General features: G+C 34.9%; 9 protein-coding genes, 1 long non-coding RNA gene and 1 pseudogene across 14 annotated transcripts; 6 read left to right on the top strand and 5 right to left on the bottom strand.

Annotated features, from left to right (window-relative positions):
* Positions 1 to 5,364: 5,364 nt before the first annotated feature.
* LOC121260752 (GPN-loop GTPase QQT1) lies at positions 5,365 to 16,906 on the bottom strand. The gene is made up of 11 exons (XM_041162756.1): positions 16,506 to 16,906; positions 15,998 to 16,042; positions 15,826 to 15,905; positions 15,297 to 15,371; positions 14,949 to 15,052; positions 8,300 to 8,456; positions 8,106 to 8,193; positions 6,924 to 6,996; positions 6,710 to 6,840; positions 5,794 to 5,873; positions 5,365 to 5,683 (listed from the first exon to the last, which is right to left on the bottom strand). Exons 1-10 carry the CDS (start codon positions 16,595 to 16,597, stop codon positions 5,813 to 5,815), a joined length of 906 nt encoding a protein of 301 aa, XP_041018690.1. The 5' UTR covers positions 16,598 to 16,906; the 3' UTR covers positions 5,365 to 5,683; positions 5,794 to 5,812.
* Positions 16,907 to 23,531: 6,625 nt separating this feature from the next.
* LOC121259723 (LIM domain-containing protein WLIM1) lies at positions 23,532 to 25,726 on the top strand. Its single transcript, XM_041161444.1, has 5 exons — positions 23,532 to 23,902; positions 24,631 to 24,727; positions 24,823 to 24,866; positions 24,965 to 25,054; positions 25,195 to 25,726. The coding sequence occupies exons 1-5, from the start codon at positions 23,768 to 23,770 to the stop codon at positions 25,420 to 25,422; spliced, it is 594 nt and encodes a 197-aa protein (XP_041017378.1). The 5' UTR covers positions 23,532 to 23,767; the 3' UTR covers positions 25,423 to 25,726.
* A 313-nt stretch (positions 25,727 to 26,039) lies between these two features.
* LOC121259722 (F-box protein At3g12350) lies at positions 26,040 to 28,809 on the bottom strand. Its single transcript, XM_041161443.1, has 2 exons — positions 27,600 to 28,809; positions 26,040 to 26,646 (listed from the first exon to the last, which is right to left on the bottom strand). Exons 1-2 carry the CDS (start codon positions 28,524 to 28,526, stop codon positions 26,173 to 26,175), a joined length of 1,401 nt encoding a protein of 466 aa, XP_041017377.1. The 5' UTR covers positions 28,527 to 28,809; the 3' UTR covers positions 26,040 to 26,172.
* An 880-nt stretch (positions 28,810 to 29,689) lies between these two features.
* LOC121259097 lies at positions 29,690 to 30,753 on the bottom strand. Its single transcript, XR_005939510.1, has 3 exons — positions 30,717 to 30,753; positions 30,048 to 30,220; positions 29,690 to 29,844 (listed from the first exon to the last, which is right to left on the bottom strand). It is a non-coding gene; the product is annotated as an uncharacterized LOC121259097 (long non-coding RNA).
* Positions 30,754 to 35,880: 5,127 nt separating this feature from the next.
* LOC121260728 (exocyst complex component EXO70I-like) lies at positions 35,881 to 38,756 on the bottom strand. The gene is made up of 2 exons (XM_041162722.1): positions 37,650 to 38,756; positions 35,881 to 37,392 (listed from the first exon to the last, which is right to left on the bottom strand). The coding sequence occupies exons 1-2, from the start codon at positions 38,424 to 38,426 to the stop codon at positions 36,067 to 36,069; spliced, it is 2,103 nt and encodes a 700-aa protein (XP_041018656.1). The 5' UTR covers positions 38,427 to 38,756; the 3' UTR covers positions 35,881 to 36,066.
* Positions 38,757 to 39,534: 778 nt separating this feature from the next.
* Positions 39,535 to 42,975, top strand: LOC121260840 (NADH dehydrogenase [ubiquinone] iron-sulfur protein 4, mitochondrial-like). Of its 2 annotated transcripts, none has more exons than XR_005939797.1 (5): positions 39,535 to 39,851; positions 40,573 to 40,661; positions 41,323 to 41,452; positions 42,268 to 42,349; positions 42,704 to 42,765. XR_005939797.1 is itself a non-coding variant. In XM_041162885.1 (5 exons), exons 1-5 carry the CDS (start codon positions 39,693 to 39,695, stop codon positions 42,761 to 42,763), a joined length of 468 nt encoding a protein of 155 aa, XP_041018819.1. In that variant the 5' UTR covers positions 39,541 to 39,692; the 3' UTR covers positions 42,764 to 42,975. The 2 variants fall into 2 exon arrangements, 1 of the variants encoding a protein (XP_041018819.1); XM_041162885.1 differs by having other exon boundaries at positions 39,541 to 39,851; positions 42,320 to 42,349; positions 42,704 to 42,975.
* Positions 42,976 to 46,735: 3,760 nt separating this feature from the next.
* Positions 46,736 to 48,775, top strand: LOC121259843 (myb-like protein X). Of its 2 annotated transcripts, XM_041161632.1 has the most exons (3): positions 46,736 to 46,808; positions 46,989 to 47,797; positions 48,035 to 48,775. In XM_041161632.1, the coding sequence occupies exons 2-3, from the start codon at positions 47,062 to 47,064 to the stop codon at positions 48,649 to 48,651; spliced, it is 1,353 nt and encodes a 450-aa protein (XP_041017566.1). In that variant the 5' UTR covers positions 46,736 to 46,808; positions 46,989 to 47,061; the 3' UTR covers positions 48,652 to 48,775. The 2 variants fall into 2 exon arrangements, with proteins under 2 accessions (XP_041017566.1, XP_041017565.1); XM_041161631.1 differs by having other exon boundaries at positions 46,794 to 46,808; positions 46,989 to 48,775.
* Positions 48,776 to 51,997: 3,222 nt separating this feature from the next.
* Positions 51,998 to 55,207, top strand: LOC121259108 (annotated as a pseudogene).
* A 6,818-nt stretch (positions 55,208 to 62,025) lies between these two features.
* On the top strand, positions 62,026 to 63,404 carry LOC121259041 (protein SOB FIVE-LIKE 5-like). Its single transcript, XM_041160522.1, has 4 exons — positions 62,026 to 62,736; positions 62,840 to 62,923; positions 63,002 to 63,074; positions 63,181 to 63,404. Exons 1-4 carry the CDS (start codon positions 62,362 to 62,364, stop codon positions 63,204 to 63,206), a joined length of 558 nt encoding a protein of 185 aa, XP_041016456.1. The 5' UTR covers positions 62,026 to 62,361; the 3' UTR covers positions 63,207 to 63,404.
* A 2,067-nt stretch (positions 63,405 to 65,471) lies between these two features.
* LOC121260352 (WD repeat-containing protein PCN-like) lies at positions 65,472 to 74,443 on the bottom strand. The gene is made up of 12 exons (XM_041162189.1): positions 74,293 to 74,443; positions 73,994 to 74,199; positions 73,765 to 73,908; positions 71,992 to 72,295; positions 71,812 to 71,875; positions 71,558 to 71,671; positions 71,266 to 71,428; positions 69,972 to 70,125; positions 69,233 to 69,816; positions 68,153 to 68,334; positions 67,494 to 67,754; positions 65,472 to 66,055 (listed from the first exon to the last, which is right to left on the bottom strand). The coding sequence occupies exons 2-12, from the start codon at positions 74,153 to 74,155 to the stop codon at positions 65,740 to 65,742; spliced, it is 2,448 nt and encodes an 815-aa protein (XP_041018123.1). The 5' UTR covers positions 74,156 to 74,199; positions 74,293 to 74,443; the 3' UTR covers positions 65,472 to 65,739.
* A 5,977-nt stretch (positions 74,444 to 80,420) lies between these two features.
* Positions 80,421 to 124,079, top strand: LOC121259730 (calcium-transporting ATPase 3, endoplasmic reticulum-type). 3 transcript variants are annotated; one of them, XM_041161452.1, is made up of 35 exons: positions 80,422 to 80,830; positions 81,169 to 81,219; positions 81,399 to 81,432; positions 81,850 to 81,867; positions 82,953 to 83,089; positions 83,510 to 83,584; positions 85,075 to 85,120; positions 85,616 to 85,675; positions 85,760 to 85,840; positions 87,093 to 87,178; positions 98,880 to 98,912; positions 99,067 to 99,168; positions 99,809 to 99,862; positions 100,434 to 100,535; positions 101,169 to 101,227; positions 102,052 to 102,196; positions 103,432 to 103,539; positions 103,858 to 104,010; positions 104,168 to 104,272; positions 111,636 to 111,832; positions 114,041 to 114,152; positions 114,940 to 115,038; positions 115,147 to 115,292; positions 115,374 to 115,431; positions 116,268 to 116,360; positions 116,945 to 116,995; positions 117,200 to 117,331; positions 117,822 to 117,923; positions 118,307 to 118,361; positions 118,938 to 119,023; positions 119,825 to 119,973; positions 121,421 to 121,526; positions 121,639 to 121,692; positions 122,702 to 122,750; positions 123,646 to 124,079. In XM_041161452.1, exons 1-35 carry the CDS (start codon positions 80,798 to 80,800, stop codon positions 123,711 to 123,713), a joined length of 3,039 nt encoding a protein of 1,012 aa, XP_041017386.1. In that variant the 5' UTR covers positions 80,422 to 80,797; the 3' UTR covers positions 123,714 to 124,079. The 3 variants fall into 3 exon arrangements, 2 of the variants coding, with proteins under 2 accessions (XP_041017386.1, XP_041017387.1); XM_041161453.1 differs by lacking the exon at positions 98,880 to 98,912 and having other exon boundaries at positions 80,423 to 80,830; XR_005939627.1 differs by lacking the exons at positions 121,639 to 121,692; positions 122,702 to 122,750; positions 123,646 to 124,079 and having other exon boundaries at positions 80,421 to 80,830; positions 119,872 to 119,973; positions 121,421 to 121,452.
* Positions 124,080 to 128,406: the final 4,327 nt, after the last annotated feature.

The following is a 128,406-nucleotide window of genomic DNA, read 5'->3' as shown; positions in this document are numbered from 1 at the left end:
TATATTGTTGATTACGATATTTAAAATTGTTCATGAATGGTGTGGATTTTATGATTATTTGAAAAAAAAATGCTTAAGATCATAAATAAATAATAATAATAATAATAATAGCTAGCTAGAGATCTGATCATTTTTTTTTTTTTTTTGGGTTGTTGGCACGAATCTATGACATCAATCCTCTCGCAAATTTTCTTGGGACAAAAAAGTCACGCCATGTCCTAATTATGTGGTAAATGATTAATGAAATTATGATGGAATTTAATGCCGGCCGGGGCTGGATAAATAATTAATTACATTCCAACTACAGCTTTGAATTTGCTTCGGTTAAACCAAAGTAATTTCCATTTAAGAGAGAGAGAGAGAGATTGGGTGTGAGGTATTTTCAAATATTAGAGGAATAGTAGTGAAAAAATAAATAAATAATAATTGTAGAATATTAAATAGAAGTGAAAAGTATGTGAAAAATAATAATAAAATAATAAGTAATAATAGAGACAAATAGGAATTTCAATAATTTTTTCAAAACAATTTCCACATTTCTACAAAAGAAAATAAGGGTCTGAAAATGGAATAAAAACATCAGTAATTTCCGAGTACCAATTAATTCATTTACATATAAAATAGAATGATTTTGTTGTTGAATTTTTAAAATCGCATCAGATTTATCACAAAGTGTTGTTGGGTAAGTAAGGAATGGGACTTAAAACTACAACTGGAGCCCCGTTTCATTTATGTAAAGAAACAGCTTAGCCTGGCTAATTAATTTATAGGCCTAGGCGCCTAGCTAGCTAGCTAGGAAGCCTCTAGATGATTTGGATGACGGCTATTTGTCTAAAAAGATTACCAAACTACACTCTAAGAAGCTTTAAAAAGATCTGCCAAGAAAAAAAAAGCACTAATATTATTCATTAATGGCCAATCTATTCTATATATAGAGGTAGTCATCCTGCTCTAAACGGTGATCCTTGCTAAGGCTGTGTTTGGTTGCAAGTTTAGTTTAATTCAATTTAATTTTAAATATAAATGTAATATTTAATTCTTAAATTATTAAATTCATCTCAACTTAAAATTTTATTACATTTGAGACTCACAATTTTTTTAATTTTTTATAAAAAATACTAAACTCATCTTGACATCTAAATATATTTTAAATTCAATTTAAATGAGTCCTATATAACTTTTTTTATTACTTAACTTACTCTTATTCATAAAAAAAACTTAACTCAACCCAATATACAAACAGAGCCTAAGGTGAGATGACAAGACTATCTATCCACATTGTCAAAAGTTTATCCACATAAAAAGGCTCTTTTAATTTTAGATGTTTCGAAGGAGAAAAAAAATAAAAAATAATAATAATAAAAGTAATATTTACGGTTATTGAATACATAAATATCATCTATTTTTTTAAAAAAATAATTAATAATTATGTAATATTTTCACAATTTGTATTAGTATTTACTCTTCCTGTACTTATACTGAAGCACTCACGAATGTGAGGGAATTACTTAACGAGTTTTGCTAGGGATCCACAACTATTTCAAAGCACGCTACACACATTTTTATTTTTTATTTTTTTTAAATGTCAGATGCTTCTCTCTGATCATCTCTCTCATCTATGTCTCTCTCTCCTCAAGCTCTCTCTCTCATTAAGCTTTCTCTCTCTTCGACCTCCCTCACTCCTCAAGCTCTCTCTCATCAAGCTTTCTCTCTCTTCTATCTCTCTCTCTCTCCTCAAGATCTCTCTCAGACCTCTCCATCTCTCCTCAACCTCTCTCTCTCATAAACTCTCTCTCCTCAAGCTCTCTCTCTCATCAAATCCCTGTCTCTCTCCGACCTCTCTCTCCTCAAGTGTTCTCTCTTATCAAGCTCTGCCTCTCAACGTCTCTTACTTCTCTCTCTTCAAATGTTTTCTCTCACAAGTCATATCAAACTGTGGATTGCAACGAGAGAAAAAAAATCAAATGGTAAAATCAGTTGACACGTAAGGTATGTTTTGGCTGATGCCAAACAATAAGCTGATGCGAATACTTTCTCATTACTTGACACCAACCAATCCATCCACTCGCGTCACTCTCACTTCTGCCTAACGCCATCATAGATATTTTTTTCAGAATAATTCCATATGTAAATTCAGTACATAGCAAACATTTTTAAAAAATAAAATTGAAACCCTAATCTGCTTTTTGTATGGACGGGAAAAAAATAGTTAGTTTAGGCTCATTTCGTTAAATAAAATCAAACTATTTCATCTCATTTTATTTTAATTTATTTTATATAATAATTATAATTTTTTTAAATTTTTACACAAAATATAATAAAAAATTTAACTTTTTCAAATTCTTAAACAAAAATTATATTATTATAATATTTTATTCAACTTTCAACAAAATATTTCATCTCATTTCATCTAAACTGTGTAACCAAACAAGATCTCAATTTATCGCGATGTGTTATTACTTTAAAATAATTTTATAATTATTTATTTTTAGTAACAATACATTCTAATAAGGTTAATAATTATTTATACTCATAAATGATTTTTTAATAGTTTTCTAATTTATTTTTTAGAGAATTTCTTAATATTGTTTCCTAAATAATTTTAATGTCAATATAATTTCTTAGAGAATTTAAGGATTTTTAAGAATTTAAGAATTTATTTTTCCTGGAAAAAAAATAAAAATAAAAACAAAACAATTCCCGCCAGAGAACAAAATCAACGCTCCCATGGGAAAGGAATTTTGGTCCCTTTTTATTTCAGGTCTAAACGCTTTTGAGGACTACAATTCCAAATGTAAATGCGAGATTTTCAAATAATTAACGATTGTTCTTTAATTACAACGTGGGAAAATTTTAAGTCCCCACCCGACCCAGAATGGAAAAATAAAATAAAGCCTCGTTACATGTGTGTCAACTTGTTTTAGGATGCTTTTCTTCTCATTTCAATATTCAAATACTATAAATATAAATATTTTTAACTTTTAATTTTTTATTATTTAATTTAATCATTACTTAATCATTATAATTTTTTCAAATTTTTCGTACAAAATATAAAAATAATTCAACTTTTTTAATTTTCAAAACAAAAATTATATTATAATAATATTTTAATTTTATAATATTTTTATTCAACTTTTTCTCTTTCATTTTTCAAATAAGCTCTATAGCCATTGCCGAAGGCTCCCACTAGTACATTTCACCTATATTTTTTTTTTTTTTGCTTTTTTCACGTGCATTTTTTAACACTTTTAAATGTTTAAAAAATTCACAATATCATTAAAAAACACTTTCTTAATCATTAAGTTAAAAAATAAATAAAAAAATCCCAACAGGAAAACTAGCATTTTCCTTTCCCAAAATCTCATAAAACATCTCAACTCAAATATTTTACTACTATTCACTAGTCATTTCATTTCATCTCACTATTCAAACTATGTGAGTTGAGATGATATGAAAGTTGAATAAAATATTGTTAGAATATTACTTTTAATATTATTTTTTTTTTAAAATTTGAAAAAGTTGAATTAATTATTGTATTTTGTGTGAGAATTTGAAAAGTTTATCATGATTAAATGAGTTGAAAGGTTTTTTGTATCCAGACCTCTGTGTTTATTAATTAAGATCTTACTCAAAATAAATTATGGTCTATCTTTGAACAATGGACAATTATTAATATTCTCGTCTTCGTGGCAAAATGTGAATAACAAATATTTACAAAAGAGGAATGGTTGGTTTGGATAGTGAGATAAGATGAAATAATTTTAGATGAAAATTGAAAGTTGAATAAAATATTGTTAGAATATTATTTTTTAATATTATTATAATTTTAATTTTTGAGAAAATTGAATTTGAGATTTGAAAATATTAAATTATTTATTATATTTTATGTAAAAAATTAAAAAAATTATAATAATCAGATAAAATGAAATATTCTCTAAATCTAAACGACCTGGAGTATTTAGTTGGGAAGGAAAATAATAAGAAAATAGAGGACGCGTTTCCATTGAGAGGAAAAAACTTGTCAACGGCCTGACGAAGAAGTAGAGGCTTCAGGCTTGCTTTGCAGCTCTCAGCTGCTAAACGTGAACAATTCAATTCCAGTGTATTTCCGTCTCCGACGTAACCGCGTGCGTGCGTGCTTTGCATCTGCTAAACGTGATACCCATTACCATATAGGTTTCAAACCTTGAATATGGCTGAGTTTTATAAGCCACCAAATTTGGATCACGTTGTATGAAAGGTTGGAAGGGCATTAAACAAATAAAGTAAACTAATAACTAGCTGCCACACGTCACGATTTTATCTACATCGAGTTATCAACCATAATTTTCACAAGTTGCCCATACAATCAAACTTCCAACATCTTTTATGATTAGAGAAACCCAATATCAATGTAGAAGATTTCAATTGTTTTCACAACTCTTCTCGATTCATTTCATCTCATTTTATTTAATTAATAAAATTTTTTTTAAATTTTCACACAAAATAAAATAAATAATTCAACTTTTTTAAATCTCAAAATAAAAATAATATTAAAAAAATATATTCTAACAATATTCTATTCAACTTTTAACTTTAATCTCAATATGTTTACCAAGCATACTTCTGAAGGTTTTTTTTTTTTTTTTTTTTAAATGTAGTACTTGGAAGAAAAATTTATCAAAATACTTAATTTTACATGTATCAGTTATTGATATGTTGAAAAGATCACACAAAGGTAAAAAACATACAAACTTAAATAGTTTCATATGATTAGATCTATTTTATAATAAAAATAACTTTACAATTTAATGTACCACATAAAATCACAACAATTTGTAAGTTTACTTTTATACTTTTATAGATCTATTTGTGACTAAAGCATTTCTCTGTTGAAAATTATATAATTAAAAATTTTAATTAAAAAAAACTGACAATAAATATTGTACCTAAAATTATAAGTACATGTAACTCTTTTTTTTTTGGGGGAGAGTTTCTGCACAACAAACTAATTTCAAATTATCAAAATTTCTCATAATTTCAGTTTTAAACATCACACAAACACAACAATTTTCAATTTCAAATTTTTCTTTAATCATTACCTAATCATTATTCAAACAAAAAAGCCAAAACAACTTTTATAAACTTCAAAACAAAAATAATTTTAAAAAATTACATTCATACAATTTTTTAACTTTATAGTATTTTTATTAACTCTTTAACCCAGTTCTCAAACCATTTAACTTCTATTCATAAAATATTTTGTGAGATACTCCAAACATGCCCTTAAATCCCCGTATTCATGAATTATTAAATCGTAATATCCCCCGTATTCATGAATTACTGAGTAACCGAATACAATAATCGACCCCGGGGAAACAATAGGAAAAACTACAATGATTAGCACGATCCATTTAAAGATCTTACACACCAATATAAATACTGCAAAAGCACGCATGATTTTAAAGCCTAATCAAAAGCTTTAAAATCTCCGACGTTTTTTCCAAAAGTTAAGCATCTGCACGCATCGAACAGGCTGTATGACTTCAATTTGTCCTATTTTTTACAAAGGAAAGGCCACATAAGAGTTGGTCGGCTGATGAGAGAGGGAGGAAGAAACAAGAAGCTGGCCTCTGCCACTTTGATCCTTCTCCGGATCTTCCACCCATACCATAAAAACAGTTGCTAGTAAGCTTTGCAACACCTGCGGTAAAACAGTTAAGCCTCTGAAACAGAACAATGACAGTTTCGAAGGTACATAAACATGCTAACGTGCATCCTCAAAAGCACAAACACGTGGAAGTGGAAGCTAACCAGAAACAGAGCTTTTCCTTCAATCATTCTGATCGAAATTCTCATCATCTTTCATGTACTTTTCTTGCACTGCAGCGACTGTGAGCTTCTGTGTCAAGCAAAACTCATGGTATTCCATTCCAAAGAAATAAAGATGATGGACATTCCATAAAACAATGATATTCAATACATCAAACTTAAAGAAATTCCTTCCAAGTCTCTCACAATATAACTTGCACAAGGGACCACTTCATGCTTATGAATCAACCTAAGAGGATCAACAAGATGGTATTTTGTTAAATTGGTTGTCAAAAGAATTCGAAGCAGTACAATCACCAGATTAGTGAAGTTTCACAATTATATACTGCTCAATTCCAGAATTATAGATAACATAAAGTTAATGATGACAAATCCAAACTAAAGTCATCCAGGTCTGATCTACGCAAGGGTATAGGCTGTCACACATGCATAATTGAAACATTCCCACACTACATTTTCAGTTCCAATATAGCATCCTAATCTGAAAAGGATGGGATCGACCACATGTTTCCTAAGTCATTAATATAAGAAAAACCTCATGCAATGTATAACTCATAACCAACCATTTTTTAATCCAAATGATCGCACCTATTTGGAAGACATTTGCAGATTAATCTTCCTTTTCTGATCATGCAGTTCAAAATTTTCCTGAAAAGTTGTTTTCATTGCCACTTTTGAAGAAATTATCCATCCCCTTATCTGTTAAACCGTGCTGGAAAAGCAGCAAAACAATTTAATGTTAAATAATTCAGATTGAAAGATGCAGCAGAAAGGTAGTTGGAAAATATGCCGTAATGCTAGCTGATGAGATTTTGGTCAGTTAGATTCCATACAAAAACAACCATATATATGAATATGAAGAAATATGATATTAAGAATCATAAGAGAACAAGGATATCTGTAATAATCCCAATCAAGAGGACCAACTGCAATCTTGCTGAATTCAACTGCACTCGCTTCTATGCCAGCAAAAATGTATCCGTTGGTCTTGTCTATAAGCTTCACTAGATTCCCTACACTCTCTTTATCCTGAAAAACAGCATCTAACTAAGAACACACATTCTAAACAATTCATGCAAACTCGAGAAGGAATGAGAGAGAGACTAGCATGCCTGGATATCTAAGGTTGTAAAATTGACAAGACTGTAGTCTTCTATTACATCACATAGTTCCTTGGTGAGTTTTCTGCATATGAATCACAAACATCTGAATTATAAAAATGCTTTGTTCTGAACACAAATTTAGAAAAATAAATCATCTTAATTCTTAAAATACAATCTACTGATTGTACTTGATTATCATTTCATTCTTATTTGCTCCAAAATGATGACACCAGAAAAGTCAGATACTATAAATTAATATCATGTCTTGAATGCCTTAAAAGTTCTTCCAATAGGATATATAATTGAGTTGTCTCAGACTTTGCAGCGAAATAAGAATCATCTTGCAGTTTAACCTATATGCAGTTAAACGTTGACACTGGCCCGGTTTGGATACAAGAAGCATTTCATCTCATCTCAACTCATATCATCTCATCATTACAACTTTTCCAAATTTCCACACAAAATATAAAACTTTTTCAAATCCCAAAACAATAATAATATTAAAAAATAATATTCTAACAATATTTTATTCAACTTTTAACTTTCATCTCAGCTCATCCCATCTCATCTCATCTCAACTCACTATCCAAACGACACCTAACTGTATAAGAGATACTATACAAACTACTGAAATTTGAAATCACCAAAAGAATCGAAAGAGTAGATTTTTTGAATTTTATGTCAAGACCTTGAATTATACCATTTCAATTGAAGGAAACCAAAATAAGTGTAGAATCTGTCTAATTCACACATTCCTTAGCATGTAACTTCTTAAGCATGCAATATCTTGTGTCCATCTATATAGCAATTCATTTAAAAGTGCCACAGGCAGGCAGACTTACAAGGGATCAACAGATCTGGAGGTGCCCCATAAAAGATTCACATTAAAAGTTCTCAGTAGCTTTATATCATAAAATATAAGAAGAACGTGAAAGAGTAGATCTTAATAGATAAAAATATTATGAGACCCATATATGCAGGATTAACAAGGATGACTACTATATTCACCATCAACGACATTGAATGGAGAGGAGATCCAAGCAGTAACAATTAGCATAATTGCAACATTCTGATGAAGAAAACAAGTTGGTAAATAAGATAATACCCAGGTAATTATTATGGTGTCCACAATCTAAAATGCAAAGACTGGTTTATACAAAAATTCAAAATGAACTTTACTACAAAGCACACCTGTACTTGGCAGACTGAGGATCCTGATCAAGATGGTGCTGTAAATAAGATAAATCTTGCACATCTGTATAGAAATCGAGGTTGAAAGCTGCAACACATGAAAAAGTAACGATTAGCAATGATAATTAGCACTGCAGTGATAATATGATATATTCAAAACTTCATGCATAAAGGAAGAAAAGCTATAACCACACCTAGCCTTCCGTAGTTCTCAATTAAGTCAATCTTGGATAAGACATTAACATGTGGCAGTTCTAGATGTAACATGGTCGACAAAGAGAGAAGCAATGCACTGACATACTTCCCAGGGTCACTGCAAAGATGGGCATCAACTAAATGCACTGCAGTTAACTGCATAAAAGGAAGAAAGCAATGAGATTTTTACTATTAAACAAGATCTGAAAAAATGGAATGCTGAGGAGTTTGGGAATGTTGAAAAGAAAAGAAAGTTTCCGCTTCAACAGCTGCAATGTTTGGAGGAAAGGGAGATGTCGGGCGATGCAACAGGTGAGGATTTGGATAGGAAAAAGGGGTGGTTGCTGAACTGGAAAATATCACATTAATGGAGGAGAATTCATAGAGGCAAAAATCTAGGGTTCGATGGTTGAAAGAAGGTGATAAGTGTACAAAAAATTTTCATCAAATGGCGAACTCTCATAGGAGGAACAATGCTATAGAAGTTATTCAAGATGGTGAAAACATACTTTCCGATCAAGAGGCCATCAAGGAACATGCTGTCAATTTTTATGAAAAGTTGTTCAAAGAAGATTATTCGTGGAGATCAAAGCTAGATGGTTTGTCTTTTGATGCAATTGATCAAGAAAGTGCAGCATGGATGGAGAGAATTTTTGAAGAAGAAGAAGCGCTTGATTTTGTCAAAGGAATGGCTAAATACAAAGCCCGGGTCCAGACGGGTTTTCTATGGCTTTTTTCCAAGCATGTTGGGACATTGTGAAGGAAGAAATTATGAATGTATTTCTAGAATTTCATGCTTTTATGAAATTCGAGAAAAGTATCAATGCTACTTTTATAGCTTTGATTCCCAAAAAGGTGGGGGCAGCAACTATGTGGGATTTCAGGCCAATTAGTTTGGTTAACGGGGTTTACAAGATAATTTCCAAGGTGCTGGCCAATCGGATGAGTGCAGTAATGGGGAAGAATTATATTGAAGTCACAAAATGCTTTTGTGAGAGGAAGACAAATATTAGATTCAGTTTTAACAGTGAATGAATGTTTGGATCACATAATTAAAATGGGCGAATCTGGAGTTTTGGTTAAATTTGATATGGAAAAGGCACTTGATCATGTTTGCTGGGAGTTTATATTGTATTTACTTGGTCAATATGGTTTCGGTGAGAGGTGGTGTATGTGAATAAAGCATTGTATTTCTACGCCAAGATTCTCCATTTTGGTGAATCGTAACCCGGTTGGTTTCTTTAATAGTTCGTTTGAGACAAGGAGATCCAATATCTCCTTTCCTCTTTATTCTTGTCATGGATACATTGAGTAGAATGATTGAAGCGGCAGTGGGAAGTAGCTTTTTGTCGGGTTTTGAAGTGGGCTGTAATTCTCGGAGTAGTGTGATTGTTTCTCATCTACTTTTCGCCGACGACACATTAATTTTCAATGAAGCCAATCAAGAACAACTTCAGTTCTTAAGAGCTCTTTTGCTACGTTTTGAAGCTGTGTCAGGATTGAGAATTAACTTAGGCCCTATTTGGATAATGAAAGTGTTTCATCTCATCTCATCATTACAATTTTTCCAAATTCTTACACAAAATATAATGAACAACTTAACTTTTTCAAATCCCAAAATAATAATAATATTCTAACAATATTTTATTCAACTTTCATCTCCACTCATTTCATCTCAATTCACTATCCAAACAGCACCTTAACCAAGTCTAAAATAGTTCCGGTGGGCTTAGTGTCAAATATTTCAGATTTGGCTAATATTTTGGGGTGTAAATATTGTCGCTGCCTATGACGTATCTTGGTCTTCCCCTGGGTGCCTCGCATAAATCTGTTTTGATTTGGGAAGGAGTGATTGAGAAAATTGAGGGGAGGTTAACCAGTTGGAAAAAATTATATTTGTCTAAGAGCACTGGAATTGGCTTAGCCAAATGCCAGTGAAAGTCATATTTTAGAGAATGTCCATTAAATTGAGCCTACATTAGATTACCTAAACACAATTCATCTAAGATGTTAGCTACAGTAAATTCATCCCACATTCCATATATGAAGTGAATTGTAGCACCTTCATACTAATATTTTATTACTTCCCGTCGCACGGTCCTTTCCCTTTTCCTTCCTGCTAGTCTATCTCATGCCTCTTTTCCTTTTCCTTCCTGCGACCATCTCCTTCTTCACACGACTCCTCCTTCTCTCCTGCACATTCCTTTCTCTGCACATCACATTCTTTGCACAACCATCTCCTTCTTTTCCTTTTCCTGCACATATCCTTCTTTGTACAACCATCTCCTTTCCAACAGCTACTCAAAGCTTCTCTCTAAATCATATACCAACAACACGGTAAGATTAAAAACCCTAGCCTTGATTTTTCTCATTTATTTTGCTCAGTTTGTTTGGAATCGACTAATGGAACAGGAGGGAGGAAGGTTCTAACCCTATTTCCAACTGGGGATGATTGAGTTTTGGTAATTGTTAATGTCGTCTCCAACGTCGAAGTTATCGTTTAATTCCATTTTTGGGTATTTGTGACATTGGTGTCTGGTGGTATTTATTACATTTTTGTTTAGCTTAGACTCTTTGTTGTAATTATTGTGTTAGTTAGAATCCAAAATTTCTGGGTCAAATAATTTGGGTTAATTAAGCTTCTGTTGCCAGCTGGATGTCTTTCACCACCCTTTGTGAGGTTAACCTTGGGGATCAGTTCAGTCATGGCGTCCCTCAGTTCTGTGGACTGCTAAGTGTATAAATTACATTATTTTAGCAGTTTTATATGTCTTCTTTGAGCTTCTGGTGACAGAGATTGATCATGATGTCACTCTGGGCAGCAATTATGTTTCTAACCTCCTCTATGACAGCAACTATTATGGTGTCATGCTAAGGATTTATTCAGGATGTCTTAGATATATCCCATGATATAAAGTCTGGGAATCGGCTGGTTTTCTACCTCTCATGGTCTCCTCACTGGTGAAGGGTTCTTATTTCCAAGGTGTGCAGAGCTGAAGCATTCAATTGACGAACCATTGAGATTGAGGTGAGGATAAATAATGCTGGAAAGTGCTGCAATGTTTCTCTAGAAATCCCAAAATTGGGTTTTAGGTACTGAGTTTCTAAGCAATATGCAGGAATCTCGTGCATGTAAGACCTCATGTTAATTAGCCTAATTTCATGTAAATTTGTACTTTTCGTACATTGTGTGACTCTATAGAAGACTTAAAACCCCTGATGCAAGGAGGCCTCTTAAAAAAGTCTGATTGTTATTACATTGTTGAATATTAAATAACTTAGGTGTCGTTTGGATTCGAAGATGAGTTGAGATGGGTTGTGAATAGTAGTGAGATAGGTTGTGAATAGTAGTGAGATTTGTGAGTTAAAGTTGATGAATAGTAGTGAGATGAGTTGAAATGACTTGCGAATACAAACCACCCCTTAGTTCTCTGAATTTTTTTTTTGTTTTGGTTACTTAATTTTTCTGCATCGCTTTCAAAATTTTAATTCTGAAATAATTTTTTTTTGTACGTAATCGATAATATTATTAATAGAGATAGGCAAAGCCGAAGTACACAAGATGTTATACAAGAGATAATTAATTCTGACATAATTTGTTTTAGATTTCCCAGATAGATTAGAAGTTTCCTACATATGAAACATCCATTCTGTTTCAAATGAGTCTGCATTTTGCTTCCCTAGTCCAAGTTTCTCAACTCAACATATATTAAAAGATATTACCGGAGAAAGGTTTTCTTTGAGTTACCCGAATGAATTTACATTTATTTGGAGTGTGATAAAGTCCAAATTGTTTGCACTTTGTATATGTGATGGGTATTAATTTGTTCTGCATCTAATTATAACATGCTTGAGTTTTTCATCTTTATACTCTAGCAGGAATTTGGCCTGGAGTTGCATTATGGTCTATTGTTTTCCAAGTAAATGTAAGGAAATTACAGAACACCTACAACCATTTATGGCAGGTTGCAGTTGAAATGATTGTTGTGATGTTTGAAGTCTCACAATTCTTTTCCTATTACTTCTGCAAAGCATATACTTGATCATATTTTCTGCTTCAACCTCCCTGGATTGTGCAGTGTACAGTTTCTAAATGTTGGAGTCTGTAATTCATTTTGGGCTGTTATATGTTGGTGAGATTCCTGTTTGTAAATGTTGGAGTGTGCAGTGTACTGTTTCTAAATAATTTACAGGGTACATCATTGAGTGTGCAGTGTTATATGATGCGTATGTTGGAGTGTGCAGTGTACTGTTTCTAAATAATTTACAGGGTAAAGTTCACTGAACATGATAACAAATAAGAATCATAACTAAATGTTATGTTCATCATCATTATTTCTGTGTTAAAACACATACTTTGCACAGGCCATGAAATACCAATTTAACGGATGATCTTAAATTCTTATAGTTGAAGGCCGACATGGCGATGAATAATAAATTTTCACATCAGATAATTCAAGCTAAATATTTAATGAACTTGTGGATTGAGGGAAAATAAAACCAAAGGAACAAGAAAAAGGACCTTGGCCGCCCATTTACAATTAGGAACTGCATCAAATTATGGCAGGCAGTGTAGATATGAGATTTTTATTTTATAGGTTGGATTGTGAAAATGAAAATGAATATGATTGTTGGAGGTTATTGGAGATTATGAAAATAAAATAAAAAAAGTATTTAAAAAATAAAAATTAATTAAAGAAATATAAATAATAAAAAATAATAAAATTTTATTATTATAGAGAGTGTGATGGCTAATCCTATGTAGACTTCAAGTTTTGAGTGATTAGCTAAGAGTAAAAAAGTTACATATTAGTCAAATTTTGAAGATTGGGATGACTAATCCAATGCCAATGCTCTAAAGGGGGTAGAAGCACTTTAATCAAGAGTACGTTGTCCAATCTCCCAACATATTTCCTCTCTCTTTCCTTTACCAGTTGGGGTTTCTATGAAAATTGAAAAGATCTATAGGAATTTCTTGTGGGGAGGTAAAGGGGAGTAAAATAAATATTATTTGATGAGTTGGGATAAGGTATGTTAACTGATTTCAAATGGTGGTTTAGGTGTGCGTAACTTGAGGCTTTTTAATAAAGCTCTTTGTGGGAAATGGTTATGGAGATATCATTTAGAAAGAGATGCATAATGGAAAAATGTGATAGATGTTAAATATGAGGGTATGTGGGGTAGTTGGTGTTCAAATGAAGTAAAAGGAGCTTATGGGATGTGTGGAAGTCAATTCGAATGGGTTGGGGGGAGTTTGTTAAACATATCAAATTTAAGGTGGGGGTTGGATCAAGAATTCACTTTTGGCATGATAATTTGTGTGGAGAGTTAACTCTCAAGAATGAATTTCCTTCACTTTTTCAGATTGCAAGGCAGCAGATGCAACAGTGGCAGATTCATTCTCTTTTTTGAATAATAGCATTCAATGGAATGTTGACTTCGAGAGAAATGTAAATGATTGGGAAGTTAATGTAATTTCATATTTTCTCAGCAGATTATATGAGTTGAAGATTGTCCAAGGAAGTGTAGATAGATTGTTGTGGATTCATGAAAGAAATTTCAGATTCTCAGTTCACTCCTATTATAATGTTTTAACCTGCCAAGGTGTATGCCGAGTAAGGTAGCTTTCTTCTGTTGGCCAGTGTCTCATGATAAAATTTTGACAACAGAAAATCTAAGAAAACGTGGTCTTTGTATTGTTGATTGGTGTTCTATGTGCAAGAAAGATGACAAATCACTTGATCTTTTGTTTCTCTATTGTGAGGTGGCTAAAAGTTTGTGGAATGTCATTTTTGGAAGGATGGGTATTTCTTGGGTGATGCCAAAGCATGTGGTGAATTTACTAGCTTGTTGGAGGTATCCTGGGCGGAGTCTACCTATTGCAGCCATTTGGAAAATGATTCCTTTGTGCTTGATGTGGTGTCTATGGCTAGAAAGGAATGAGAGATGTTTTGAAGACAGAATGATTGATGGAAGAAATTAGGGAATTTTTCTTTAAAAGTCTATGTCTATGGGCTAAGGCTAATGTAATGAATGGTGATGATGTGTTAGTTCTATCTTTTTAGGGCATGTTTGGGGTGTGGGATGAGACATAAAATTCTCATCTAATCTCATTTTATCTCATCCCATCTTATTCCCAAACATAATTTAAATACAAAATTTTCAAACTAATCATTACAACTTTTTCAAATTAATCATTACAATTTTTTCAAATTTTTAAGCAAAAAATAAAAAACAATTCCAACTTTTTCAAATCTCAAACAAAAATAATATTACAAAACTATATTCTTACAATATTTTAACTTTATAATATTTTTTATTCAACTTTTTCTCTCTCCTTTCCTAAAACGCAAAAAATACTCAACTCAAACTATCTCACTACTATTCACAAACTATTTTACTACTATTTAAAAAATTTTCATCTCATCTCATTCCCCAAACGAGCTTACTTCGCAGTATGCAGGTATTTCCTCTTGTATATTTCCTGTGTATTTGAGCTATGCCTTTTCATGGTAATAAAATTCTTATTAATTATAAAAAAAAAAATTACTATTACATCATCAACATAAGAAGTTGAAGCCAATTCAGCTGTTCGGGATCCTGCAGAGGCATAAAAATATTATATCAAAATAAAAGAGGTAAGCGTACCCTCAGGTTCAACTTCTTTATAAGTTTCATGATAACTGCCTTAGCATTGGAGTGAAGGAAAAATAGTTCCACCTGCCCGGGGAAATCAAAGAGAAGATAGTGATCTGCAAAGCTACTACATTGTTAGCTTATATTGCAATTATTATTATTATTTTTTATAAGTAATATTGCAATTATTTAAAAGAATGAAAACATGATGTTCATGGTGAAAAGGAAAAACGGACAGGAAGAGATGCCAATTTCTAGAACCTACAGATTTTGGAAGAATCCAAAAAAGAAAAAGGAAAGTGCAAAATGATCATTTATAGTGCCAACAAGTTTTGAGTAATTTAAGGCATAATCAACAACCTTTCAGGAGAGGTTCCAATTTTGACTGCAACCAATCAATATTTTTCTCCAGATAATCCATACAATATACAAGGCCTGAATGAACAAAACAAAATAAACATCAGAAACTACATGACTAGCAAGACAATAATTTACAAGCAGGTTGAGCTGAAAGAGGAAAGCAAGAACTCACAATAGACTCTGACATTTCTGTCTACAACATAACACGTTCCATCTACCAAGAACACATACCTAGGTACCAACCACATGCCCAGTCAAAACTCACAAACTCAACTAGAGACTGCAGACCATCGGATATATTAAAAAATATTCTTGTTTTTCCCTATTTGTGTTGATATTGGAGAATATATATGGACGAGTTTCTCAGCTAGAAGCTAACGGAGAAAGGACCTAGAAAATGGTGGCTCCAAGTGCCAAATGCACTAGCCAACTATTCTTGCTGTGCAGTCGATTAGAATTTCCTAAAATTGATGTCTTATTAGACAGGAGAACAGTATCAATGAGAAAATTAATGACGGCACAGGCTCACCTCCATTTGGACCAAGAGAATGCTCCATCATTACATCACTTAATTTTACCAGATCCTCAACGTTCACAGCACATTCATAACTATAATTGTGTTAAGGGAAACTTTATATTGACATTGTTCAAGCAGAAGAAACACTGTAAACCAAAAGAAAAAACATATTGAAGAAGGATACGGTAATGCGTCATTAGCAGGATCCAAATTGATAACAGCAACCTTCCTGCAGACCATGAATAATAAAAATAAAGAAAGAAAATCCCGTTAATGATAAAGATAAATTCGACATAAGATCATTATTTCTCGTCATTGGCCCTAATCCATGGATAACATATCAGTAACTCCTCCCACTCGAAACAACAAAATGAATAAAAATAAATAAATAAACATCATTATTTCCGTCACAGAAACACATAACTTCGGCACAAACTAATCGAATATGAAAAAATTAAGAATAAAACAATCACTTATTTTTATGCCACAATGTCGATCGTCGTCCCAATTAACAACTCTCAGAATCACCTACTACACAGTATGTTAGCATTACTTGAAGGAAAAGCCTCCGTATGCAACACCATCCGGAGCACCAGATTTCTCAGCATATGTACATAATCTTTTTTTTCTAGTTAAAAAAGAAATTAAAAAAAAATAAAATAAAAAAAGCAGAAAGAGGAAAAAATGGTGACCTTCCGATGAGTTTGAGAAACTGAGACATGCCATTGCAGTAAGTGGTCTTCCCTGAACCCGGCGGACCTATCACCACCTGCCCGAAAACCATCTCAATTTTTTTTTTTTTTGGCAAGAAATTAAACCTCCTTTCTTTCTTGAAAAACTTATCCTCTCGGATTATCTTGAAGTACTTAGCGAAGACGTTAGAGATTGAAGGGACCAGATACTTGAGAAGAAAATGATCGGAGTAGCTTCAATTGCTGTATGAGAGAGATCTACACTTGGAAACGGGTTGGTGTTGTTAGGGAATTTAGGGTTTAGGGTTTAATCGATTATAGAAGATAAATGAGTCGAACAAGATAAAAATGAAGCAACGGTTTGGCGGTGAAGATTATGACGAGATCCGTGCGACATATTATACAAAATATATTTATAAATAACCATAATTTTATGATATATGTTAAATTTATTTTATAATAAAAATAATTTTCTAATATAACGCAACACAACAAATCGAATAAAGAATGCTAAATAATTCATGAATTTGTCCCTTCGATCTTACGGTTCATGCATTTTAATTTTTTTAAATTTTTTTTTTAACTTAATAATTAAAAAAATACTATTAATAAAGAGTTTTAATACAAGCAATTTGGTGCAACCAAGACGCGGCATGCGCACGAATTTGACATCAACGCTTTTTTTTTTTTTTTTTTTTTTAATAAAAAACAACGAAGAAGAAGAACAAATACTCCATTGTAAATGCCCTTTCTACCTCTCCAAAAAGAATAAATTTTTCGTTCATCTTATCAAGGAATAAAGTCTTCGTTCTTCCAGAAGATCATCTACGTTCTTTTTCTTCGTTCCTCTACTCTTTCCAACATAACTTGGCACACGAGATCTCCAATCTGTTGGATTTAACGTGTCACGATCATTCAAACACAATCTGGGTGTTGCTCTCTCATTCATCCGCCTCTGTCGGCCCATTTTTTTGTTTCTATTTAATATCCTGAGAATTATATATAAAAAATTAAAACAATTTCACATCTCCTGAATAATTATTCTAGACCCAATTAAAACCCTTAGCATTGACACAAAGCAGAAAGCTCAATACATTTAGCTAGTAGGTTGTTCATTTTCTCCGAGAACAACAGGTGAAATATCATATGCAAGTGAGATACCAGATACATCCAAATAACAATAACAACAAAAATACCGTGGAAAGAGATGGAGTTATGTAGAACGATATGGGAGAGAAGATGGAAGAGAGAAGGAGAATAATGGAATGGGGGAACACGACAAGAAATGGAAGGTTAGGGATCGAGAAGATGGGGAGGATTTCGCAAGCAGAAACTGAAAGGAACGTGGAGTAGATAAAAGGCAAATTTCAAAATGCACCATTTCACAAAAATAACGAACAAACTGTTTTGTAAAAAAATTTATTCCCTGCATGCACGACTGCACTCTCCCACAACTCTCTCACTTAAATGAAATGATAGTGCTACAGTTACCGTTGAGTTTTCCCGTTAGTGTCTCCCGCTGTACTTGGCATGCCACATTGTTTAAAATCGTTTTGTTAAAAAAAAAATAATAATAATAATAAAGAAAAGAAAGCTTCATCTCCCGCCCAACCCACCCCTGCTCCTCATTTCGCGTTCAGAAGTGAAAATCTCAAACCCGACATTCATCCTCCAAGTTAGATTGAAGACCTTGACGGTGTTTTAAAACTAAGAAAGCTAGTCACTTTCTTTCCGCCGCCGTCTTCCTGCTCTCCTCCGTCCGACCTCCAATCCGTGAGCTACATTTCCTAATTTTTTTCGTCGTTTGGGATTTGTGATTGACTGAGAGGGCATTCAGCCATGACCTTCACCTTTAGTGCTCTTAGTTAATTAGTGTTAGTGTTATGTGATATTGGGACAAGGTCTCATTTTTTTTTTTTTGAATGAAAATCCTATGATGCATGTGATAACAGAGCACGGTGCAGTTGGTTTATTCATGCTTAAAATCTATAAACTGGAACTTTAATTGTTTTTTGTTCCTGTAAAACTAGAAATTTGTAGATCCAAAAATATCCGAAAATAGATTTATCCATTAACTAAAATGAGCTATGAAGGAAAGCATTCACACCCAGGTGGTGAGATTATTTCAATATACCGATTATCACATTACTTTACATATAAAGTGCTGAGCTGAGTCGACACTTGATGATTTTTCAACTTTTAATCTGTTCATTTGCAGATTGGGGAATGAAAAACTTGACTGTTATCTCTTGGATTTGGTTACACATCCCAAGGGGTTGTTGCTTTCATAGTTCACACTGGATGAATATTCTCTCTAGGAACTAAAAGAGAAATTTCTTGTGGGGATGCAATTGAGAAAAAAAATAAATAAAAAAGGAAATGGGCGTCGGATGGCTGGAGGCTTGAAGACGAAATGGGTTTCTTAGAAAGTTGAAAACGAAATGGTGTGAGCTCGGGATGGGTTTCTGCGTTTCTCTGGATGGGTTTCTTGGAAGGTTGAAGACGAAATGGTGGGTGCTGGATGGGTTTCTCAGCAGGTTGAAGATGAAATGGTAGGTGCAGGATGGGCTCGATCTCAAAGAAGGAAGGTTGGAGATGAAATACAGAGCACGGGATGGGTTCGATCTCAAAGAAGGAAGGTTGAAGATGCAGGATGGGTTCGATCTAGGAAGGTTGAAGATGAAATGCGAGATTGGTCTCAGACGAAATGAGCACTGCGGATTTCGAGAAGACAAAGATGACGAAGACGAAGCGTGTTTAGTTTTTAATTTTAAAACACATACAACGTGGCATTCCATGTCAAGCGGGAAGAGAGAACGGGAAAGGGGAGCGGGGTTCATAGCATTTTCCTAAATGAAAAGCCCTGTTTCATTTATGACCTAGAACACCATGTTATGATTCGTCTGCAATGCGTACTCAAAATCGCTTGAGTATAGAAATTTTGTTAATAAAGTTGTATATATTTTTTTCTTTAATAATTAAAGACGTTAAAAAAATATTTTAAAAAATCACAAATAAATAAATAAATAAGTTTTAACTAGTGATATAGGTTGTTAGCAGCATCCTTTATGAATTTATTTTGAGGAGTGCTATGCTTCATCTTAATTTTTAACACTTTGGCCACATTGGCTAGCGTGTACATTGTAGTGTGGCCAAAGTGTTGGCTTAAGCGAAAAAAAAAAAAAAAAAACTAATGGGGCATCTAGTCAACCTTTTCTATCTTTTTTAAGAGTAAAAAAAGCCCCAAGTAGCAGCACAAGTTTTCCTATCTGCTTGATCCTGAAGTTGTGTTCTCCAGTGTTGCATTGCATCCTCATCACTTGTAAGTCAAGATTCAACCCACGAATGAACAAGCCATTAAGGAGACAAACCACGCTTTAGTAGGCATATAAATTCCAAACCCAGATCTACGGAAATAATTCGAGAAAAAGACTCAACTACGTAACTACAAAGTGAAGAAGTCGCTGTCGTAACCACGTAAAATTTCAAACCTAGATCTACGCAACTACGTACAGTGAAGAAGTCACCATTGTTGCCGCGATTGGAGGTCGTCGCCATCGATTGACCTAGGATGGGTTGTCATCAAATGATGGGTTGCAGCGTTTGGGAAGATATTGGTTTGTAGCTTTAAGGTAAAGAGAGTTTATGGGCTTCTTCGCATAAGGTGGTGTATGAAAGAAAATGGATGGTCTGAGTGAAGTTTTAGATAATGATGAGTTCAACCACAAAACCGAAGGGAGAGGACTGTATCTTTTAGGTGGCTTCGTATAAGTGCTACGCTTCAGCCGTCGAGTGAGGGAACTCATTATCTGTGATTTTTTAAAAAGTCCATTCATAGGTTGAAGAAGGGTGATTTTTTAGAAGGCCCATTTCGATAATTTCATCCTGTCAGGGTGGAGGGGGTGGAGGTTTGGCCAGAGTGTTAAAAAAAAAGATTGAAGAATATAATTATTTATTTATTTTTATATAATCTATTTATGATCAAAGTGTTTTCTTTTTCAAAATGTCAATAATCGTTTATTATATATTTATTTATATGTATGCGGAAAAATATTTGAAATAAAAAATTGAAGGAGTTTTCTTTTTGTTTTATTTTTTTTTTTAAGAGAAATTTTGAACTCCAAACTTTTATTTTAGAGACTGTGAAAAAAATTGAAAGAGTTAAATATGGCATATGTAAGCTATATTATTTGAAATCAAAATACAACAGTTTTTTCTAGGATAAGTTGTAGAGTCTATTATAAAAAATAAAATAATTGAATCTTTAAATAAATTTAGATTTGTTCGTTTCTTTTAAAAAAATATGCGCAAAACTTGCACATAAAAAATAAGCATTAACATTTTAAAAAGAAAAATCTACATCACATATCACCATAAGGAATCGACCAATTAGTGGGTCTGAAAGTTGTACGTTAAAATGTCCAATCATTTTCAAAGGATGACCCATAAGTTATAACCATGAGAGCTAATTTATTTTGTTATTCAAGGATGAGTTTTTAGCTAATGCATGTATTTGTTTCTTCTATAGAAAATTTACGTGTATTTCTTTGATTTCTTCCTTGACATTTGATTTGTAAAATAATTGCTCCAAAGAGAAGATGCTTATTATTTATTTTGTGTGTTGGCAGCAACTTGAGTTAGTTAGATTTAGGGAGATATGCAGCATCAGACTACTAGTTTGTGTTTGAAAATTAGTTTACAAAATGTGTTTATTGAGTAATTAAGTTGAGAAAAAAATTAATTGGGAAATAATAATTTAAGTATCAAATTAAATTATTAATATATATATAGTTAGTGTAATTATAAAATATGAAGAAAAACAAATATTATTATTAAAAAATAATATTATATTATTATTTTGATGAATCTAATAATTAATTCAATGTGGGGTTATGGATAGAGAGGTTTTGGATTTATAAACAATATGTACTTTTCATCAAATTTTAAAGAATGATTTGATGAAGCCAATGCCAATGCTTTAAGCTTTTTTGAGGGTTAATTTGTTTTCACAATATATCTCATTTAATTCTATCTAATTATTATAATTATTTTAAATTTTTATATAAAATAAAATAAATAATTCAATTTTTTAAATTTTAAAATAATAATAATATTAAAAAAATACATTATAATAATATTTTATTTAATTTTTAATTTTTATCTCACCTCATCTGAAAAAACAAAAGAAGCTAAAAAACAAAAAGATTTCCCAGAAATATAATAATATCAATGTAAATGTTTTAGTTTTAACCGGATTATTACGAGATTTTACTAATATGACAACAAATATATTAATCTCTCATCTAACTGTCAACAAATTATAAAGAATATTGATTTAACCTAATGGCTAATACCTCATCCATACTCTTTATAAATAGAGTGATACTATTTTACCGTCCGAGTAACACTATTTAGTGTTACCGATAGTTATAAAAGTAAATTTTTTTTTTACATTTTTAATATATTTAAATATTTTTAAAAAATAAAAAAAAATATATCAATATATTTAAAATTACTTTTATCATCATTCGGTTAAAAAAAAAATTTACCGAACAATCAAACCGAACGATACATTTAAAGCGGCATAATAGTATTTTTTTTATAAATAATTATAAAGAACCAATTAAATGTGTTTATCTTCATCCAACAAGATTCACAACCTGCGTGGGGCATGATCGATCATCCATCCACGCGGAGCAAAATAATAGAGATTGTCAGCTATTCATTTCAGCCTTCCCATCATTATTGAGTGTGGTGGAAAATCAAAAAAAGGAGAGAGAGTTCCTCCATCATTTCAGCCTCGTGTGCCCTTCCTGTCATCGTCCTGGGTTGAATGCTGCTTTTTTCCTTCTGAGAAGATATTACGTGACATGTGAATGGCAAATCCAGTACAGAAAATTAGACATTCGAGGTGGAACACAACAGCTACCTTGCATCGGATCGTGTTTTATTCGATGTTCCACTTATTGTTGGTGAATGCTTTGACATTAAATGGCACGTACGTACGTGGTTCATTGATGTAAAAGATGCTATTTAGGCATTGTTTAAGCTAGCGATCAGACTCTCTCCTTGCTTATAAATGAAGAGAATATGGGTGAGATATTCTTTCTTTCACAAAAGAAAGTAGAGGCCAGCTGGGAGTTGAGTGATGAATCGCTGGCAGTTGGATGCCCATGGGACCTCAACTTTTGTCAAAGAAAATAAAAATAAATAAATAAATAAAGGATATGGTTAATGAGATACAGAATAGTTGAAGCTCATCTTTTTCAATGATTTTCTATAGAACGTGTTCCTCATCATTTGTTGTCTATCATTTTTTTTAATAATCTTATTGTCGATTAACATGTCATAAGATTTGAGTTTCATATTTTTTTAAGAAAATGAAATGGATAGTATTTATTTAATTTTAAAATGTGTGATATTTTGATCAATATATTACATATTGTAATAAATAGTCTCTAATCATAATGAATAGTATTTATTTAATTTAAAAATATGTGATATTTTGATCAATATATCACATATTGTAATAAATAATCTTCAATCATCAAATGCCGCATCATGGGATGATGAGAATTAAGATGACGAGTAGAATTACTCTTTTGAGATATTTGTGACGATACTCTCCTCTCATAGAGAAATGATTTGTATATGCAAGCCCTTATAAAAAAGTGGACTTTACCTTAAAAAAATTTTAAAAAAAAATTATTTTTTATTAGTGGAATCTACTTTTTTTTACAAAAAATTTATATGAAACTTATCTATTTGAGATTTATATCTAGCATATTTTGCACTTACTAACGACAAACTCCCTCCCATTTTCAAATTTCACCCTAGATCCAAGACTTGATTGTTAGAAAATGAGGTCTTAAAGATACTGGACAGGATTAAAGATTTTTCGATAAATCCAACAAGATAATCGAACTATTTGTTTTCTTTATTATTTGCAACATTTAGAGGACAGGAAAAGGAGAAAAATATCTGCGAGGTAAGGGTAGTTAGGTGCTTTAAATTTGGACAAAAATGATTGCCAAAGTGCCACTAACTTTAATCGTCTAAAAAAGCCTGCTTTTTATGGTCTCCGCAATGCCCTGCAACTCACGTTTCTCTATCCTCTCCTCTTCTTATCCACCCCCACCCGTTGTTGTCCGTTATTAACTTATTCCCTCTTGACCAGAAACTCCAAAACTCTCTAAGAGAGCAAGAAATTAAAGAGAGCCCAATTCCGGCTGCACTTTGGCTAGTACAGGGAGTTGGAAAGCATGGCATTTGCAGGAACAACCCAGAAGTGCATGGCCTGTGACAAGACCGTCTATCTGGTTGATAAGTTAACTGCTGACAACCGAATCTACCACAAAGCCTGCTTCCGATGCCATCACTGCAAAGGAACTCTCAAGGTACACGTATATTTCATATTTGGGACCTTCATGTCTCTTAACAAAAGACGAGTTTTTATGCATATTATTGCTTTATTCAACGTCCATGTCACTGATCTATTGCTTGCTCAATACATATTTGTTGTTGATTGAGTAATTCCGACAGGACATGAGCTCAGGAAGCTAGCATGAAAGCCGTTTACAAATTTATATTTAAATACTTTGGTCCTTATGATGCTTTAACTGAAACTCTGCATCTCGATCTGGTCTTCTCTAAGTTATTTTTCCTTCATTTTCCGCGAAGAGCTTATGAAACTTGGATAGATCCGAATTGACTTGTTTCTATGGAAATCAAGCTGAAGAACAAGTTATTGCTTGTGAATGAGTTAATTAACTCATTATTCCTGCTTCCACAATTTCAAGTCTCTAAACAAAATTATTTCCTTCCAGCTATTGCCATTTCCATTTACCTCAAAGATTTGCAAGGATCCAAGAGTTGTGCTGATGACAACTTGATCTTCCAACTTCTATGATAGATCCGATGGCTCTAGTGGCTCTAGCAGACCATATTAGATTTATTTGTGGCTCATGAAACGAACCACATCCCAGGCTCCCACCATGAACTTGCTTTTGTTGGTCTGGAACGTCTCTATATTAAACCAATTACCCGAATCATAGCAAATGTATTTTATTGCATGCCTTGCACATTAGAACTTTGACAAGCTATTGATTTATGGATTCACTTGCAGCTCGGCAATTACAATTCCTTTGAAGGAGTACTATACTGCAGGCCACACTTTGACCAGCTCTTCAAAAGAACTGGCAGTCTTGAAAAAAGCTTTGAAGGTAACAAATAAATTTCAGCTACTCCTGCTTCCAGTATGTCTCGACTTTTCTCAGTTGCTCAAGCTGACTTCTTCCATTTCAACTCATGGTTCCAGGGACACCAAAAATTGTAAAACCAGAGAGACCTGCCGATGGTGAGGTAATTTCCCTGAATCTAGGTTCTACTTCTCGCCTATACATCATCATAAAGAGGTTCTAATGTCTACTGCTAATGTTGCTAACGAACTGCTTTGACAGAAACCTACCGCAAATAAGGTTTCGAGTATGTTTGGTGGAACCAGAGATAAATGCGTTGGCTGTAAAAATACTGTCTATCCAACTGAGAAGGTAAAAATTTCCAGGCTTTATAACATATTGCATTTATGCTTCGAAATTTCTCAAGCTGTAGGAAGGTCACACCAAAACATGACTCATGAACATCCTGCATAATTTTGGAGATGTCACAAATAATTTGATTTCTTTTTAAGGTTACGGTAAATGGCACTCCTTATCACAAGAGCTGTTTCAAATGCTCCCATGGAGGATGTGTAATCAGCCCATCTAACTACATTGCGCATGAGGGCCGGCTCTACTGCAAATATCACCATACCCAACTCATCAAGGAAAAAGGCAATCTAAGCCAGCTTGAGGGTGATCATGAGAAGGATGCAGCGAATGAGAAACTCAATGCCAGAGAAGTTGCTGCTGAGACATGATTTGCTTTACGTGTTATTCTGTGCTTTCCTTCCATATTTTTTACCTGCCCTCCTTGCTACTGCCATCCCCATTGGTGCACTAATTTTAGGTTTTATGCTTAGAGTACAGATGGGATTCTTTATGTTTGTTGTGGAGTGCGTGTCTCTTCAATTGTTGTTTCCCGGGTTTGTTGCAAGATGCTGGATGCCAAGACCTATTCGATTCTCAGTACGTATTAGAGTGACAAGTATTGGTGTTCTGTTATGAACTCGTGTTGTGATGGATTCTGAATACTTGTTGATGATCCCGAGCTTTTTTACTCTCTGCTTTCTGGATTTTCTTCTTACTTTGTTATTTCTCTTCTTGGTCATTTTCAGTGATGCATGTAAATTCTGTTTCGAAACACCCGTTATTTCTCCGATACAGAGTGCTCTTATAAATTTCCAAGATCAGAGTGCAACAAGGTTTAGTTAATGGTGTGTTAAAACTTGAGAAGGATCAGAAATCAATACACCCAGGTGCCAAGATTGATACTAGCCCCTCACGTTCTATTGCATTATTACTTCCATCGACTTTCCAGCGGTCTCAAACCAGCAGTCTCACAACCCTTAAAACTTGCACTACAAACACATGGAAAGAGAGGAATCAAGATAAATTATGCATTATCAAAGGAATTGATCCTAATCTTTCCAGAACAAATATGGTAGACAGTGCACAAATGGCATCAGCCACAAAACCGATCTGTACAAGAATGATCCCAAACTAGAAAGCTAATCAATACAGAGCTCCCTTGTATCAAGAATACAACCATTTTGGGCAATGCATTTCATGTCTATAATAAAATTATCCCGGAGAAAGCCAAACCCAAATGTACCATTATTGTAATGCCAAATCCTTCCCTCCACATGCCGAGGATTTGTAGTACTTCCCACCAAGTCTGGTATAACTAAATCATAACTTGAGTTGATATAAAGAATGTGAGACACCATCTCATTTTCTGCTGGAGCGAATTCCTCATCAATGTAATTTGTTGCTGCAGATGGTCGAACATGTATGCGAGTATCATACAAATCTACTTCCACTGGGGAAAATGGAGACTCAATAAATGTAGCATTTGATGTCCAAAATACAGGAGAATAACTTGAGAATCGTTCATACGAGTCTCCTACCCTTCGGCAAGCGATGCCCCCAATGTCATCATATACCACAAGATAGAAATCCAAGGTCATGTCATCACAAATTCCCTGCATGGGATTGCAGTGAGATGTCAAATAGGTCCTGGTGAAGATCTTACACGCATTGACCATTTTCCAAATACGATACCAAATAAGGAAAATGTGAGCAACATTGAAATAGGAAAAAGGGGGCGCCAGGTTTGGGGGGGGGGGGGGGGGGGGGGGGGGGGGGATTTGGGAATCAATTTCCTGAACCACAACAGTCCATACACCTGATTTCTTCAACTAAATGTGTTTCTTAGCTAGACCTGGTCTACTTTTCATTAGCTTATTATCAGACATTGGCACTTTTGTGTAGTTTATAACATTTGTAGGTGACAAACAAAATCAACATATAAGCTGATCCACAATGGTTGTCTTTAAAATCTGGCCCATCAAATGAACCACAAAATGGAATAACAAAGGGATTACTTAGTCAATGATCAGTATAATGGCTTCTGAAAATAGAGGCACTGTTCCTTCATCCAGAAGTAAGAGACACGCGGATAGGAACAGCTTGGTGACAGAATCAAGATACACATTCCCTCATGCTTTCATATTTCAAAATGCCAGCTAGTGCTCAGTTTCATTTGATCATCACTCTCATGCGGTTTGATGGGTGGTTTCCAGGCACCCCACATATTCCTTCATGTTACTCTTTTCTAAAAATAGAGCCTAAAGAAAACCTCTTGAGTCAATAGTATAACTATTATATTTGCAGTTGTCCAATCCATTTATATATAAGAAGATTGAAACATGTACGTGCAGGTACTGGACCCAAAAGTATTCAAAGAACATCTATTTCAACACTCATTCTGCACTCTAGTTTAAACTGCACTACCACAAGACTTACCAATTTGATCAACAAAACTGTTCCATCAGGCAAATGGCATCAAATGCTCTAAAGGATGCTAAACTTCGAGCTTATTGTATGATATCTTAAAGTTAAAAGCATTAAAAGAATAGGAAGCGTCGAACAATACCTTCCACAGGCCCTGCAAAGGCCGTGACGGCGTGGGCGAGCAATTAACAATCTTGACGAAATGCTCAGGGTCCCATTTCCTCCTCCTCCCCTGCCTTTCCTTGTTGTCCCTCTTCCTCTGCCTCCTCTTATCCCCACTACCGGGACTAGTCCGGTTCGCGAAATACTGATAAATCTCCGACATCAACCGGTCTGGTAAGCTCCCGGGGGACCCACTCTCCGCTCCAATCACATCCTCAATATCCTCGTCCCCGACCAGGTTCGTCGAGCTCGAACTTCTCCTAAACCCGTTTTTTCTATGCTCCTGAGAGTTCGAATGCGCAAAGCTCAGATCTTCGTCTACAACAAAATGGGTCTTCCCCATGAAACTAACGTTGACCGGGACCAAATCGTTAGCTAAGAAATCCAATTCGTTCACGAAATTGTCCGATAAGTCAGCCCGACCATCGGGATCGATAAAATTCAGTATCTGGCCCTCAGGCGAGAGGCTCATCCACAAAAACGGCGACTTTATGACTTGATAGGTGCCGTTTTTCGAAGGGGAAACCCTCGAACCAGTGAGGAACGACGGGCCCCACTCGAAGAAAATCAACGGCGGCGACGAGATGACAATGGTGCCTGGACCGCTCCGGCGCCAGAAACCGATGAGGTTCTCCCATTCGTCAAGGGTCTTGTAGAGAAGCCTGTAGGCGATCTTCCCGTTGCCCCATCTCTTGATTTGGGTCTCGGAGCCCCACCTCCGGTCGCACATGGTAAACCAGAGCTTGGCGTCGTTTCGACAGAGTAAGACGAACCGCTTCGAGGTGCAGGCGAAGGTAGCGATCTCGGAGGGAGTCAGGAACGAGAGAATGCAGAGCTGGACATCCTCGGGGATATCGTTGAACGAAATTGAACTACCACCGGTTTCGTCGATAGTAGGATTCGCCATTTCTTTGTGGGACTAGGAAAGATTTGTCAGGAAAGTTGAGTTTTTTTCCCGAGAAATATAGAAAATTACTGTGCAGGGGCAAGATAGAGAGAGGTTATATAGGCAGCTCCGCAGCGGTGTGGGGGTAAGGAAGAGTGCTGTGGAAACAAGATTCTTGGAGAGGTGGGAATTATTCCTCGAATCTGACTGTCGTGGGAAGGTAGAAATGGACACCGGAGCCGTAGAAGCATCAGTCAAACGTGCTGCCTTGGGATTGTTTGCTGGTAGGCAAAAATACCGTGGTAACGGTGTACTAGCTTTTTTCACAAATTAGAATTTTGTCGTTTAAGAGCATCGATTAGTAAAGCTAAATGACCTTTTTTTTTTTATTATTATAAATGTGAGATAAATTTAATTTTTAATTATTATATTCACATGAATCTTAGAATAATTATTATTATTTATAATAATAAAATAATATAAGATAAATTTAACTTTACTTATTCACATCAAATCTCTACATTGAATTATTCATTTATTCATCGTATGATAATGAATAATTTATAATTAAAAACTCTTTAATTTTTTTATATTTTACCATTCAGCCTATATAAGGGGTGCTACTTCCCCCCGCTCCGCTGGAGCTCCCCCCAGTGTTTTTGGGATTAGTTTTTTTTTTCTTTTGTATTTTGTTAACACATTTAAATATATTTTAAAAAATAAAAAAATTCACAATATTATTAAAAAATACTTACTTAATCATTAAGTAAAAAATAAAAAATAAATAAATAAACTCACAACGGTAGAAACAAATGGTAAGAGTAGTATTTTGATATTTTCCATTATATATTAATTAGTAATCATATTCTAATTAAATTATGGATTAAAAATTTATATTTTTTCAATTGCCATTTAATGCTAATAACATAAACGTCTAATGTTAATAGATCATGCAATTTAGTTGGTGGATTTTGTTTCCTCCATAGTGCAGAATCAAAAGAACTACTACGAGGAATTATGTTCCCTTTTAAAATCCTCCACAAAAACAGAGTTATTTTTTGGGTTTCAGATAAGAAAACCAGTAGCAAAAGTAAACATAAGATCATTACTTTCAGGGTCTCTGCCCAGCTCACTGTGCTGTTGTATTCCTTTGTTTAGGTGCTGTAAACTGCCTTCCCTTGTGCCATCTTTTCTGGGCTTCTTACAAATTTACTGAAAAAACACAAACAAGTTGCCAAGCAAGTCCTGGAATTTGCATTGGTCCATGAAGAGGCAGCAATTGAGCAACTTTAGAACACCAATCCAAGAGTATATCTGGTTAGCAAGAGCACTCTGAAATCTCCAACCCCAACATGCATATAAACAATGTAAAACGAACTAATCGAAAGACTAAGTTGCAGTTTCAAAACAGTTTCAAAGCCATTCAAATATATTCACAAAGGAAAGTCAGAAGATCTATTAAAAGGAAGACAAATTGATCAAGGTAAATTAAAAAAGTAGATTATGAAAAAAAAAAGGAAAGAAGATTTACTCCCCCCACACCTGCTTTTACAAAATCTGTGTATTTATATTGAGGTTCTCCTTTGGCACCTTCTTCTGTTACAGGTGTATACATAAAAACCAAACTTGAATCAATGTCATCTAGACAAGCGATACTCATCAACCTCTGCTCCAGTAATTACCACGGGCTGCTGTTCCATTTTCTCCTTAACCAACTGAAAAATGTGTATTATTTTGTCACGACAATTTATATATACACGCATCATACAATCATAAATGAAAATCAGTAAATTTTTTCCACAAGAGCCCAACAGCTTCCTCCCGACACACAAAGACCCTTCAGTGTTTTATCCAATTGGAGGTAACCTTTTTCATAAGTAAACCGCATTTTATCAAATGAACCAGTACATTGCTAAATATACTCCTTCCCCGTTCTAAAGGATAATAAACAGATGGCAATCCCCTTAAACAATGAGCTTTAGAATAATAATAATAATAATAATACGCACAAATTAGTGAATAATAATTGCAATTTCTCATTTGAATAGTCAGGTCTTCAAGCTTGCCAATTTTATATTGAACTTGAAGACATCATCTTTGGAACAAAACAAAGGCACCCGCTGAAAAGGGCAACATCAATCAACACAACTGAACAAAATTCAACCATTCTACACAGAAGCTAAGATTAAAAAGAAGAAGAAGGTCCAATACCTGCAATTGCTGCTCTCAGACTGAATCCTGCGAAGAAAATAGAAAATGAAACCCGACGGGAGAAAGAGGGAGTTGGGGAAGAAACAGAAACAAGCAGATCGGCTAGAGAAAGATGGGGTTTTGGTTGTTGCCGACGAGAGTTGGAGTGCAGTGTTGCGGTGGTGCAGGGGTGCGGTGGCTTTGTTTCCGAAGAGGTTGGAGTGGTGGTGCGGTGGTGAGACCTTCAGCACTTCTCTCTGGACGAAGAACGACGAAATAGCAGTGAAGGGTTTCTGGTTTTTTGCGTGGGAACGAAGGGGAGCAGTTGATGTTGAGTAGAGAGAGAAAGAGTGCAGCTACTATGCCGGACTACTCTTACCGCTAACATACTGTTTAGAGATTTTTTTTTATTATTATTTTTAATATATTTAAATATTTTTAAAAAATAAAAAAAAACATTAATATACTTAAAATCATTTCTTTAATTATTAATTAAAAGAAAAAAAAATTTTGACAAGTGGTCAAATGGAGCGGTCAAAGTGACGAGGTATATTAGTTTTATTCAAAGAAAAATAATTGATAAAATATATGTTTTATGTAGCTACTGTAGACAGCAAATTTGAAAATGCTTTTGGTGTTTTTATAGATATTTTTAGTTAATCTATGATGATATTTTAGAGTCTAATAGTTAAATGTGGAATATTTGGGATAGTAAAAGAAGAGAATGTTTATAAATAATAATGAAAAATTAATAATAAAATATTGAATGGTAGTAAAAAATAGGTGAAAAGTAATAATAATGTAAAAAATAGTAATGAGAATGTTTGAGAGTAATTGAGGTATTCTTATTAGCCAAACTAGACCGCATTTGACTAATCCATTGAGAATGCTCTAAAATGGTAGAGAAGATTAACTCCATTTCGATTGAAAAGTGATCTTAACTCATCTCATCTCATCTCATCATTACAACTTTTTAAAATTTTCACACAAAATATAATAAACAATTCAATTTTTTCAATTCATAAAATAATATTATTATTAAAATAATATTATAACAAAATTTTATTCAATTTATCTAAAACTATTGATGTCGTGTTTCGCAGTCCGAACAATTCCACAAAGCCCAAGCTTCTTGGTGCCTGCAACTAAGAAGAAAGAGAGGCTCCCGTGGCTTTTGAGGTCACTTTGATGCCTAAGTCAGTGGATAGTTCTCTGGTGAAGAAGAAGGAAATATAGAACAAGATTGAATTGTTATGCAGATTGAGTCGAGAGTCTCCCATAAGAGGGTTCTCCCTTATTTATACTTGATTCGGACTCTTTTGTTGAGGGAGATCGTGGCGTGTCAGACGTCAGGCCTGCCACCACTCATTTTCTGTTGCTTCAGTGGGTGTCAGTCCGCGGCCTAGCGAGAGATCGTGTCATGCCAGTCGTCATACATATGTCTGACCGCTACTTCCCTGCCATGCCAGTAAATGTCAGATCACAGGCGAGCCGTCCTTAGCTCGTAGGACGTGTCGTTGCACGCTGGATGCTCTGACAATGACCTGGGTCGGCTCATGCCTTAGGTCCTTGACTCTAGAATCGGGTGCATGCCATTATAGTGCTCGTTTGGCCTGGTGATTGGGCTGGTTAATTCGTTGACCCCCGAAGCGTTCCCCCGGATCCTCCTAAACCTTGAGTCGACAGGCCAATCCTTATTGGGTCTGCGCTCACTTCTCAATCTTCTCTCCCCGGGCTCCCAACTTCCTCCATTAGACGGATAATTTCGTATCTTGGATCTTTCTGCAAGGCGTTGCGCGCTCGGTCTTTGATTATGTGGCCCAGAGTCTTTAGCTCCCATCTTCCGACCTGGGTTTCGTGGTTGGGCTTTCCTAGGCTCGGGTCCGTCTGAGATGAGCCTCCCCTAACAAAAATTATCATATATCATCTCATCTCAATTCACTATCCAAACGACACCTTTTTATGATTTTATTTTAGATGAAAAATTTCTTTATAAAATGGAAATTGCACGATTTTATAATAAAAATGGCATCTATTTAAAACAGAGTTATGGATAGATGACACGGTTTTAAAAAGTAAAATCATACTTAATCCTATGAGTTTATTCTTTTAAAATTATTGTTTGGATATTTTTTTAATGATTAAAAATTTGATTATTAGTGAAGTGATGTATTTTTTATTTTTAAAAAATATTTGAAAGAAAAAGAAAAAAAATGCAATCGATAAGTTTGAGAAAGTAAACTCATGGAATTGAGTAGGGGCACATTTTTAAAAACTTTTGAACTATATGTTTTTAAAATAATGATATTTTTATGATTTTATTTTAAGATGATAAACACTTTTAGGATTTTTTTTAAATGTTTTTATTTAAAATAAAATTATTATCTTTACCATTACACTTAGTTTATTGCTAAAAAACTTAGTAAATGTTAAAACTCAACCCATAACTTTAGGCAATTTAACTCGAAATGAAACAATTACTAAACTTGCCATAAATGAAACAATATCTTCTGTCAGTGTTTGTGTCGTTTGCGAACATTTTGGGGTAAGTTTTCCGGTTTTTGGTAGCCTTCAAAATTGACTCAAAACATCCATGGTATGTCTAACTCCAAATCATTCTTTTGATTTTTTGTTATCTCTAGCACTAAAATTACTTTTAAAACACTTGTCTTACTTTCTATCTCATAATGAAAAATATTAGGTTTCTTGAAAGAGTTATTCTATTTTTAAATTTGAAAGAGTTATTCTTAAAAGATAATATTTGATTTGTAAGATGACAATTTTAAAATTTATTTTTTAAATAATTATTACATATAAGTCTACACACTGAATTGATAATAAAAAATTTATTCTTATTATTATTTTTGGTTGGAAAATGCTTTCTTACTCTTGTCATGAACAGCTTACTTTTGTATTTTAAAGGCATAGTTTATTTTGTGACTTTTCAAAAACGATAGAAGAGTAGAACTCATGACCAACACAAGAGCCAACTTGTAGGATTAATTTAAAGCCAAAGGAGTTTATTACTTTTTTTTTTTTTAATAGGATATGCCACATGTCGAAGAATGACCCTCCCAGATTATTGAAAAATAAAACTCTTATTTATGGTGAAAGAATACCAAGATTACATGTTATTCCAACAAATCACAAATTACTATAACTACTAATCAACTCTCAAATAAGGTAGCCCACTTTTATCCAACCTGATCCAACCTCTAAACTGCAACGGCAACTATTGCACATTATTCCAACCATTACTTGAACGTGCAACTCTCAAAGATTAATCTCGTTTTCTTTTAGAACCATTCTATACATCAGTCTACCGCCGCAGTACACCCACATGATATATATTTTTTTTTTAACCGCAGTACACGATATGCTGCGGTTATAGGCTGATATTTATATTTTTACTTTCTTTTATATTCTCGAGACGCGGTAGATACAAATTAATTATCGCATGGTTTTTCGTTAAATTTTTTACTGTTCATAGCTTTTATCGCCACAATACCATTAATAAAAATAAATTATGTTTGCAATCTCAATGTGCGTAAATCTCGACCATTTATTCTAAAAATAGTAAATTTTTTTTTTTTTTAAACGAGTGAAACTTACATCCCTTAAAATTGTATCTAACATTCCTCGCAAATAAAAATAAGTTTTGATTACTATATTCTAATCATATTATTGTTATTTATGACTTAACATTCACGTTTACATTGATGAAACTTTCACGTGGTCTTTGTATTGAATATACAGATGGAGTTGTATTATTAAGAGAGGAAATACTAGACGTGTCATGTTAAAATTTAAAAAAATTATTTATTCATACTGATAAATTTTGTCTGTTCATGATATATCAATATGTTTTCATGACATCTAATTCCAATTTATTAGGACCACAAATCAAATGACTTATCTCGAGAAGTAAGAACATATACAAGTAAATTTAACGGGTGGTGTACTGATACTGGGGCGAGCTTTATAATCTGAACAGTCTGAAATTTTGAATTTTGCATCCATATTCTTGTAAGAGAACTGCAACATTGGAGGGCTGTAATCGAGTCGAATCAAGTCAGTCTTTGACTCGCTGAGCTCGATTTGACTCAAAATACTTAAACCTGAGTTTGAGATTTTTTTTTTTTTATTCTTTATTCGAGCTTGACTCGATAAGCTAAACTTTCGACATGAGCTTAAGCTCATCCCATAAATGAGTTCGAATCGAACCGAACTCGAGCTCAAATTATTTATTTTTTGAATAATAATTAATAAATTAAATAAATAAAAATAAAAGATTTAATATTAAATTTATATAATTAATAAGTAGAACCTCAATTAAATTATAAAATTTTAAAAAATTTACAAATAAATTAATACCTAACTAGTTGATATTTATCTAAAATAATAATATATTGTATGTCTACATATATTATTAACACATACACTTAATATAATAGCATTTATCTATTTTATATATGGTTCTCACATACTAGTATATGATTAAATTTTATCGACTAATTATTATATAGATTATAAAATATATCTATGAAGTATATTCACTATTTAAACATTTGATTACATAGTATATATTTAATTATAAAAGTGGTATGCTTATATTATTAGTTAATACATATATATGTATATATACATAAGTGTATGTATATATTTATCAATATATTAATGAGTTTTAATCGAATCGAGCTAACAAGTCCACTCGAGCATAAACGAGCTTGCCTTAATGAATTTTAATTGACTCGAGTCGAGTTTTGTGGGATATGTGTCATTTACAAATCGAGCAGGTATCTACTTTCACGAACGAGGTTTTTTTTTTTTTTTTTTTTTTTTTTTTCACGAGTCGAGTTTGATTCAAATTTAACTGAGTGGACTATTGAACAGAATGATTCACTTATAGCTCTATATAACATCCACAAAAAAATTACAAAAAAATAATCTTATAAATTGATATGATTTCATCCGATCCGTTAGATTTACTTTATAATAAAAGTAAATTTACAATCTGATAAATCATATCAAATCATGTCAATTTATGAGAAATTATTTTTATATAATTATTTTATGGCTAAAATATTTCCCTTCTTGAAATATTGGGAGAATCTCGATACCAATAATAATTATAAATAATTGAAAAATAGATAGAACCATGTTTCAAGATTTACTCCATATCAATTATATCCGAATTTAGGCTTTAATACACGAGAAAATATATTGGAGAATTTCCAACAAAAAGAAAAAAAAAAAAAGAAAAGAAAAAGGACATTATTTATAATCCGCACATCGAACAGATCTAACTCCTTAAACGAATGGCCTAAAAAACAAAAAAACTCCTTAAACGAATGGACGGCCAGATGCGATTTCACACTTCACTGGTGTTAGATCTGGACCGTCTAAAACCCCTGATCTCCCGCTCAATAGACCCTGAATTATCCCTAGCCACCCGATCTTTGGAATCCCGCCTCTTCAACTTCACATCACCACCGTCAAAGATCTGACCCAGCAACACTTGCATCGGCTGCGGGCTGACATACAATTTCCCCTGCAACACGGGAGAGAACGTGTTCACGAAATCGGTGTAAGCCGGCATCACAAGCTTCACCGTGGCTTTCTTGATCTGCTCCCTCAGATCCAAATCAACAATGCTATAAGACTCTCTGTGCCCCAGCGAAATCTCGTCCAGACCCTTCATAAAAGTCTCCATTTTTACTTTCGCTAAACTTCCCATTGCCTCCTTGCTCTGCACCCTCTTCAAATCTTCCCCATCCAACAGCCTCACGAGAGGCCCCCAAGCTTGCTTCTGATACCTGTAAGCCGATTCCTCGGCAATCGCCTTGTACGTGTCTTTAATATATGGCTCTCCCAGAAGTAGGCCCAGCTCGGTGCTTCTGGTCCTCATGTAAATGTACCAGTACGTGTTCATAGCGAATATGTGGGGGAGAATGTTGTCCCTGTAGCGCGACCTTTTGCTTTCGACGTTTCTTTGAAGAGCGTCCATGACGTTTGTAATGGCGTACTTGAGTAAATCGTCGTCCATTTCGGGTTTTGACCGAATCCCAGCTTTCCATATTTGCTCTGTTCGGAGAACCATGCCCATGGGTGCTCTGTAATTGTCAGTCGCCAGGTATTTGAGGAAGTTTATGGCGTATCGGACCAGTTTCGGGACTGAGCCGTCCCGTGGTGGAGGAAGACCATCCGAATTGCCTTCAATTTTGAGGCCAAATTCCCAAAACACTTTGCTTGTTGCGTGAACAAGGAGCTTTGTGAGTTCTCGGAACCGCGTACAGATATCGGCCCCGGCTTCGCTGTCGAAGGTATTTGAGAACTCGGGTTTAAGTTTTTCCAAGGAGTCGAACATGTCCAAGAATTTGAACAGCTTATGGGGCTCTTTTCTGCTCCTGGCTACGCCCTCCCCGAACCGGAAGAAGACTGCCATGATTTTGTCAGCGATCTTAACGAAGCATTCTGGCCAGACTACGCCCTCCATGATTTTTCCCAGAACTCGGCTGCACAGTTTCTTTTCTGAGATGAGCACGGTTTTTACTGCGACTTCCAAGTGTTGAATCCAGAGGGTTATTGCTGTCTCCAAGGTCTCCCACTCGATCTCATCAATTTCTTCTGGTGTGCGTGTTCTTAGGTACTCTGGGTTTAGCCTCATCAGTGCTTTGGCTGCCCTTCTGTATCTCACCTGTGGTATGACCAAAAGGCTCAGGTATGGCACAAACATGATAAGTTGAGACGATATTTTTTTTAAACCAAGTGCATTTTCTCAATATGTTAACTGATCAAGGTCAAAACAGTAAAGACCATATGACCATCTTAATTATGATTTCTAATTACTACAGTTTCTAATATGAATAACTATATGAAGAAAATAGATCAGAGCTGGGTTTCCAAGCCAACGAATTTGTGGTCGAATACCGCAAGAGGAACCATTGCACATACCTTGACAAAGATGCCAATACATATGTCTAAACAATCATTGGCAGCCAGGGTTCCGGAAATTCGTTGAAGAACTTGAATTTCCAGATCTGTACCTAAATCAGATGCCACTATCTCAGATTCTCCATCAACTTGCAACTCCCCTATATTTTGATGCTTTAAACGCAGCAATATGCTCTCATACTCGTCCTGCATATTCAATAGAGCCTCATCAAGCAGCCCATCAAATTTCATCGCATCAACCTCAGTTTCATAGAGAGCTTTGAGAGTAATCAGGGTCTCTCTGAGCGTAAGCGTCCTGTACTGATCCGTGGCCTTGGTCCTGCTCAAGAACTCCACCACTTCTTGAAGCTTTTGTATCACCGGCTCTCCGTCTTGGCTAATCGCGTTTATGGCCGCATTCAACTGATCAACACAGTCCAGATATTTGAGAAGTTTCTTGAGCCTTTTCTTGGGTGTTTCCTCGGCCGAAAGACTGGATGAGAGCTCGAGGAGCTTGTCCTGTAGAGACTCCGAGAGTTTGAAGCTGTCGAGGAGAGCAAGAGCGGGAGTGACAGCGCGGTTGATTCGGGTATCGAGGGCTTTCGTGGCCATCGCCAAAGATTGTAAAGGAGCCACTCTTCTTAAGGCAGTCGAAAGTGTTTCATCTATACGGTCAAACTTCTCGTCCATCTGTTCGAGGCTTTCGTCCATTTTGGCCGATGTATGCAGCAGATTTTTCAAATCCGAACACGCTAACTCCAGTTTATCGAGCACTGAATCATCTTCATGGAGTGCCATTAATCCTGATGTTCGCACTCAGACGAGCAGAGATTGTATCCAGTTTGCTATGTTAAGTACACAGATTGGGTGGGGGGAATCGGGATTGAGCTGTATAATTGCAAGTGACAAGCACAAGGTTTTTTTTTTTTTTTTTTTTTTTTTGGGAGGGGCAGAACAGGACGCAAAGGACAACCACCTTGGAGACTCGATCTCGATACAAACTAAGAACAAATGGCATTTGCCTCACAGAAACGAACAAATGTTGAGTACAAGCCGGGGAATACGTACAAGCCGGTGTCCTTTACTTCCTATGAAATAGTCCAAGCTTTAGCCTTCACTCGCCGAAAGTGATCCCGCCACTTACCATAATGTGCCGAACGAAAGCTGCAATGGGCTGCGGCGCCTGGCTTTTAATTCGTGGATGTTGACGCCAAATCTAGCCCAATACTGATGGCGTTTGGGATATTCTTTTAAGCCCACTAATCAAGTAATTTAAAAGGCCCGAGACATTTGGATGATAATATTTCATTTAATATATATACAAACTTAATTCGATTATTAAAAAAAAATCAAACCAAAGCCAATGGAATTGATACAAATTAAATTGAATTGTGGTGGTCATGAATAATTTTATTTAAATAATAATATATTTATTGTTATTTTATAAATCTTTTACAATCAATCAATATCAAAATAGTACTTTATAAAAATATTTAAAGAGTCTTAATTTATTATTTTAATTATTTTAAATTTATGTCAAGATCTTTTGAATCAATTAGCAATACGGACCTCATTTGTTTTCGTAAATGAGACGAGATAAGTTGAGATTAAATTTAAAAGTTGAATAAAATATTGTTATAATATATTTTTTTAATATTATTTTTGTTTTGAGATTTAAAAAAGTTGAATTGTTTATTTTATTTATGTGAGAATATAAAAAAATTATAAAAATTAGATAAAATGAGAAGAGATAAATTAAAAAGAGTTATAAAAATAAATGAAATCTTAATTTCTCACTAAAATAACAAATGATAATGCTTCAAAATGAAAAATTATTTTAAATTTATATAATTACTATAAAAAGTTGTTAAAGAATTGTCGCTGATAGTACATGTTTCAAATGCCAAATGGACCTTTATAGGAGGTGCCACGTACGACTGTTCTAGTAATTTCCTTGACGATTCGTGCGATTGTCTCTTCCGGTAGCAGGAGAGACAGAAGAGAACGGCGTAATCGACTAGTGCACTCGGTGTTGGCTGTGGGGTAGACCTTGGATTGGCAGAAATGACGAGCTCTCTGCAACAGAGCCTCAATATCGCTCGTGTTTATCGATCGGCTTCCATACCAGCGACGAGATCGTTATCTTCGGAGGCATTGGTGGAGCTCAAGCCCAGTGAGGTCGGCATGGTTTCTGGAATCCCAGAAGAACACCTTCGAAGACGGGTACGCTCTTCTGTTTTCCTTTCAGACATACTTTTTAATTTACCTTAATTTTACCATTCGCTTTCTTGAGGATTTTTTTTTATTTTTTTTTATTTTTATAAATACTGTGTTTTTGTATTTAGTTGTAAAGCTGATAATTTTTATGTAGATGAAATTGTGGATTGGGCCTTGATTTTTATTTCTTAATTAGAATCGCTTTCTATATTACTGATAAAATGTAGTTTTTATTTTCCTTGGAAAGGGCTTAATTCGAGCTTTCCTTGAAATCAGCTTCTTTGCGATGCATTTCTGTTCATTCTACTGACAAATTAGTGTGATGTATCTTGTTGTTGATACCATAAAAATCTCAGCATTGGATGCATTTGTATGGACATTCTGAAGATTGACACTCTTTTATAAAGTGGATCGATCTTCTAGACATCCTACAGATTTGTGAATTTGGTGCTGATCAGCCGCTTGATGCTTGCCTGATTTGGTAGAAAATTACGGAATTACTTGTTGAAATTCAAAGTTTCAGGGAAAAATGTGCTTTTTCTTTTTCTGCTATGGTTTTTAATGAGAAACATTCGTGAATTCTGAATGTCGTGTCAACTCTTTGGGACATTGTGACCTGCAACTTCTTGCTGCGTAAATAAGTTTTTCTTTCTTTCCTAGGGGGGCCCTTGAATATTATAAATTTAAAAATTTTCCTGTTCACATTGTTTAAATTTGTGAATGTCAGGTCATAATTTACTCACCTGCTCGAACTGCAACTCAACAAGGCTCTGGGAAAGTTGGGAGATGGAAAATTAATTTTTTGTCTACTCAAAAGTATGTTCTGTCCGTTCCTGTGGATAGTTAATCGTGTCATGGAATATATCCCAATAAGCGTGAAGTACTATCTATGTTACTGGTCAGGGATTTACTAATTGAGTCATTAACAGGAATAATGTGTCTATAGAATTAGCCAGCTCAACTTCATTTTATCAGTATCTATTCTGTGTGATCCAATGTTACCATTCTGAATAGGAGCAATCACTTTCTATCTTCTTCTTCTTCTTCTTCTTCTTTTTTTTTTTTTTCCTGTTTTTAAGATTATCTGAAAGTAGAAGTTCAGCATGACATTGCCACTTTCACCTTAGTTCATTGATTGAGGGAATATAGTTCTCAGTTCTCAACCTCATTGGACTCGTGACCTACAAACATTCAAACACATGCGAAGGAAATGGATCTCCATGAAACCTATTAGCTTGGTGGTTGAATCACTGGGCTAAAAGGCTCATGATTCAAGGACTAATGGGGAGAGAGAGAGAGAGAGAAATTCATACTGCAGAGAAATTAGTTAATATAGCTTCGCACATGAAGTTGGAGAAACCATTGCTTAAACTTCCCTAAATGAATTTTATGATGTTAGTAACTCTGATCTCTGATCTTTTGATCTTCGTATTTGATAACATGCAAATTCCATTTCTCACTTTCAACATTTGTACAGGTGGGAAAATCCATTGATGGGTTGGACATCCACAGGGGATCCATATGCCAATGTTGGCGAGGCAGGACTCAGTTTTGATAGTGAAGAAGCTGCTAAAGCATTTGCTGAGAAACATGGTTGGGAATACGTGGTATGTGCCTCTTCACTAAGTAATTTCACTGAATCACTGTGCAGATAAATTGTACCTGAATCTGATTGTCTTGGAATTGTTGATCTTATTTTTACTTTATGAACATACGGATAACTTCATTAACCTTTTATAGTACGTTTTATCTTGTTGATTCCATGTTTTGAAACTCTCTCCTCCCATAGCTCAGTAGAATCTTCGTGTATAGCTTCCACCAAGGAAGCTGAACCTGAAGTCAAAGAAGACCTTTTTATTAGAGCTTGCTAATTGATTGGATAGTGTCTCTGCTAGACATTTTTCCTTGTATTAGGGAGCTGATACATCGCTTGTATTTGGGAAACTTTAGATTCTGTCAGACAAGGAATAGTGAAAGCGTAAAGAAAAAACATTTTAATTTTTAGAGAAATAACAACTCAACTCAATTTGTCCATGCCTTAATTCCAATTAAATTGGGATCAGCTATGCTTCTTATCAACTAATGCGAGTTGGCTGCACATTATGGAAGGAACGATCAAACCATCAAAATCATTCATAGAATAAACTAATAGCACTGCTATTTGAAAGACCATTGTTCATTAATATAATGATATAAATGAGTTGATATAAGGACTATTTGAATGCTATCACCTCTCATGTTTCTTCTGACATTTGTTCATCAGAAATAAGTTTTTTTCTTCCAAGTTCTTATATATAGTGTATCAAGCAAATGAATAACAATCTTAATTTTTATTCAGAAGTCGGATAGAGTTAGAATTGTAGCATAAAATTCAGTTGCTCAAAAAACGTTGTACTGACTAGATTTTGTATTGTTTCCTTAGGTATGCTATCCTCAAATAACGCACCATTGACACACATTTTTCTCTTCTGCAGGTCAAGAAGCGTCATACGCCTCTTTTAAAGGTACAGGATCTATGCACTTAATTACCGACCTTTTGAAATGAAATAATTAGCCATCTTGTTTCATATAGCAATGTGGTCTCATTCTGTTATTAAAAAAAAAATACACAAGCTTCGAGAATGCTTAAAGATTCTAGTAGCCCCTACTTTCCCCACTGTTTCTCGAAGAATATTTAGGATCGGGAACACAATCGTTCTCATATATTCTTAATTATTTTATTTTTTAGTTTATTATTATTCACAAACTAATTTATTATTATTCACAAATATTTTAAAATATTCTTAATATTCAGATGGGCTTAATCGTGTCACTGGTCATTGTTACCTGAACACACCCCATCTTTTAATCATCTGCAGGCGAAGTCATACGCTGAAAACTTCAAATGGAAGGGCCCCCCGAAGACTCAGGCTGATTAATATGAAAATTTCCAACATCTTCTTATCATTGGTGTCATGCTCGTAGGGTTTGTAAAGCTGATTTGACACAGCTTCTTATACTTGTTGTCATCTGTCTATTGGTTTGGTATTTCGCTTTTCTGCAAATAATGTAATGAAAACTTGGGGCTTGCAAATAATGTAATGTACACTTTAGGGTTTTTTTGAAGAGTTTGAGGATATGAGAATTTTGTGAATAGTAGTAAAATAGTTTGTGAATAATAGTGAGATATTTTGAGTTGCGTATAATATAGTTTTATAAAAAAATATTATAAAGTTAAAATATTGTAATAATATAGTTTTATAATATTATTTTTGTTTGAAAATTTGAAAATGTTTGAATTGTTTTTTATTTTTTATTTGAAGGTTTAAAAAAATTGTAATGATTAGTTTGAAAAAATTGTAATAATTAGTTTAAAAATTTTGTATTTGAAGTATATTTGAGAATAAGATGGGATGAGATGAAATGAGAATTTTGTATCTCATCTAAGGTCTCAAACCTATTCAGATATAAAAATCTCTTAAATTTATCTTATTTAATCATTATAATTTTTTCAAATTTTTATATAAAATATAATAAACAATATAATTTTTTTTAAATCTTAAAATATTAATAATAATATTAAAAAAATAATATTATTTTTAATTTTTAATTTTTATTTTAATTTTGCGAATATTAACTTACAATCTAAACTTTCACTTAAAACTTTTTTTTTTTTTAACATATAATCCGTTGGAAGATGAGCTCCAATACCACTCGATGATGGTTCACCCTAGTCAAAGCATGACAGTTCAATCATATTCCTTTTATGATTATCCCAATCATAGTCATATGATAAGAAAAATTGCTTATATAAATCAAATTGCTATCTAATAAGTATTTATTGAAAGAATAATGATAGGGTTTATATCTTATTACTATCTATTTATTACTTTTTTGTATTTAATTTTAATTTTAATTTTTTATTTTACTTAATAATTAAGAAAGTAAGTATTAATAAAGTTATATATATATTTTAATTTTTTCTTAATGATTAAGGATGTTAAAAAAATACTTAAAAAAATAATAAAAAGATAAAAAAACTTGAAATACATTTAGGTAGTAGATAGGTAGTAATAGGGTAGTAGGCCTATCACTACCCAAAAATTAAATAAAAATATTATAAAGTTAAAATATTTCTAGAATACAAATTTTTAATTTGAGATTTGAAATTTTTAAGTTATTTTTTATGCTTTATTTAAAAGTTAAAAAAATTATAATAATTAAGTAATGACTAAATAAAAAAAATTTAAGATTTGAAATTGAAAATTATTTATATTTAAGTGATATTTAGGAAGTAAATGAGATTAACTTTTAAATATAGCATAAAAAACTTAAAATTTTCAAATCTCAAATTAAAAATTTGTATTCTAGAAATATTTTAACTTTATAATATTTGTATTTAATTTTTTATCTTCTCCTTTTCAAAACACAATAAAATATTTAAAGTCAGATTATTTTATTACTATTAATATATTTCTTATTTTATCTTAATATAGAGGTTTATTTTCTAATAAAAATGAATTTATAATCTAATGTATTAAATTAAATTAATTTATAAATTAATTTTTATGAGATTATTATTTTAATATTACCCAACCAGAAAACTGTCACTTTTGTTTTCAATCAGGCACAAGACGGCCCAAAGTTGACTAGAGAAGTTGAATACAATACTGACTATGGCTGTGTATCCGTTATTATTTAATATTTTATTATTATTATTTATATATTATTTATTATTATTTAATATTATTTAATTATTTTTTTTATAACTATTTACATTCCTTCTGATATAATCTTACTACACAAACGTAGCGGATGTCCATAGTCCTTGAGTCGTCTGAACCTGTTATGTGTGAGGACTGAGAACAGTGCATTCTGGTCCGGCTCGTTGCAAACTCGGGAAGGAATCCAATGCCAATACCATTTAATATTTATTTCTTTTTGCACCTACCATTTTTAAAAGAGAAATATTAGGAAGCTCGTTTTAGATTCTCCATTCATTTTTTCGATTGTTTTTTTTTGTTTTTTATTTTTATTTTTATTTTTGGACTTAATGATTAAGAAAATATTGTTTAATAATATTGTAATTTTTTTAAAAATATTTAAAAGTGTTAAAAAAAATGTAAAAAAAAAAATCTTTAAAATTTTTTTTACACCGTCTTTTTAACACTTTTAAATATTTTTTTTAAAAAAAATTCACAATATTATTAAATAATATTTTCTTAATCACTAAGTTCAAAAAAAACTAAAAAAATTAAAAAATATAATCTTAAAAATAAAATATATATTAAAATAAAATGACGCTAAAACAAAAAAAAAAAAAAAAAATCCTGATTTGATAATCATTCAACGCAAGGGCCATGATTAGTAAGGCAATGGAGCAGCCACTCACGGACGAAAAACTGCAGTAAATTTCTTCTATATTTGTACTCGCAAAAATGGCAAGGACAAATACTTAAATACTCACAAGTCACAATGGCTACAAGTACAGATTATTTCTTAAATCAAAGTTTACATACTAATTAAATAATAAGGGGTTCAAATTATATGAAGAGCTAATTCCTAGTTAATTATACTACTGTTCCTGGTTTAATCATTTTTTTTACACTTATTATGTATTGTTTTTTTTAAAGTGATTTTATATTAACACGTTAAATCATTTAAAATGTAGGGCATCAACAAAAATAATTAAAGATGACAAGATTTAAATAAAAATTATATTATTATTTTATAAAAATATTTATTATTTAAATCTGATCATTTAATTAACTTTAGTCGTGGCTGATTAATAGGATTACCTAAGATACTACGGGTCTGATAATTCAAGATCAAGAGTAACGTAGGTCTGTCAATAAATCAAATTCAATGAATAATTTATCTTTCTTTATTTACCTTTGAGAAAGTCTATTTTATCTCTTTAACTTGACAACTCCATTTGACCGCTGATCAATTTTTTTTTTTTTTTTACTTAGTAATTAAATAAGTGATTTTAGGTGTATTTGTATATTTTTTTATTTTTTAAATATATTTAAATATGTTAAAAAAATATGAAAAGAAAAAAAAAATTTGTCAAAATGGGGCGGCATAGTAGCCGCCCCCTTTACCTTTTATGTACATAAAACAAAATAAAATTTTTAATTAAATCAGGGTTTCCTTTTTGTAAAAAATAAAAAATAAAAGAAATAGGTTTCTTTTCCTTGCATAATTTCTTAACGAAAATTAGGTTTTACGTCACAGGATAAAGAACATAAAAAGTATTGGCATAAGCCAAAACACACCTTATTACGTGGTTTTAAGTGAAATGACCAAAAACTCCTTACAACAAAACTCACGTTCCATACGTTCTCTCTCATTTCATCTATTTCAAATTATTTTTACTTCCTCTCTCCTCTCGCGACGCCCGTTGCCCATCCTCCCACTCTCTCGTCTCCCATTATCTCTCTCATACCTCGCATTACCCATCTGTGGTCATGGGGAGATTACGGTAGAGTTGGTGGTCGTTGACTATAGAGGTGGCAGCATGATGGTTGGGTGGTGCAAATTTGCCCATGAGGGAGAGAGGAAGGTCAGTATGGGCTGGGGGAAGGGGGGTATGATCGAGGGGTGAAGTCGTGGAGGTCCAGCATGCTCGTGGGCAGCGACGCACTGGACGATGGAGAAATTGTGTGAGAGAGAAGTCGTGCATGTAAGGGAAGATAGAAGAGCTACGGACTTTGGGCTAGGGGAGGAGGAAGTGCTCGATGGTGATGGTCGGTGACTACAATGAGAACCCCAATCGGTAGTAACATTGGCAAATATGAGTTAGGACGGGGACATGCGTGAAAAGAGATAAACAAGAAATGGAGGGGAGTAGCGGGTTTTATGAAAAAAAATGCCAAGTAGGCAAAATTGCACGCCGCTGATCCCTGTCAAAACTGAACACTGGCTTGTTTAGCAAGAAAGCTACAGAGAGAAGAAACCCACAAACTTGATCTCACTTCACTTTGAATGTGTGTATGTTGAAGTGAGTTGAGTTGTGATGATAAAATATTATTAGAATATTATTTTTTAATATTATTATTATTTTAAAATTTGAAAAAGTTGAATTGTTTATTATATTTTATATTGAAATTTAAAAAAAATTATAATGATGAGTTGAGATGAGTTTGATAACCAAACGAACCCTATATTGCTCTTTGACGCTCTATTTCCACCGAATCGTAGACGCTGCTGCAGTTTCTGCGTGGTGGGGTTTTCAATGGAGGAGGTGGAGAAGGAGACGAGGAAGTATCCGTCTCTGCCTTCCAACTACGTAACGCTTGCTCAACTCCAGGAACGCTGGCTCAAAGAGCAAGAACGGATACAGAAAGAGGAGGAGCAAAAAGAGGAAGAAGAACGACAACGAAAGCTTCAGCTGCAAAAGCTAGAGGAAGAAGAACAGCAGCAGAAGCGAAAGCTTGAGCGTCTTAAGGGAGGGCGCGGCATCGATTACAAGCCGATACATTGGAATTGGAAGGCAAAGGAGAAGATTGAACCTAGGGAAGAGGAACAGCTGGAGGTGACGCACCATACGGCACAAGCAACGCGCGTGGTTGGTGTGAAGGAGAGTGCTCCGACTAGAAGAAAAGGTGGATCGAAAGGAGCGAAGGGCGTAATCAGGCGGATAGAGAACGCCGATCGAGCGGCTGAGATTGAACGGAGACTTGGGGATTTCTCAACGAATGGCGATAAGGGGAATGCCCATTTAATAATAATCAGTAAATCGAAGGGAACGACGAACGAATTCAGGCCGAGGAGAGAGAACGCCGATCGGACGGCTGTGAATGAACGGGAAGTTGGGGATTTCTCAACGAATGACGTGAAGGACAATCCTCCGGCTAGAAGGAGCGGTGACTCGAAGGGAGCGAGGAGTAGATTGCTGTGGACGAGAGAGAACGCCCATCGGACGGCGGAGAATGAACGGGAAGCTGGGAATTTCTTCTTAACGAATGGCGTGAAGGAGGACGCTCCTTTGAGAAGAAGCGGTAAACTGACGGGAACGACGAACGAACTCGGGCCGAGGAGAGAGAACCCCAATCGGACTGCCGAGAATGAGCGGGAAGTTGGGGGCTTCTCAACTAATGACGTGAAGGAGAATCCTCCGGCGATTCGGAAGGGCAAATCGAAGAATAAAAGGCGGATGAGAGAGAACGCCGATCGGACGGTGAAAAATGAACGGGAAGCTGGGGGTTTGAACAGCGAGACAACAATGCTTGAAGCTGGGGACTCCTTAACGGTGATCGTTAAGCGAGACAACAATGCCTCGGGATCAAGAAACGGTGAATCGAAGGGAGATTGGAGCAGATCTAGGCGAACGAGAGAGAATGCCGATCCGACGGCTGAGAATGAACGAGAAGCTGGGGATTTATCAACTAATGGCGAGAAGGGAGAATGCACCACCGAATTCAGGCCGATGGCAGAGAACGCCGATCGGACTTGTGTGATTGAAGAGAAACAGGGGGATTCCTCAAAGAATGGCGAGAAGGAAGGTTGCTCCAGCGAATTCAGGCCGTATAGAGAGAACGCTGATCCAACGGCGGAGATTGAACGGGACCTTGGGCATTTCTCAATGAATGGTAAGAATGAAAAAGGAAACGTTAGAGCGACGAGGACGAACACTGGTAAGTATCACGGTAACAGGAAGTACAAGGGATACTCTGTTGCTAGGCAGCGCGGTAACGGGGAGTACAGGGCACATGGAAAGGTTGGTGGTCAACGGGAAGAATTGAAGGCAAGTGGTGCTGGAATGGTCTGGGTTAGGAAAGGAGAGCTTTCTGATGGTCCAAGCCCGGGTAATTGGAATGGTTGAAATTGTTTTGCCATATTTTGTGCAGTAATGATGAGTCTGGTAAGAAATACTACCATGTCTACTTGCTTTTAAGATACTTTAAAATACCGATTCTATAATCAACAATGCTTTAATGTTTTATGGATGATCGGAATAGCTTATTAATCTGGTTAAATGTTGTTGTTATGCACGGGATACACAAGCAATATTTGATATGCATGTATGAAAGACGCAATGAATACTCGATGGTTTGTTGATGGGAGTCTTTGTGAATTTTGAATCTAGTGCTGGTGGCAGTAGAACTTGTGGAACGGGAGGACAAATGGTTGCTTAATGTAGCAAAAACTTCTATTTTGGTTGGCAGAATGATATGATTAAGACTCGAGAAAAGAAAACACCCCCCATCATGTGAGTGTAATTTAAGTTGTGGTTGTTAGTGCTCAACGTCGGCAGCCTATTATATTTAAGAAATTTCAAAAAAATAAAAAAAAAAACATCATCCGCCCATCTGGTCAATAACTTTCCCTGTTTTACATAATTTAGTCATGTTTCCTCAAATGAAAGACTGAAGAATGATATTGATTTTCTAAGTAAACACTAGACATGACTATCGAATGATATTGATTTTCTAAGTAAACACTAGACATGACTATCGAATAATTCTGACCGTCCAATGACATAGAGGTACATGAACCACCATTTGATTCCCATCAAAATCTGCTGGTATGTGCTTCTTTTAATGAATGATTGTTTGAGCGGCCAAGTTTGTAGGATGTGTTGGGGGAAGTTGTTTTCCATATTAGCTGTTTAATTATGAGCTTAGAAGTTGGAAATGGAAATGGAAATGCTGTAGGGGGATTTAATATGAATACGGGGGGGTAGTCTGATTTAAATTTCCGCATGAATGCTCATAACACATATTAAGATAAGACTGCTTTGATGTGGAAAACTACTTCTCCATCTGTATTTGTCTGATTCTGGGTAGACTGTTCACATATGATTCATAATACCCTGTACATCAGTTACTTTTCTCAACTGCACTTGTTTTCATCTCATATTCTGAATACTAATCCTAAGTTCGTCCCAAGTAGTTTGTCATGTAATAGATCAATCTAAATATGAAGTTAGAGGGGTGTATCCGAAACACGTTTGGGAGATGAAATGAGTACTGTCTCGTCACGTTATTTGGCCCAAAGCCGCAACTTGGAAAACGGAGACCACTGCTCTAATAATGAACTATCAGTTCTCGATGAAAGACGAGGACTTCTTATATGCCAACTCATGTATTCGTCATTGTGGGAAATAAATGGTTGATATCATTTTTGTAACCGTTCTAACATCCAGCTATATATGGTCAAGAACACAAATCTAAGAGTTTTTCAAGAAATCTGTCGAAATTTATGTCCCCTAGGTTGAAGAAGATAACAAAGCGATACCCTGTCTAAGTCTAATTATGGAATATAAATATTCCATAATTATTGTCATTTTATATATATTTTTTTTGTGGCCTCACAACCGATTTAGCCATTACGATTGAGAGTTACAATGGTTGGTCTTTTTTTTGAAGCGTACAATCAACAATGGTTGGTCATTGAGATCTTTAAGTTGTTTCAGATTTAGACTATCTTGTTTGGTTACATAAATTATCTCATCTCATTTAATTATTATAATTTTTTCAAATTCTTATACAAATTATAATAAAAAATTTAACTTTTTCAAATCTAAAAATAAAAATTATATTAAAAAAATTATATTCAAACAATATTTTATTTAACTTTCATCTCATCTCATCTTTAAATCAAACAAGACCTAAAGTTCTTTTTAATATTATGGTTGCCTCATTATTTTGTTGCAGTTTGATTTATAAAAAAATATGAATAATTTTACATACAACCGTGAAATGTATAAACGCCGCATAATCACTTTAAAAAAGAATGGGATCTATTATTAAAAAATTAATTTTTTTTTTTTTTATGTGGGTCTCATATTTTATTTATTTTTTTAAAACAATTATGCGACGGTTGTACAATTCGCAATTGCAAATATCTTTTATCATAAAATATATACCATTTATTCAATTGTCATTTTATTCGATTGCAGTTTAAGTCCACTACTCACAAAAGAGTTGTGCACACAAAAACTCTACACTCCTACACACCACTTAAAAATATATGATTTTATTTTTTTATCCTTATATTTCATATTTCAATTTAATATAAAATACGAGAGTAAAAAAATAAAATTATATATTTTTAATTAGTGTGCAGAGTAAAAACTTATGTCTAAAATTTTTCCTCACAAAAACTATCATATATTTTGGATGGTGTTTCTTTTTTTTTTTTTCTTGCTGAACGAGACGGCGAGAGTTTAAGAAAATAAAAAATAAAATGTGTAGATACTGTTGAGAATTTTTCTAGAGAGGCGTTACAACTTACCTCTCCTACATCTAAAAACTGTTTCTTGACTCTCCCCTTTGTACGTAAAAGTCTTTTGCAGTGACAGGCCAAGGTGGTGACAGCAATGGTGGAGGTGGCAACAAAATACCTGAGGAGGTACAAGTACAACCACACCCAGTGAAGGAACAGCTACCCGGCATTCAGTATTTAGAGCACTAGAAAATAGAAATGCCTTATCCATCTTCATCTTCGTCTTTGTATTCATATTTGTATAATACATCTTTAAATTCATCTATATTGATTTATACATCTCTAAATTTTTACATAAATATGAATAGTACTTCTTCAAATTCATTCTCCAAACATTATTTTTAATGTTTTTTCTCTCTCCTACCCATTAAAATCAATTTTGTGAAATTTATACTAAGATAATTTTGATATATGAAATTTATATTAAGTTGATGATATAAAATATTTTTTAGTGCATATTAATATTTATTGATAAAATTAATCATTTTGATATATGAAATTAGTAATATTTAGATATATAGAATTTGTATTTTTGAGCACGTGATGCTAATTGTAAAATATATAAAAAAATAATAATTTTAAGAAAATAAATTAAAAATAATAATATATTATTATTATCTACTTCAAAGATGCATTATCCAATATGGAGCTTTTTCTTGATATGCAAAATAAATCTTTAAAAGATGTGATTTTAAAGATGCATATAGAAAAACTAATGTTAGTGCTCTAAGAGTACTCCCCCATGGCTAGTGGCGGGAACCAGCGATTAAGGGGATTCACTTTTCTAATGTATGAAACATTTATGTAAAAAGTAATACTATATATAATTGTAGGTATCTAAGTACTATGCATTTTTTTATAAAAGAATGAGATTTATTATTAAAAAATAAATTTTTTCGTAAATTTACTTACTTTTTCAAAAGAAATGAGGGTGTTTTGCACATCCTAACACTGCCATTAGAGACCCATTCATTGTGATTACAACTTGCAAATATTAAAAAATAAAAATAAAAGAAAACAGATGATCCATCAAGCTGGCAACTTCGTGTGTACTTGCAGTATCTTCCCCAGTTGCTGAAACCAGAGAGGCCAATATGGGATTGATTCGCAGTGCTCTTCTCAGTTGGAATTGCCTGGTTATGCACAATTTCTTACTTCAAGTGGTGTGTATAGGAACAAACCTGCAAAGACTCAGATTAGTTGCTGCACAGATCGTGCTTGGACTCTTTACTGCAGCTCCTTGGTGAGATTTTCTAAACAAACTCTTAGAAATATTGACCAATTGCTTTCTTTATTTTTCTTTTAAAAGTTGAAACCACTATTCATAATTTGATATAGCTTCATCAATAAGTAATCTGAGATTGACGTTTGATAATAAAAGTCGACTATTGTGCATTGTCCAAAAGCACCCAAAAGCAAGATATGGTCGGAACTAGAGAATTGACAATTAACTGTTCTTAGCTCCAACTCCCCCTCCCCCACAAAAAAAGAAAAGAAAAACAAAGTGATGAAAACAGTTTGCAAACTAACCAAAATTTCTGCACAAGGGATTATTTTAATATTTCTGACTGCATGATAGCAAAGTAGAACTTGGACAGCTCTGAGAAAGTTAGTCAATTAAAGTCTTCCTACGGGGAGGGCCTCAGAATTCATATTTATGTTCTTCCTGTATTCTTACTCTTCCAAGATGTTACAAAGCTAAGTAGTGCAATCTTCTTAATCCTCTTCTCTCTCATGTTATTGGGACACAAACTGTCTTTCCCTGAGGCAAATCTCTTCAGAGATTGAATTCAACTGCTATTTGGGAAGTCTGCAAATTTGTAAAACAATTTGGCCTATAATTTTCCATGTTTTGAAGATAATTCTGACTACAATTAGTTACATCATATTATTTTTTGTCATTACCTGCAGGCTATATATTCCTTATTATCCGTTTCAATGGGGAAGCCCCACATTTCATGCCAGAGAAGCTTTTGCAATGATGGCTGCTTCTTTTGTTTCACTTTTTGAGGTTCACTTCTGAACAGGGATTTCATGCGTTTATATTTCATTAGCTAGCTGCTCCGCAACACCATTCTCTGCAATTTACTTCTGAAAGCATATACCGCAAACATTTCATGTGACCACCTCATCAGCTTTTGTGTTGAATTTATGAATCTGCAAAACTTTCTTTCATCGTTCTGAAATCATGGATAAGACATACAATAGTAAAAACCTTTCACTTCCGATAGCCCTCCTCTTATATTTGCAGTCTACTGGTACATTTTTTGCAACAGCAAGATATGGCAGTGCCACACCTGTGCCACCTTCTGTTACTAGCCGTGGTGTTGGCTGGCTGGTAGGACATGTTTAAATGATGTCTCATTAACATATTATGATTCTTTTTTCCATTCTTGGCTAAATATTTGCTGCTTCATCACTTGTAAAATTTGTTTGATTTTCAGGAAATAGGAGTTTTGCTCAATGGCTTGTTTGGCTCTGTAACTGGCGCTTCTGCATCAGTGTAAGAACCTTCTTTTTTTAAATGAAAGAAAAAAGCTATTATCAAGTGAAGCAGATCCTTGTCTTCTTGCTCCACCTCTAACTCGAGTTTTTTTAATAGTGGGTTTATTTTGGAAGTCATCTATGAATATTAATTCAACCTGATGTAGCTGACAAATAAGGTTCTATGTGGTGGTACCTACCATCTAAGTATGTGTATCCTTCTCTGACTTCTTTTGTGCGGGAGAGGATGGGTGAACATGCCATGGTTTTTTGGTTGGAAATTGAAATATTCCTAGAATTGCCCTTTCATATTTTGAGTCTTTTTGTAAGAGTCACGGACTCACGCACATGTAGTGCAACATGATTTACAGATGAAGGTAGACATTCAACACATGTATATGCACATATTTCCGCATTATGTTTCCTTATTGTGCTTTGCTTCATGTACAGGGAAAATGTTGGTCCATTGGCATCGACGAGAGTTGGAAGTCGATGAGTCATTCAAATATCAGCAGTGTTTATGATTTTCTTCTCTGTATTTGGTGTGCTTGCTTAACTCTATAATTAAATGCTTCAAGCTTGTTGACAGTGTTGAGTGTTAAAATCTAAATCAACATATCATAAGTGTCGTGGGATTCATAACATTCGACATCGAGGGATTACAGCTTTCTTTGTAATGTTGGAAACAGGAATGCATACAAAATATAGAAAAATTGCAGTCTTCATATTGCATTATAGTTTTGATTTTCTTATAATCACTTCTAATTTGGGTAACTGATGTCCTTGACCAGGAAAACTTGGAGCATTTTTTGCTTCTATACCCCTACCAATCATAGGAGCTTTGTACTGTGTGTTCTTCAGCTACGTTTGTAAGTATCCGTTTTTTGCATTGACTCCCTATGATCAGTGCATCATGGTCAATGTTGCTTGTTGGCTAATTGATACTTCACATCAAAACAAGAATCAGTAACATCAGTTAATATCGTTACATGCAGCTTCTGCAGGTCTTGGTTTTCTCCAATTCTGTAATCTGAACAGTTTCAGAACAAAATTTATTCTGGGCTTTTCTTTCTTCATGGGCATTTCAGTACCACAATACTTCAGAGAATATTATCATGTAGATCCGAGTTCTCTACACATTCACACCCACTCCGGATGGGTGAGTATTGAACTGAACTGGTCTCAAGTGTCGTGTTACTAGTTCAATATCTATGTCAATGTTCCCACCATTTGCATCTACCCAAGTTCCTTAAATAAATTGCAGTTTGATGATATAGTGACTGTCATCTTCACGTCTCGCTCACACAACGGTGGCTGCACTGGTTGCTTTGATTTTGGATTGCTCACTCTCTAGTGAAACTGACACCACTAGAACAGACACAGGCTTGCATTGGTGGGAGAAGTTCAGCTTATATGCTTCGGACATTAGAAAGGATGAATTCTATGGACTCCCATGCCTGCTGAATAAACTTTTCCCAGCTGTTTAAACCTACAAAAGAAGAATATCTACAACTATTACTGCTAAAGTTATAGTCTTCCATTCACATTGCAAGAGGGAAACGAAAATGCAATGCAATGCTTTACCATTGTGTGGTTAATATACCACGTTAAAGATTTGATGTGTTTTGCTACAACTTCTAATTTCATAGTCATGGGCTTCTTTTCAAGTGCTGCCTTTTTCTCTCTCTTGGCAAAAGAAAGGCCATATTTGCTTCATTAATTTGAATGAACTTTGGTAAAAATAAATAATAAATAAATAAGCCATCTTCACCTCATAAATTTGCACTGTAACAGTTGTTATGAGGTGTTTGTGGTTTTGTATCTTTTGTCCTTGTTAATACCATTTACCTATATAAAAAAAATAAAAAAACTAAGGCCCAGATTGAAAAGATAAGAACATTAAGATAATCCTAAGAAGGAAATGACAGTATCCCTGTTCTTTCATTGGGACCAAGATTCTAATTCGCAATCGATTAGTCGGGAGATCAAAGGCCTGAATATTTTCCGGCGGGAAATACATTACTTTATGAATAAATCTTCACAACCTTTTAACATTCCACACTCCACATTTTTTTTAATTTTTATTATTTTTTTCTTTTATCAAATATTTATTATATGAATAATGAATAGAAAATTTGAAATAATTTAAAAATAATAAACTCAAAAAAAATTTAAAAAAAAATATTAAAAAATTAAAAAAAATATAGAGTGTGGAGTGAGGTGGAGAGGTTGTGCAGCAAAACTCTTCCTCCAACTCAACTATGTAACCAGTTACATGTAATGTAGTCTTTCCTAGTTCATGAGCAATTGAATTACCCTTACGATTTACATGACATATTTTCCACTCATCATATTGAGCCAGTGTTTCTTTTAAATCCGAAATTATCATGCCAAAGTAGCCATGTTGTTGTTTCATCTGTTGCACCTCTTTTACAACTGTTTGGGAATCTCCTTCCAAAATTACTCTGTACATACCAAGTTCCAAACCAAATTTTGCTACTCTACGTGCTGCTAGCAAAGGTTTTGGAATTGAATCTTATATCTCTTTCAAGGTAGCCAAAAAATTGTCATGTTCATATATGATAGTAACACCAATCCCTATTTTACAAACATTTTTATCAACTGTCACATCCCAATTGATTTTACAAAAACTTTGAGGTGGACATTCCCATATTATTCTTCTTTGGTTAACAGATGAAATTTGAGTAGCTTCTCTTGTCTGCCTTGATGAGATCTCTTCTTGCAAGTGTCTTACTCTTTTAATTACAGAATTGGGTCGATGTAAATGTTTTTGAAAACAAGTTGATTTCTTCTCCACCATAAGGTGTAGAGTATTAAAGTTAGCTCCTGCATTTCATCCTTGTTCAATTTCTTGAACATATGTTGCATTAGTTCTATGATACTCTTGATTTAGCTCTTGCTTTTCTATATTTTCCTGGTATATAAGTTAAGAACATCATTTGTTGAGACACACCCCCACAATATATGTTGTATGTTTTTTTGTTCCATTAAACACATAGGGCATGTAGGATCATCCAAAACTTTCCTCTTACATAAATTCAGTTTAGTGGGTAGTATGTTCTTGCAAGCTCTCCATAAGAAATTTTTTGCTGTATGAGGGATGTCAATCTTCTAAATTTTGGTCCATTCTTCTGAAATATTAGTGTTGTTAGATTGTTAACCCCTTGTTCTTTCCATACTCTCCCCTTGTATATGGTAGGCACTTCTAACTGTAAAATTCTTGTCTGCTTTGCCTCTCTAAATTTTCTTGTCTGGCTGGTTGCATTGGCTAATAGGGATTTGAAAAATAAGACCAGCTTCCTACTTATTGAATATGGACTGAATTAAAGGAATATTCCACATTTTTGTATCAGCTGTTAAGAGTCTTTCCTCTGTAGCATCAATTCCCAATATTTTGTCTCCATTTTGAGGCTTGTATAACACCGGTTGAGGTAGCCATGGGTCTGATCATATGTTAACTGTTTTTCCATTGCCTATATGCCATATAAGTCCTTCTTGGAATAGTGGTCTTGCCGATAAGATGCTTGTTCATATGTATCACATTTGTTTGACAACACTAAAACAGGGCTCACCGACGTGATAATTTCCACTTGCTTTATAATATAATATGATTACATTATTAGAAAAAAGTTGCTGATAATTAGCTGTTGCGACTGTACATCGACTGCTTTGTGCTTCTTCTGTTCATTTAATCCAATCCATACAACAATCGGTTTATAAACTAAAGAAGCAATCTTTTTGTTTTAATCCTCGATGGATCCAGTGCATGTCGACAGTCTCCTATTCTATTATATTGAATGCAAGTTTACATCGACTCTTCATTTCATTTCGAGAGGATTGGATTGAGACAAGGTGATTTGCTATCTGTCAAATAAAGACGTAATAATAATAGAAGAAAATAGGACAGGAGTAACGATGCGTCCATGTATTAAAAAGTAGGTTTATTTATTCTTTCTAAATTACTTTTTTCCCTTCATAATTGAATTGATAATCATTTTCAAGAAGAGAAATTATATTTACAATTATAAAATATATAAGTATCGTGTAATCTTTTTAAAAAATTAAATAAATATAAGATTTATATAATAAAAAATTAATTTTTTAATAATAAACTTCATTCTTTTTAAAAAAAAATTATATAATGATTATAGACTCCACAACTATACCTAATATTGCGTGGTGAATTGGCAATCGAACGAGACTACAGCAGGGCGGCGACTCTTGATCGATGTCGTCAGTTGCCCACTAAACTTGTGCTAATGCCGAGCAGAACCAACATTTTGAAATCAGGAGCCGGCTCTTTGATCGTGATTGATGTGTCAATGCAAATTCCAATTAATGCGACGAGGATGGCCACTGAAGATCTTAAAGTATCTGTCCCTCTGTGTGTATACATAATTAAAATATAGATCATTTTCCGGTAGATAAATGTAGTTCCCAAGTCCTGGCTGTATTCAGTCTGAAACCGACCAAGCTATTAGGACCTCTCAAGCATGGACGGCCAATTTGAGAATGACATCCAACTCAGTACATGTAATGCACATGAATCATAGCATCGAGGTACATGTCTTTTAAGGGTTTTGGGGGGTCTTCTAATTTTAATCATTCACAAAACTATTTAGAGGTCCTACTTTACAAAATTTCAACTCTGGATTGTATAGAATTTTGTACGTATATGCAGCATGGGTTTCAATAGTCAAAAACGTACGTACAAATAAATGAGGGTCATTGGTGCAAACATTCTTATTTTTCTTTTCGTTGATATGGAGTGGGGTTGTTTTAAGGGAGAGCTAGATAGAATCTCTGATTAGAAGAAGGGTTTGAAAGTTGTCAGAGAGGGAGCCCATGTTTGACCTAAGCATGTATTGGAGGGGACCAGCTGGTTAGAAAGCTCATGGTGCAGGTGAAGCCCATGCAAAATTGATTTGATTCTATTATTAGCTGTACTGATTAATGAATGTGTGTACAACTACAAGGAGATAAGGAAATACGACCCTGCAAATTTGTTCTGTTAGAAATATCTTTCGTGAAATTTACGGGAGAAAAATATATTAAGAAGGATAGAGTTTTTCTCGAAATTTGCACCATTGAGCGTTATAAGGCTCGTTTTGTTGCCAAGGAGTTCCATCAACAGCAAGACATTGACTTTGATCATACCTTTAGTCAGGTTATTAAAACACCGACTTTTCGTGTTGTTCTTTCTCTCGCTTGTGCGTATGGGTGGCCATTTCGTCAACTTGATATCTGCAATGCATTCTTACATGGTGATCTACCATAGGTTAACCAGCGAGTCTTCTCTTTATTAGATAGCCCCTAGATGTCTTGACCCATAACCAGAAACACCTACAGTATCCCATTCGGGAGATGACCTGAATTTCTTCCCATCTATTTATAAAAAAGATAAGTGTTCGTTGAGAATATGACAAGCACTTATTTTTTTAAAAGTGTAAATTAAAACTTATCTTGCGTTCTTTCATTAAAAAACACGTGATTCTCACGTGTTCAACGAACATTTGACAATTTTTTTTCTCAAGAAAATAATAGATTAAACTAACTGGTTACAAAGATACAAGATTCCATGGGATGTGAGTCCCTAACAATTGTTCCAAAATAAGCAAAAACAACACCAGCAAATAAAAATAAAAAAGTCGGTTCTTGAATCAAAAGATTAACTCTAACTCATGTCCCGCAAAGGGGATGCCGCGTAAAAACGATTACATTGTCTGATAACTAAAAATCTATGACTAAAAGTCACAGTCAAAAGAATTGTGCTGCATTTTGCTGATCTGATCCGACTGAGGGAGACCATCACCGACATTTTTATTAATTAAATGGATTGAAGATAATTTCCTATGGAGGAAGATTCTGTCCAATTAAAAATATTAAAAAGTAATATCATAAATAATAGATAGAATACAATCAAAGTCAATTAGCAATTTTAATACACGCCCAAAGGCTTTTCCTCCCTTCTGTCTTTTGGTTAATATGTCAGTAACGTGTAGCTAGCTCCTAATAATTAGAAAGGTTAGGATTTGTGGTCAAATTAATGCAACGTAGTCGATCGCAAAAGTAGCAACGTGTACATATAGCCAAGGCATGGAGCATTTGATGAAAATGAATATTGGAGGTTTCTCATAAACAACTACAAATGACTTGATCATTTCACATACACAAACTATGACAAATTTGACTCGTCTCTCACTCGAGGATCCAAAGTCGGTCCCAGAATCTATTAAGGAGACATTTCAAAGATATTATTTATTCAATCAATGGCCAATCACTGAGTACTTTTTGCACGAATTAATTGGGGTCAGTGATTTATGCCATCTGATTAATAATCTAATTAGCACCTCCTAAAAACAAATCTGAGGGAACTCTATTCATGTGTTTCATTTTATGGGTTGGTTTTGTTTCTTTTGTATGATGCTTTTGAGTCGATGAACAGGACACTTTGATAAGAACATTAGATCTCTTTTTCAAAGCATGTATTGGTTTAAGAATGTAAAGGACTGGAGTCGAGATATCTCTCCAGAAATGTATGATCATTAGGTTGCATCAGATATATCCATAGATAGATAAATGAATGAAGGAAGAATTGGCAAATGCTCATTTTGGATGTGGTAGGAGTCAAGAGTGGAGTGGTTTTCTACCTTCTGATGAGAGAGGATTTTGTCCCCAGTAACCAAAATGAACACATTCTCAGTTGTACTGTACTAAGGAAATCTCATTCTATGTCATTGCTGGTGGCACGGTTTTTCAAACCTATTAGCTCCTAGTTTAGAGATTGGCTAGAATTTTGGTTAGAATCAATTTGAATATATCTTGTCCCCCTTGTTGGGTTTTGCGAGGATGTAATATGTACGAGTCCATTTCATGGATATTGCGCAAAGATTGGTTGGTTATCTTTTAATCTGTCCATCTTCTACTTTTTACAACCCGCTTCATGTGAATTTGTGATAGCTATCCAATTTTTTTTTTTTTTTTTTTTTTTGACATGTGATGGAATGAGGCCCGGATACACAAAACTATATCATCTCATTTTATCATTATAATTTTTTTAATTTTTTATACAAAATATAATAAACAATTCAACTTTTTCAAATTCCAAAATAAAAATTATATTATAATAATATTTTATTCTACTTTTAATAAAAATATCTCATCTCATTTCATATAAACTGCGTAATCAAACGAGGTTTGAGTATCTAAGATAATTGGGGAGGGCAAGCGTTGTTGCCTGTTGGCTTGTTGGTGATCGTGTTGTCCATTATATGGACCTTTAAGAGCATTTACATTGGCTTGGCCAAATGAAAAAATTGGCTAAAATTACATAATTGATGTCAAAAATATCTCACATTGAATTGGGGCAAAGCTAAAATAATTTAGATTCTTGCTACATTGGTTGGCCAAAGATAGAGAATTCAATTGATTCACCAAATATTAAAATATTAATTTCTCACTTCAAGCAAATATTAAAATATTAATTTCTCACTTTAAGCAAAAATACTATTTGGTTTGTAATTAAGAAATTTAGATAGAATTTTAGATGAGTTTAATCAATATTTTTTGTTATTAGTATTAAATAACTTTTGAAAATATGATTTTTTTAATATTAATTTAATTAGAATATAATTATTATTAGCATTTAATTGGTAGAGTTACAAAATGTGATAAAAATAAATTAAATAAAAAATTATTAAATTAATAATATTTTACTATTATATACATAGTGAATGGATAATCTAATGTAAGGGTTGAATTTAAATATAATAGAAAAATGTAAAAATGTAAAATATTGGCTAAATATTAAAGATGAATTTGACTAACAGTGACTTTGGATTCCAAACTCATCTCATATCATCATTATAAATTTTTTAAATTTCTACACAAAATATAATAAACAATTTATTTTATCAAATATCAAAATAATAATATTATTAAAAAATAATATATTATTCAATTTTTAATTCTCAACTTATCTCAATTTAACATCTAAATACAATTTAAACGATATTACTAACAAGTTTAGGAAAAAGAAAAGTACATATCATATAATGTGTTGAAAAATCTGTTTGTGAGCTCATATTTGATGCGTACACATAATGTGGAGCGCTAGAAATATGTCGCATCAACTAATAAATATTATTTTAATTTTTTATAATTAAAATGAAATATGTGTTGACACAGCAGACGTGTTTACATACTTTTAACTTTTTCCTGCTCTAAAATCTAAACTGGGTGTCTCTTATAATCTTAAATTGGGACAAAAAAATCAAAAGTACTTATCTGAAATATTACAGTATATAGAGGACGAGTATAACTACATTTGTAAATGAACAATAACCACTTCCCTTGTCACCGCTGTTACCAATTGCTGTTGTTTCTTTCCTTATCATCACCACTCTCTCTCTCTCTCTCTCTCTCTCTCTCTCTCTCTCTCTCGCACTCACAAAAACACCAGATAATGATATACACGCGCACAACTGGCAATTTCGATTCATGCACATAGAGATAATATAAGAGGCAAAGGGATAGAGCAGAGGCCAAACGTAGTCTAGGATTTGAGTGCGACTCCATTGGTTTGTTCTGCCTCTATTCTTCTCTTCTTCTGCTTATATAGAGAATAGCACCAGAGAGAGAGAGAGGAAAGGAGAGAGAGGCTCAGCCTCAGTGGCTCACCTACAAGCTCAATTTTCTCATATATTTCTGTCATGAGGAGAGCCTATATATATGTATGTATGTATAGGTGAGGGCCATTGGAGTTTTAAGTGGTAAAGAGGCTAAGAAACTGAGTCTTAGAATGGATATCTCAGCTTCACAGTGCAGTAGTGGGTGTGAATCAGGTTGGACTCGGTACTTAGACCAATCCTCACTTTCAGAAACTCAATTCCACATAGTTGGTGGTACGGATGACTATCATAGAGGAAAGGGAGCAGAAATGGAGGAGAAAGAAGAAGATTTGTCCTTGCTCTCTGATGCTTCTTCTGGGCCTTCACATTACCTTGAAGATGATGAAGAGTGCATTCATGATAATGGATGTTATTTCTATTCTTCTTCAGCTTCTGAGCGGGACCGCAAAAACAAAAGCAAAATCAAGGCCAAAGAACATGGCAGACACCGGCTGCATTCAAGTCTTGATGACACTGCTAGCTCCCCAGCATTGAGCTTTTCCAAGGCAAGTTTATAGAATAAATGCACTTGTATATACTAATACATGTGTTGCTAGCATTTCACTTGCAACAAACTTTATCAAGTGTGGGCTTTTGGTAACTTTGCAGGTGGATTCAACTCTCTATGGGAATGAAGATTCAAAGGAGAATTTATTGAATTTCTCTCAGGGTTTCTCTGCAACGCATTTTGAGGTACCTTCTCTTCCTTCCAGGTTTCCTATATGAGCGTCCTCCTATAATTAAGTGGCGACACTTATGAATATTTTGCAGGTAAAATCTACAGTGCAGAAGCATTTTACTTTCTTGAAGCCTTTTGCCAAAAAACCAGATTCAGAAGAACCAGGTGGCCCACTATAATTTCTTTGGATTTGAGTCCTCTGCAGCCAATAGAAATTCTTCAAGGATGTGATGCTGACTGTAGAAATATTGTTGTTTTTTTCTCTTGGCAGGTGGTTTTCACAGAAACTGGAAATGACTTCTTTTAGCTTTGATGCTGCTGCAGCTGGTTTGGAGACTGAGATAAGGAGTGCTGTAAAATATGGCATCTGATTACAAAAGGATATTGCCCCTCTGTTTTTCCTTTTTAGTTGTGTTTCAATTTCTACTCCCCTTTTATCCGTGATTGTCAATGCAATGGGAAACAACCTGAGCACATGATTTCTTTTTTTACAGATCTAGAAAGGAAATTCCTGTTTTCATTTTCTTTTTCTGACATCAATGGTTGTCGCACATATTATTTGTGGGGCTTCTTTATAATCCTGTCGTGCTCAACCCGTTCCTTAATACTACTGCAGGAGCAAATCTGTCAAATCACCTGGAATGAATAATAATAATAATAATAACAACACACAAAAAAAAAAAAAGGATATCTTTCGTTGTGGACATAAATAAGCCACGAAATTAACCTTCCAACCATAACTCTTCAATGATTAACCAGAAGGCAAGGAGATACATACACTTCGAAGTCATAATAAGGAGAATGGATATCTGCCAGCTTAACCATGGAAAACCAGCTTAAATAATACATACTCTTTGCTAACGTGGAAAACCAGCTACTCAGGGCTGGACAAAAGCTGGATATGCATTGCACCCACATACGCAGAGAAAGAGAGAGAGAGAGAGAGAGGCAAGCATCATTTTAAACATAGGACGACCCAAGGCCAATAAGTGCCACACTTTTTTCTATTTCTGCTATTGCCAGCCTTGCTTAAAACAACTTAGGCTGGAAGTATTTGGCAAATGCAACCATGTAAAGCCATCCTAGCTACTCGAAAACAGACTATTTTTCTGATGGAAGGAAGCAAAAGCCAAGCATCATTTTCCACCAAAAAGGGACCGAAAGCAGTGCGCCACCCCCCCCCCCGGGATATCTAGCAGTACCTACTAAGAATATGATCCATACATGCAGCAACACACTAGTGCAATTATTGAATTTGTTTTGGCGGTTTCATCAGATTTTGCACCCATATCCTGGAAAACGACTTTCAGGAAAAGAACAAGACCTCCACCACTTGTATCATGTCGATCTTTCTTAATTTGTTGTCCGAAGAAGATATCAGAGTGAATGTTGGGGGATCATAGTACTACATGCAGTTTGCACTCTCCAGATTTACCTTTTACACCACTCAATTGTCTCGTGTCTACGATATAGATTAATATCTTTTACAATTTTTTTTATCTAAATATTTTCAATAATTTAAAGGGAGATAGACACAATCTATGAACTCCTCCACCATATTAAATGTTGTCTGCAGGTAACGTGCACCCCAACATTAAGTACACTAGAGTTCACACAATGTAGTTATATTTCTTTTTTCCAAATTATAAAAAATATTTTTGTGAAAAAATTATCCAATATAACAATTTCTGTTTCGTCATGTCGCATCATAAATTTCCTGCGTTTAGGTAGTTAGAATACATGAAGTGTTAAAAATGTTTGTAAATAATAGTGAAAAAATAATAATAGAATATTAAATAGTAGTAAAAAGTAGGTGAAAAATAATGAATAATAATAAAAGTAAGTAAAAAGTAATAATAAAGTAAAGAATAGTAGTAGAGAATGTTAAAAATACTTTGGTACCCAAACCTGTAATTAATTGCCATATAATATTAGAAGATACTTAGAGAATGAGATGAATTAAAAACTTTGTGTGAATAACAATAAGATAGTTTGAGTTAAGTATTTATAGAGTTTTGAAAATGAGAAAAAAAAATTAAATTAAAATATTATAAATTAAAATATTATTAGAATATAATTTTTAAATATAATTTTAATTTGAAATTTGAAAAAGTTAGATTGTTATTTGTTTTTAGTTTGAAATTTGAAAAAATTGTAATAATTAATTTGAAAGTATTTGTATATTAATGATGTTTGGGAAGAAAATGAGATGAGATATATTACCAAATATCCCTTAAATTTTCACAACCATTTTCATCTCGTCTCATCTCATCTAATCTAATCTAATCTAATCATTACAATTTTATCAAATTTTCACACGAAATAAAATAAACAATTCAACTTTTTCAAATCACAAAATAAAAATAATATTAAAAAAATATATTCCAAAACTTTCAACTTAACTCATCTGCAAAAACAAACTATGCCTGCATGATTAAATCCAGTATACGGTACATTTTAGGAATTAACCATTTGATCTAAACTTTTGTTATCCAGCTTTGAAAAGCAAAGTTTAATTCATTCGTTACCACATGCATTACAAGATTACAACTATCGATCGGAGAATGTAACAATATCTTTTTTCAACGATTGATTGGAGAATGTAACGAAATAAATACAAAAACTTGAGACTGCAATGCTTAAAATCAACGTGCACAACAATCTTGGGAAGGATCTAGTAAATTAAAATGAATAATGGAAGACTAAAAATTACTACTTTCAGGATACAAAAAGATGCTCTAGAGCCGCGGTGACGAGGGAGAACCAAGTGTAGCCACATCAAAAATCCCCCACCCCAAAGGCTGTATAAACGAATCCTTTTGAGAATCATTTATGTCCCAAATATATGTCTGTGAACCGGTGATGTATCGAAAGTCTTAACCACTTCCATCCATGGTTTGTCTATGATCAACAGAGAGTTTTTGGAAAGGTGTCCAATAAATAAAACAGGGTTTCTAAAAGAAAAAAACTCAAAATTTTTTCTACCACCGAGTCTAGTCTCTGTTTGACCATCTCTAAGTATACGTTTCAGTCTCCCTTTTATGGGAGTACTATGTAAATTCCTTAATGCTGTATCCTGACCATTTACCAATTCCTTCTCATCTCGACAATCCACGGGTTTTCCGAAGTCAATCAAGCACATAGCCCTAAAACATGAAAAAATAAAATTACAAATGTCAGATCACTCAAAATTCAATAACATGTCCAACACTATGCTAGTAACAAGCACCAAGTCTTTATCCACCACAAGATTAGGATATCAAGTAACTATGCATCTGCTTTACTCAAAATAAAAGTAATCTAAACGGATATAAGAATGACCAATTCCCAAATGAATCCAAGAATAATTTTCTGCCTTTACCTTCATACCGCCCACCTTCAGCCTTTATCTGCTGGAGATGATTTTCATATATTGGATGGAGAAGAATGGTCGAAGTTTTGACAATTATGAACGGACAATGGATAAGATTATAACTTTATTTCTTTGTACTTTATTCCATCGGTCGATTGTAATAGACTTTTAATGGCATGAACGTACATGATTTCCTTGTATGGCATGAACGTACATGATTTCCTTGTATATTTAGACACTTGTGCATAGGTATTGCTTGTATATTTAGACACTCGTGCATAGGTATTGCTTGTATATTTAGACACTCGTGCATAGGAATTGCTCTTGTATATGTCCCGTGTACTTGGCATTTTAATAAAATTCTTATTTACTAATAAAAAAAATATGACCTAATGAAAATATGAGACTTACCCAAACGACCCCTATATCTTAAACAAAACAAATAGCTTCCATCAGAATTACTAATTTATTATTCTCACTCCCCAGGACACTCTCCAACTGTCAAAACAAAGTGAAAATTGCTAGAATGTCCTTCAATTTCAAGTGTTTAGTATTATGAACAAAAATAAAATCAAGATGTGTACATCCATCTCCACACATGGATCCACTATCAAATTGACAATTATTGGGAAGTTTATCAATCAAACAGATTAGTTGATGGTATTGTGTGTCGGTACAACTTCAAAGTCAATCCAGAATATTTTCAAATGAATCGGTGAACACTACAAATGTGCAGTCAAAACATCACTTCTCAAGAAAGACTTATATACACAGGTTCATTGAATAGCATGTTCGTGGGAACAAGTTTGGGATATTGAACTGTGTGAGGCATCAATGTTTAAAGCTCACAGCAGTTATTTGACTTTAAAGCAGAAAATAAAACCAGAAAAACTAGGTGCAGCTTCTTCTTCTTTTTTTCTTTTTTTTTTTATAGGTAATCAAAGATAAAGACTAGGTGCAGCTTCTTAAGAAAGTAAATCTTAAAAGTTATTTTAGATAAGTCTTTTTAACTGGAAAATGAATGCTAGTTTGCACATTATTTACAGCATATAATTTTGCTATTAGGACATAATTCAAATTTGTACTGACCAATAAATTCAGTGACAACTCTAGTTACTATTTTTTGCCGGGTTGAGTTCTTTTTATCTGCTTCAATCAATTAATCAATTTCCCGTGTTCTGAGCCCCTAACAGAACTACACCACAGCAGTATCTACTAGAGTAGAGAAGCACCTGGCACTGTAAACAATAACAGACGATGAACTTGAAGAGGGCAAGAAAGAAAGCCCAATGACTTCCCCAGGAAACTCTTGGTATCTCTTTGGCAGAACAAATGTGTGTTGCATTGACCATTCTCCCAATTGTCTGGCCTCCACATCAAATGCATAGACCTGATTTGAAGAGGTTGTAATTATAAGCACATTGTTGTTTCTTGGAGGAAAACCGCCAGCTGTAACAGAGCCACCATCCAATCTTGAAATGAACCAGTGCTGCCTGTTCCACAGAACCAAAAAGAGTTTACAACAACGAAAACTCAACGCAAGCAGGCATTTTAGAAGATTATGGCCCTATAGATAAATGATGATATAGCTTGTGCTGCAGCAAAATCAGGCTTTTAAATCTTCTCAGCCTCAAGCCCTTTTTCATGGGATCCTCCACACAAGTATTCAGCCATGACCGTGAACCATAAAGATGGTGATAATTTATTATACCATCAAACAAATCATTACCAGTTACAGAAAAAAAAAAAAACATTCTCAGAAAATTAATTAGTGGATCTCCCTAGGTGTCTGTTCTACTAGGTCATGACTAATGATGTCTGAAGTGCTTGAATAATAAAGAACAGTATCATCATTTTTTAGAACAAATGCTCGACAAATGCTGTTTCAAACCTTAAAGTCTCCAGATTAAATATGTATACATCTCCAAAGCAGTTGACAGCAGCTAGCCACTGCCCATCAGAGCTGGTAAACATTCTTGTGATTGGAGGCTCCCTTGGAGGTAATTGCTCATCATGCAATTCACGGCACGGTGTGAAGGTATGTACTAGTTGTGAGCTGCCCACATCCACGACCTGTAGCACAAGGAAAAGGTCATGAAACAAAAGCGATAAACCAGGAATCTGGAGGCAGAACCTCTCTACAGTATGATCATTATGGCTCTTAGCTTCATCTTTTATTCAAAAAGGAAAATTGTTGGACAATGTTTCCATCCAAAAAGAGTCGACGAAATTCCTCCAACTTGGTAAAGTCTCGTTTGGATAGTGAGATGAAATGAGATGGTTTTAGATGAATTGAATAAAATATTGTTAGAATATTATTTTTTAATATTATTATTGTTTTGGAATTTGAAAAGGTTGAATTATTTATTATATTGTATGGGAATTTGGAAATGTCGTAATGATGAGATAGGATGAGATGAGGTGGTTTTTGTATCCAAACGAGCCCTAAATTACCATGTGTTCCTTGAGCATGTGAGAAACACATGCTTTTTTAATAGGATTAAAGAGCATGTGAGACACACATACCTTTTCAATACGATTAATAGAACTCTACTAATCCTATTAAAAATGCGTGTGAGGAGGAAGACATGGCAACCTAAAGCCCAGCTTGAAGGAACGATTTGTTCAAAAAATTTTGACAAAACGTCCATCAACGTGAGCAAATTTTCATCAAAGCATTAGAAACCAGAACTGAAAAAAATATAGAATCATCATTTTTACAATAAAAATTTTCAAAATTTAAACATCTCATAATGTTAACAAGCATTTGTAAATACATGTATTGGGGAAACAATTCATAGTCCTAGAGACAAATAAAAACTGAAAGAGGACGTCTGCATGAACCATGAAAGATTAGTCTTGCCATATGGCGGGTGCCTTGTTAAATACAAAAAAAATAAAAAGGAAGAGACCTTAAAAAATAAAATAATTAAAAACATAGGGAAAGCAATAAAGCCAAAGGAAAACTTACATATATCCTTCTATCATGCCCGGCTATCATCAAACGAGATGAATCAAAACTAAAAACCATTGAGTGGGCAAATGGCAGTCTCTGAGGAAGTTGCCTTTTACTAACAGTAGTACTTTTCCCAGCTCCAAGCATCTTCAATTCAAATAGGCTGGGTCTCACATGATCGGAATATGCAAAAAGTTCACCCGAATTAGAAATAGAACTGCAAATAATCCTCCGAGATGCCTTAGCCTTAATTCGAGCAAGCAAATCTGTCATCGCAAGGCCGCCAGAAGGACCACAAGCCATGTCAGGAAAGGCAACACTTTCTGTGCGTACGCACAGGATGTCTAACCAATGGGAAGCCTGGACTAGAAGTAATGGTGTTTTATTATGCACCAACTGAATCGGTACTCTCTGGGGTGCAGGGCAGATATCATGAGGAGCAAACTTGGTGAACTCCTTCGCAGAGTAAGCAAAAAGTTTTGTGTCGTCACCTGCTGAGATAAGCATTGGAACTCCCATGTGGGCCCACTTATGGTAACTAAATTCAATGGGCTTCTCCTTACGTCGAATTCTTTTTACCTTTTCATCCGGCAACAGTTCTGCCAATTAGAATACAGTAATTTAAGAACTTGGAAATAACCAAAACTGTGTCCACTATAGGTTTTACATATATGCATATATTTATGCATATAGGATGTTTGTGTATGACACTTATTTAATAAGAAGAAGATGTATGATGATGTCATTGACAGACCTTCCCTGCTGATTGGAACAGCCAGTGCCAAAGCCCTGACATCATGTGTATGAGCTCTTACATAACCAACATAGGTCCATTTCTTCATTGCTGTCGAAGATGCTTTGTCATCACTAGGTCCCACTGTCTCGCTAAAGAGATTATACAGAATAATCTACAAATAAAAAACATTACTCAGTTGAATAACCAAGTATATCAAGGCTAAAAAGACAAACAGGCGAGAGAGGCGAGGGCAAAAAAGGCTACATAAAGATAAAACTAATTAATAAAAAAAATTTCAAGGATTTTAAGCTAATGAAACTGTTTCAGAAACCATAAGATCCTTGGTGCAGAATCTCTCATCTTGAAAAATAACCCACAGCTGTGTCATACCTTTGTATCTTGATTAGGGAAAATAATAAATTGTCCCGCCAAAGAAAACAACATACAGAAAGAAGCAAGCAGGGCTAGTATATGAAGATATTATCCAAGTTCTGGGCTATTATATATCCTATAGAGCTACGAAGAAGTGTTGGATCAAGAACATCACCTAGCTTAGAAAGATCTCAAAACATTCAACCTTCCACTGTAACCTATCTTCACTACAGAGTTTAGGCTGACCCGAAACTGAGCCCCTCAGAACATGTATGACTGCCTTTTCATTTACATAACCTTCCAAGCAAAAGACTATTGTTCTCAATTTTTAAATCTACTGGACTAGAAACCCCTATGGTTTTGGCCAACCAGGTTTAGCTGAGGTTGAGCCTCTCAAGTCTCTAACCAACAAAGAAATCTAAGCCAATCTCAAGAATCCAAGCCAAATGGAAATAATCCGGCATAAAAAAGCAACATTCAAAAGCTCTCAACTGTTTCATAAGATTTCTTCAACACGTCACCTCATCCAGCTGTCTCTAAACATCTTCCATGTTTCCATAACCACCAACAATCATAGAACTCACTTGGAATATTCAGCACATCATCACTGTCAAACAAACCCGAGAACTGGCCTTCCTGGTCATGCAAATCAGTCTCTACAATGCTTCGGTTTTCATTTGCTTTGCAGTGAACTGAACAAAAGGAATTGGCCCTAGTTTTGAAATATTGAAAATAATGTGAAAATATCCAGAAATTTTCATAGGGAAAGTATCATGCAATAATAAAATGCTGAATGCGGTTTTACTTTTCTTAAATAGCTTCAAGTAGAAGATGATGATTCGAAAAGTAGAAACAATGCCACGTCTTAAGTTGAATGTGACCGAGTAACCAAACTTGATAATATATAACTTTCAACTCCAAACAGACCAACATCCTGTACCTGACCATCAGAACCAGCAGAGAACACCCTGTTATGGCTGGGAGCTGCTGCCAGAGCATTCACATCACCTTTGTGGAGAGAATATGCCTGCAAAAGAGTCCCATGCTGACTGTCCCAAAACTGAACACTACCAGTACTGTCTGCACTAACAAGGGACCCACACCTAAAATGAACAATCACTCGATATCAGAAATGTAATGCTAATGCTCTTATAACAAACAAAACGAAACAGACCCCTATAAGCCACATATAAACAAAAACAATTACCATAAAAAGATATATCTACTTTTACCTCAAAGCGAGTAATGACCATACACAAAGTTCAGGGCTACCACCTGAACCTCCAAGTCCAACTGTAATCCTGTACATCTCATTACCAACATTAGCATCCCAGCATCTTATAAACCTGCAAAATAAAGAAAAGATGTTTTCAATCACGCCATCTATGAGGACAGATATATTCGAGTTCAGCAAAAATGAAAGTGTGATACATGGAGCATGGGCCACAAATCTAGCAATCAAGCATGCTTGATATCACATACATACCCATCACTGCTCCCTGAATATATCATATTTGCATCAGGACTCCACGTCACGCTTAAAACACGTCCTGAAGATAACAATACCACAAAAAATCTCTACGATTAGGATTGGGAAAATGTAAAAAATAAAGAAAAATGAATCAATGAGATGTCAAGTATATATGGTGAGGAAAAGATATCTCACCACTGACCCTAGGCAATGATTTGGTGTAAATTAACTCATCTGAGTCAGAAATACTGTATATCCGCATACAACCATCGTCACAAGCCATTGCTACACGTGGAAACTTGGTAACAGATTGCTCATGAAGCTCAACTGAGTCAGATTCATCTTCACTTTCACTCATTTCATGATCATCCATGCTTAACTTGTCACTTAAATACCCATTTCCAATATGCTCAGACTTGGGATTTGTATCAAGTACATGGTTATTAGATGGCGCTAAAGCTATTTGCCAGATTGAGACTCCAATTGAATTTAATACTGTCTGCAAATATGTGAGTCTATAAACATTATCTAATAATTCATGAGAATAATATGCAGTTTAAGCACATTAAATGAGTAACAAATTGCTAATGGAACAGGTTTATTCTACTAAAATTCTGTTCTTAATAAATTACAGTTTGCAGAAGATTCTTGAAGAAAAAAAACCAGAATTGCATATGCCAGGAAGTCTTGCAATTTGCTAATTCATTGCAACATTACTATCAGTGGACCCCCCATGGCATTGCCTATGATGACTGCTGTCTAAGTTATATGACTTCAATCTATTTATTTTTTTATTGGCACCGGGTGTCCGGAAACAGCATCCCAACTAATCCCGGAAGTGCACATGCCCTCAACAAGGAGTTTTCCGCAAGTGCACTTTGGGTAAGTCATGGAAAAATCCACTAGTCCAATGGCCCTTATGAATTGTAATTGTTTGCACACAGAGGATTCGAACCTTAAACCTAGAGGGAGCATACCATCAAGACCAAGGTCTTTACCACTGAACCAACCCCTAGGGGTTCTATATGACTGACTGCAATTACTAACTACTATACAAACGCTACAAAGCATCTCGCTTATTTTCAGGACTACTGTTATATTCGTTGATGTTTCTTCTTAAGGTATAAATTAGAGTTATAAATACCGTGTTGTACTAGTCGATATGGCTGGTATTTAGCGTGTCGGGATAGTGACCGGTACAAGAAAGGTATGTGTTTCGTAACAGGCGGTCGTACCAATACATTTTGGTCAATACCAGCCGATTTTCAATGTACCGGTCGAAATTAGTGGATTTTTGTGTTTTCAGTGTATTTTCATAATTTTCACTCTAATTTTCACATTTAAATACTATTTTCTTAACTTTTTTTAATTTCCTTTTCTCGAGGACTGAAAATCAAATCCCTACTCACCTTTTCGTGATGAAGATGGGTGATTATTTTTTTTAATAATTAGATTGAGAACTTAGAAGTATTATTGAGTTTTATAAATATGTATTTTAACTTTTTAAGATTTGCATTCATGTTATTTTAAAATATAATTTATAAATATATAATTAATTTATCTATGAGTAATGCTAGATACAATCGTAGAGTGCGCATATGCCGTACAGTCACTTTAAAAGAGAGAGGAATCTACTATTAAAAAATAAATTTTTTTTCATTTGAGTCGCATATATACTCACTTTTTTCAAAATGATTACGCGGCACTTAAGTACTTACGACTGTAACTATCATTTCTATTTATCTATATATAAATTATTCTGAAACAGTACAAATATTTTGTTCCAATGCCTTACTCGAAACAGTCAAAGTATTCAAAACTTTGGTATAAATGCCATAAATCCTAAAAAGGGATGTCAGCTTCGCAATATATTTAAATATTTATACATACAAGAGGCGAAAAATGTTCGGTGATTTTCGGTTCAAAAACATTAACATAAGAATGAGTGTTAAGGAATAACAAATATACCTTCTGCTTCAAGTAAAAAAGATCCCACGCCGAAACCGACCCATCGATACTAGACGAAAATAACCGACCACAAGGCAAACCTTTTGAACCAGCTTGACACCACACGAGTGACGAAACCCTCGAATTGGGGTCCCCATGGATCGTCTGCGCATATAACGTATAAATAAGTTTTTTCTTTTTTTTTTGGCGAATATGATATTAACCGAAGGGGGCAGAGAGTTCTGGGTACCAGCTGACAGTGCCAGCCGACGGAGCCTGGACAGACGAGCCAAATCTCGAGAGAGCCGTCTTCTCGAGCCGCGGCGACCTGGGAGTCGTCGGCGCTGGTGGCTAGTGCAACTACAGGAGATGGCTTCCAGTCGATTGAGCTGTTCTTATAAGCCTCGAGCATTTCTGTGGCCAGACAAAGAGCTCCCAAAACAAATCAGGGTGTTATATGTATGGCGGTCTATGACTGCGATTGACTGGGAGAAGTGAGGGACGAGAGAGGAGATATAGAGTGAGCATCACAGACTCAGAGACGCGGTGGGAACTAGGAACTGGGAAGCGAAGGCGGACGCATAGAAGCTGTTAGGTTTTTGAGGGTTTAACTTCAAAGTTCAAACGCGGCGCACGTTCGTGTGTATGATGACCCGGATGCTTCCGGGCCGGTTTCGACTGGTCTTTACAATTATGGAGTCGGCCCACTCGGGTATTATGTCGTACTGTTTTTTTCAGAAAAATATTAAATATATTTAAGAAAAATTTATAAGAAATTTACTTTTCTATATTAGTTATTATTATGTTAAGAATTAAAAATTATAAATTTATAAAAAAAGCTAACAAAATAAATTTTATAAATAAAATATAAATACATATAATACTACTTATATTTTTAATAACAAACAAATATATTTTTTCTTCGTATGAAGAGAAAGCAAGCTAAACCCATTTGTTGTATACCAATAAAAAAAAAAAAAATCCTCTGTAACTTTTTTTCCACAACTTATTAACGTCAGTTTCTACAACCAAAAACATAAAAAACCAAAATCACTTCGAATAACTTATTCAAAAATGTCAAATTCTTTCTTTACAAATTTATTTTCATAAATTCCCATCGCTTATACAATTACAGTTAAAAAATAATTTTTTTTAAGGAAAAGTCTATTATACCGTCCAAATCTTATTGTTAAATTTGACTACTCAGAGTTTTTTTTTTTTTTTTACCGAATGATGAAGAAAATAATTTTAAATATATTAATATATTTTTTTATTTTTTAAAAATATTTAAATATATTAAAAATTATAAATAAAAAATAAAAAAACTAATTTTATAACTAGCGCTAACCGCTCTTTTACTTAAGTCAAAATAAACCTCAAACGAAAGTGAGGAAAAGTTTTCGGTTTGACTTTTTGTACTTATAATATTTCAATATATATGTGAATAGTAGAATAAATATTTTATTTAAAATGGTTTATTAAATTTTGAAAAATGATAGTTAAAAAATTAAATAAAAATATTATAAAATTATAAAATTGTTTGAATATAATTTTGAATATTATTTTTATTTTAAAATTTGAAAAATTAGTATTGTTTCAATGTTTTTTGTGTTTTGTTTTGAGAGTTTATAAAGTTTATAATGATTAGATGAAAATTTTAAAATTTAAAATTGAAAAGTGTTCATGTGTTTTAGTAATATTTGAGAACAAAATATTTAAGAATATTTGATAATATTTAAGAACGGTTGTGTTTCCAAACAGACCCTATAATCTGTTTAATTACTCAAGTACTAATTATTAAATAGAGTAGTGCTACATGTACTTATATTTTTACTTACAATTTTACTCAAAATATTTATTTTGTTATTTTTCTTTTGAATTTCAAATTTCATGATTTTTAACATATCAATAATTGACATGTAAATAAATAAATTTTTTGTAAATTTTTCTTAAGTACACTTAATATTTTTCTATTGAATAATTGTCAATCCATCTCTTCGTCTATGAATGTGTGAAAATTTTCATTAAAATTTTATCGTATATTCAAAATTGACTAAAAATTCGAGAATTGTGTTCAAATCTCAAGTTTTCACAAATTTCATTCATAATGAAATTCAATAACAAAGTTAATACAATTATAGATTAGCATCTAGTAAGACTATAGATTGAATAAAATATGGATACTAATGACATTACTGAATAATGTCATAAACAAAATGAGCATGTATTGCAAGTAAGCGAGCTTCTTCATTTTCTTGTCTACCAACATGAAGCACGTCATGTCATACTCTTCAAATCGACGAATAAGATGTTGAATCTATGCAATCACATTCTCTTGTTTTGAAAATTTAAAAATTAGGTTTTTTAGAACCAATAACTTCAATAATAAACAATGAATTTTCTTTCAAAATCTAACTTGAAAACTTAAATTCAAGATCATCTTAAGACCTCTCAAAGTATCTAAAACCTCTATGTCATCCACTTTAAATAACCGGCATTCCTTCGAACTAAAAGCTAATAAAACATCACCTCTATTGTATTTTTTTTTTATAGCAACATTTATTGTCTTTTAAAATAACTCCAATGATAACAAAACGAAAAAATCAAAACAAAGTTCAAATTTAGGGCCAATTTAGAAAAAGTTTTCATCTCAAAATTCTCATATCATTTTATCACATTTCGTTCCTAAACATCATTTAAACACAAATAATTTTAAAATAATCATTACAACTTTTTCAAACTAATCATTCTAAACCTTCAAACAAAAAATAAAAAACAAATCAATTTTTTCAAATTCTCAAATAAAAATTATATTATAATAATATTTTAATTTTATAATATTTTTTATTCAACTTTTTATTTTTCATTTTCCAAAACTCCATAAAATATAACTTAAATTGTTTTACTATTATTCACAAACTATTTTATTACTATTCATAAAATTATCATCTCTTCTTACTCCCTAAATTCTTTAACGTACTCACCACTAAAATGATTAAGGAGATAAAGACAATAGACGCTCGTTTGTTTTTATAGTTCATCTAAACTCATCTCATATCGTCTCATCTAATCATTACAATTTTTCTAAATTTTTATATAAAATATAATAAATAATTAAACTTTTTCAAATACCAATTCAACTTTTTCAAAATTTTTAAAAAAATAATATTCTAAAAATATTTTATTAAATTTTCAACTTTTATCATAACTCATCTCAACTCATCTCAAAAAATAAACGAAGAAGATGGTCCTAAAAGTGGCTATGATGTCAAATTTGAGACGGTAGTAATGGCGATAATACCAGATAAAACAAAGGCATCGTTAAGGCCTCGTTTGTTTTCAGATATGAGATGAGATGATATGAGTCGAGATTAAAGTTAAAAAGTTGAATAAAATATTATTATAAATATTTTTTAATATTATTTTTATTTTAGGATTTAAAAATATTGAATTATTTATTTTATTTTGTGTAGTGTTTGAAAAAATTGTAATAATAAGATTAGAGGTTTTTAAAGTTTTTAAAATTTTGAGTTTTAATTAATCATTAATTAATGACAACATTGATTGCAATCAACGATTTTGTTTTCTTATAGGTTGCGCGTTTTACGCGTCATAGATATCAAAGATGAGTTGATCAGAACACTAGTAGTAAGTTTAATAAAGTTAAATTTTAGCTAAATAATAGTTAAAGTGTAACAACAGGCTCAACAAATGAATAATAATTTTAATTTTAGATTATATTACTAGTCAAATTTGTTGAACCAAAGGGTCTAGCTAAATATTATTTTTAGACTAAAATATTATATTTTCTCTACTTGCTTCTTTCCCGTATAAGTAGAAATGTATTATTTTTTACTGCTTGCTCATTTCCCTTATGCTACCGTTATGACTTTTTGAATATGAATTTTTAAATAATTTCTCTATATTATATATATATATATATATATATTAAAATCTTAACTACGATTATCAATTTTGCATCACTTGCTAGCTCAACGAATATAATAGAATATATGTCAAAGGTAAAATTCTTATTAGTTTTTCAAATAACAAAAATTATAAGTAAAATAAATAAATAATATCCACTAGAAATAAAATAAAAAATTTACAATAAGAAATTACAATTATAATTAAAATAAATAAACAGTTCAAGATCAATATTTTAATGGAATATTAAAAGATTTGTTGACCATGTTATTTGATATTATTGAAAAGTGGCTAGTTAAATTTATAAAAATGAATTTCTTAGTCAAATTTTACCCAAAATATGTTGAACCCACTACCAATGCTCTTACTATCCGCACAGTACCAATGATCATATGACATTGATGATAGGGGGTGTAATAAGTTTGGTCCAGGGATAGGTTATACGAAAACTACATAATTAATTTATATGACTACTATATAAAATACCATATATAACAAATATTTAAATATATATATATATATATATATATATATATATATATATATATACACTTCGCTCAGTTTGGTCCAAAAAAACCACGCATCTGGACCTAGTTGGAAATCAAAACTTTAAGGCCCATTTGGTTATTAAACTCATACGAGTTTAATTTAATTCAGTCTAATTTTAAATTAACTCTAATATCTAAACGCTTAACTCTTAAATTACTAAATTCATATAAATTAAAAACCTCTTTATACATGAGACCCGCAATATTTTTCAATTCAACACTTTTTTACACATGTGACCCATAATATTTTTCAACTATCCATAATACATTTAAGCTGCGTTTGGTTACAAGACTCAGTTGAGATTAGTCTAATTTTAAACAGAGTCTAACATCAAAACATCAAATTCTCAAATTACTCAACGCATATAAACTCAAAACCTCCTTACATGTGAGATCTACAACCTTTTACAACTTCCCATAAAAAATACTAAACTCATTTTAACATCCAAACACACTTTAAACTCAGTTTAGATAGGTCCGGTTCATATATACCTTTGCCTGCGTTTGAATGTTAAGCTGAGTTGAGCCGACTTGAATTTTTTATGAATAATAGTGAGTTGAGATGGTAGAATGAGTTTTGTGAAGTCCATCTAAGATGAGTTTAAATATGTTTGAATGTTAATATGAGTTTAAGGCTGCGTTTGGATGTTGAGCTAAACTCTGTTCTTTATAAATAGTAGTGAGTTGAGTAGTAAATGGAGTTGTGTGAGGCTCATCTACATTGAGTTTAAAGTGTGTTTAGATGTTAAGATAATTTTAGTAAATTTTATGGGAAGTTAAAAAGGTTGTGGGTCCCACGTATAAATATTTGTTAAGTTAAAAAATGTTACGGGTCTTACGTGTAAAGAGATTTTGAGTTGAGATGAGTTTAATAATTTGAGAGTTGGGTGTTTGGATGTTAGACTCAATTTAAAATTAGACTGAGCTCAGCTGAGTTTTGCAACCAAACGCATCCTTTAATGTTTGTTTGAGACCTTTATTGGGCCCCCAACATGAGTGGGTAACTGCTCCTCTTACTAAAAGAATTATTTTTGGCCCTATTCGAACCTTTTCTTTATGTATGAATTTTTCCCTAACTATCCTCCTAGATCAAGCTTTCTGGAGTTGATCCAATTAGGTCTCGTTTATTTTTACAATTTTTTTAAATTCATTTCATTTTATTTAATCTAATCATTACAACGTTCCAAAATTCATACACTAAATAAAATAAATAATTTAACTTTTTCAAATCTCAAAATAAAAATAATATTAACAAATAATATTCTAACAATATTTTATTCAACTTTTAATTTTAATCTCAACTCATCTTATCTCATCTAAGAAAATAAACGAGTTATTAATCTTATACTTTAATTTACTATAATAGTAGTAATAACCATAATGGTCTACAACCACAATGGTTGAACATACACTTCTCATTTGATTTGTGGCACGCTCTGAGGTGTGAGTCGAAGAATATTATTTCTTCAATTGAGTAAATATACTCATATTAATATTGAGTCTTTGTACATTTTTGTATTTGAATTGTATGGATAAATAACAAGAAAGTAATTTATTATTATTATTGTCTAGTTCAAATATTTTTCTTTGTAGACACAGAGTTATGGAATGGTACTGCTATTCTAGACCATCTAAAACTTACCGCTTAGATATTTTTTTGATATGACACGATTAAGTAGTGCCACACAATTTATTAAAAATACAAAAAAAAAAAAATACATTCAAATTAAAAGAGTGTTCGAAAATATAAAAAAAGAAAAACTGAAACTCTAGATTATCTCTATCTTTTTTGTATTTGTATTTGTATTTTTCTTCATAAACCATATGACATCACATAATCGTGCTTTGTCAAGATAGTTATCTGAGCGATAAATCTCAAACGATCAAGTATCATTATTAAGAAAAAAATTACTACATATACAAAAAATTACATAAAAATAAATTTACAAATTGACATAATTTTATAAGATCCATTAAATATACTTTACAAATAATTTTATAATTTGATGTATTATATTAAATTATATCAATCTTCAATTTATAGCTGGAACATGTTTCAATTAAGAAAGAGGACATATGAATTTAGTCGAACAAGAATGAAATCTCAAAGTTGGAACTACCTTAAATTCTGGTGTTTATTTTTCTCCAAAAAAGCCCAGCCCGGCCCAAGGTTCGCAGTAAGCTTCATTCCCACGCTTCTACTGGCGCAAAAGCAAAAGGGCTTCACGTGTAAAGACGCGCCGTAAAAACCATAGTGCCCGCACGTGCAACGGAAGCCCTAGCCGGTTGCTAAGTAACGTCCCAGCTCACACCCAACCAAAGGCGAAACGCTCCCTTGATCTTCCGGACAATCTCTCCAAGAAAGATCCGTGGAGCGGTGGACCCAAAGAAACACACCAAAACTACCTTCTCAGTACGTGCAGACCAACTAATACAATATCCACTATCCAGAAGAAAACATCAATTCATCGCAAAGGAAGCCAGCCACGTACGAGGTAGAGGTTTTTCTCGCTCTGGAATCTGCCCCCCTCCCCCCCTCTCCCTCCCCGGGAAGCTTCTCTTTCCGATCCAAACGTTCAATGGAGGACGCCTACGCCAGATCTGCCACTGAGGTAACCCACATCCCCCCCTCCACGTTCTTTTCACTTCGAAAATATTAGCGGATAAGAAAATTTGACAATGCGAAAGATATTTGGAGATTGCCTCGGCAATTGAACGGAGTGCAAGGACTCAACTCCTTGCTCACTCTTTCTTTCTTCCGCACGATTACCATTGGATTCGGATTTGTATTTATATTTCGTTCTCCTCACCGGTTTCCGACGGTTTGAACGCGAATCCGGTCTTCTTGATGCGGCAACATGCTAGTGACATTGGCCTCTAGACTCTTACTATTCCAGTAGTTTTCGGGGAATTCTGACACTTCTGTTTTGTCGGTCTTTTTGTGCGTCAGGTCTTGGATTTATTCAGGGTGGACCCGGCCCAAGGTCTTAGCGAAGATCAGGTGTGCAGAAATATGATTCCTGACCAGACTTAATGTTGTCTTTTGTACAAGCTGAAATTTTAGTTTAGTGATCGAAGTTTAATCTTCCGTGGTTAATTTTAGATTTGGTCCGTATTTGTGGTTGAATTTAAGGTTTGGATTTATTTTCTTCAATATAAGGTTTTTTTTTTTCCTGGTAGGTTGCGCAACATGCTAGACTTTATGGCAAAAATGGTACGTCTTCCGTTCCCAACGCTCATCTCCTGACACTTTCAGATCCAACACGGCAACATGCTCCGATCACAATCATTTGGTTTATGTGCTCTATTTGTGTGGCATGTCATGTAATAAGAATTGGATTAATGTTCCATGTATCAGGAACCATGTAAAATATTTTTAATGTCGGTGGTTCTCAAGTTTTACTAAAACAAAACGTGCTCAACAATTTTATTGATCACCAGCAACCTGAACCAGGGCACTGGTCAGCTGATTGTAGGAGTTTATGTCCCCATGTGTCCTAATTTAATTTGCAGTTGCGTTATAAGCCATGCCAAGTGTGAAATCTCTATTTGTTACTTTTTTTTCCTAATGCCTTTTTTTTTTCCTCTTTCCTCTCTCTCTGTGGTTGCATAATTCAATCATGGTCTACAGTGCTGCCTGAAGAGAGAAGTAAGTGCACTATGCTTGTCCTTCTTCCACCGCCCCCTCTCCATTTAAATATACTTAAAGTTAAGCTATGCATTGTTTCTGTATTGTTTCTACTATTTCCCTCCTCAGGATTTATGTGATTTTTCTGTTTACATTATAGCTGTAGCTGATATGAAACAATATAGAATATACGATCCTACTTCCCCAGATCTTATCGCTCCCCTATATTTTCTTCTTGCTCACAACTCATTATCAATTTGTATGCTTTAAAAAACAAGTGAAACACTGGAAACTCAAAATCTTGTAAATAGGTTAAGGGAAGAACGAGAAAGTGAGATTTTTGTAATTCACACGATTCCCTCAATGGCTATAGACTACCGGCTGGGAGATACTCAAACCTACAAATCGTTGAAATATTCTTCCATGTGTATGAGAACTTGATGTTGATTATTCTCAAAATAGATGGGCGCTTTCCTTTTTCCATTATCCAAAGTATATGAGAGGTTTATAGCAATGTTTTGAATACCGTACCGGAGGTCGTACCGGTCAAGGCACTGGAACGAAATATTTCGGTACCGGTACCATTTCGTATATCGTTTCGGGATAGTCGATATATGAATAAATTATATATATATAAATATATATATAAATTATATTCCAAAATAATAGATATATGAATAAATTATATATAAATACATATATATATAAATTATAAATAATTTAGTCTGAATTGGGGGTCAAAAAATAAGCTTGTAGTTTGAAAAAATGAAAAAATAAAATAAAATTGAAGGCCGAAATATAGGCCGGTACAGGCCTCAATTCGGCCGGTACATTCCGAAATTGAGGCCGGTACCGGCCGGTATTTGAGCTGGTATGAAACGTATATGGTACCTGTACCGGCCCAGTGGCCGGTATGGAAAATATCGGCCGTACCGGCCGGTACGGTACGAAATTGAAAACAGTGGTTTATAGAATGGAAGTGTAGTCATTTAAGTACCATGCTATCCTTAGAGTCAAACCTTCTTCTCTTGGCCCACCTAGGGTACTTCAGTTATCTAGAGATGAAAATTCTTACTAGCTAAATCTTATATATTTTGCACATGCAGGGGCGCCCTTCTGGAAGTTGGTTTTTAAACAGTTTGACGACTTGCTTGTTAAGATACTGATTGCTGCAGCACTTGTTTCATTCATTTTGGCTCTGATTAATGGAGAGACGGGCCTAACGGCGTTTTTGGAGCCTTCCGTAAGATACATTATGATTTGAATTTGGTTAGCTGATTCCTTGTTAGGATTTTCTGAAATATGATCGAGTAGTGCTTTGATGCATGTTCTATTTCTTTGGTTCCAACCTTCATGTTGGTTATATATTTTTATACATGAAGTCGATTAGTTTGAACTCTTGAATGTTTGCAATAGCTTAAAGATTTGACATGTTCCCTGATCTGACAAGAGTCTTTGTCAAGACTCTTATTTGAAGTTGATTATGCATGACATACACAACAATTTTATTGACATTTAAGATGAGAAAGATGGGAATTTGTCTGTTCTTTGACTCTATCACGTGGTATGAATATGATGTGTGTATTCAGCTAGACATTTTTGCATCTGAAGTTAGATGGTCTGCGGTCTTAATTTTTTTCTGTTTATATTGCTACTTGTGCAGGTTATCCTGATGATATTGGCTGCAAATGCGGCAGTAGGAGTAATAACAGAAACAAATGCTGAAAAGGCCCTTGAGGTAAGTCATGCAGTACTACATTTACTACACTGCATTATTACTTGGAAACATCTGGAGAAGACTTCCTAGTCCATAGGATACTTCTATCAAGCAACAGCTGAAGCTTCCTTTGATAAGTTCACTGTCAATACTGGTTCAAGTTATATACTGTTGTTCTCCATGTGTCAATCAAGACTTGTATAAGTCGTCTGAGCTATCATAACATTAAGAGACCTTACAATCCACTGACTCTCTCTCTCTCTCTCACACACACACACACACACACACACACACACACAACTGTTCTTTTAAATTTTTGGAACAAAAACATTGAATTTATTATATTCAGAGTGACCAAATTGTATTGTAAATAGACAAAGGTGATGATTTGAGTATAAGTTTCTAAGCCTTCTCAGGATAACTTTGCTTCTTATCTCGATACCCCTATATGATGGTTCTTAGCAAGCTGAACTTTGTGAATTCTACCAATGGAATCTTTATATCAGGAAGTACTTGATTCTTGGACTAGGTAAATCTAAGCCCATAAACAATCTTGGGTGTTTACAAGTTTTCGTTGAGTTTCTGAACGTGAGGCTGGAGGGTAGATGGACAATGAGGTTTTGTGGGTTAGATTTCTCAGAGCTGCACAAGATTGGGAAATTGATTGTTTTTCAGCGTTATTTGACCTTGTGTACTCCACTACTTTGTCGGAGAGAGGTGAAGACAAGATTTTCTGGTGTCCCCTCTAAGAAAGGGATATTCATAGTCTGGTCTTTCTACCAAGCCATGACCACACACAACACAAATCCATTCCTATGGAAGAGCATTTGGAAGACAAAGGCACCTCTAAAGGCAGCGTTTTTTGTATGGACAGCTTCTTTGGGGAAGATCCTCACTCTAGACAATTTGAGGAAATGTTGAATCATAGTCATGGATTGGTTTTATATGTGCAAGAAGAGCGGAGAGTCCGTTGACCATCTACTACTTCATTGTGAGATTGCCATGACTTTGTGGAATGAAGTCTTTGCTCGGTTGGGACTAGCTTGGGTGATGCTGAGAAGGGTAAGTGACCTCCTAGCTTCTTGGAGAGGCATTCGGTCAACTCTCAAATTGCATCAAGATGGAAGTTGGTCCCAACCTGCCTATGGTGGTGTATTTGGAGGGAGAGGAATGCAAGAAGTTTTGAAGATCAAGAGCGGTCAATGGATGAGCTTAGAAACTTATTTTTCAATACTTTACTTCATTGGTCAATTGTAATTGATTTTCACGGCGTGACCTTCCATGAATTCTTTGTATCACTAAACTAGCACGTTTAGGAGTTGCTCTTTTATATGTCCAGTATACTTGGGCTCTTGTTTACTCTTTCGATCAATATAAATTTGTTTACCGATAAAAAAAAAAATTATGTAATTCTGTCTTTGTTTAGTGTTTTCCTCAATCCTCACTAATCTAAAATTTGTACCTGCAGCTTAAGCTCATTTTGACACCCCTAGTTATTTCTTTTGTTGTAGGAGCTACGTGCCTACCAAGCTGATATTGCAACGGTACTTCGAAATGGTAAATTAAACAGCTGAAGAAACAACTGTATGAATATATATCTGGTTATGATTTGATAATATGATTTACTGGATGGATCTGATATATTGTATATTACTGTTTCCTGACATTTTTCTATTCGGAGCATAAATATAAGCTTCATAATACAAAATCACATGGTGTATGCCATTTTCGTGTGATTCATGTCATTGGAAACTTTACATTATGATTAAATGTTTGCCATATTGATTGGGATTTTGGGATTTTTGGCAATTAATGTGTTCTGATGTTTGCTTTGGCTTAAACTGGGAAGACTTTTTGTTGGTCTTACATTGTTATAGAGGCATTCAGATATTGTTTCCTAATTTGACTTGAAACTTTATAGCATGTGCTTGTTTATCATCCATGGCAGCAGTCTTTCACACTTCTTTGTGGAATTGCTTGAAGCCTGCCAGTTTGTCTTTTAATATATCATTTCTTTTCACTGGATCTTCATGTAAAAACTCTCTGTTGTAGGTTGCTTCTCCATACTTCCAGCAACAGAGCTTGTTCCAGGGGATATTGTAGAAGTTAGTGGTACGCAAGTAGTTTTATATCAGCACATAAATTATCAAAAAATTAAAGGACTTATCCCTTTTCTGTGGTCTGTAAACTGAATAGTGGGATGCAAAGTTCCAGCTGATATGAGGATGATTGAGATGCTAAGCAATCAATTGCGCGTTGATCAGGCAATTCTGACAGGTATTTCTGTTTACTATTTCAAATTTTGTGAATTAATAAGGTTACTTTGTTGACTGGAAATTGAAGCTTATTGACTGCCCCCCACCCCTCCCCATGGGATGATTTACTCAAAAAAGAAAAAAAATGTTGCAGTTGCTTACATTGTCAACCTGGTCCATGGAGTATCCTGTTTTCTAATTATGCTTTGACACCTTTTGGGGACTTTGCTATCAGATTTGTGGAATGAGGTTTGTTGATAGATTGTTTGTAATATGAGAAGCTTCCCCCGGGATTAGTTGTGACTTTGTTCTTGGACACCCGGTGCTAATAAAAAAAAAAAGTAATATGAGAAGCTTTATTAGGGATTCAAGAAAATTTAGGTCTTGCTACCAACTTTTTACAATATATATTATGTTTAATTTAATTTTGTTAAACCCCACGGGGTTGGCTCAAGTGGTGAAGGCCTTGGTCTTGGGGTATCACTCCTTTCAAGGTCTAAGGTTTAACACCTCATGAGTGCAAAGAATCCTTTGGAGCCTTTCATTGTGAAAAGCCTGCAATTTAACCAGTTCTATGTAGGGAAACTTCCAAGGGTGCAGTTCACGGGACCGGGGTTTATTCTGTAAGAGTGGGTCCGAAGGGTTCTGCCTTGGAGAGGTTCCCCAACATAAAAAAATAATTTAATTTTGTTATATCTTGAAAAAAGTTCAATTCACAGTGTATTTGAATGTATTATGCCTTTTCAACCGATAAAAAAAAAATGTATTATGCGTTTTCCTTTTTTTGCGAGAAACTTTTGGTTGTTTTTTAATAGCATTTAGTCATATTATCAATTGCTTAGTTTTTCAATGAAACCATGAAAATTTGTAGTAAGAACCATATTATTTGTCCGGTATTTTCATTTGGAATGTCCCACAATATTGCTTAATTTTGAAAAGTCAGTGAACACAATTTTAATAATTCTTAACTTATCATTTACTTTACTTTTTCTAGGTAATACTCCTTTTCCATTTATTTTATATAAGGTCAGGCTAAGGAGGGTAATTTCAAGAGTTGGTTCTGTCAGAAATACTGGCATATATCTGTTATAAATGGATTAAATATTCATTCATTCCTTTTCAGAGAAACAGCTAAATGGCTTTATGTTAGGTTCAAGAGAGAGGCATATGTTCAATTATTTGTTTGTGTGGGAGATCGATTGTATAAAGATTAGGTTTGTATGTACATGTAACCTTTGATTCATTTGAAGTTTTTATTTGATGATGGTTGACAGGTGAGAGCTGCTCTGTGGAAAAAGAGCTTGAATCCACCAGAGCAACAAATGTTGTATACCAAGACAAGACAAATATTCTTTTCTCGGTAACTATTTAAAATATTCTTGCATTATGTACTGTCACAAATAGGGTTTGTTTGGAAATAGATCTCATTCCAAAATTCTTATCACATCCCATCTTTCCAAATATAATTCAAATACAAAATTTTCAAACTAATCATTACAGTTTTTTCAAATTAATCATTACAGTTTTTCCAAACTTTCAAACAAAAAATAAAAAAATAATTCAACTTTTTCAAATTCTCAAACAAAAATAATATTATAAAACTATATTCTAACAATATTTTAACTTTATAATAATTTTTATTCAACTTTCTCTCTCTCATTTCCCAAAACCCAAAAATTACTCAACTCAAACTATCTCACTACTATTCACAAAATTCTCATCTCATCTCACTCTCCAAACGAGCCCTTAATGTATTTGATGTTCACTCATGGTATAGATGGAGGATATTTGCCACTAGGGGTGATAAACGACCACGACCGACCGTTTCGGTCCGAACCGGACCGGACCGAGACTTAGACCTGTCCGGTCCGGTCCACATTTTAAAGGACTGAAAAGTTTCGGTCCGGTCCACGGTCCAGGGGTTTTTCGGACCGGACCAGACCGGACCAAATGAAAAAAAAAATAAAAAAATATTTTATATATATTTTATATATAATAATTGTACAATTAACAATATAAAATTTTAAATATATTATTAATACTTATTAATATTCTATAAATTAACAATATTTTATATATATCTTCATCTAACCTATCACTATTAACAATATAAAATTTTGAATACGTTATTAACACTTGTTAATATTCTATGAATTAACTAATATATTATATCAGTTAGTTAATTATATAGTAATTATATAAATTAGTAATATAATTTCATTGACCATATAAAATATCTTTTTATTGAGTTTGTTACATAATCCACATTAATAAGTCACTTAATTTAATTTAGTATTTTCAATAAAATTTTTTTATTAATTATTTAAAAAAATAAAAAAATAATAAAAAAAAGGTCGGACCGACTGGACCGGAAATATTCGGTCCATCCTCTAGGGTTGGAAACACATCCTTTATAGCTGGAAGTTCTTCCAACAATCATAGTATTTTGTTGGTCGGGTAAAAGTATAGAGGAGGGAGGAGGTGGATGGAGAGGGACCAAGGTCTTGTAGGGAAAAGGTTATCATATGAACTTTAACGTGTGGTGTGTTCTTCCAGACATGGATTGGGATTCAAATGACCCATGATGAGGGTGTATGGCATGGTGTAATTGGTAAATTGCCTGAGCTAGTGAAGACATGCCCATTGGTTGTCAAATTGGTATAGGCAAAGTTTTCAGCAATGCTAGGGGAGACGGAGACAAACATTGGTATTTTGGCAAAGGTAGGTTTGGTGTGGCTCAAAATGTGCTAAAAATCCAATTTTTTTGAAGTAGGATGTTGAAAGTGTAAGTCCAAGTTTCTCAACTCAACATATATTAAATTCTCTTCGTACACTTCTTCTTTTTATTGCCACTATGTTGAGTTTTTGCGGTGATTGTTGCCGGAGTTAGCTTTCTATAGTGATTTTCATTTTGAGAGATTTAGTAGTGTCAATGGGCGGTTTTAAACATTTAGCTATAGAGACAAAAGTTTTTGTTTTGTCATTAGAGAGGGGTCACCATTTTCGTATCACTGAGAAGAATAGGAGGTTGATTAAGGAGTTGGTTCTGAGTCTTGCCAGTGCTCGTTGGCTTGCGAACGCAGTGGAAGAATGCTATTTCTCTGAAGGAAACAAAGAGTTCTGCAAGACGTATTGTGATGGTGCCAAGGCACTCTTTGCTCACCGGCGTTCTAACGACTTTGGACAATTTTTAGCAGTTACAGATTATGGTAGCAGTGGGAGGTGAGGTCTCTTAGCGATTCCAATAGGCATGGAAGGAAAGGGGTGGACGAATCTTTCCATGGAAATGAAGCACATTCTGTCCATGCCTATGTCTATGAACAAGACATTGTTGGTGGCTCCAAAGCTGGTTAGCTTGACAGAGAATGAGAAGGAGAAGGGGAAATAGGTTCAATCTTTTGCAGAGGTCGTGAGGGGTGGCGATGGGAAAAGGGAGGCTAAGAGGGGTGGAAAAAACAACGGTAGACTTGCAGGTAGCTTCACTGTTGCAGAGCAGTCTGGTCGAGACACTATACCAAAAACAGGGGGTGTTGATTTGTTCTATCCTGGCGCAGGGGAAAGCATGGATTAGAGGTCCCTTTTATGTTTGAAAGACGAATTTGCTTTATTGAAATTGGCGGTGGAGGAACTTATAAGCAAAGTGGAGAGTTTTGGTTTGGGCCAAGGCTCTCAGCAGATGGGGTTGCCTAATGGGTTTGTGAAAAAAATGGTGGGCCAAAAAGGGCCCAAATTTGTCTGGTCCATGAAATGCAAGGTTAGGTTGGGAAATAACAGGGTGGGCTTGGTCCGGTGCCTTTCTAGCCCAAAATGGAAACCAAAATGTGGGCCAGTGTTCGAAAAAGGGTCTATGTCCAACCCAAGCCTAGTTGCCTTGCCGGTGGCTCATTGGCCAGGGGTTGTATCATCGGCGACGACAAAGCATGATCCCGTCTCCAGTGGCGACGGAGAACCTGTCCCGGCAACAATAACATCGGTGGAGGCACAGACTTGTGCGACGAGTGATTGCGGTTCGATGAGAGGTCAACCAAGCTCGGGAAAGGCACAGACTTGTGCGACAGTGGACTTTGGGTCGTCTCCCACCACTGTGACATCCCACCTCCTCGACGGCGATGCTCCACTAACAGAGCCACAACAAATAGGCGCGATGGTGCGAGTGTATGGGTGGGTCACCAAACCTTGGGGTGGCACATATTTTGACATCGACATGCTGGGCAGCCTCCCATCTCCATGGCGTTGAAGGTTGTGGTCCCGGCGTCGGAGAAGACTACGGTGCTATTGACAGAGGTTCAGAGACCTTTTGAACACTGTGGGACACCTCAGAAACCAACGTTGGAACTCTCTGAGCTTGATGACATTTGTTGTTTAGTCCCATCTACTGAGCAGTTGTCGGAAGAATTTTGTTTTGCAAAAAATGGAGGTGCGGACTCTGTGGATGATAGGGGGGAAGTTGAATTGGTTGGTTCTTTGGTTGTATATGAGGCTTTCAAGGATGGGGAGGATGAACCTACTCCTTTAAATTCTTTTCATCCCAACGTGACAGATTGGGTTATTCAAAAAGCTATGGATCTTAAACAGATGATAGGGATTAAATGTGAGGGCTTCGAAGCCGAATTTATGGCTTTACTAGCAGCCATAGAGGCCACTAATGCTCAATCCAAATCAGACCTATCTATGAATTTGGCCAGAAAGAGGGAAAGAGAACTCAAGAGGCTAACATGGGCAATGAAAGATGATGGTGGAGAGAGGAGCTCGAATCGGGAATGTTGTAAGGGAAGGGGTAAGCGGCTCCAAGTTAGATGAAGCCAAAAATTATATCATGGAACGTGAGGGGGCTGAATGATCTTAGTAAGCGGCTCCAAGTTAGAAATTTACTTCGCCAATGGAAGGGAGATATAATTGTTTACAAGAGACCAAGCTGGAAGTTATTACAAGTCAAATAATCCGCACGTTATGGAGAGGGCAACATGTTGGGTAGTCTTACCTGCCATCAAAAGGAGCATCTAGGGGAGTTCTGCTTATGTTCAATAAATGGGTGGTAGATATGGTGGAGGATTGTGTGGGGGCCTTTTCTGTCGCATGCTCTTTTGTGAACTTAGAAGACGGTTTCAAATGGGCATTTGCTGGAGTTTATGGCCCAAATATTGATTCGGAGAGAAGGCTATTGTGGGAAGAATTGGCGTGACTTCTTAGTTGGTGGGAGCTACCAAGTTGTATTGGTGGAGACTTCAACATATCTTGTTTTCCAAGCGAAAGATCGAGTGTATCTAACATCACTCCAGCAATGAGGGTTTTTTTCTGATTTCATTTTAGAGTGGGAGCTTATGGACATTCCACTTGCAGGAGGCACGTTCACTTGGTCCAACAATCGAGAAGTTCCATCTTGGTCTAGGATCGATAGATTTTTGCTAACTCCTAAATGGGAGTCACACTTCACGGATGTAGCTCAAATAAGGTTATCCCGGTTATGCTCCGATCACTTCCCCATCATTTTAGACTGTGGAGGCATCCAAGGTGGTAGAAGGTATTTTAAGTTTGAGAATATGTGGCTAAAAACTGACGGTTTTGTAGACAGGGTCAGACTATGGTGGTCTTCTTACAATTTCCATGGTTCCCCAAGTTTTATAATGGCAAAAAAGTTGAAAGCACTGAAACATGACTTGAAGCAATGGAATGAATAAGTTTTTGGCAATGTGCTTCAGCAGAGGCGTTCCCTTATGGAGGAGTTACAGGGGTTGGAAGGAGAGGAAGAGGCCAGAACACTTTCGGTTTCTAAAAAAAACCGCAAGAGGCAGGTAGTAGCTGAACTTGAAAGAGTTACTTTGATGGAGGAGGTTTCATGGAGACATAAATCAAGGGTGCTCTGGCTCCAGGAGGGGGATAAGTGCATGAAATTCTTCCACAGGGTGGCTAATTCACATAGGAGGAACAACGCTATTGATTCTTTGATGGTAGATGGGGCAGTTTCATCGGATCAGGTGGTAATCAACAACTACATTGATCAGTACTATCAACAACTCTTATTTGAAAAGCATATTTGGAGACCGAAAGTGGATGGTTTGAATTTTTCAGCAATAGATCAGCAGAGTGCAGAGTGGATGGAGAGGCCGTTTGCAGAAGAGGAGGTGTGCAGACTTATCAGAGGTATGGCAAGTGATAAGGCTCCCGGTCCGGACGAGTTTACATTAGGTTTCTTTCAAACTTGTTGGGAGGTGATTAAGGAAGATCTAATGCAAGTCTTTCTTGAGTTTCATACAAATGCTAGATTTGAAAAGAGTCAATGCTATCTTCTTAGCACTCATTCCCAAAAAGGTGGGGTTTGCGGATGTTAGAGACTATCATCCCATTAGTCTCGTGAATGGGGTGTATAAAATCTTGTCCAAAGTGCTAGCGAATAGATTGAGCTCGGTGGTGGAAAAACTTATTTCGAAGCCGCAAAATGCATTTGTCAAAGGTAGACAAATACTCGATTCATTGCTTATTGCAAATGAAGTTCTGTATGGACGACAAGTCTAGAGAACCCGGGTTACTTTGCAAGCTAGGCATGGAGAAAGCATATGACCACGTCAACTGGCAGTTTTTACTTTACTTACTGGAAAGATGTGGTTTTGGGGGAAGATGGAAAAATGGGTGGAATTCTACATCTCTTCAGTTCGTTTCTCTATCTTGGTGAATGGCTCACCGGTGGGTTTCTTCGACTCCTCTCGTGGCTTGAGACAGGGGGATCCGCTATCTTCTTTACTTTTTTTATTTGTCATGGAAGCTCTTAGTAAGATGATTGAGAGTCTTGTGGAAGGTGGGCTACTCCATGGTTATTCGGTGGGGAATGGTGATCTCAATATTTCTCACTTGTTGTTTGTCGATGACACCCTCATCTTTTGTGGTGCACATCTTGGACACATTCAAGCTTTGAGGGCGCTACTCCTTTGTTTTGCAGCTGTATCAGGCTTGAATATCAACCTTTCAAAGTCTGAATTAGTACCAGTGGGGGCTATCCATGATACGAAAAACGTTGCTACACTCTTGGGTTGCAAGTTATCATCTATACCTCTAAAGTATCTTGGTTTACCATTGGGCGCTTCCTTTAAATCTATAAGGATTTGGAATGACGCGGTCGAAAAGGTGGAGCGCTGGTTGGCTTCTTGGAAGATGTTATATTTGTCGAAAGGAGGTAGGCTGACTTTAATTAAAAGCACTCTTTCAAACCTACCCACCTACTTTTTGTCTTTGTTCCTGCTTCCTTTAAAGGTAGCTAACCGTATTGAGAAGCTACAAAGGGATTTCTTGTGGAGTGGACTGGGGGAAGAGTTCAAATTTCATCTAGTTAATTGGTCGACGATTTGTACTCCAATTTATGGGGGAGGATTGGGGATCTGCCACTTGACGAAATTCAATCAAGCTCTCTTGGGTAAATAGTTGTGGAGGTACCAACATGAAAGGGAGGCCCTATGGAAGTCTGTTATAGATTTACAATTTGGAGAGGCTTGAGGATGATTGTGCTCGAATGAGGTACGAGGTGCACATGGAGTGGGATTGCGGAAAAATATTAGAAGACATTGGGAGACCTTTAGGAGACATGAAAACATGGCGGTGGGCGATGGTTCTCGTGTCAGTTTTTGGTATGACAAATAGGTTGGTAATCATAGCCTCTGAGACACCTTCCCTGTTATCTTTGAGCTTGCAAGAGAAAAGGATGCAGCGATTGCTGATCTTTTGGCCTTCTCAAATGGTTTCCCTCAATGGAACATTGATTTCATTAGGGCAGCCCAAGATTGGGAGTTGGAGTCTATTATTGAGTTCTTTGCGGCATTGTATTCTGTAAATATGCCAAGGGATACCAGGAATACGATGTACTGGAGTCATTCCAAGAAAGGTAATTTCACTATTAGATCATTTTACCAAGTGCTAATGAGTCCTGGAATGACTAGTTTCCCGTGGAAGAGTATATGGCAGACAAAAGCTTCCTCAAAAGCAGCTTTCTTTGTATGGTTAGCATCCTCGGATAAGATCCTCACTACAGACAATCTGAGGAAATGATGGGTAATTGTGTTGGATTGGTGTTGTATGTGTAAGAAACATGGAGAATCAGTAGATCATCTGCTTTTACACTGTGAGGTGGCCAAGAACATGTGGGATGATTTGTTCACTAGAATCGGATTGTCATGGGTCATGCCTCTCAGATTGGTGGATTTCCTAGCAAGTTGGAGAGACCTTCATGGTAACTCACAGATAGCGGCCATCTGGTGAATGATTCCTATATGTATGTGTTGGTGTAAAGGGAGGGCATTGTGAAGAAGGGAATCAAGGGGTTGGGGTCGGGTTTGGTGTATTTTGGGTTGTTTTTCCACGGGCTTTTTGGGTCATTAGGGGCTTTTTGGGCAATGTGTTTTCTTGTATACATTCAGTGTACTTGGTTTCTCCTTTTGATATATATAATTTTTACTTATAAAAAACAAAAAAATGTATGTGTTGGTGTATTTGGAGGGAGAGAAATGCTAGAAGCTTTGAAGATCAAGAGAGAACAATGGATGAGCTAAAAGTTTTAAGTCCTTGTTCGTATGGGTGGGGGCCATAGTGTGTAATGGATGAAGTGTCCATGACCTTCTATTTTCTATTGTAACCTCTAGTTAGATGTTTCTCATGTATACTACCTGTGTACTTGGGCTATGCCTATTGCTATGAATATCACTTCTTGATTACCGATAAAAAAAAGGATGTTGAAAGTGAGCAGCACAATAAGGACTGAAGTGGTTATTTGGATTTTAGCCAACTTAGAGAAATGCTGATGGTTTTCAAAAAGGAGGTGGATAAGTATTTTTTAAGAAGTAATCTAAATTCATTAAAAATCGAAGGGTGTGCCAAAGTATACAAGAAATATACAAAGGATTACCTAAACAAAAGGGAACGTGTGTTGATAGGTTGTATATGGGCCCTAAGCACATTTTGTTCAATTACTGGGGCGGACCCTTAGAAGCACTTGCATCATAAACAGTTGGACATGCCCAGCCCATGTTTATGGGGAGGATGCTGTTCCAATGAGATCAGTAGGTCTATTGGGGTTAGGCTATGGAAAAAAATTAGGAGGGTGGTAATCTCATTTTATTTAATATGTGATGGATGATAGTTCTAACATCATATTTTGGTATGATGTGTGATGCAGGAACCAGCCCTGACTATCTTCCTATGGCTGTTTTTTTATCCTAATGCAATGAGGCTTTGGTTGCATAACACTTGTAGATTTATGACAGCATGTGCCAATGGAATGTGGAATGTTGCTTTTATTAGACTGGCCTGTGATTGAGAGATGAAGCATCTTTGTTTGTTCTTCAACAAGTTGCATTCCTGCAGGTGGGGTAGTGATGATCAAATATGTTGGAAACCATTCAAAAAATGTATCTTCAAGGTTATATCCTTTTTCAATGCGCTCATCCCTCTAGTTGGCTCTTCATTTCCTTGGAAACGTATTTGGAGTAACAATTCTTTGAGGGTAGCTTTTTTTGGATGGCGATCTTAGGAAAGATCTTAAGAATGGATAATTTCAGATGTATATTGTAGTAACTGATTGGTGTTTTATGTGCAAAAAGAACAAGAAAAGCATTGATCACCTTATGCTAGATTATGAGTTGGCTATTATTCTGCACTGCCTATATTTGGATGGTTATTCACAACAGCTCCCAACTATCTAGCTTGCTAGATTTGAAAGACTTGCTCTTTTTCTTCTCTTACTAGTTGCGTGTATCTTTTTGTACACTTTTTGATCTCGGTACATTTTCTCTTGACGATGGAAAACAACACATGTTCTCTCCGCTGAGTTTGGGTGGTTTGTGACAGCATTACACGACTGAGTTTTGGGTGTTGGTGTGCTTAGAATGGGTTTTTCAAAAGACATTGAAAAAGAATCAAAAAATTTTTCACTTGTGAAGGAGGGGGGTCTCTTGATTATTACAGAGAGAAGCTGGAGGGTGGGTCAAAGTTGGTTCTGGGACTCTCAACGGTGCAATGGCTGGCAAAGGCCTTGGAAGCTTGCATGAAGGAAGAAAAGAGAGATTTCTTCACCACAGTCAGGGAAGGCAGTCTTAGTTTTATAGCGTAGTGTTGTTCGAATGGTCGAGGCCGCTATATCACGGTGGTGGAATATGGTGGTGGTGGTGGTAGGAGGAACTTTATATTTGTTCCTGAGGAGGAGGGCAAAGGGTGGAAAAGGATGGGGGAGGCTTTGTGGTAGTTTGTTCACGATTGGAGGATCACTTACAGTGACGGAGCAATGATGAGACCACAGGTGGCGAAGGTCCAGCCCCAAACTCACTCCTATAGGGAGGCGCTGATGGTGGAGCAACCTTGTGAATTTCGAAAAGGGGACGATGGCGTGGAAGGGCAGAGAGGTGCTAATACTAGGAAGGGTAACAGACATGACTCTGACAGAGATTTTTGTCCAGTACAGTGGTAGGGTGGTTGTGGCAGACCTGCAGGTGGTGTGGCAGAGGGGGAAGTCCTTAGTACACTGTTGGATGTGAAGGCTTAGTTGAGCACTTTACATAATAAGGTGGATTGGCTTATAAGGGAGCAGGTGGGCTTGGAAAGAAGTGGGCCTTGTGTTGGTTTGAGTGTGGGATCAAATCAGCGTAACAAGGGCCTAGGCCCGTTAGCTTAGGGCCCCAATCAATTGGGCACTATAAGGCCCCAACCAGTTGGGCCTGAGCCTGTTAGCTCAAGGCCTTATCTAGTGGGGAAAAAGGGGAAAATCTCAACTGCTGTAAGGCCCCAGTTAGTTGGGCTTGAGCATGTTAGCTCAAGGCCTCAGCCTGTCGGGGCTCTTCCCGTTTGGAGGATTCGTAAGGGGGGTTTGACCGTTGGCCCACCACTAAAGGAAACCCCGCAACCTTGCCGGAGAAATCATTGGGTGCACTGCAACTAGCTGTGGGACCATCGACTGTGGTCCAGAAAGCCTTGACGACGGTGGTGGAATTGTCGACATTGTTGCGGAAAGGGGAAACAGAGGAGATCTCGCCACGAACAGTCACATTCCTGGGTTATTGTGGCCAGAAAATGCCGATAAATACCCTGGAAGCACCACTTTCTCAGGCGGATGCCCTACATCAACCTGAGGAGCATCTCAAGTTGTTGTGGAAGGAGAGGGAGAGATAAGGATGGATTTCGTTGAGGATAGTGTCGAGATTGTTGTAGAGGGGCTATCTCAGATGCTCAACCCCATTGGTGGTAGTGATGTGGTGATGGTTCCTGAAACAGAAATGATAACTCCAATTTCTGGAAACGATGTGGAGCTCAATGGGCACTGTGGTTGAATGAGAGGGCATAAATATTTTTTTTTTTTTTTTTTTGGGGGGAGGAGGGGATGTCATCGAATTCATAGGGGGTTTCTAGAGAAGGGGAGCCCATTCCTTTGGATTGTATGTTACCAAACAAGTTCAATGTGTCTGACTGGGTACTCCGAAAGGTAAAGGAAATTCAACACTGTGTGGGAATGGAGTGTGTGGGTTTTGAGAAATAGTTTATGGCTCTTCTCACTGCCATAGAGGTGGGTCACTCTCAGTCTAAGAAATCTGGGATTGCCGTTGGGGGCTGCCTCACGGGCTTTATCAATTTGGGATACAGTTATCGAGAAGATAGAACGAAGATTGGCAAGGTGGAAGAGATTGTACTTGTCAAAAGGAGGCTGGGTGACTCTAATCAAGAGTACTCTCTCTAACATACCAACTGATTTTTTGTCTTTATTTCCAATTTCAGCTTGTGTGGCGGCACGGATTGAAAAACTCCATTGTGATTTCTTATGGAGCGGGATGGAGGAAGATTTCAAATTCCATCTAGTCAGTTGAGACAAGGTGTGCAGGCCAGTTTCTTCAGGTGGGTTGGGGATAAAAAATATGTGAACTTTCAATCGGGCCCTACTTGGGAAATGACTATGGAGATATAATATGGAACCGGAAGCCCTATGGAAATTAGTGGTTGATTGCAAATATGGAAGTTTGTGGGGTGGTTGGCGTATTGGAGAGGTAAATGGGCCTCATGGAGTGGGGGTTTGGAAGCATATAAGGCAAGGGTGGGGGCTATTTAATCGCTGCACCAAATTAGTGCTAGGTGAGGGTTCTAGGATAAAGTTTTGGAGGGACATATGGTGCGGGTATGAGGCTCTAAAGGATTATTTTCCTCCTGTTTACTGGTTGGCACATGATCAAGGAGCTTCAGTAGCAGACCTCATGCTAAGATCAGGGGACTAGGTGCAGTGGAATGTCACTTTCAGTAAAGTGGCGCAAGATTGGGAAGTAGACAATTTTGAGGCTTTTTTCAGCTTACTATATTCTGTGGAGCTGAATGGACAACAAGTCGATAGGTTGTGGTGGACACTTGTGGGTAAGGGTGCTTTCTCGGTTCGATCCTACTATAAGTACCTCTCACATTTACCAAATAGTCAATTCCCATGGAGAAAAATTTGGAGGAATAAGGTGCCTCCTAAAACGGCTTTCTTCACTTGGTCAGCAGCCTTGGGAAAGATTTTGACAACTGATAATTTGAGGAAGCGTCGTGTTGTTATTCTAGACTAGTGTTGTATGTGTAAGAAATCAAGTGAGACAGTGGAGCATCTGTTGTTACATTGCGAGACAGCTAGAGCCTTGTGGATTGAAGTGTTCAACCGAGTAGAGTTAACTTTTGTAATGCCTGCCACAGTGGTTGATCTACTGGCTAGCTAGACACTTTTGAGAGGTGTTCGACAAATCAAGGCCGTGTGGAAGATGATCTCGATATGCATTATGTGGTGCATATGACAAGAGTGTAACGATCGGACTTTCAAAAACAAGGAGCGGTCACCAGAGGAACTTTGTTCTTTATTTTTCTGTACTTTAGTACTATGGGCCATAGCTTTAGATTTTAATGGCCTAAATTTTCATGATTTTCTTGTTTCCTCTACTTTGACCTAGATAGGCCTTATCTCTTGTATACCATCTTGTGTACTTGGGCTATGCCTATCCCTATTAATAATATTGTTTTACTTGTAAAAAAAAAAAGTTGGGAAGAACGGAATTTTGCAGAATATTTTTTTTTGATAGGTAAAGAACATAATTTTGCAGAATATTGTTTTGGTATGAACTGATTTTTGAAATCTTATTACTAGCAGAGAATTGAAGGATTTTTTTTTTTGTTTTAGTTTTTTATAGTTTTCTGCTGTTTTCTTCAAAAGCTGTTGATGTTAATTTTTTTAGCAATAAAGAGGTTCTTGCATATTTTGACCACCAGGGTACTGTAGTGGTTGCTGGTAGGGCAAGAGCTGTTGTGGTAGGAGTTGGTACCAACACAGCAATGGGCAGCATACGTGATTCAATGTTGCAAACAGAAGATGTAAGCTTTTTATAACTTCTGCTTTAGACTGTATTTTGTATCTGGAGAGTTGTCTTTTGCCAGGTATTTTGTTTGCACATGTACTGCTTATTTTCTTTTGTAGTTGTGTATTTATAGAAATATCTATTGCCAATATCATTCTTCCCGTCATTTATGCATGTCATTCTACCACAGAGATGCAATATGGGTATCAACTGTTTATTAGTTGGTAAATGGGTAGCATACAAATTGACTGCATTAACAGAAAGATTCAACAAATTTATGTAATGTGGACACTGATAGATTAAAACTTGGGGACGAATATACTATTTATGGCTTCTTCTCAATATCAATTCTGAAGTAGCTGTTGATGTTTGAATTGATATCTTGACCACCTGGTTGACCTTGTTGTGGGTCTAGAGTTTTTTTCATGTAATTACAAAATGGGCATTTCCATATTTGATTTCCTATGGCTAATTATATCGAAGCATTCTTATTTTTTGTATACTTCATGTGTACACGGGCTTCTGAATAAAATTTTATTACTTATCAAAAAAATGATATCGAAGCATTCTTACCAGAACGATAATATGATTGAACTCCTATTTAAATGTGAGCTGTATTTTTACAATCTAGTTGCTTATACCACAATTGTTTGCAGGAAGTGACGCCATTGAAAAAGAAGCTGGATGAATTTGGTACTTTTTTGGCCAAGGTGATTGCAAATTGTCTTCAATCTCCAGTCTTCAATATGTTCAGGGGCATTGATATATTATGGTTATCATGGAGGATGTGTATGGTGTGTACAAAACGGTTCTGTTTAAAATCTGGGTTGCAGTTGAGTCTTTGTTTTTCTCTTCTTTGACCTGATGCTGTTTTATGTTCAGGGGCATAGATATGTGATTATCATGGAGGATGTGTATGGTGTGTACAAAATGGTTCTGTTTAAAATCTGGGTTGTGGTTGAGCTTTTGCTTTTCTCATCTTTGACCTGATACTGCATCTTCTTGGGCCTATATCAGGCTTCTACTCGATTTATGTTGCTGAGTGGCAAAGTGTTCTAATGTGCTTTCTGAGGATAGAAGTTCGTTAACAATTAATAGTTTATGCTGTTTTTTAACTATGGGATTGTCATTCTTTCTTACAAGTATCACGTGTTTCATGTATAAAAAGAGTTTTGCGATTCCCCGACATTTTCCTATCGCATATCTTTAAATCTTGTTTGAGTTTATGGTTCAATCACTAGTTTCTATTTGATAACATATTAACAATGGTTATGTTATTAGGTTATTGCAGGGATTTGTATACTGGTATGGCTTGTAAATATTGGTCACTTTCGTGACCCTGCCCACGGAGGGTTCCTGCGTGGTGCAATTCATTACTTTAAGGTAATTTTTCATGAACAAGGCTCCTCTTCTTTATTAGCTTTTGCAATAAAAGTTGTTTTTGGTGTCTCAGTTCTTTCTGTTTACTCTAATGCAGTCTTCTTAAAGTTTGGCTGACATCAGGCAGAAAGCTTTTATAAAATTGGTTTCAAATATATAAAATTCTTTGAAATCATAATCTTCTTTAATGGACTGCATCTATAAACTTTAATGGACATAGTTTACATGATTTTCAAGAATCTTTTTCTTCTACTACATAGGTATCTCATGCATACTACTTTTGTACTTGGGTTGCACCTTTGTGCTTATTAATAAAATCATCCGAGCTATCAAAAGAAAAATTCAGGCTGAGGGGTCATTTTGATTCAGATTGGATTAATTTTCTATATTTTAGCTTGGCATGAAAGGTTTTCTTCACAAAAGATGTGTGGGTGCTATGAATCTCTTGATAGCTGTCAGATAAGTAGGCATGTTGATCTTCATTTTACTCGGCATTTCCCTTAAATTTTGAGGCTTTTGGTAGTTTTTAATTGGAGTTGGTCAATATGTTTGGATTTAGGACTCAGAACTAAATAAAAAGTCTCACACATTACCAATTTTAATATGTTTTAAAGATTTTTTTGGGTCTCTGTCTAGATTGCAGTTGCTCTTGCAGTTGCAGCGATTCCTGAAGGGCTTCCTGCTGTTGTTACAACGTGAGTGCTTTTACTTTATCTTACATTAATAATTCCCAGTTGCTATACTGATGTAGATACAGGTTAATTTAACTTTATGTAGAGAAACACACACTGACTTGGGAGTATTGTCTGTCCCATGTGGGTATGAAAGCTGCCTCAAAACCAAATAAAATGCAAGAGATGCTGGAACCTAAAGGAAAAATAAAGCACTTATCGGAAGAGTGCTTCAATTGGGAATTCATAGTATAGGAAGTCCAGAAAATTTGTTCCTGAGGTGTCAAAGAGTAAATGTTTGCATAGACTAACTCCCATTCTTGTAATTCTTTTTTAGTACTATCCCTCTTTCTCTATATTGTGATTATATGTTTTAAATTGTTGAAAATGCAAAATCTTTTCTTCTTTAGTTCTTTGATTGGAGTTTTATATGCTTTTGACTTTTGTTTTTTGTTTTTTTTTTTAAATAAAAAATTATAACTATGTCCCATACTATAGCATGTTGAATGGTATGTCTGATTTTTCCTTCCCCACCCCCCTAGTGTTACCTTTTTTTTTTATTTTTTTCCTTCTGTGGCTGTTTGATGGCTTATTTTATTTTGTATTTTCTTAGCAGCTCAGCATGCATCTTATATAATAGGTTTGATATGTATTTCCATTTTTCAGCTTCACTTGATTTGATTAATCGCACATGGTGTTTTTTATTTTTATTTTTATTTTTCATGTTGCTGTTTGAGGGCTTATTTAGTTTGTATTTTTTAGCAGCTCAGAATGCATCTTATCTAATAGGACTGATTATGTGTTTCCAATTTTCTGCTTCACTCGGTTTTTCTCAACTCATACTGTAGATGTTTGGCTCTTGGTACAAAGCGAATGGCTCGGTTGAATGCTGTTGTGCGATCATTGCCATCTGTTGAGACCTTAGGCTGCACTACTGTAATTTGCAGTGACAAGACTGGAACTCTGACTACTAATATGATGTCTGTATCAAAGGTGATTCTCCTCAGACAAAGAAATTGAACACTTTAAAACTCTTGCACCATTTAACTGGAGCACCTTAAAATTTTTTTACTTTTCATCTTTCAAAGCCTATCTTTCTATTAACTACTTTCTGCTATCATATAGTGTCATTTTGTGGTAATGATCTGAATCTGAATTTTCTTGTTCTGTACTTATTAGATTTAATGTATCTTACTTATAAAAAAAAAAAGATTTAATGTATCTCACATGGACATTCTTATTTCCTCCTCTCTGCATAGGTTTTTTGCTTGCACATGGACACTGGGTGGAGAAGATTTAACCATGCAATTTGTATTTTCATTTCCTTTGCTGGCAGCATGTTATCTTCTTAACAGACAATAGCTCTCATGCATTCAATTTCATTCCATTTTCTTCAATTATATGCCAAGTCTGCTGGGCTGCAGACTAAGTGGTTGGTTGGAATCCTGTGGGTGTGTTTGTGTGTGGACACACATGTTTTTCCTAACAGTTATATATTGGAATTTGATGAAAGCTCAACAGCAAAATCTTTTGGCCGACTTGTCAAAAAAAAAAAAAAAACTGACTGAAGTGCAGACTTTCAGTAATCGGGAGAATAAGCTTGCTGAGAGAGTTGACTTCTGAAATATTCAGTTGGGATAATTAAAGAAATTATTATTTCCTTTGGAAATGCTCGATCTACCTTCTCCCATATTCCATAAGGCTGTAATTTGCCATTATTGTAGAGGATCATCCTTACAGTAATGAATTCATTTTTTTCTTTTGGCTTTTCATTATTTTCTTCTTCTTCTTCTTCTTTTTTGTTGAAGATTGAATAGTGAATTATTCTACCTACACACATGCACATAAATATCAACATGCATACAAAATTGTAAGATGCTCTGTGCAAGACATTCATATAAATACTTCCTATATTTATGAACACACCAATACTTATGTGGGCCTCTCTGAGACGTAGGATGAGAAATACTTGCTACAATGCAATATGACAGACATTATTTCTCTGTTTTCCTCGTGCTTTTTTGAAATTTAAGGATTTTACCTCCTCTTTCAGAGAGGAAATTTGAGGCTTTGAGGTTGTGATTCGGATAATAGATATGCCCCTATGACCATCCACATAATATTACAGACTGAAATGTTTTTATTTTTTCAAAATAATTTTACATTTGAAATTACCTCAGTTACTGCCTCTAAAAGAAAATTCATCCTCTGCTACTCTGTCTGGCCAGATATGTGTGGTTCATTCTGTGGAGCATGGTCCTGTGATCTCTGAATTTGATGTTAGTGGGACAACATATGCCCCAGAAGGAATTATTTTTGACAGCACTGGGACGCAGGTATTTTATTTTGCATATTCTGCAACACATTTACATCAACGTTACTTTAATTGCTACTTGCAAAATTCATTTCTCCATAGAATTGTATGTAGAGAAGTTGAGCTTATGTACCGATCAAAAAAAAAAAAAAAAAAAAGAGAAGTTGAGCTTATGTGAGCTTTATTCACGAGCATAAACTGAGTTGAGCCAAATTTTATTAAAAAGAAATATAATGTTGCTTGAGTTTTTGTAATCAGTCTAGAAATATGTAGTTCATGTCTTCATTCAGGATCTACCATTTCGGGGTACATCAATATAATTTTTTGGGTTGTTTTGCAGCTTGATTTTCCAGCTCAGTTACCTTGTCTTCTCCACATAGCAATGTGTTCAGCCCTTTGTAACGAGTCTATCTTACAATATAATCCTGACAAGGGAAACTATGAAAAAATTGGCGAGTCAACTGAAGTAGCCCTCCGGGTTCTGGCAGAAAAGGTTGATTTCATATATCTACTTATTAGAGATATATAGTTGACCTAAATACTGATGATGATTGCTTTTGCTTATTTTTCTTACTTTCCTTCTGTATACCTTTTGTCACACAGTTCTTTTTTCAAGATGCAATTTTATTATGTTAACCTCACGTTTTCAGGTAGGTCTACCTGGTTTTGACTCTATGCCTTCTGCTCTGAATATGCTGAGCAGGCACGAGCGTGCATCATACTGTAATCATTACTGGGAGAACCAATTTAAAAAGGTTTGCTTTGTAAAGTTTTCCCACATACATAATATTTACCTTTACTCTTTTTGACTCGTTCTGTCTTTTTTATATTCCTTGTATACTCGGGTAGTGCCTTCATTGCTTAATAATAAAGTTTATCTTAAATACTGATAAAAAAAAAAGAAGTTTTATCTTCCTTAAATAGAGCCCATAACTATATACAAACACACACATGTCCGTATTTTTATATCAACCAAGTTGAAATACCACTTACCTTGTGACCTGACATCTTTTTTTTTATAAGAAGATATTTTATTGATATAAAGATAGGCATAGCCCAAGTACACAACAGGTATACATGTGATTACACCTATTTAGGAACTAGAAATGGTTACAAGGAAGTCATGGAAACTGAGACCATTTAAATTTAAAGCAATGGCCCACATAAATAAAGTCTTCCAGAAAAACTCTTAAACTCTTTACGAATAAAAAAAAAAAAAAAAAAAAAAAACTCCTAAAACTCTTCCAAAGAGCATTCATGATCCTCGAAATTTCTATCATTATTTTCTCTCCAGATACACCAAAAAATACAAATGGGAGCCATCTTCCACACAACTACAATCTGTGGTGTCCCTATGACCCCTCTCCAGCTAGCTAGTAGTTCAACCACCCTTCTCGGCATAATCCATGCTAATCCCACTTTGCTGGAAAAATAATTCGATATGGCCCTTACAAACTCATAATGTAAAAGTAGATGATCCACAGTTTCACCACTATTTATGCACATACAGTACCAGTCGATGATGACAAGCCCATGCTTTCGTAAATTATCAACATTCAGTATCTTCCCTAAAGCTGTTGTCCAAGTAAAAAAAGCAGCATTTGTAGGTGCTTGATCCGCCAAAGGTTCTTCCAAGGGAAGTGATTCCTACCTTGAGCAGTAAGAGTCTCATAAAAGGAGCATACAGAAAATTTGCGTTTCCCGGATGGCCGCCGCTCCAATTTATCCTCTGCTGTAACAGCAGGACTAATGTTGTATAACAAGTTAAGGAACTCCTACTTCCCAATTTTGGGCCTCCTGAATTATTAATATCCCACAGCACCATAATACAACATTAGTCCTTAACTTGTTCCATTGCTGCGCACCATTATTAATATCCCGCAAGTCAGCCACCGCAGCATCTTGTTCCCTTGCAATTCTGAAAATAGAGGGGTAGACATCCTTAAACAGCATCTTGTTTCCTTGCAATTCTGAAAATAGAGGGGTAGACATCCTTAAGAGCCATATCTCCAACCCAAATGTCATGCCAAAAACTGATTCTATTGCCAACCCCCATACATAGCCTAGTGTTGCTAGAGAAAGACCACCAACCTTTCCGAATATACTTTCATAAACCCACCCCATATGCCCCCCTAACTTCATTAGAGCACCAACCCCACCTTATACTCTCATACTTAGTATCAATCACCATCTTCCATAAGGCTTCCCTCTCATAATTATATCTCCATATCCACTTCCTGAGAAGAGCCTTATTGAAAGCCCTCACATTACGGACCCCCAATCCACCACCCTTCAAGGGAGAGCACTCCTTGTCCCACCCAACTAAATGGAATTTAAACTCATCTCCAAGTCTTCCTCACAGAAAATCTCGTTGAAGCTTCTCAATTCGTGAGACAATACTAGCGGGAAGAGGAAATAATGACAAGAAATAAGTGGGAAGGTTTGAGAGGGTGCTTTTTATTGGTGTGATCTGACCCCCTTTAGACAAATACACCCGTTTCCACCCAGCCAGCCTACGCTCTATTTTCTCTAACATCTCATCCCAAATAGTCTTGGCTTTGAATGATGCTCCCAACGGGAGCCCAAGGTACTTCATGGGCAGCAAAGAGACCACACATCCCAATATATTAGCCACCCCCTGACATTATGCACATTATGCGTATTGTGGCCTGACATCTCTGTACAGAAAATATTAAAAGAGCATTAGAAGATAGATTATTGTAACTACATAGCATGTGGAGGCCTTTTCATCCTTTTGTTTGGGTGTGAGATGAGCACTCACCAATTTTTTAAGTTATGGGGTTTTATTTTAATCTATACTGGACTGCTTGATTAGACCATTGAAACAATGTAATAATGAGTTGCTATGTTTTAGATGAATAATGCATGATATCTATTGAGGAAAGGGAAATAAGAGATATCAAGATATTTTTAAGTTATCATGCTTGAAGCTGGCTGGATCATCCCAAGTATTGAATGATTACTGGTATTTGGGTAAAGTCTAATTTAGTCCTTATATCTTCTATTACGAGCATATTGGTGCTTGAGTTTAAACTTGAAGGTTTAATTGAACTTTTAACTCTCTGGAGTTTCGAAATTGATAAAACCAGTTCTTTTGTTGCTTTCTTGTTTATGTCGTTAACAAAACCCATGCCACCCTTTCTCATGCTATGTTAGCACCAATGGGTTTTCAGCACGTGTCCAAAATAATAAATGGATGCATTTTTACTTTTTTTTTTAAATACATTCTTTTTAAATTTTATAAAAATTGATAAACGAGGCGGGTAGGGGAAACCATTTTGTGCTTAAAAAAAACTTTTAAAAACTTTGTTTTTTGTTTTGTTAGTTCCAATATGCACTTTTTTTTGCTGCGTGTAGAAAGTCCATTGGCTCTAACGTGGAGTATGAGACAAGTGACAGGTTTAGTTGATGTATCTAACAGGAGAGTGACGAAATGACTGGTTTATCGATTTTCAAATTGTTGGAAGTAAAATTTTAAATTTAAAACCCAAGGACCAATCTGTCCAGAAGTGAAAATATGAGTACTAATATTACTTTGCCTCAATATTTTTGTTTTTTTGGCAATTAAGTTTTTGGTTTTTTTTTAAATAAAAGAGTAAATATTTTATCCCTGAACTTTTCATCCTTGAGGCTTGTGGGTTGGAGGAGCTTTCGGTGGAGAGTGGGTTTCAGGATTTAAATAACAAGATGGGGAATCCTATCCCATTGAACTACTATTTCCCAGATCAAGCCTCAGATTGGGTAATACATAAAGCAAAGAAAATTCAACATGTGGTGGGGATTGTTTGTGATGGGTATGAGGAGCAGTTCATAGCTTTGTTAACTGTTATGGAAGCTGGACATCGCCAAAATAAGAAGGGGGAATCGAAGAAAAGTCGGGAACTCAAAAGATTGATGTGGTCAATGAACTCGGAGGGTAGCTCTAGTAGAAATAGGGCAAAAGGGAAGGGGCTGTTAGTTTCCCAATGAAACCCAAGATTGTATCTTGGAATGTCCGGGGTCTCAACGAGGTAGAGAAGCGTCTTCGGATTCGGCATTTAATTCGTGAGTGGAAAGCGGACATTGTTTGCTTACAAGAGACGAAGCTGAAAATGATCAGTAGAAAGACTGTGCGGAGTTTATGGAGCAGTATTTATGTAGATTGGGTATACTTGGCCTCTTCACGGGCATCGGGAGGAATTGTGGTGATGTGGGATAGGCGAGTGGTGGAGAAAGTGGAGGAATAAGGGGATACATAGGGAGATATATGATAGCATGTTCATTTAAATGTGTATCAGATGGATTTTTGTGGGCATTTGCAGGTGTGTATGGGCCTAATCAAGATGTCGACAGAAGATTGTTGTGGGATGAGCTTGTAGGGGTGCATAGCTGGTGGGAGCTCCCTTGGTGTATTTGGGGGGATTTCAATGTGGTTTGTTTCCAAAGTGAATGTTTTGGAAGTAGAAGATTGAGACCAGCAAGTTTGGAGTTCTCAGGGTGTATTTTTGACTTGAATTTGATCGACCTTCCACTTGCGGGGGTTTAGCCACATGGTCGAATAATCAGTCCTGGTCCCCCTTGGATCGTTTCTTAATTTCACCTGAGCTGGAAAGCCATTTTCCAGACGTCTGGCAAACACGTTTGGGACGCCTAGCCTTGGATCATTGGCCATTTTGCTTGATTGTGGAGGTATTCACAGCGGTAAAAAGTATTTTAAGTTTGAAAACATGTGGTTGAAGTCTGAAGGTTTTGTGGAAAGAGTCAAACAATGGTGGATCTCGTATCATTTCGAGGGTACCCCCAGTTTCATTTTTGCAAATAAACAACTTTAAAAAGAGACTTAAAGGAGTGGAATCAGCGGTCTTTCGGCAATGTAGAGGAAAACAAAAATACTAAGTGGAAGGAAATACAGGATTTAGAAAGACTACAAGAAGGGAGACCACTTACTGAGGAGGAGCAAGCACAGAAAACTTTGCTGGTTGCAGATCTTGAGAGAATAATCCTACAAGAAGAGATGTCATGGCGCTAGAAATCAAGAGCTCTTTGGCTAAAGGAAGGGGACCGGAGCACGAAGTTTTTCCATAAAATTGCAAACTCTCATAGAAGAAATGATACCATTGAGGTGCTGAAAATTGCGGGGGTCGAGTGCAGAGAAGAAAAGGTAATAAAAGATCACGTGGTCGATTTCTTTGGAGAGCTCCTCACTGAGCAGGTGGGGTGGAGACCTACTCTAAATGGCTTGGTTTTTGACACTATTGAGCCGGGGGAAGTTGCTAGGATGGAGAGGGCTTTCGAAGAGGAAGAGGTTTTTGATGTAGTAAGGAAAATGGCAAAAGATAAGGCCCTCGGCCCTGATGGGTTCTCTATGGGTTTTTTCCAAGAATGTTGGGAGGTGATAAAAGAGGATCTTCTGAAGGTGTTTCAAGAGTTTTTCACAATAGGAAAATTTGATAAAAGCCTCAATACAACTTTTCTTCCTTTAATCCCTAAAAAGGTAGGGGCCATTGAGATTACACATTTTCGGCCTATTAGCCTAGTGAATTGTACATACAAGATTAGTGCAAAAGTACTTGCTAATCTTTTAAGTGGGTTCTTGGGGAAGATTCTTACTAAGCCTCAAAATGCCTTTGTGAAGGGTAGACAGATCCTTGATGCAGCTCTAATCGCTAATGAATGTCTGGACAGTAGATTGAAGGCTGGCAGCTCAGGGCTTATGTGTAAGTTAGATATGGAGAAGGCGTATGATCATGTTAATTGAGATTTTCTTCTATATCTACTGGGTAGGTGTGGTTTTGGAGAAAGATGAAGGTCTTAGATCAGCTGGTGTATATCCACGGTAAGATTCTTTGTGTTAATCAACGGCAGCCCAAAGGGTTTCTTCCTGAGCTCTCGTGGTTTGAGACAAGGGGATCCATTATCTCCTTTACTTTTTGTTATTGTTATGGAGGCACTAAGCAGGATGATCTTGGCTTTAGTGACTAATGGTTTTATTAGTGGTTTCCAGATTGGATCGCCGAGTAGGGGGTATCACTACCATTTTGCATTTGTTGTTTGTTGACGATACGCTTATTATGTGCGAAGCCGATCCAGATCAGTTGAGGGTTGTGAAGGCGTTGCTACTTTGTTTTGAAGTAGTGTATGGTTTAAAAGTGAATTATGATAAATCTGAGTTGGTGCCTATTGGAGAAGTTCAGAATATGAGGGAGTTGGCTGGCACACTAGGTTGTAAGATAGCGTCTCTCCCTATGAGTTATTTGGGATTACCACTAGGAATAGCCTCGAGGGCGCGCTCTATTTGGGATACAGTGATTGAAAAAGTAGAGAGGAGACTGGCAGGTTGGAAGAGAATGTATTTGTCAAAAGGGGGGCGGATTACGCTAATTAAAAGTACGCTTTCTAATTTACCCACTTACTTCTTGTCCTTATTCCCTATACCGGCAAGTGTGGCTGGTCGTCTTGAGAAGCTACTGAGAGACTTTTTGTGGGGGGGCTTAGGAGAAGAATTTAAATTCCACTTAGTCAAGTGGGAGATGGTGTGCCGTCCTATCTCCAATGGCGGTTTGGGTATAAGAAATTTGAGGGTGTTCAATCGGGCGTTACTTGGCAAATGGTTGTGGCGATATATCAAGGAACCAAAAGCCTTATGGAAGACTATGATTGAGAACAAATATGGTGGTTTAGGGGAGGGTTGGTGTACTAGAGAAGTTAGAGAGGCCTCTGGAATGGGGCTATGGAAACACATTAGAAGAGGGTGGGAGGTTTTCCATCAACACACAAGACTGCAATTGGGTACAGGTTCCAAGATCATATTTTGGAAGGATGTTTGGTGTACCTATAATGCTCTACAAGACTTGTTTCCTACACTTTTCTTGATTGCAAATGCTAAAGATGCCATGGTGGCGGAGGTTATGGAAGTCGTACGAAGGAACACCGAACATCCACTAGAATATCAACTTCAATCGGGCGGCACAAGATTGGGAGATGGGGAGTTTTGTAGATTTTTATAGTCTCTTGTATTCCTGTCGCCCAAATATCTAGCATGAAGATGATCTGTGGTGGAGTCCAGCAAGGAAAAGGGTGTTCACTATTCGCTCATTCTACAAGGTACTCACACAAGTTCTTGAGATACAGTTTCCCCGGAGAAAGCTTTGGCGCACTAAAGCTCCTCCTAAAGCTTCTTTCTTTGTGTGGACAGCGTCTTTAGGAAAGATTCTCACTACGGATAATCTGAGAAAAATAAGTATAATCATTGCAGACTGGTGTTGCATGTGTAAAAGAGGGGGTGAGTCGGTGAATCATTTACTTTTACATTGCGAGGTAGCCAGGACTATATGGGATGAGGTGTTTAACAGGATGGATGTAGCCTGGGTTATGCCGAAAACCGTTTTGGCTTGCTGGACCTCAATTCGAGGTGTGCGACAGATCAAAGCGGTTTGGAAGATGATTCCTATCTGTATTATGTGGTGCCTGTGGCAGGAGCGCAATGAGAGGATTTTTGAAGACAGAGAGATCTATGGCGAAGCTAAAAATGTTATTTTTTAGGTCTCTTTGTACTTGGGCCATTGCTGTGGACTTTAATGGCATGGATTTTCATGAGTTCTTAGTTTCTAATACTCCTACATAAATAGGGCATATTCTGAATTTGTAATTGACAGTTGATTGGATGAATACATACTTATTTTACTTATAAAAAATATATATATTTTATTAGTGGAGTTCATAATTTGGGTTTTATATTTTGGTTTTTCATAATTTCTTGGTGCTTTTAGTTTGTATACGACTGCTGTTGGTAGAAATTTTCATGTCTTACATGTTATTGAATTCCTTAAATTGAATTTATTTTGAATAAGAGGTTGATCGCAGCACCATGTCTCTCAAGCATTAGTTTTGAGGATTTTCTTGCTCTCTTCTTTTGCTCTAATTAGGTCTATTTTGATGTGTCGCCCCTTCCCATGTACCCTATTTGATTATTAATAAAATTCATCTTGTCAAAAATTGGGTTCACATTCTCTTGAAACATACTTTGCAATACATAATATTTTTGTGATAGGGCGTTCGTGTACTGAAATATTTTTCTTTTCATCCATTGATGTAAGCTTAAGATTATGGTATATGCAGATTTCTGTTTTGGATTTTTCTCGGGATCGCAAAATGATGAGTATCCTGTGTAGCCGAAAGCAGAAGCAAATTATTTTTTCTAAAGGTGCTCCAGAAAGCATCATTTCTAGAAGCACAAATATTCTGTGCAATGATGGCGGTCAAACTGTACCACTGACAGCTGATATCCGAGCTGAGCTAGAGTCAAGGTTCAACAGGTTAGATTAATTATGTGCATCGTTCTTATGCAATCTGTGCCTTTTCCTTATTTTATTATTATTATTATTATATATCATGTCTTATCTACGAAGATTAGAGGAAAGCGAGAGCAAACTAGTCATGATACATGGAGCTGGTACCCCTTTAAATGATTCGGTGCCTTCAAATATCTCTGCAGATATTACACATATTGGATTCCAGTAACCTAGTATTTTCTATTGGTTTTAATACTTTCCTCTAAGGCTCAAGCACAATTGTTGATTCTGAAAATTGATGTTCATGTGGCTTTTTTTGAAGTTACTGAAACTTTTTTTTTTTTTTAATCAATAAGAGATTTTATTACCAAGAATGGTTTTGGAGAGAAGTGGTGTTTGTGGATCAAGCATTGTATTTTGACGCCAAGATTTTCCATTTTGGTGAATGACACCCCTATTGGGTTCTTTAATAGTTCTCATGGCTCGAGACAAGGAGATCCGTTATCTCCTTTTATTTTTGTTCTAGTCATGTATGCTATGAGTAGAATGATTGAAGTGGCGGTGGAAGGAAGTTTCTTGTTGGGTTTTGTGGTGGGAGATAAGTCTCAGAGTAGTTTAAAAGTCTCACATCTTCTTTTTGGCGATGGCACTTTCATTTTTAGTGAGACCACCAATCAAGACCACCTTTGTTCTTTGAGAGCCCTTTTGTTATGTTTTGATGCTGTTTCAGGTCTTAGAATTAACTTAACTAAGTCTGAAATTGTTCCAGTTTTTGAATATTTCAGATTTGGCTAATATTTTGGGGTGTAAGATATCTTCACTGCCTTTGATGTATCTTGGTCTTCCCTTGGGTGCTCCTTAAAAATCTGTTTTGGTATGGGACAGGGTGATCGAGAAGATTGAGAGGGGGTTAGCTGGTTGGAAAAAGTTATATTTGACTAAAGGTGGAAAAATTACTTTGATTTTTTTTTTTTATAAGTAAAAAATATTATATATCAAAGGAGAAATTACTTTGATTAAGAGCACATTGTCTAATCTTGGTACATATTTTCTCTCTCTTTTCCCTATGCCTACAGGGGTGACAAATAGAATTGAGAGGATTTTTCAGAATTTCTTGTGGGGAGGTAAAGGGAAGGAAAGAAAGTTTCACTTGGTAAGTTGGAATAAGGTGTGTCAACTGATTTCGTGTGGAGGTTTGGGGGTGCGAAATTTGAGGCTCTTTAACAAAGCTCTTATTGGGAAATAGCTATGGAGATATCATATTGGGAGGGATGCATTATGGAAAAATGTTGTTGATGTTAAATATGGGAGAATGTGGGGGAGTTGGTGTTCTAATGAATTAAGAGGGGCGTATGGGGTGGATTTGTGGAAGTCCATTTGGATGGGTTGGGGGGAGTTTGCCAATCATTTTAAATTTAGGGTGGGAGATGGGACAAGGATACATTTTTGGCCTGATATTTGGTGTGGGGATTCAGCCCTCGAGAATATTTTCCATTCCCTTTATAGGATTGCTAGGGACCAAGATGCTGCAGTGGCTGATTCCTTTTCTTTTTTGAATAATAATCTTCAATGGAATGATGAATTTGTGAGAGATGGGCATGATTGGGAAGTGAATGTAGTCTCAGAATTTTTTGGAAGATTATATGATTTGAAGATTGTTCAGGGAAGGGAGGATAGCTTGCTGTGGGTTTGTGCAGGAAATTCCAGATTTTCGGTTAGTTCCTTTTATAAGACACTAACCTGCCATTGTGTCTGTGATTACCCCTGGAAATGCATTTGGAAAGTTAAGGTGCCTAGTAAGGTGGCATTTTTCTGTTGGTTGGTGTCTCTTGGAAATATTCTGACCAGGGATAATTTAAGAAAGCGTGGACTTTGTGTAGTAGATTGGTGCTTTATGTGTAAAAAGATGGTGAATCTGTTATCCATCTTTTTCTTCATTGTGAGGTGGCAAAGAATTGTGGAATGAATTTTTGGTAGGACGGGTATTGCCTGGGTGATGCCTAAGCAAGTGGTGGATGTTCTTGCTTGTTGGAAAGGTTTTGAGGGAAGACAACATATTGCTGCCATATGGAAGATGATTCCATATGGCAGCAACTATGGCCATAGTTACAGAAACTCTGACCAAACTTGATAAGATCAGTGTTTTTTATGCATAATCATAATACCATAATATGGCCAAAGGTTTGACCCTCCTGAAAGTTTTCATGGTATTTACACACATTTGTCGGTCAGTTTTGCAGGAAAAGAGACATTGAGATGCCTTGCTCTTGCCTTGAAATCGGTGCCCATTGGTCAGCGGACTCTTTCCTTTGATGATGAGAAGGATCTTACATTTATTGGGTTGGTATGCTCTCTTTTCAATGCAACATGCTAAGGTCAATTAGTTGTATCAAATTCTTGCACTAAGCAACTTAGAAAATGGATCATTCCAGTATATTCAAATGAAATATGAATGTGGTATGCCATTCACCCTATAACATCTAATGACAGGGGTAACCTCATATGCAGCTTCTATAAATTTTTCCACTTTAAGTTACAATGTGATGAGATAATTTTGTAAACCAGATCATCTGGTTATATGGCAGAAGTTGGTTGGGCTGTTGATATTTTGAACTTTCTAATTTGGGGTTATATTTCTTCACATATGGATAAATTTTAGGCAAGTTCGTAATGTGATAACCATTTTCATCAACTATTTGTGATTCAGGAGGAAGAGAAAAGTCTGTGGTTCCGAAAGGGGGGGAACTCTTTCCTTTCTAGAAACAAAGAAAACCTGTGAAGGACTAGCTGTGGGCACTCTGTTTTTTTTATCTGAATTTTGTTGATAGAGAACAGTAAACTATTGAGGACAGTAACATATATGACAAATAGTATGTTGAATATGTTTGTATGCATCTATCAAAAAGAATATTTATGGAATTGCTACTTGTTTTTGGTACATGTAATTCTAATCTGATTGACAGATCATTTGTCAAAATCATGCTTAATTTGCTTCTGACCTTCTGGCAACAGATACAAAAGCTCCATTTTCAAAATTTTTATATTTGTCAGATCTTTTGTAGCACTTTGTTTAGTGTTCAGTCAATTTTTTTTCCTCGTATGATTTTTCTCCTCCGTCTTCCTTCATCAAGGTTGGGATGCTTGATCCACCCAGAGAGGAAGTGAGAAATGCTATGCTCTCTTGCATGACAGCTGGCATTCGTGTTATAGTTGTCACTGGGGATAACAAGGTAACTCAAAATTGGTGAATACTCTGTTTTTTCTTTGTTATTTCTTTGGTAGATGGGGTTTGTTTTTTCATATTTATGCTTCTCTCATTATTTAAGACACAATTCCAGTCTACAGCTGAATCACTTTGCCACAAGATAGGTGCTTTTGATCACCTGGTAGACTTTTCTGGGCACTCTTTCACTGCTACAGAGTTTGAAGAACTTCCAGCACTGCAGCAAACACTGGCATTGCAACGTATGGCACTCTTCACCAGGTAAACAACGTCCCATATATGGTTCATCAGCTCTGATGAAGATATGGTATTAAAAACATTCATTTGTCTTTAATTTGACAGGGTTGAACCTTCTCACAAAAGGATGCTAGTTGAGGCATTACAGCGTCAAAATGAAGTGGTAGGTTTATCAATGAAACGCTTTTGGGATTATGAACATGTAATATCTTGTTATTGTCGTGTTGGGGATGCAATTTGTTGCTATAATTTATCGCTGCTTGTTGGTGCCTATACATTTTACAGCTAGCTGCTATAATTTTTTGATTCTGCATTGATATTAGTCTTCTTTTCTCTTGGATGAATCTTTTGTTTATTCTTTTTGACCATGCAGTATATACCATCCAATGTCTTGAAGATATTATTATTTTGATAAAAATGAAATGCAATTTCGCAGGGTAGAAGCAAGAATTCTTTTGTTATATAATCCACTAACAGCCTATATAAGTTATTATTTATCCTTTTAATGGTACACTTTTATTTAAGAAGCTTATTTTTTATAAAAGGAAAAAAAAAACTTCTTAAGGTGGGTTATTAATGTGAAGTTAGTAGTTTGAGAAGACAATTTTAAAGAGAGCTTGAATGGAGTGAGTACAGAATAAGAGTTAGAGGGACAGGAAAGATACAGTGAATTGCTTACACATTTTTGGATTTTACTTGTATAAAAAGAAAAAATTTTGGATTTGATATTGATACATTCATATATCTTTAAGGAAATTGATGCGACTGGTTGAACCTGGTTTTTTATAAGAGCCAAATTTTCTGGATAAGGTTTTCTTGAAGTTGAATTGTTACATCTTTTGGCTTTTTGTGTATGTGTCGAATAATGCCCGTACTTGGGCGATGCCTAGTTCTCTTCAATAAAACTCCTATTTCATAATGTAGCATTATATTTCATAATCCTGTATGTTACACTTAAAACTTCTCCTGAAAGTTTGACTCAATACTTGAATCTGTTAGGTTGCAATGACTGGTGATGGCGTCAATGATGCTCCAGCACTGAAAAAAGCAGATATAGGAATTGCCATGGGCTCCGGAACAGCTGTTGCCAAGGTATTAATAGGCAGCCTCTGTGTGTGTATGTCTGTGAGTGCTCAGAATACCTCTTTCAGTTTACAGAAAGGTTAAAAACCCAAGGGGTTGGCTCAAGTGGTGAAGGTCTTGGTCTTGGGGTATCACTTCCTTCAAGATCCAAGGTTCAACACCTCATGGGTGCAAATAATCTTTTGGGGCCACACCCCCTGGTGAAAAGCCAGTAATTTAACCAGTTCTGTGTAGAGAAACTTCTGTGGGTGCGGTACATGGGACCAGGGTTTACTTTGCAAGGGTGGGTCCGAAGGGCCCTGCCTTGGAGAGGTTTCCCGACATATTAAAAAAAGAAAAAAAAAAGTTTATCGAGAGGCTAAAAAGGCAACAATATTTACATTTGATATATACCTAACTTTTACCTGATCCTTCTTATATCTTCTTTTGATAAGTACTTGATCCGTGCTATATTGATGGGCAATCTTTACCAAGATTGTGATTCAAAATTCAACTTCTGTAGTTTTGGTCCTAGAATCAGTGTACTTTATAGTCTATTGTGTTATTCTAGTTCAATTGATCTTTCCTTTCTCATTATCTTCTTGGTTTTTTAGAGTGCTGCAGATATGGTTCTGGCGGATGACAATTTTGCCACAATTGTAGCGGTATGCCAATCTCTTTTCCTCTTCACTAGGATTGCCATTTTATCCTCTATATTTTAGCTTTTCCTTCACATATTTTTCCCTGGCGAGCATTTTATTCTTATAATCTTGTGAATCAACATAAGAAACTTTTCTTTTGTAATTCTCTTTTTAAAGGCAAAGATTATTTTCCCGCCCTTAACTTTGGAATTTCTTAATTATGGACAGGCTGTTGCAGAAGGAAGGGCCATATACAATAACACAAAGCAGTTCATCAGATACATGATTTCTTCAAATATTGGTGAAGTAGTTTGCATATTTGTGGCAGCTGTACTTGGAATACCTGATACCCTTGCCCCTGTGAGTTTATTGGTGTCCAAAATTTGATCTTCACAGTTAAACTCAGTTATGTCAAACTAGAGAACTACTTTATTTTTTCTCATTTTGTCATTTTTACGGTTTTCAATTCTAAAGTAGACACTGCACATTTGCATGTGCATAAATCATGTATTGGATAGACCTCAAAAATTAACTGTGGGAGCAATGCATAGTGTTACTACCTGTTGCTAAGTAGTTTTCTATTTACATTAAGATAGTGAATTATGTTAATTATCCCCTTCGCAGTTTTCCTGTAGTTATGTTTTGCTTAAAAGCAAAGAGTTTGGGTTTTGAAATCTGAACTCCCTCCTGCCTCGATTTTCATGATTTTCTTGTTTCTATTTCTTCCTCTTAAATATGTGTTATCTCTTGTATACCCCCTGTGTACTTGGGCTATGCCTATTCGTATTAATATAATTTAACCATTTACTTATAAAAAAAAATCTGAACTCCCTCCTATAACAAAATCCAGGTCCAGCTTCTCTGGGTTAATTTGGTCACTGACGGACTTCCTGCCACTGCTATTGGTTTTAATAAGCAAGACTCTGATGTGATGAAGGCTAAACCTCGTAAGGTATGCATTCTTCATTGTTGTGGTCAATTTTCAGTTATTTGTTAATTCCATAAATTTCCGTTTTAATTTCTTTCTAACCTCCTATCGGCCGAAAGAAGATGAAAAAAGGGCTTTGACCTTTTATGTATTTTAGTGTGTAAGATCTGTAGTACAGTTTCAATTTATTGTTTCTGTCCGCCTGGTCAATTGATCGGGCTGTTAATTTTCACTTGTTTCCCACAGGTTTGTGAGGGGTTTTAAAGAGTCTTTGTCCATGTTGTCTAATTATGAATATCCAACATTTCTGTTTTGTTTTCCTCTGCACAGGATCTCGATAATGAACTTATTTCTCATATTATGTCTATTTTATCATTTAACACTGTCAATGCAAAATAAATGTGCAGGTCAATGAAGCTGTTGTCACTGGATGGTTGTTCTTTCGTTATTTGGTAATTGGAGGTAGCCATAAATGACATAACACGCTGTTTGCAATGACATCCATTTTTTTTTTTTTAATATTAAATGGCATATTTGAGAGTTCCAGTTTCCTCTCCTAGAGGTGGAGACTTTGATTTCCACACCGTTAGCCTCTCCGATCCCAGATAAGGGATTACTCCGTTATGTCTTTTTGGCCATGCTACTTTGTCTACTTTGACTAAGGTTTCAAAATGACCTGCCACATTGCAGTATAACTTATAAGGTTGCGTTCAACATGATCAACCTAGTTTCTCATAAACTAGAGAACTAGATATAACTGTCTATAATGCTATTGAATAGTTTGGCCAATGCAATTTTTGGAAAACTAATTCCGTAATGATTGGTATATTTGTAACAGTTGTGAGTGTAGGGGTTAGTCTTTTACTTGAAAAGGCTAAATTCCATTATATACAAGCCTTAAGGTTTGCACATTCTTGGTACTTGATTTCTGTGGACAATTGTGTGGCCGGATTCAGTATTACAGTACATAATTCTGTTGTTTATTTTTCTTGTGTGATTCCGGGAGATGGTGTATGAATTATCATCTGGTTGATGCAGCTTATGTAGGCCTTGCCACTGTTGCTGGGTTCATATGGTGGTTTGTTTATGCTGATAGTGGTCCCAAACTGCCATACAGTGAATTGGTAAGAACTCATTATATGTTTGGATTATAGTTGTTGTAATTGGAACAGGCATAAATAGAACAATGTGGTTATGCTGATAGTGGTCCCAAACTGCCATACAGTGAATTGGTAAGAACTCACTATATGTTTGGATTATAGTTGTTGTAATTGTAACAGGCATAAATAGAACAATGTGGTTTGTTTAGTACTACCTAGCTTGATTTATGGCTTCTTTAGCTAGTTTGTCAAACTATCATAAAAATTTGGATTTGTAGAATCTCTTTCTTGTCCTACGTGATCTGCACAAATGTTTTGAGATCTAACCAGTGTAATGCATCCTCAAAATTCATATGGAGCAGTCTGTAGTATATTCTTCTCATAAACGTTGCGGATAATAGAAAATGGAGGAGTGTAGTATCGTCTTGATTTTGGCTTCCTATGATGTACCGTAAATTATTTACAAATTTAGTTGATAATTATCTAGTAGAAGATAATAATGTAGGAAAAAAAAAACCATATAGAAAATACTTTATTGGAAGATTCTCAATTTTTGTCTTATGATATTTAGGCTTGGGTTAATAGATGCCATCACTAATAGGAATAAAAATACTAAGATTAGCATTAATAATGACCAAATAATCGAATAAAATTGATTAAAAAAAAGGTCTCATGATTCATCAAGATGGAATAAAAAAAAAAAACTCCCTTTTGCTTCCTTTTGCTTTTTTTCTGGTCTGCATAAACACTGAACGAATGGCCTACAGTAAACCGTTTTTTGTCATTGAAACTATCTATATAAATTTCTTGTATATGTGATTTCAGATGAATTTCGACACTTGTGCAATGAGGGAGACTACTTATCCATGCAGTATATTTGATGATCGGCATCCATCAACTGTGTCCATGACTGTGCTCGTTGTCGTTGAGATGTTTAATGCTTTGAATAACCTTAGTGAAAATCAATCTCTCCTGTGAGTATTTAATTGTCTTTTCTTTTTCTCAACCCCCCCCCCCCCCCCCCCCCCCAACACACACACACACACACACACACTCGAAAGGCCAGTTATGTTGAATGCTGAAAAGATGTGTAGTTTATGCCAACAAGTAGCGAAAAGAAAATATAATTTAGCTCTTCCCACTTAAGTAGGATATGAAGTCAAGAGGAAAAAAAAATGATCGCCAAATATCACCAGGTTTTTGTTTTATTTTGTTATTTTAATGGATTACTGGGCTCTGTGAATGCTATATAATTTCTTTTTCAGATCTTCATCCTAAATTGTGTTCTTCAGTTCTCGTAACTATTAACTAAAATCACGTTAGTAGAAGTTCTGAGGACATGATGAATAAAGTTGGGATCAATACTGCATTGGGGTGAGTTCCCTGGTCAAATCAAATTTAACCAGTTTCGACTAAAACCGAATTTGAAATCTTAGGGTGGGTTTGGATACACAAAACATCTCATATCATCTCATTTCTAAATTCTCATACAAAAATATAATAAACAATTCAACTTTTTCAAATTTCAAAATAAAAATAATACTAAAAAATTATATTCTAACAATATTTTATTCAACTTTTAACAAAACATCTTATCTCATCTCATCTCATCTCATCTATACTGTCTATCCAAACCCACCCTAAATATTGTTGGAATGATGTGGGTCTATACATAAACACACTCTGGTTAGTCTTACTGGCTTCAGTTGCTTCTAGAAGATTCTCTCATTCTTTATTATTTATATTTGGGAAATTACACTTACAAAAAAAACTACCAATTTGCGTTATAAACTACAAGAAGTTTCAATTTGCACCCGAAACCATGTGTATTTTTCCCCTAAACCATGTGTATTTTTAAACTTACTTGGTTAAGATCTGGACATTTAAAGTAATGAAAAATTGGCTACATGGTACGAATTGAAACTTTTTGTAGTTTAGAATGCAACGTTAAAAATATGAGGTTGGGTAAAAAGTTTAATTTCTACTTTATTCTTTTAGCTTATTACTTCATTATTTTGGTGTTGATGAGGCACATTGCGATTTGTTGAAAAGGGGGTGAAGAAATGGGTATGGAAATGAGCGGTGGGAGCTACTAGTTGCTATAAACTCTCTCCCCTCGTACATATAAACAGCTACTTATGTGGCTGTCCTTTATTGTTTAAGCTGATACTTTTTGTTGCTTTATGCTTGTTGAATGGGATTAGTTTTAATGACTTTTATGCTCTTTTTCACAGCACTTAGCTTGTAATTAGGTTCATCTCTTGTATACTTCCTATGTACTTGGCCTTGCCTAATTATCTGGATTAATAAAATTCTTCTTACTTATAAATAAAAAATTATATATATATATATATATATATATATTCTTCAACAAAGAAAAAGCACTAGAACTGATTCTTTATTCCACTCTGCTTATTTTAGTGTTATTTCTCCCTGGAGTAACTTATGGCTCGTTGCCTCAATCATCCTAACCATGCTCCTTCATATACTAATTTTGTATGTGCATCCACTCTCAGTCCTTTTCTCTGTAAGTTGTTTCCTTTATCTCTAATCTACTTGTGCTTTTCCACAACTGATGTCTTTTCCATGCCTTCCACAAGTGTAATGAATTCTGTGAACCGCAATGTTTTGTGTTGCAGGTAACACCACTATCTTGGGCCGAGTGGAGGCTTGTCCTGTATCTTTCATTTCCTGTATGTCATGTTCTCCATGCCCTCAGTTTGTTAACTATTTCACACCAGAACCTTTCCTTACTTGAGCTATTATTTTTGTGGGTTATCTGCTTTTAAACCTTAGGGACAATATATATTCATCGAAAACCTTGTTTACTTAACTTATAAAAAAACCTTGTCTACTTAAATTGCTTGATTTATTATTGTATGTTCAAGACAACTGGAGAAAGGTTATTTTCTTTTCAGTCCCTGACTAAGTTTTGTAGAAATAAGATGTGCTGAACTAACTTTTTTTCTGTATCAAATTTGTCTGGATGAGCCTTCCTGACCTATATAAAAAAAAAAAATGTCTGGATGAGCCTTCCTATCTAAATAGATTAAACTGAAATTTCTTTGAGACTTGCCAAAAAAACAAAAGCAGTTCTTTGACACAGCTCAAAAATGAATTTATAATGCTCCACAAGCAGGTCAGGTTTTAGTCTATTCAGTTAATTTATTTGTTAACACGCAAATAATATTGAGTTGATTGCTTAGTTTATTTTTCAAAAAAAGATATCTGTACTAACCTCTAAGTTGTATCATCATTAATTCGAAATGTCCAAAATTACATGACCTTATACTCCATTTGTGTAATGAAATAGATATTCATAAAGTGCTTGAACTCCTTTGGGCCCAAATTGAATTACAAATAGGCTTATTTAAACTTTTAGATAGAGAAAGCATGAGGACTGCTATAAGAGCTAAATCCAAAAAAAGTGGACCTGTTAAAATAAAGTCTCTTAAATATCATATAATAATATATATGTGTAGAAATATAGATCAATAAAACAAAATATTCCTACTGTGTATGTTAAAACAAATTATCAGTGAATTAAATTATATGCTATATGTGTGGGTGGGTTATTAATATCATTGAAAGGGCTCCATGTGAAGAGCGATGCAAAATTAACACCTTCTAAATGCTTCAATTCCTCTGCCAATTTGCATTTTTTCTGCATATATTTAAAGCTTCTCTATCAATCTGCTGTAGGTTATTTTGATTGATGAGGTGCTGAAGTTCTTCTCTAGAAATTCCAATGGTATATGTTCTTTTATCTGGCCTTTATTGTTTTAATCTTGATCAAATGCACTTAGTTTCTGTGTCTCAAGTACTCGTGCAGTTGGGATTTTTCTGTCTTTTTCTGTATTAATAATCATCTATAAACGGAAAGGATTTGTAGGGTTGTTCGTTAAATGCCTCTAGCAGGTTTTATGATAAATAGTTTTATAAGCCAATGACTTTTTTCAGTGAAGTAGAACTAGTCCATGTCCACATGCAATCCATGAGCAGAAATAAAAATATAAGTTTTATAAAGTATTAACTTTTTCCATTGTTAAGAACCAATAAATGAATTTTAGTTACCTTTAGAGGAGAAAGAAATGACCAAGTTAAAGGTATGTTACTACTTATCAAAAAAAAAAAATAAAGGTATGTTACTCAAATTACTGAGTTCTTTTAGGAATATTTGGTGACGAAATTATGCATGAAAAATGATAGGGAGCCCGTTTTGGCCTTCCGTTTATTTTGCCTGATTTATTTTTAATTTTTTTTTTAGTTTTTTATTTCTTTTTACTTGGTGATTAAGAAAATATTGTTTAATAATATTGTGAATTTTTTTCTTTTTTAAAAAATATTTTAAAAGTGTTAAAAAAATGATGAGAAAATTTTTTTTTAAAGATTTTTTGTTTTTTTCACATTATTTTTTTAACACTTTTAAATATTTAAAAAAATAAAAAAAATTTACAATATTATTAAATAATATTTTTTTATTCACTAAGTCAAAAAATAAAAAATAAAAAAAGCAATTTGGCAAAATAAACGGGAGCCCAAAACGGGCTCCCTAGCATTTCCCATATGCATTACCTCAATTAGATGTAGTGATTGATTTATAAAGTAGTAGATAGTTTCACTGATGGCTGTTCCACTTGTTGTAGGTGTAAGGTTCAATTTCAGATTTAGAAGGAATGACTTACTTCCAAAAAGGGAAGTTCGTGATAAGTAAGACGTTGAACCTTTTTTGCTCAAATTTTTGCACAAATTCATAGTCACAAAGGAAATAAAATCCTTTACATTCTTACTCCGTATCGCCCCCGGACTTCGAACATGAAGCACACTTCATTCCACATGTTATCTACATGTATTTACTTTCATCTCCCTGTAATTTGTGACTTGTGAGCAACCTTATCCACAAGGTGCCATGATATGTTGTAGCATATGAAATAGAGGGACCTTTCAATCTTGGTTGGGCATTTTAGGCATCATCTTTAATTTATTTGTTTACATGTTTTAGTAGGAAGTAGTCACGATCTGGATATTAGGGACCTTTTTTTTTTATATATATATATAAGCTCAATTTCCAGTGCCTGTATTTTTTGTTTTCACGTGATCAGATGCTATTCTATATGGTATTCTCTTAGAGCATTACCTATTTCTGTTTTTCTCTGTTATTATTGTTAGTGAATTAGAAGTTCCACTCGTAGCATGCCCCTTCATATCTCTGGATAACTTACCATTGTGTGAGGACTAACCAGCGAGCTGCGAGACGGTTGGTGAAGCCCGAAAAAAGAGAGAAAAAATTGAAACATTCCAAAATAATGTTTTCCTGAAAAAAAAACGAATATTAAAATAAGTGGTATCAGTGAAGAGCCTGGCCACGTAAAACGAATATATATATATATATATATATATATATATATTAATTATGTGCTCACGTAAAATACTAGATGCAGACTAGATAATAAAGTTAATGTATAAGATGGTACAAAATTCGAAAATAAAGTATAATTAATATGGTAGAATGAAATTACATGAGCATCATAAAAAATAGCATTCACCTGCAGTAGTGACCGAGAAGGATTTCAATAATTGATTGGACATGTAGCCTTTACAAAAATAGCTTATCATGCATAAGAGATTGTATAAAGTAAAAGTTTTTTTTTTCTTTTCTATTTTTTTTATTTCAAACTCGAGTGACGTTTTTATAAGATTATGCATGATGTACAACAATTAAAATCAAGTCGTGTTTGAATAAGATTAGATCATACTCTATTCCTAAAGTCTAACTACATACGTACAAATTTAAGTTGTTTACACACTTATAAATCTCAATAGTTTCTAAGAGATTTCCTAGATATTGATGGGTCATAGAAAACATGATTTAGTACTATTGGTGCTGATTTTTTAAGTTAATAGACATCTTCTTCACATCCATTGCTTGCTTAATTAATCAATGCACGACCTTTCAAATTTAATGACTTGACCAGTACGTCATAACTTTTCTTTCATTTTGAATTAGATCAATAATCTCAATCGACATTACTGGCAGAGGTCCTCTTGATCGTAAAGCTTTTTTCTTCAATCATCATCTAAAAAGTGGGTCTCGTATTTATAAATTGAGCATGGACACTACAATATATCTATACAAGTTGGCAACGATAGTATGTACTCTGAAAACATATAATTAATGTTCTATATTATTGAAAAATGGGTTTTCAATAAACGTCTTAGTTTTTGGAATATCTTTTTACTTTTTGTCAATGAAAAAAAAATTATATTTTTCTTTTAAACAATAACCAAAGCAGTCTTTATCTTCTTTTTCTACCCCAATATATACGCAAAGCTGAAATCTAGTTGGTGTAAATATTACAAGTGGTAGACCGCATAATCAACGTCTGATAGAAGATGGGCTTGACCACTATATATGTAAAACACAAGTCTCTTGACGTTGAAAGAGATAATAACTAATGGGTCTTCGTGACCATTTTTGTAATCTTGTTAGAGAAGTATTAAGTATAATTAAATGCTAGTTAAATACACAATAATACAATAAAAAATAATAATGAAATTAGCATTTAAACGAAATCAGTTTGGATTGGGCACGAAAATCTCACTCTTTTTAAGGAGATTCAAGCCCTCTATGGTATGTAAAGTTTCAATTTAACCGGTGAAATATAACTCCTCTTGACTCCTCTTGACTTGACTCATCTAGGATATAACAGCACAACTGATCATCGTATAGCTCAAGACTATTCTGCACAAGTTGTTGAGTCTAAAACTCCACCCAAAGAATATCTCTCTTTTATTTGAAAATTTTCTCAAAAATATCTACGTACACACTTTATTTATTTATTTTTTTTTATCAATTTCTCTCTATTTCGTACAGAAAGAAACACACTATAATGAAAAGAGGAACCTCAGACGTAGACGAAAAAATGAAATAAAGAGAATAAAGGCAGCCTAAAAGAAATCACAAAAACTGCAACAAGAGCGTAAACACAGACCGGTAACTAAATAAGAGAGATAGTTAAAGAGAGAACAATTCATATAGCTAACTTTCTACCATAGCCTAGCTTTCTCAATTGCCGTTAAAAGCAAAAATTAGAAGACTTTTTTGTTAGAGGGTTATTCACTTTGAAATATTGCATGCCGAAAAATACTTAATAAATCTTCCATAACGGAAGAAAAATGATTTCGTCCAATCCTTCCTCGACCAAAAAAGGTTTGAAGGAATGCAACGGCCATATAAAAATCTTACCGACAAATACAATCTATTAAGAAATATCAACATTCCCTCACTATTTTTTAATAATAAAAAAATTGGTCATTATTAACGGGAATTATATTAAATCATATGATAATCTATGAGATTCACTGACCAAGACCTTAACAAGAGAACTAATCTAAAATACATTGTGAGAAATGAGATTAAAATCCATACAGTCATAAACCACATATTAGGATACCCAATCTAAATATCAGAGATCCTGAGAACTGGGTTCAATGTGAAGAACAAATCATTTAGTGGTCTTAAGAAATGCACTACTTACTTCATTTGAAAATTTTTCCATTCCTATGGTGTAAGTATATTCATCCTGTAATGATTAAGAGGAAACTAGGCCATATCAAAACCACTAGATCATAAGCTGGCTATTAGAGATTGGCTCCAACAAGTTTAAAGTTAATCTAATTATTTACTAAATGCACTGACCATCCACGTTATGACTTTTTCTTCATTGTAGTTTAGATCATTCCAATCAACATTATTAGCATGCAAGAGAGTCTAAAATGCAAGAGAGTCTCACATTTATAAATTGTTATTGACACATACAGGCTGCAACCTTAATTAGTTCTTAGAATCTTTACAATGGGTGAAAAAAAAATCAGTGAACTGGTAAATCGAACCGAACCGATGGGTTTGGTCCAGTACCATGGTTTGGTTCGGTACCGATTTCATTTTTCAAATCAGTCTGGTTCCAATTTTCACTTTTCTAATACTGGACTAGTTCAAATATATATTTTTTAATTTTTTATATCATTTTTTATATTATATCATAATTGATAATCATCTACACATTGCATTATTTATATATATATATATATTATGTGCTCAAGTAAAATACTAGAGGCGGGCTATGTAATAATGTTGATATATAAGCTAGTACAAAATTTGAAACCAAAATATAATTAACATGGAAAAATGAAATTATATGAGCATCATAAAAAATAACATTCATCCGCAGTAGTGGCTGAGAAGGATTTTAACAATTGATAGGACGTGTAGCCTTCACAAAAATAGCTTATTATGCAGATGAGATTGTATAAAGTAAAAGCTCTTTTTTTTCTTTTCTATTTTCTTTATTTCAAACTCTTGAGTGGTGTTTTTATAAGGTTATGAATGATGTACAACAAGTAAACTCAAGTCGTGTTTGAATAAAATTAGATCATACTTCACTCTTAAAGTCTAACCGTGTACGGACGAATTGAATTTATTTGCATACCCTTATAAATCCTAACATTTTCCAAGGGATTTCCTAGATATCAATGAGCCATAGAAAACATGCTTCAATACTACTGGTGCTGATTTTTCAAATCAATGGACATCTTCTTCACGTTCATTGCCTACTTAATTAATAAATGCATGACTTTTCAAATTGAATGACTTTGACCATTAATGTATGTCATGACTTTTCTTTTATTTTGAACTAGATCAATAATCTCAATCCACATTTCTGGCAGAAGTCCTCTCGATCGTGGAGTTTTTTTCTTCAATCATCATCTAACAAGCGGGTCTCGTATTTATAGATTGAACACGGACACTGCAATATATCTATACGAGTTGGCAATGATATTATGTATTCTGAAAACATATAATTAATTTTCTATATTATTGAAAAATGGGTTTTCGATAAATGTCTTAGTTTTTGAAATATCTTTTTACTTTTTGTCATTGAAAAAAAAAATTATATTTTTCTTTTCACAAGAACCAAAGCAATCACAATCTTCTTTTTTTACCCCAATATATACGCAACGCTAAAATTTAGTTGGTGTAAATATTGCAAGTGGTAGACCGCATAATCAACATCCCATAGAAAACGAGCTTGACCACTATAACAGCCCAATTGATCATCGTATAGTTCAATCATATTCTGCATAAGTGGTTGAGTCCAAAACTCCACTCAAAGAACACATATTTTATTTGGAAAATCTCTAAAAAATATCTACGTACACACTTCGATTTTTTTTGTTCAAAGCAAATATTAGAAGATTTTTTTGTTAGACGGTTATTCACTTTGAAAGATTGCATGCCAAAAAATACTGAATAAATCTTCCATAACAGAAGAAAAATGATTATGTGCAATCCTTCCTCAACAGAAAAAGGTTTGAATGAATGCAACCATCATCTAAAAAATCTTACT

The sequence above is a fragment of the Juglans microcarpa x Juglans regia genome, chromosome 4D (genome assembly GCF_004785595.1).
Source record: "Juglans microcarpa x Juglans regia isolate MS1-56 chromosome 4D, Jm3101_v1.0, whole genome shotgun sequence".
Lineage (NCBI taxonomy): Eukaryota > Viridiplantae > Streptophyta > Magnoliopsida > Fagales > Juglandaceae > Juglans > Juglans microcarpa x Juglans regia.
This window is presented reverse-complemented; position numbering and strand designations above follow the sequence as displayed.

Coding starts and splice junctions, on each gene's coding strand:
- LOC121260752 (XM_041162756.1), bottom strand. CDS start 16,597: ATGGTTTTCGGGCAGGTGGTGATAGGTCCGCCGGGTTCAGGGAAGACC. Junction 15,372..15,825: donor TTCTCTTGGTCCAAATGGAG/GTGAGCCTGTGC, acceptor TTGTTCATTCAG/GCCTTGTATATTGTATGGAT. Junction 15,053..15,296: donor ATTGGAACCTCTCCTGAAAG/GTTGTTGATTAT, acceptor GTAGCTTTGCAG/ATCACTATCTTCTCTTTGAT.
- LOC121259723 (XM_041161444.1), top strand. CDS start 23,768: ATGGCATTTGCAGGAACAACCCAGAAGTGCATGGCCTGTGACAAGACC. Junction 24,867..24,964: donor AGAGACCTGCCGATGGTGAG/GTAATTTCCCTG, acceptor CTGCTTTGACAG/AAACCTACCGCAAATAAGGT. Junction 25,055..25,194: donor CTGTCTATCCAACTGAGAAG/GTAAAAATTTCC, acceptor TTTCTTTTTAAG/GTTACGGTAAATGGCACTCC.
- LOC121259722 (XM_041161443.1), bottom strand. CDS start 28,526: ATGGCGAATCCTACTATCGACGAAACCGGTGGTAGTTCAATTTCGTTC. Junction 26,647..27,599: donor CTTTGCAGGGCCTGTGGAAG/GTATTGTTCGAC, acceptor AATCCCATGCAG/GGAATTTGTGATGACATGAC.
- LOC121260728 (XM_041162722.1), bottom strand. CDS start 38,426: ATGGCACTCCATGAAGATGATTCAGTGCTCGATAAACTGGAGTTAGCG. Junction 37,393..37,649: donor GTATTGGCATCTTTGTCAAG/GTATGTGCAATG, acceptor GTCATACCACAG/GTGAGATACAGAAGGGCAGC.
- LOC121260840 (XM_041162885.1), top strand. CDS start 39,693: ATGACGAGCTCTCTGCAACAGAGCCTCAATATCGCTCGTGTTTATCGA. Junction 40,662..41,322: donor AATTTTTTGTCTACTCAAAA/GTATGTTCTGTC, acceptor ACATTTGTACAG/GTGGGAAAATCCATTGATGG. Junction 41,453..42,319: donor AACATGGTTGGGAATACGTG/GTATGTGCCTCT, acceptor TCTCTTCTGCAG/GTCAAGAAGCGTCATACGCC.
- LOC121259843 (XM_041161631.1), top strand. CDS start 47,062: ATGGAGGAGGTGGAGAAGGAGACGAGGAAGTATCCGTCTCTGCCTTCC.
- LOC121259041 (XM_041160522.1), top strand. CDS start 62,362: ATGGATATCTCAGCTTCACAGTGCAGTAGTGGGTGTGAATCAGGTTGG. Junction 62,737..62,839: donor CAGCATTGAGCTTTTCCAAG/GCAAGTTTATAG, acceptor GTAACTTTGCAG/GTGGATTCAACTCTCTATGG. Junction 63,075..63,180: donor ACCAGATTCAGAAGAACCAG/GTGGCCCACTAT, acceptor TTCTCTTGGCAG/GTGGTTTTCACAGAAACTGG.
- LOC121260352 (XM_041162189.1), bottom strand. CDS start 74,155: ATGCTCGAGGCTTATAAGAACAGCTCAATCGACTGGAAGCCATCTCCT. Junction 68,335..69,232: donor GGCATGATAGAAGGATATAT/GTAAGTTTTCCT, acceptor CTTGTGCTACAG/GTCGTGGATGTGGGCAGCTC. Junction 67,755..68,152: donor TTTAATCTGGAGACTTTAAG/GTTTGAAACAGC, acceptor TCTGTGGAACAG/GCAGCACTGGTTCATTTCAA.
- LOC121259730 (XM_041161452.1), top strand. CDS start 80,798: ATGGAGGACGCCTACGCCAGATCTGCCACTGAG. Junction 85,841..87,092: donor TGATCAGGCAATTCTGACAG/GTATTTCTGTTT, acceptor GATGGTTGACAG/GTGAGAGCTGCTCTGTGGAA. Junction 101,228..102,051: donor CTTCCTGCTGTTGTTACAAC/GTGAGTGCTTTT, acceptor CTCATACTGTAG/ATGTTTGGCTCTTGGTACAA.